Source organism: Quercus robur, chromosome 3 (genome assembly GCF_932294415.1).
Source record: "Quercus robur chromosome 3, dhQueRobu3.1, whole genome shotgun sequence".
Lineage (NCBI taxonomy): Eukaryota > Viridiplantae > Streptophyta > Magnoliopsida > Fagales > Fagaceae > Quercus > Quercus robur.
Window position 1 is genome coordinate 60,737,197 of NC_065536.1, and position 144,179 is coordinate 60,881,375.

Below are 144,179 nucleotides of genomic sequence, written 5' to 3' on the forward strand. Positions count from 1 at the left end.
TGATGCAAGAAAACTTAAGCCCAAAGGCAAAAAAAAAAAAAAAAAAAGGCCTATTAGTCTATTGTCTTTCATTTATCTATATTAAATTTTGTTTATTATTATTGTCTTCAATAATTATAAAGTTATTTTTCTATATACTATGTGACTAGTATTGTGGCTTATAATGAACTTCTATGGTTAGGATACTATGTAAACTCCCTGTTTTTAATATAATCTACAAAATTTCATATTTCTTGAAATATTTGAGCCTAGAGATCAATTTTCTGGTGTTTCAACTTCTATTCTATCTTCTTTTCCAAACTGCAATCTTGTTTTATTGCTGGAAATTTCTTCTCAAACCTTCTTCGATACCAAATCTAAGTTCTCACCAGTCAAAGCATCAAGGTGGGACTTAAAATTTAAAACCAAAAAGAGATATAAATTAGTGCAATTAGGACCATACTAATAAACAATTAGATAGCCTCCCGTTACTGCATGCAATCACTATTTTGGTAAACTCTTTCAATTTAGGCTGCGTTTAGTTGAATGTAAAATATTTTCCAAATGTAAAATATTTTCAGGTGAAAATATTTTCCGGAAAGGAAAATATTTTTTTAGTGTTTGGTTGCATTTTGAAAATTGTATTAGAAAATATTTTCAGGTGTTTGGTAACATTCTGAAAAATACAAATTTTCTACTAGTTTCTCACATTTTCTCAACCATTTTCTTAGCTTCCAAACAAATTTATAATAAAAAATTGCAAGATGTAAACTTTTTAAAGAAAAAAAAAATCAAAATAAAACCATTAAACATTCAAACTCGGTCAAACAGAGAAGGGAAGGAAGAAAGAGTGAGAGATTGAGGGAAAGAGCGTGGTAGATCGAGAGAGGTTGAAATCGGGTCAAGGCTTCGATCTGTGTTCGGCGTTGACGACGAGCTTCAGCAGTAACGAGAATGAGATGACAAGGCTCCGATCTGTGTTTGGCGGTGACTTTGCAATCCGTAAAACTTGATTTGAAGGTATGGGTTGGTTCAAACAAGGGATGGGTCGATGGAGGTGGGTTGGTGAGGACGAGGATGAGGGATGGGTTGGCGGAGGACAAGGACAAGGGATGGGTCGGCAGAGTGGCTTGCATGCGACGGCGGGGCCGTGTGTCGAGGGGTGGTTCTAGGCATCATTGGCAAGGATGGGTTTGAACAAGGATAGCGATCTAAACGATGAGGATATGCTTGGGTTCTTCAGGTGGAATGTGCTTGAGCTCTATCTCTCCTCTCTCTCTCTCTTTGCGTGTTCGAGTTCGGAAATGGTTTGAAGTGAATATAGAAATGTAAAACAATTTCCAGGTCAAAGCCATAATATTTACGGTCAAATGAAATGCTTTTCTGGAAAATTCTATTTTCCATGCGCAACCAAACACACGGTGAGGTGTAAAATCATTTCCTGAAATGGTTTTAAGCCAAAACAAACACAGCCTTAGTCACATCTATTTTAGCCGCTCAAGTACTAAAAAAATTTTCAAACTAAAGAAAGTTTGAGGATCTTAGAACTCATAGGAAACCATCCCCAAACTCTTACCTGATAGGCCAAGAATGTATTGACCCTTTTATGATAAATTAATCAATTAATTAGCTAAGTGAATTAATTAAGTTAATTAACATGCAATACGCGTGGTAGCATAAACAAATCACTAACTAAGTTAAATGCAGTGAAAAATAAAGTTGACACGGTAATTTATTTACGAATGGAGAAAACCTTCCCAGGCAAAAATCCCACCGAATGATTTTGAGGTCACCACTCTCGAAAATCCACTATTATCACAACAAGCGGTTACAAATAAAGGAATCTCAGTACTTTATACCAACCTACAGTTGAACCCTTACCCCTATAAACAATTGGACTTGTTCTATAGTCTCGGCTGCCACTTATGTAGTACCTAGAATATAATCTAGCATTTTTGGAGGGGAATAACAATAGAGAGCCTCAAATGATGTCATTTTAGTGGAGGTATGAAAATTGATATTGAACCAGTGATTAGCCAAAAGCAACAAAGTAACCCAGGTGTGAGGTTTATCATTAACAAAGGCCCTGAGATAGTGTTCTAGGCTTCAATTAACCACTTCAGTTTGTCCATCAAATTGTGGATGATAAGCAGAGGACATGGCCAATTCAGTGCCTTGTAATCTGAACAACTCCTTCAAGAACTGAGCAGTAAAAACTGCATCCCTGTCACTTACAGTAGATGTAGGCATGCCATGCAATCTAATAACTTCTTTCATGAACGCAATAGCTACCTTAGTAGCCGCAATAGCTACCTTAGTAGCCGTGTAAGGATGGGATAGAGGTAAGAAATGCACATACTTTGTGAGCCTATCAACCACTACAAAAACAACCTCATACCCCATGGACTTAGGAAGACCCTCCACAAATTCCATACTAATGTCAACCCAAGGCTTGACAGGAATGGGAAGTGGTTGTAATAACCCAGCAGGTTGATGTGTCCACCTTGATTCCTTGACATGTCTCACAACATTTGATATGGGACTTGACATCTAATTTCATACCTCTCCAAAAAAAAATCTTGTTTCACTCTATGTAGAGTCTTCAGATACCTCGAGTGACCCCCAAGCGGTGAGTTATGCAAGTGCTGTAAAACCAGAGGTTTTAAAGGAGAAAGAGCACTCGTACAAAATAATACCATTAAGCAAAGAGAACCCTGCAGGTGGATTATTGCTAGTAAAAGAAGCAAGTGCTGGTATTCCTGCTCATTAAGATAACTTTCCTGTAAAATGCTCAGCCAAGAAGGACAAGGGAAAGAAATTAAAAACTAAGGCCACATTCTGGTTAGCATACCCCAAGTCACTGTCTTCATCAGTATCAGCAGAAACTGAGACCATGGAATTAAGAACACCTTCCATTCTTCGCGATAAAGCATCAGCAGCCTCATTGTCCCTACCCTTTTTATACTCAACCACAAAAGAATATCCCAAGAGCTTCGTAATCCATTTTTGTTGAGTAGGTGTACCCACCCTTTGTTCAAGAAGAAACTTCAAACTTTGGTGGTTAGTTTTGATGACAAAAGGTTTACCTACCAAGTAAGGTCTCCATTTTTTTACTGCCTTCACCACAGCCAAGAACTCCTTCTCATAGGTAAAGAGGTGCAAACATCTACCCTTAAGGGCTTCACTATGAAAAGCTAATGGCCTTCCTGCATAAGAACAACACCTAACCCCACAACACAAGCATCATTCTACCACAAACAGCTTTGAAAAGTCAGGCAAAGCTAGAACTGAAGGTCTTGAAACAGCTAATTTGAAAGCATTAAAAGCAGAATCAGCTTGTGAAGTCCACTGAAATGCTTCCTTCTTCAATAAAGCATTCAAAGGGGCTGCTATGACACCAAAACCCTGAATAAACTTCCTATAATATCTAGTTAAACCCAAGAAACCCCTCAATGCCTTCACAGACTTTGGAATAGGCCATTGTAACATAACTTCAGTTTTCTTAGGGTCAAATTTGACCCCTTGACCTGAAATGATATGACCTAAGTACTCCACCTCTACACAGCCAAAGGCACACTTGCTTGGCTTTGCATATGATTGATTAGCAAGTAAGATGGTTAAAACAACCCTCAAATGTTCCACATGATCTTCTAAGGTCTTGCTAAAGACTAATATATCATCAAAGAAGACCAAAACAAACTTCCTCAAGTTGGGTTTAAAAATGTGATTCATCAATGATTGGAAAGTAGATGAAGCATTAGTTAATCCAAAGGGCATAATTAGAAATTCAATTCATAGTGCCCTTCATGGGTTCTAAATGTTGTCTTAGGTATATCATAATCTTTCATTCTAATTTGGTGGTAACCAAATCTAAGGTCTAACTTAGAGAAAATTGTAGCACCACCCAATTCATCAATCAACTCATCCACAATTAGAATAGGATATTTATCCTTATTAGTAGCCTGATTTAGAGATATATAGACTCAACACATATTCTCCAACTATCATCTGCTTTTCTCACTAGTAAGACAAGAGAAGAAAATGGACTGTGACTCACTCTAATAGAACAAGCCTCAAGTAAATCATGCATAATTTTTTCTACTTCAGACTTTTGATTAAAAAAAAAAATTTGATAAGTAATAAAGAAGTATATTCAAGAAACTACTTTATGCAAGAAAGGAACAAAGCAAACCAAAAATTACAGAGAAAAAGAAAACAAAACAGAAAATTAATTACAAAGGAGAAGAGAGTTTAGGAATAAGGGGAGAGATTCACTAGATGTGAGCCCCCAAGCCCGAGACTAGTCAAACAAAGAGCCACTAAAAGAACAAGGCAGCTGGTCTCCGGAAGACTTTTGATAAAATGGATACCTGTAAGGCCTTTCGCAAATGGGTTGAGTGCCCTCCTTTGACACAATCTGATGTTCATGGCTCTATAAGGTGGTAGATCAATAGGTAGAGCAAAGACCTTATTGAATTCTTGCAGCAAGTTGTCAATCTCAGCATGTTGTTGAACTGGTTTTGCAGTTGATGATCTGCAACAGTAAGCCTTTCTTGATGGTAGGCTTGAAAAAAACATCAGCATCTTGAAGAGCAGACCAGACAGTCTTAATCCTTGAAGCAAAACTGGTTTCCCCTGCTGAATGAACTCCATTGTCAGCTTCTTGAAATATCATTGAATCAAGCCCAAAGTGTATAACCATTGATTCTCAAAAACTACAACACAGCCTCCCAAAACCAGCACATTCAAATCTAACAAGAAATTAGTGCCTTGTATTTTCAAAGGAACTTCATGACAAGCTCCCTTTGTTCTTAACATAGCTCCATTAGCTACCTTCACCCCAAAACAGTCTGCAGTAGATAAAGGTAATTGCAAGGACATCCACATAGACACATCTAAGAAATTATGAGTGCTACCAGAATCAATCAAGATTATCATTTCTTGGTTGTTAATCCTTCCCTATACTCTCATAGTACCTGGTGATGGACTACCAAGCAAAGCATAAAGAGTAATTTCGACGATCCCTTCTACTATGGCTTGTGAACTCTCCAAATGGTCACTAACTTCCTCCACTGACTCATCCTTAGGATCTACCTCATATGAACAGGTCAATTGTTGTTGTAACCCTTCCAACAAAAAAATTCTAGTGGTTTCACATTGGTGACCAACAACCCACTTATCATCACAATGAAAACATAAGCCCTTCTTCTTCCTTTCCTCTACCTGAGATGGTGACAGCTTCTAAATTGGCAATTTGGCATCCCTAGCTTCATTCTTGATCAATGGTGGTGGACCAAAAATTAATCCCTTCTGATTATCATTCCATGGCCTTATCTTCTTACTAGCTGGAAGGTATTCTTCCTGGATTCTTGCAAGTCCAAATGCTGTGTTCAGGTTCTGAGGATTCAACATTCTCACTGGCAACCTTATTTCATCCTTCAACCCACTCAGAAAACAACTCAGCTTGTGCTTCTCAGAGATTTCATTGATTCGATTAGACAATGCCTAAAATTGGCCATCGTAGATAGCTACTGAACTCACTTGTCTTAGCCTAGTTAGAGGGTCATCATAGGCTGATGCACCAAACCTAACATGTAGGGCTCTCACAAATGCTTCCCAACTCGTGAACTGCCCAGATTCCTCAACATCCTGAAACCATACCAGAGCTTTATCTTCCATATGATATGAGGCCAACAAAATTTTCTAGTTAGGTGGAGTATTGTATAATTGGAAAAAATTGGTGAACCTTATAATCCCACCTCAATGGATTCTCCCCCTTGAATTGAGGGAACTCCAGCCTTACAGCTTTTGGAATAACAGTCAAAACTGATTCTTGTTGATTTGAGCCACCTGGACATGAAAGTCTCTGCTGCCAATGATGCCCAGCTTCTATAAAATTTTGCACAATCTCGGATAAGGTTTGCAGCACACTAGTCACTGCATCCAACTTTTGATGAATCTCATGCATCTCATCTTGATGGAACTTAGTTGTCTTTGAACGTGCATTCACCTCTTCAGTAAGAGTAGACAAGGATCAAGTTTCTTTCATTGTGACAAAACTAGGCTCTGATACCACTTGATAGAGACAATTCATTTCAAGAAAAATAGAGAGAAAGTTGAGTAGTTCTTCAAAGGAACTAGGCCTCCTAAGGAAATTGCAGACGAGAGAGAGAGAGAGAGAGAGAGAGAGAGAGAGAGAGAGAAGTGAATAGAGAGAAGCTCTGCATTAATATTCTGAATGATTCTTTACAATTCATATAGTCCCCTTTATAGGCTTTACAATGCCAATTCCATTACACTGAAGCTACTGACTAACTGCTAATTAGTTATACCAACTACCTGTAACAATGATAACAGAATAACTCCAGCTCAGCATAACTAACTCTAGCTCAGCAGGACTGACTTCAGCAGCTTTAGCTCCTATCAGACACGCTCTAGTAAATGAGCAATAATGATCCTGTCGATCTTCATGTGAATAAGTCTTTGTGGTTCATTTATAAGAGTAGTAGTAGCCTCGAGATCATAAAAGGGCATCCCTTGCACATCCAGAGCAGAGATATCCTTTTGTGGCAGACAAATACAGATCTTTGATGACGACTTGTTTAGTTTGTTTGCTATAAATTCAGCAAATCCTTTATTCTCATCTGGCGTAGTTCGCATCAGTGAAACCTAAAAACGGCAATATAGATTCTGTCATACACACTCTGATGTATAATTTATCAGAGATGAGGATGTATTACAATTGCTATGGCATAACACATGAGATTCCAATCTTCCAGCAGAGAAACAAACAAAGATCAGAGACTTTGTTTTTCCATTAGAATCACAAGGAAAATGAAACCTCTTTTGTCATATGCATAAATTAACATTAAGACGATAAATTTTAGTAGTATCTTGAAAATCAAAGCACTCAAATGCCTAAAATAATGCCAGAATAAAATGACAAGGATCAAAGAGAAGGATAAGGGTTGTAGAGACTCATCACCTGCTTATTATGCTCATGAATCTTTCTTTGCTGAAAATTAGAAGGTATGGTATCTTTAGCTCCAAAGTTGACCATGTCTAAGGCTCCAACAGTTAGGACTAATGGGATCCTCTTCTCTATAATGGCATCAAAGCAGGAATCTTCACAAGCCATGGCACCTCCAACTAAATAGTCTGCGACCTCTGTTGTTGTGATGTCCAAAACACCCTAAGTAAAATGAACAGGAAAGAAAGTAAATATATGAAAGGAAGAAGCCATCACCAAGCAGGGGGGAAAAGGATTAAAAAAATTAAATTAAATCACAGAGAAATTATAAGGATTAAATAATCTGGCTCCACCAACTCAACCCATTACGAACACCTTGACAGACTGAATAAAAGAAAGATATATGAATCAGAAAATATTCTATACATGCAAAGCGAGTCAATTAAAGATTTCTTATTAGATGCATGCCATTATAACATGATATGACACAAATGTAAGTTTGAAAATTTAACATCGGCTCTAAAGTACCAACATTAACTCAAGAAACATTCAAATAACAAACATAAGTACCTATCTCTAGCTTAAGCAGATGTCTTTTCAACTAGTTATTCGAAGACAAGTTGGAAGTCACCTAAAATTGATGATGTTAACATCATCAATTCAATATAGAAATTTATGGTCGAAAAACAACCTAAGAAAAACTTTTGGTTCACATTTCTTAACTACCAAACATACAAGAAAGTTCAAATTTTTTATAGACAACTTCCAAAGACATAAAAGATCCACTTCTTTTGACAAAGCATGTGTCTTGTTCAAGCTTTGGAGTTTTGGATGCAAATGGATTGTATAAAGAGAACTGCCTGTAAATCCCTCTCTAACAAAAGACTCCATAACCCTTCCCCCCACCCCAGTGGCATGAAAAACCAAGGTCTCATAAGTCATAACCTTCTTTATCTTTCTTGGACATCATTTACAAATGGAGTTGTAACCCCAAACATTGTTAAACCAACTGTAGATTTTTCATTGACGCTAGAAAAATCTCTGGATCTCTCAAGCCTTCCAATCACCATTACAGCAAAAGCAGCTCCAGCATTTGAGAACACAACCCCACATACACTATTAACCCCACAGATATCAACTATCGATGGAAACAAATATCAAATCTGATCTGATGTCCCAACATAAGGTTTGACCACTGGCTACTGTTGACACAATGACCTTAGGCACTCCAATCGGAAGAATTCTTAAGGCAGATGATATAAGAGATGTCCCTCCACTGCCTCCAATACCAATGACTCCAGCAACAACGCCATCCTCATGAGCTTTCTTAAGGGAATGTTCAAGTGCTTTACTCATTATAGCAATAGCTTTGCCTCTGTCATCCGGAAGCAATGTTGGGGCTTGCCCAACTGACTCAAAACAACAATAGAAAACATCCTTTCTCGACACAAATATAAAAGCTCCCAAAACTCTCAACCTCCTTCTGCAGGCCAGAAGAAACATCAAGAATCACCGCTTGTAACAAGAACAAATTAGTGTTTTGGCCAAAATACATTGTTGGTCCCTAAAATTGAGCTCATGAGCAATTTTGGTCCATATAGTTTAAAGCAAACACAGTTAGTCCCTATGGAGTATGGAATGGTGATGAAGTCAGTTTTTAAATTGGTCACGTCGTCAAAAGACTAAAAGTGATCACTTCAAACTTCAAGAACAAAAATCACTCACGGGCTAAACTCTAAGAAATCTTTTTTTTTTTTTTTTCCTTCACAACAAAAACAAATAACTAAAGAAAATGTCGTGTAATTCAATATAAGAAATATTCATAAATTATTTTATGCACTTACAAAAATCAAGTAGGAAAAAGGATAAACCTGATGCCCATATTATAACAGAGGATATGACCCTAAAATGAGCTACACCAAGAAAATGAACTTTGACCATTTGATAGGTATAAAAACTGTAAAAAGTGATATGAGTTACACTCAGAGCTTTATTTTTACTATACAATCTAATTTAAATTCAATTTGGATTCTCACTGTGCTTCGACTTTAATATATATACATTATACATGATAAATAAACACCAAAAGCTAAATACATAATAAATGTCAAAGCTATTTATCTATTAATCCAATTCACAAAATGAAGCACTACATTAGAATTCTATTTTTGTACAATCAAAAACATATATATATATATATATATATATAGACAAAGATTAGAGAATGTGTAATGTGTATATACCATTAGAGAAGAGAAGAAGAGTTGTTGGAGAATGTATTGAGGATTGGATCGGACAGGAATCGGAGCTTGTCGAGCTTCGTATTGGCCGTTCCAACAACACAGAAAACTCGGAGAGTTTGATTACGTACGTGCGGTCCGCCATTTTTAAGTCTCAAAGCTCTGTAGATTCGGATACCAAGGCTGGCTTGTTAGTTAGTGTCACCTGCAGGTAGAGGGGCAGGGCAATGACTGAAGTTTTAAGCAGAGTATAGTGTTTTTTTTTTTTTTTTTTGGTCAGCAATGGAACTTTCATTAAACTTAAAAATTAATAAGCCTATTACATCTTAGACTAGCTTTGTCAGAAGCTATTATACTTTCCATCACCAACGGAGGATACAAAAAGATAACAAAAGAGTTTACACTGCTAGCACTAAGCTTGGTCAACGTATCAGCACATTGGTTGGCCTCTCTATATATGTAAACTATCTACTTGTTGGGGATCTCACTCAGCAGGTTCCTGCAATCAGTTAGTAATGGATCCATTAACAAGTTGACAGTATTATTATTCATCAACAAAACAACACTCAAAGCATCCATCTCAATAATTAGATTGCTAAGTCCCATCTCCTTGGCTAATAGAAGCCCATCTCTTAGAGCCCACAATTCTGCCATACAGCTATTGGAGCCCCCAAGAGGCCTTGCAAATCCTTTCAACCATTGCCCATCATGATCTCTGATGATACCACCACCACCAGCACGTCCAGTGCTCCCAATAGCAAACCCATCTGTGTTCAACTTCGCCCACCCCATTGGAGGCTTCTCCCAATCCACTTCAATTACAATTTTAGCTTTAGGCAGCTTGGCATTCCTTCCCACAGAGAAAAATTCCGCACTATCTTTAATGCTCTTCTTGTAAAATGTCCGCTCCAACCTGCCTGTCCTGAAAACGTAATTATTTCTATGCAACCATAGATTCCACACTCCTATACGAAACAATAATTTCCAAGGAATCCCCATCCACCTAGATATGACATCTGATTTGCAATTTGCTTCAAGCCATTCACCAATGGATAAGTTGAAAGTCTCCCTCAAGCAGGTCGGGAAATGAAGTTGCTACCAATAGTCCTTAGCAAACTCGCAACCCCTCAGTAAGTGATCAACAGATTCATTGCTTCGGTGACACAAACTGCAAGAAGTATCAATATTCAGGCCTCTCAACCCCAAAACTTCTCCGGTAGGTACACTGTTATGTAAACATAACCAAAGAAAAAATTGGATCTTAGGAAGAGCTTCAATCTTCCACACCCACTCCATCGATACAGCATCAAGCTTCAAAGGATTAAGCCCCTTTGCCAACAAATATACAGACTTCAAAGAGAAAAATCCATTCTTAGAGTAGGCCCATTGGAGCGAGTCCTTTGCCTCATTATTACAAGACAGTGGAGTAGCTTTAATGGCATTGAGTATATTTTCGGGTAAATCAAAGGATAAGAAATCTTCTTTCCATACATGATTATGATCAACACATTGCTTTACAGTGATGAGCTCTTCCTCGCGATACAATGGCCCTTCGATGAGAGATCTCAGCGTGCCCATTGGGAGCCAAAAGTCAATCCAAACCTTCACTGTTTCACCATTCTTTACTGACCATTTCAGTCCCTTAACGTAAATTGGACCACCCCTCTTACAAGCCGCCCAGCAACTAGAGCCTGGGAGCTTACTTCCTTCAACAGTCATTCTGCTTGCTGAAAGATACTTGGCCATAAGCATTTTTGCCCATGGAGCCTCCTTTTCACAAGCTAATCTCCAACAAAGCTTTGCAAGAATGGCATTATTTCTTTCCTTCATTTTGTGCAACCCCAACCCGCCAAGCTCTTTAGGGAGAGTTACCTTATCCCAGCAAACCAAGTGCATCCTCCTTTTTTCTTCTGTTGATCCCCACAAAAAGTCCCTTATAAGCTTATCTACTTGATCACAAACCTTAACGGGTAATGCTTGGCATTGCATGTAGTACTCTGCCACAGGAGCTGCTGCTGACTTAACAAACACCATTCTACTAGCCCTTGACAATAAATTTGCCCTCCATCCAGCCAGTTTGCTTTGTATTTTATTAATCACAAAATTGTATCCGCTTCCCATTCTACCTTGATGAATAATGGGAAAACCAAGGTATTTTCCTAGGTTGGTGGTTGCGGCAATCCCAAGTCTCCTACAAATACTCCTCCTTCTCCTACAAGCCACATTAGGAGAAAATAAAATCTTTGATTTGGTCAGATTCACCTTCTGCCCAGCAAGATTGCAGAAATTATCCAACACTTCAATGATAGCTTCACAATTTTTCCTATCAGCCTTAGCAAAAAGCATCAAATCGTCAGCGAAGAAAACATGAGAGAAGCTCGTCCCACTTCTTGAAGCTTTAACCATATCCCATCTCTTATCCTCGCACATACTAGTGATTTGGGCCCCAAGGAATTCCATGCATAGAAGAAATAAATAGGGAGATATAGGGTCTCCCTGCCTTATTCCTCTCGAAGGTTGAAAGGAATCCAGCTTACCTCCGTTGAACAAAATGGAAGTGGTAGTAGTAGACACGCAACACATGATCAAATTTATCAACATCTCTGGAAACCCAAAATGCTCTAGCACCATTTTGATAAATGACCACTCTAGGCGATCATAAGCCTTCTACAGATCAATCTTTATAACCATAAATCCCGTCCTTCCTTTTCTCTTCCTAAGAGAATAAATTAATTCTTGGGCAATTATTACGTTATCTGTACCCCTTCTCCCTTTGAGGAAGGCAGTCTGCATTGGGGAAATTAAGGATGGCAGCAGTGGTCGAATCCTCAGAACAATGATCTTTGAAATGACTTTGTATATCGTGTTGCATAAACTTATGGGTCTATAATGACTGACCGTCTCAGGACCAAGTTGCTTAGGGATCAGTGCAACAAGGGTTTGGTTTAGATACTCAGGAACTTTCTACCTTGAGAATACTTCCTTAACCTCTCTTTTTACTGATTCTCCAACCACCAACCAAAACCTTTGAAAGAATCCAGCATGTAGCCCATCAATACCAGGAGCTTTGTAAGGCTTCATAGTTTTTAGGGCATTCCATATTTCCCCATCCGAGGGAATGTTGGTTAAGCTACCAGCTTCTTCTTGACTAAGCTTAGCACACCAATCCGAGCTCCATTGCGTAGTAATAGGACAAAAAACTTGCTCTGACTGATAAAGCTTCTTGAAGCTTGAGTTGAAAATTTCTTTAAGTTCCTCTAGATTACGACACCATTCACCCTCACTGTTTTGGACACAGATGATTCTATTCTTACTTCTCCTATTGAGCGCAGAAATATGAAAGTATGTTGTATTTCTCTCCCCCGAAATTATCCAACTGGTTCTGGATTTCATGGCCCACAGCTCTTCTTCAAGCTCAAGAATTAAATTGTACTCCTCTGACAGCTGCTTTTGAAGATTGATCAAAAAACTATTAGGGCAGTGAGCTAATGCCCTTTGTGTTCCCAACAATCTCACCAGAATTTTCTTTTTTCTTATGAAAACATTACCAAATACCTCTCTATTCCAATTTTGTGCTTTAGTTTTGAAATTAGAAATAGCTTCAGCAAGATCACCCTCACTATCCGCCCGAGCATCCCTCACCACTGTCGGAAAATCACAATGACTCAGTCAAATAGACTGAAATCTAAATGGCTTGTCCACATTGGAACCCAAAAAAGGATTTAAGTTCAATAACAACGGACAATGGTCTGAGTTAATTCTAGCTAAATGAGTTACATTAGCTTCCGGATAAAAATTCTTCCAACCCGGATTAACCCAGCACCTGTCAAGCCTACATTGAATTAAATTATCCAACTCCCTCTTGTTAGTCCAGGTATATATAGGACCTGTATAGCCAAGATCCATCATTCTGCATTCATCCATACACTCCTTTATAGCTCTACCTCTTCTCTGGCAAATCGGGTTCCCCCCATACTTCTCTTCAACAGCCAAAACTTCATTAAAATCACCCATAAGTGCCCAAGGTAGGTCATGCATATTAGCTAAAATCTTAAGGTTATTCCACAGAATGCAACGTTCTTCAAATCTAGGACTAGCATAAATAGCACTAATTAACCAGCTAAAAGATTGAGATCTTACCTGAATTAGCGCATGAATCTCCTGCTCAGTAGCTGCCAGGACTTCAACATGCACCAAGTCAGTTCGCCATAGCAGCCAAATTCCTCCAGCAAACCCAATTGTATCTGCCACCGCATACCCATCAAAAGGCAGAGCCTTTATAATCTCATCAGCCCTTGCACCACTCATTCTAGTTTCCGTGATCACCATGAGTATTGGTGAATGCCAATCCACCAAATCCATAACCGTTTTCTTGAATAGGGGTTTCATAGCCCCTCTGTAGTTCCAAATCAAAATATTCATAATTTTTGAAGAAGAGGAAACACCGAACTCAGACAAAGAAGAAGAGTCTTCAGTGTCTCTGGATCTCCATAGCTCCAACAACTCCTTCCTCAACTCCCAAATCCCCCGGAATAGAGTCACCGAATGCTTTATTATCCCCAGCTCTTCCTAAGTAGCCTTGATTAGAATCGTGCCATTCATCTCCGGTTCGGCAAATTGGATCATTTTCACCTTGTGTAAATTGCCCATCAATGAGCATTCCACCGGAGCAGTTAGCAACTTCTTCCTTATTGCGACTTTTGACTCTGTCCACCCCACTTTCGCTTCTGACAGAAATTTTTCCTTGTTCTGCATGTTTGATCCTGTGACTGATGACCTTGAGCTTGTCATCGGAGGTACCGGCACTAGAGGTCGATCCGTTAAGAACCTCCACCACGGGTCCGAAGTCATGATCCATGCTTCGTCTTTCATTGGCAGATACCCCAGTTGCCTGCTTCTCTCCGTCAACAGGAACATATTCTTTCACGCCACCATCAGGTCATGCTCGAACCAGCCCCATACATCTGTTGGATCTTGCTTTATCCAACGGATTGTCTCTTTCCCCACAGGAATCACCTTTCCTTTGTAAAAGATCACCCATTTCTCTTTGCTCTCCATCACTGTTACCAGAACCCTCAGCTATAGAGTTTTCTTTTAAGTCATTTGGGTTATCTTTATTGCTGAAAGGGCTAGAAAAACAAAATGGGTTTGGCTCTGCCTCAGACCCAAACACAAACACTCCGTTATTCTTACTCTGGCCCACCACTTTGGACTGCATCCCAACTATACTAGTTACTTTCTGGTTTGATTTGGTGCGTACACCCTTTTCCTTGGTACCCTTCCCAATTTTTGGTTGGCTTTGACTAGACATAGCCATCACATTTGTCCCTTTCTGCAATACAGCAAGTTGTGTGTGCAGCGCTTTTCTCTTGCCATTTCTTCCATAATGTCCCGCCACTCTAGATATGGCAGCTGTAGCAGAGGACGCTTGCGTCAGCTGAACGTCAGCCATGTGATTCGTCTCTATCGAGTTCTGCACTGGTTTTGTTCTATTATTCATTTTCTTCCTACTGACCACCATCCATTCCCCATATTCTTCCTGTGGTTTTTCCTTTTCTTTATCCTTCAACCCCTCTTCCTCCTGGGTATTTGACGTCTCATTGTGCACTTCACACTGGTCCTTACTCCGCTCCTTAAATTGCTCCTTAACAATGTACGGGCATGCTTCAAGTTTATGCCCAATCCTACCACACGAAAAGCAGAGGGCATTGATACCCTCATAGAGCACACTTTGTTCAATCTTGCCAATAAATATCTTCCTTACCAAAGGCTTGTCCAAGTTCACTTGAACACATAGTCTAGCAAACCTACCCCGCTCCCAATTGACAGTGTGAGAATCGATTCTGAGGACTGGGCCAATGGCTCTCCCTATTTTTTTAAGAGCACTCGGTTCATAGAACTCTAAGGGCAACTCAGGTAACTTTATCCAAACTGCTACCGATGAGAGAGTTGCTTTAGAGGCCTTGAATCCTGGCTCCCACTGTCTGATAGCAAGAAATTGTTGCCCAATAAACCAGGGACCCCCTTTAAGGATGGTATCAACATCTTCCATTAATTCGAACTTCACAAGGTAATAATCATAACCCAAATCTATGCAGTCCATGCCTCCACACGGACTCCACATTTTCCTCACCCTCTCAACAAGGAAAGAAAAAGCCATCCTCTTCCCAAAAGTTTTGATAATCAGTGCTTTTTGCCAAGGAGCTCTCATGCGCATCTTCTCTTCCTTTGAAAATCCAATTCTAATGTTTCCATCCTGATCGCTATCCTCTTCGTTATCAGACTCCACATCCTCTTGCATAGAGCAATCAAAGCCAAAAGCTTGCTCAAATGCTCCAGGAATTGCACCCACCAACTTATCCTTATAGCTCTCCACATTGTTTCCCTTAACATTCTCCCTCGTTCCATCCACAAGATGGCTATCCTTAAACTTCTTGGTACTGCGAGCAAGAGTATCCTCCTCTTCATTTGATCGTTTCAGTCTTTCTCTCTCCATGACCAATGTCACTCTCTCTTAATAATCTAGTAAAAGATCTGATTGTTGAGTAATAAGTATTAAGTAATGTGCAGAGTATAGTGTTAGATATGTTAAAATCAACCTCTGACTCGTATTATATTAAAAAACTAGATTTTTTTTTTTTTTTTGAGAATGAATTAAAACTAATTATTGATCCGTACGATTTGAATTTAATATTTTGTTAAATAGTAATTATTTACTTTTTAATTTTTTTTTGAGAAACAGAAGTACATTTTTTTTAACATAAGATAATATAAGTAGGCATTCTAAAAAAATAAAAATTTGGATAAATGCTATAGGTGCCGTTTGGATTCAGTGTTTTCCACTAAATCCAAAGCTGCGTTTTTCCACTTTTTTTTTTTTCCTCACTTCACGCGTTCCAAGGGACAACTAGCAATGTAGTAGCACCGTAGCAGCACTGTTTATCACTGTTCACGCACTAAAAAAATTAAAAATGGGTCCTACGATACTATTCACATATTTAAAAATTATTTTGCTACAGTACTTTTAGTTTTCAGTTTTCAATTTTCAATTTTCAGTTTCAGCAACAATAAGTTCAATCCAAACGGACCCAAAAGGTATTTGTTATTTAAAAGAAGTATTATTAAATAATAATTAACCAAATATGTATTAGGCTCTTCTTTGTTAAAGAGAATTTAACAACGCAACTAAAAAAAACACAATTTCAACGAAACCAAAAAAAAAAGATTTTTTATTTGAGTTATACATTATTAATCATTATTATAACTATAAAATAAAGGGAATAAAACACCACACACCCGTATAAAAATAGTTTGTCAACCCTAGAGTATAATAATATACTTATGTACTTTAGTGATTATGTTGATTATAAAATATGATAAAAATGAAAACTTTTTTTTCTCCTTTTATGCTCATTAAAAAAAAAAAAAAAATCCTTAAGAAATTTCTTTCTTAATTAATTTGAATGAAAAAATCCTTTTGATTTACGGTCTAATTATTCCATAGCTCTTGAGATTTCTTTATACACACACCATAAATGGGATTTGAGTTGGATTTGAACCTATAATAAGTCATGCAACATTACATAATGTTGTATGGGGACATTTGGTTTGTCATAATGTTACATTACGCCATAATATTGCGTTATTGTAATTTCAATACAAGAATACAACATTATATTGTTTAGGAAAGTGATAAAATTAGAATGATGTGATATATTTTGTAATTTTAAATTATGGCAATGTTAAAAAATAAATAAACAAAAAATCTTAATGTCACATTATCATAATGTGCATCACATCAAGGGTATAATATGGCGAACTAAACGCCCTCTATTAAGTGATTTCCTTGATATGCTCAAAAACTTTATTTGATTTACCTTGTATCACTATCAAAATAATATGGAAACATTTCAAAATAATATAAAAATGAAATGTTCATTTATTCAAATCAAAATAGTGTCTTCATTCATTTAAATAAGAAAACAAAACTCACTTCTACAATTTGGAAACAAAATAGCAAAAAAACCAAAACATCACCTTTCTCTTGATCAATCTTCTTTTTCTTCATAGCATCCTCTTATTCATTAGCATTTGCCTCAAACTTGATTAACCTGCATTGTAGTATAACATAATACATTCCTTATGCGGTTATGCCAACTTATACTTTCAAGTCTAGAGGACCATAGATTTACTTGAGGGACTTGTGTTGCTTGCAATAAAATATTTTTTTATATGTTACTGTTTTGAAAATTTTAAAGAAATTATTAAGGGGAGAAAGTGGAATTTGCCTTCTAAAAATATTAAGGACCCGTTTGATACCACAACTTAAACAACAGTTTTCAGTTTTTAAACAACATTACACATATTTCCACACTTTTTCTCTCACACGTATTACCGAAAAAATTGAAAACTGTTGTTTAAGTGCATGTACTAAACGCCCTTTAAATATACTTATATGTGTATGTGTATAGTTGAACACAAATGGCAATACATTACAATTCAGTGGGGATCCATGTTTGTTGGGTACTTGGGTTGGGTACCTCCCCGTGGCAATAGGCACCATGCATGATTGGGGAAAGTCAAATTCTCCACATTGGTTGCATACTTGCACCATGCATTTCATTGTTAGGATTTTTCAAATTGGAAATATGAATATTTTAGTTTTATTCAATTTATACGATGCCAATTGTATTAGGAATCAGGACACAATGTAAATAGGGATTCTCTTTGATGAAGCAATAATTTGTCAGTAATAAGGTCGTCCAGACGAAGTCTGGTATGAGCGTAGTCGTGATCTGAAAAATAATAACAAAGATGCTCCTCCCTTTGGGACACCGACATTGTGCCAGTTGACAAGTCTTCGACGATAAAGTCAGATAATTAGGGAGAGAGAAATAGAAAATATAACCAAATAGCTAAGTGTATCTGTGAGTGTGTACCTTTTTCGTGTTCTAGAGTGAATTTATGTAGTTGATCTCTTTCTTGTCAAAGGAGGCCTTTAATGGCCGTATTTACACTTTTGGTAACATCCCTGGTGCTTTAATGAGGTCATTGATAACTTCGGTCATGTCTGTCAATAACAGCTTTTTTGCATGATCCGTTTATTTGGATGAAATTGAAAATTTTTTACTGAAAATATTGGAGATAAAGATAAAAGTTAGTTGAAATAGTACAGTAAGACTCATAAATAGTACTAAAAAATGTAGTGAAACCTATGAATAGTAGCAAAAATATGTTGAATAGTAAAATAAGTTGGCAAAATAATTTTTATCAAACAGAAACTAACTGCTCATTTAAGGTACTATAATTGTTCGATGGTGAGTTTGGACGATTCAAATTTGTGTACTCATCACTCTTCATTTTGTCAAAACTAAGGGAGTGTTTGGTTTGTGTTTTTAAACAATTATTTTCAGTTTTTAAACAACATTATACGTATTTCTACATATTTTTTCACCTACACGTATTCCCACAAATATTTTCAAACAACAATTTTCAATTTTTAAACATATATGTACCAAACAGCCCTAAGAAATCAAAGTAGCCCACCATTCAACTTAAAACTGTAATAATAATAATAATAATAATAAAATCAGCCAAGGGCCTCACCACAAAACAAGACCATCTATCCAGGCAAGCAACAAAACAAAATCATTTTGTACTAACGGTCATAGATACATTGCCTTTTCACAGAAAATATGAGATGTAGACAATTATAGTATTGGATTGTCACTGTATAGACTATAGAGCATGATCGACAATTGGGCTCCTGCCACTGGCCAATATGGACAACACCACCCATTCTCTCACATACAGTAGTTGTGAGGAGTGAGGCATATAGGGTATGAAAAGTTGGGCCTTTTGGTCAGGCTTCTTTTGATCAGGCTTCTTCTTCTCCTCGGGCTTCTTTAGGAGAAGGGACAATACATCTTTGGTAGTCCTGTTAGATGTGACTATAAAATAGGGACAAATTACAACTTACTCAGCTATAATTTAGTCAAAATTTAAATTGCTTATTTATAGTTTAAAAGTTAACATTTTACCCACTTAAGATCAGGGCCGGCCATAGGCATAGGCGACTTAGACGACTGCCTAGAGAAAGGCAAGGCAGTGAAAGCAAGTAGGGTGTGGGGGGAGGGGGGGATACCCCATCTTACGATTAATAAATGAGCTCCCAAATTTTGGGGCAAAAATTGAGATATATATTGTGGGGCCCAATAATTTATGGGTCTGGCCCGCTTACTTATGGGGAGTCCACAGGCCTAAGCCGAAGAAGGCCATGGCCCAAGCTCAAAGATAAGAAGCTCAAAATGGCCCAGGGATACAGCTGAGGACAGCTTGGTCCTCGGTAGACCCAAAGTCTCATTGATGAAAGTGGTATACGGGCAAACTTTAAAGATCAGAAAATATCTCAGGGAAGTTGTCCTTAATACCCTTCATTGATGAGACTCTGCACCTAACAGAACCGGATTTTTAGGCTTTATTAACCATTCCCAACAATTCTGGGATTAGACTGACGGGACAAATATCAGTCCTGGAAAAGTTGACCCTACACGTGGACGAGGGACATCGAACGTAAGCTAGTATAAAAGAAAAGGTAAACTAATCAGAAAAGGGGGATCTCATCTCACTTCCTGGGAAAAACTCCAGGGATGAGAATGCCCGGACAATATATGTACACCACCACGAAAAACCCCCCGCCGGGTAACCGGAGAAAGACATTAGTGCTCCTCGGACAGGATCCGAGGAGTCCAATCCTTCAGGTTGTGAAGTTGTAGGGCTTGGATACCTAGACTGAAGCTCTTTCTTACCTGAGTTTCCCTAAGATTCGGCCTGGACCAACGCCCCGTGACCAGAACGATAGCCTTTTAAGCCCACTCTCTACAAATCATATTGTGAGAGATCCTTCATGTGCGAGCCCAACGTCATTGTTGGGCCGTTTGAGAATCGTGTCCCTACAATTGGCGCCATCTGTGGGGAGGCTTGCGCGTTGGCACGGGTGGCGCATGAGTCAACTCTCTAGCAAGCAGAGATTCGCGAGTTTTTCCCATCTCCGGCGACGTGCAGTTGTTACTCCGACATAAGCTTCTGCTAGGGGCTACGCCTTGCACTACTAACGGCGCGGGCAGCTCTAGGGGCTTCCGGCCTCAAGCCAACTCTCCCCTCCCTGGCCTAGGGGTTAACCTTCGAAAAATAAATAAGTATAGAGAAAAAATTACTTAAAAAGACATCTTATAAGTTTTGGACAGAACCAAGGCCTTGTATGGTCCTCGGACCCAAGCCTATGGGGAAACCAAGTACAAAAAAGATATCTTACAAGTTTTGGACAGAACCAAGGCCTTGCATGGTCCTCGGACCCAAGCCTATGGGGAAACCAAGTACAAAAAAGATATCTTACAAGTTTTGGACAGAACCAAGGCCTTGCATGGTCCTCGGACCCAAGCCTATGGGGAAACCAAGTACACAAAAGAAAAACCATAAGTTTTGGACAGAACCAAGGCCTTGCATGATCCTCGGACCCAAGCCTATAGGGAAACCAAGTACAAAAAAGATATCTTACAAGTTTTGGACAGAACCAAGGCCTTGTATGGTCCTCGGACCCAAGCCTATGGGGAAACCAAGTACAAAAAAGATATCTTACAAGTTTTGGACAGAACCAAGGCCTTGCATGGTCCTCGGACCCAAGCCTATGGGGAAACCAAGTACAAAAAAGATATCTTACAAGTTTTGGACAGAACCAAGGCCTTGCATGGTCCTCGGACTCAAGCCTATGGGGAAACCAAGTACACTGAAGCACAATCGGAGTTCCCTGCTTCCCAGTCGACTGCTCGAATGGATTATTTAGAGATTATCAGTCTTGGACGGTATTCACGCGCTTATCACAGAATATTCAACTGTTACCCCGGTTAGTTTCCTAAGTTTGATTTACTATGAATTATCGATATAATGCCTGGTATTATGGGTAAATTAGAGTTAGTTAGATTATGTTTCAAGCTATCTTGCTCTAAATATTCTTGAAGAAACACACACATAGAGCACACCCATTCACAAAGTAGTGTTGCCAAAAGATCAGTACTCAAAACATGTAAATAAATTTCTATTTTTACTAAAACAAAGAAGTAGTACAGCGTACAATAAAAAGCTGAAATCAGCTTATGTCAGAGCTCACTACATAATTGAATAGAAAGATGCAGAGAATAAAACAAGGCTGAGGAGCAGTACAGACGAGAGGTTGGCTACTAAAGCTAACCACATAACCAAAAAGAAAGATACAAGAGAATAAGAGAAAACCGATGAGGTGGGTCAGAGGAGAGGTTGGCTACTGCTCCAAGACCTTGCTCTTCCTCAATGCTTTTACATGCCCATGACTCAGGCAGCAAAAGAAACCCAACTTGAGCCTGACACCGCTGAAGGAAAGGAGCAGGGAGTTGGAAGTTGAGGGGCTTTCTCTAAATATTTGCCCGCCACAAGGCAGAGGCGCTGACGGCGGAGAATCTTTCTCCTGACACGCCAAAATTCTGGCATGAACAGAACCTGCTTCGGATTTTGACTAAAAGAGGGAGAGACACCCTTTCCCCTCGGTCGAAATGGAGTATTTCCCTGAACTTATGCTTCCTGTGCCCATGCCTTACTATTTTGAGTCTCATGAGGACACGGCGCTTCTGTGGCGGAGAGAGTTCTTTCTTCCCAACCTTCGCCTCAAACATGTTATGTTAAGGGAGGACAGCACTGAATATAAGAGTTGTGATTTGGGAGGAAACTGAAGGAGCTGTGTGTATATAAAGCAACTCTCTCTCCCTCCTATTTATTTGAAAAGATAAGGTGGTGGCAGTCAACTTACGTAGCGTTCCAAGGAACGCTACAGACAAAATGGCTCTGGCCCAACTTCCAACGTCAACTGTAACCATAAGATTAAAGGAGCCTCGTAAAGACGCACCTTGAACACTGGGACGTCAGAAAGTACCGCGTGGCCAAAGACTGCATAAATACCTCTTAATTCGTGGGCGTAGTGACTTCGCGGCCCAGGCCCGCTCTGCATGAGGGCCCAGGGACTGTGGCCCACGCCAAGAAGTAGCCGTTGCCGAGGACAACCCCTGCTCGGCACCTAGTGAAATATCTGAAGAAAGGGAGAATCTGAACTCAAAAAGTTTTGGACAAAACCTAGGACTTGCATGGTCCTCGGACTCAAGCCTATGGGGAAACCAAGTACGCAAAAGAAAAGAAAAACATAAGTTTTGGACAGAACCTAGGACTTGCATGGTCCTCGGACTCAAGCCTATGGGGAAACCAAGTACGCAAAAGAAAAGAAAAACACAAGTTTTAGACAGAACCCAGGCGTTGCGAAGTCCTCGGACTCAAGCCTTTTTGGGGAAACCAACTACTCGGATGGGGAAGGTTCTCAGCTCAAAATACTGTAAAAGGTTAAGGCCAATGTGTTAAGAAGATGGCGAAACGACCCAATGTTCATTAGCCTAAGGAAACTGATCATTTTGCGGGCGACATGTCCTCGGATGGTTACTTCTTACACCGTATCAAACACTCAGTCCTTATCTCGGCTAATTTTAAGGTGAGTCTCGTTCCTCACTGGTCGGCATTGCCATTTCGAATAATTTTATTAAAGTTATGGTGGCATCTTTTTATTAGCAAGTATTTTGGCCTTAGTTGTCATTGATTCAAATGCTATACTATTGTGCCGAGCAATACTCGCAAATTTATTAAAACATATAAACAGAACATGCGAAGTAGAATAACAATAACTTTTATTAATATGAAAAATTACTACAACGTACAAAGAAGGGCTTAAACAAGCCTATACAAAAATGAATTGCCAAAGCAACAATAGCATCCGCAATACAGATAAGTAAACAATCAGATGTCTTTTAAACTCGCCTTCAAAGTCTCTCCAATCTCTGCCTCAGTACTGTTCATATCAAGAGAAGAACCTTCTTTAGAAAAAGATGAAGGAGAAGGAAGAAGAATTGGAACACATGGAAGCACTTCAGCAAGCTCTTGTCATCAAGGAGCGCGAAGGAAGAAGAAGATGGAGGACATGAGTAAGAAGGAGGAGAAGAAGAGGGAAAAGGTGAGAAGGAAGAAAGAGAGGCAAAAGGTGGCGCCAGTGAACGAAGAGAGGAAGAAGCAGGGGCATTTAGTCCCTGCCCCAGTCCTGACTCCTAACACACTGGTGCCATGTTAGATATGCTCATGAGAGAGCGGATGGTGGTGATAATGGATGTTTTTGACTCAGTCACACCAAAAGTGAGATGTGACGAGTCCCTGCTTCGGATTTTGGCTAAAAGGAAGGGGAGACAAATCTTGAGTCTCCGCCATCCTTGCCCTGACCAAGCCATCTTAAACTTTATTAGGACATGGCGTTTCTGGGAAAGGAACGGTTTATTCATGGTTGACTACTATGGTGAACGTATTATTGGATAGGGTATAACCAGAGGGAAGAAGTGAACTTTGGGAAGAGCCTGAGGGATTCAGATATGAGAGAATCACCTTTTGTTCTCTCTCTTTATATAAGGGATGAAAAAGAGGGTACATAACACGTTCAGATCCCTAGGGAAACCTACAAATAAGTATACGTCGTTTCGTTCTCCCACGCCATCAATAACCGTTAGATCTGAGAGGCCTCGTAAAAGAAAAACATTAAAGGCATGCTTCGGATAGCCAAGCGGCATAAACGCATCGCGCGTAAATTGAGGGAAACGTCCTGTAGACTAGCGCGTTCCCTGAGGAGGTGAAGAGTCGCCAACGTCGATCAAAGGCTGAATTAAACGAGCCACAATAAAGGCTCGGTATTATCAAAACCCACCTTTCCAACCAAGATGTTGGACAGCAGGGTTTTGAGGGGCTATTGTGGGGCCCAATAATTTATGGGTCCGGCCCGCTTGCTTATGGGGAGTCCACAGGCCTAAGTCGAAGAAGGCCATGGCCCAAGCTTAAAGATAAGAAGCTCAAAATGGCCCAGGGATACAGCCGAGGACAGCTTGGTCCTCGACAGACCCAAAGTCTCATTGATGAAAGTGGTATACGGGCAAACTTTAAAGATCAGAAAATATCTCAGGGAAGTTGTCCTTAATACCCTTCACTGATGAGACTCTGCACCTAACAGAACCAGATTTTTAGGCTTTATTAACCATTCCCAACAATTCTGGGATTAGACTGACGGGACAAATATCAGTCCTGGAAAAGTTGACCCTACACGTGGACGAGGGACATCGAACGTAAGCTAGTATAAAAGAAAATGTAAACTAATCAGAAAAGGGGGATCTCATCTCACTTCCTGGGAAAAACTCTAGGGATGAGAATGCCCGGACAATATATGTATACCACCACGAAAAACCCCCCGCCGGGTAACCGGAGAAAGACATTAGTGCTCCTCGGACAGGATCTGAGGAGTCCAATCCTTCAGGTTGTGAAGTTGTAGGGCTTGGATACCTAGACTGAAGCTCTTTCTTACCTGAGTTTCCCTAAGATTCGGCCTGGACCAACGCCCCGTGACCAGAACGATAGCCTTTTAAGCCCACTCTCTACAAATCATATTGTGAGGGATCCTTCATGTGCGAGCCCAACGTCATTGTTGGGCCGTTTGAGAATCGTGTCCCTACATATATATATATATATATATATATTTTTTTTTTTTTTACAAATATTTTTTTGGAGATACAGGGGAAAAAAATAGTTTTACATTTTTCCTCTACTTTTAAGAAGTCCCAAATAACTGAATAATGCTAGAGATAATACAACTTAAATTGTATGGATCTTACAAATACATATGTCACCAACTGTAAGAAATAATTCAAATAAGAAAATGATAGAAATATTATTAATTTTACTTGAAAACTTTACAAATTTATGTGACAATTAATATAATATGTTGACGTCAATAACCTATTAAATGCATTTTTAAATTACTTTTTGTGATTTGTGATACATCCTTGTAAGACTCACGTTGTAAAATTTATAATGTCTTTAATATCATTAAAAGATATTAATATCTTTCTTGATTATCCATTGAAAGATATTTATTTGAGTTTTTGTGTGTGTGTGTGTGTGGAGATATTAAGGTGTTTAGTTTATGTTTTCAAACAACCATTTTTCAGTTTTTAAATAGTATTACACGTATTTCTACACACTTTTTTACCCACACATATTTCCACAAATGTTTTCAAACAATAATTTTCAGTTTTTAAACACATATACCAAACAGGCCCTAAGTATCTTAATTTGTGGTGTGTTTGATTTTAGATTGATAGGTTTGAGAATGTTCTTATGAAGAGGAAGAATGTTCTTAAGCTAAAGTTTCATCATTTTAAGAAATATGCTTTTAGATCTTAATTTTTATGTTTTTGTTAATTTTTTTGTGTTTTTAACGGTGAAAGTATAGAGGTGGGTTACGTTTACGAAAACTTAAAGAAGTGAACCTTAGGTAGGTAAAGTGTCAATTTTTAAACCACATGCAGGCAACTTAAATTTCAACCAAATCACAATTGGATAAGTTGTAATTTTCCCTATAAAATATCATAATCATTCTCACCTATTTCACATCCTAGAGAAAAAGATTGCTACCAATTTCCTCCTAACTAGTAACTAGACCATTAGTTATATTTATGGGCATTTTTTAGAAAATGCATTAAATCAATGACAAAGTTTGGCTCCAATCATTAAAAAGAAGATGATACTTGTTATTGTCATGTGCATTGCACATGACCATTTATTATTTAACCCAACTTTTTTATTTATTTTTTTTATACAAGATAGAAATTTTACTCTAGACTAATCTAAGTGTATATGTGTGTGAAGCTCCCTTTTGAGACTTGAACCCTAACCATTGTCTCCTACACCCCACAAGCACTTATACTTGTGGAGTGATCATTGCACCAATGGTGTGTGGTGATATTATTTAACCCAACTAAGTAAGTGAGTCATGTGCATTATCGGGACCTACACCCCACAAGCACTTATACTTGTGAAGTGATCATTACACCAAGGGTGTGTAGTGGTATTATTTAACCCAACTAAGTAAGTGAGTCATGTGCATTATCGGGACATGTCATCTTCCTATCTTATTGATAGTGGAATCATAAAAACATCAATTTCATGTCAATTAATAGTAAGCTATTGCCCTAAGTTCAAATCTAGCTTATTCTAAAAATAAAAATAAAAAAGTTTTCAAATCTAGCAAATATAAGTAAAAGATTGGATTGTTGAATGATTAAATCGTAATCCCTGCATGTTGAAGTGTAACTGCCATTTGGTTCAGCTTCTTCTTTTGTAAAACTAACCATTTATAGTGAATGTTGGTAACTTTTGTCAACAAACTATTATTGATATCCAATTTTGGGCATGATTAGAAAGCAGATGAAAGTAGTGAAATTTCTTCAAAATCTGCCATTGTTCGGGATGTGGTCAAACTTGGTCCGGATAAGTGTTAATTCTCTGGAAACAGGAGAAAGAATTTCAATGATCTATGCTGCTTCTTTTCTTTTCTCTTTTAATTATTTTTTATTGCATAAGAAGCAATTTTCAAGTTTTAAATTTTCAATACAATTTTAAGCAATCTTTTTCCGCTCCACTTGTGATTTTGTTGGTTGAGACTTGAGAATACAAGCCTGCAAATCATATATGCTTGGGCCTAAAAGGCTGTTTTTTTGTTGGGCCTTCTTGAAGGTACTGTTCCCTAAGCCACTTTCTCTCACCCAAAAAGGTTCTGTTCCCTGCGGTTTGGAAATGCTGAGTTCACAAATGTTTTGTAGGTGTGACACAGGATTAATGTTAGGCTAGCCAAACGGATATTTTTGCAAAGGAGAAAACTTATATATAGTATCTTAGGTGTTGTTTCTTAGATTCTCCTCTTAAGATTCTGCTATGTGACTACTTAACTTAAAAAATACACTTCCATACATAAGAAAAAAGTCACATGGCAGAATCTTAAGAGAGAAATCTAAGTAACAACATCTAAGCACTGTATCTAAGTGTTACTCTTTTGCAAAATAACCATTTTGCTAAAAATTTCGTTAGTTAGTATGATTTCTAAATTATTTAGGAAACTAACATCTCGAGTTCATTAGATTCAAGTTCATTGTAGCAACTTAAGTTTTAGAGACTCGAGTTCTATGCGCTAGCAGAATTGAGATGAAAATTTATCTACGTAGAATCTAAACACTCAGCCTTCGCCTCTTCTCTAAACCTGAACCTAAACACTCACATCTAATAGACCTCACTAACTCTCAAAACTTCAAACCCAATTCTGGAGAGGAATCTTAAGAAAGGAATCTAAGTAACAACATCTAAGCACTGTATCTAAGTGTTACTCTTTTGCAAAATAACAATTTTGCTAAAAATTTCGTTAGTTAGTATGGTTTCTAAATTATTTAGGAAACTAACATCTCGAGTTCATTAGACTCAAGTTCATTGTAGCAACTTAAGTTTTAGAGACTCGAGTTCTATGCGCTAGCAGAATTGAAATGAAAATTTATCTATGTAGAAATTGAGTCTTTAAATTGAGACTCAAGTTCCCTCAACACTTCTTTCTTCAAAATCTTGGCCTAAGCTCCATGGCCAACACTTCTTTCTTCTAATCTTAGAACCTTCGGGTCGCCATGGCCAAATCTCCATGGTTTAATCTCAGCCTTCACCTCTTCTCTAAACCTGAACCTAAACACTCACATCTAATCGACCTCACTAACTCTCAAAACTTCAAACCCAATTCTGGAGACAACAAACCCAAAAAATAGAAAACAACAAACCCAAGCCGTTCCGGTGCCAAGATCGTGATTTTTGAGTTTTTAGAAGTAGGTTTGGACGTTTGAGAAAGGAGGAGAACATGGAGAGGAAAGCTGAAGAAGAAGAAGATGGATTATAAACTTGTAATATTACTATTTATAAACTTATTACGTATTTATTTATTTTATAATTATTAATTTAAAAAAAATTATTTATAACATCACAATTCAACTACTGTTAGATCTCAATTGTACTAGAGAATTGAAAATGATACCCTTTCTAGTTTTATGTTCGATCTAAGTTAAACTCTCAATTGATTTTTGGGTGTTTTGTATTGAAGTCTATGTTGCTCGATGGCAAATGTATTTGACATCACTTACATCACGTAGAAATCCATCAAGGCTCAAGCCCCTCTTGCATATTTAAAGCTCTGCTCTCTTTCTTCCAACCAATGCTTGCTAATTGCCATGGCCCGTGCTTCCTAGTTTGGATCATACTTGTACTCCTCAATTGATTTTTGGGTGTAGACGAACTCTAAATATCTTCTTCCTTTTTTCTTTTTTCTTTTTTCTTTTTTCTTTTGTGTGAAAACAAACTAAAATTTAATTCCTAAACCAATATAAACTAAATTAAAGTATAAAGATTCCAAAGCAGGAGGAAAAATTCCAAATACTTTATTTAACTATAATAAATTACTAATTAAGCTAATAAAATCCCATTAAAATCATACTCTTGTTTTGCAATCTTATTTTTTAATTTTTAATCTTTCTTTCATTCTTACTTTACTTTCAAAAAAACTTTCTTTCTTATTTATTCTAAAATTATATATATATATATATATATATATAAAAGATAAAACTTAAGTAAAGTACCTTAGTTGCTGTTCCTTAGGTTTCATTCTTAAGATTTAGTTATGTGGCTACTTAACTGAAAAATACACTTCCTTTTAAGGGTGTGCAAAAAACCGATGAACCATAAAAACCGACCCTAGCCGGTTTAATTTTTAAAACCTAGCATCTTATATATAACTTGTAACCCTAGCCGCCCCTCATCCAATTTTCTCTCCCTCTCACAAACACATACCCTGCATCTCTTCGTTCTTCTTTTGGATGTCTATCACACTTATCAAACATGCTGTCGTGTTGTCAATAGTTTTATCATGATCTAGCATGCAATTTATCTGATTATGTGTCCTTCGATCTTTTAAACTATAATTCTCTTCAGGTAGTAGTATCTACTATGAGTCACCTTGGTTTTTCACTCTTTGGCATCTCTATCAAAAGGACTGCAGCTATCACAGCCAGGTGGACTGGCTTAAGAAACATTTCTTCTGGTGCATTGTCTTTAAGCTGTTGTTTTTCTAATTGTCCTAGCTCATCAGCAGATTTAAACCCTTTTCCATTTCTACCGCTTGGGCCTCCAGAAATCCCTCATTCAACAGTTACTGCGATTCCAAGTCTAGTTGATGCCCAGGACTTTTTCTTTGATGAAAACCGGGTTTCACTGGAAGTTGAAGCCGATCCATGTTTTCAATTTTATAAAGAGTTTAGAGAAATGAAATCATTAGCTGGTCTTATGCACTCTTTGGAGATGTCTTGGTACCACTGTCCGCTTACCACCCTCAAACTCATATGCCTTTTGAGGAACACTAATTATTTGAGAAATCAAAGAAGAGAGGAGTTCTATTTTGCAGCTATTTGGCTCCACCATTACCACCCTAAAACGCTAGCATGCAATTTGAAGACATTTGCCAAATATGCGTGTTTGAAAGACTTGCTGGAAATCCTCTTACGGATTGTCAATGGCAGCACCATGAAACTTGAAACTTATGACACAATCTACAGCAGGGAAGAACTTATAAGGAGAGAGCGAATGCTTAGAAGAAAGGCTGTGAAATATAAGACGAATGCTGAGCAAGAGAAGGCTACAGAGAGAAATGACAAAATAAATAGGATGGCGAAAAACGCCATTGAGAGGTACAAGTATGATCCAAAGTACCGTTTCTTATATGATCGGATTTCTGATCTCTTTGTTGAGCTACTTAAGGCCGACCTTGAGCACTTGGATTCTGGGCGGATAGAAAATATTAGTTTGGCTTCAAAATGGTGCCCTTCTCTTTACTCTTCTTATGATCGTTCAATTTTATTTTGTGAGAGTGTTGCTCGGAGGCTTTTCCCATATGATTCTTGTCCTGAATACAAAGGGATTGATGAGGATCACTACGTTTACAGAGTCCGAAATCGATTACAGAAAGAAGTTCTTGTCCCACTTCGCAAAGCCCTGGAGTTACCAGAAATTTATATGGGTGCCAATCAATGGAACTTGCTTCGATATGATCGAATCTCGTCTATTGCGTTGAGAAATTACAGGCAGGCATTCTTTAAACATGATCGTGAAAGGTATTTGCAGTACCTTCAAAATGTGCAGGGCCCTGAAATGCCAAAAACCACAGCCAAGGATGAAGTAATGAGGGAGAATTTTGAAAGGAATGGGCATGTGATGCCAGAAACTTTGCATTGGGACGTTAGTAACCATGGACCGCCTCCGCCAGTTCCAGCTGTGGTCTCACTTGAGGGTGGTCTAACACCCATAAGTAGTCCCTCAAAGAAAAGTTTCAGAGTTTCATTGGAGGGAGATGGAACCCTGAATTTGAGGGCTATGATGGAATCGGAGATTAGCAGTGTAGATGACTCAGAACTTTTAGTGTACGATTGATTGATTGATTTATTTATTTTTTAATTCTCTGTTTAGCTAGACAGTGTTGTTTATGTTAGCAGTGTAGGTAAATTTATTTTAACTGTGTTCTATGGATTATGTCTAATGCATTATTATCTTGTCTAAACTTGTGTAGTTTTAAGATATCAAGAAATTGCATTGGAGGCATGCAGACAGTTTCAAAATTAACTTTTAGTTTAACTTTAAGAACTTGAAAAGTTTTGAGGGAGTCAATTAGATAGCATATCTCATGATATTTTGATTTTTTTTTTTTAAGATCATAAGATAACATGATAATCAAGTTCCAAAAGAATTACTAAACCAAAAGCTATCCCTTGTCTTTGAAGCTTTGTGTAGCAAGTTGCCTTGTTTCTTTGAAAATTCTTGGGTGGACAGCATTGAAAATAGCTTTAGTCTCTTGAGACTGAAGTATTCTGATATCATAGACCAGAGTCTCAACCTTCCATTTTCTTCATTCTCTGTTGTACTTTAATTCTATTTCTTTGTCTCCAACTAATATGTCAGCAGACCTGAAGCTCAATTGTCTTGCTTTCATTAGGACTTTTCTGATTGCATGCCATCTAACAGCTTGTTTTCCTTGTAAACTTATGTAATGACACCTAGCAAATACTCTTACCCCCAATCTTGACTTTGCCACAAAAGCTATTACCTTAGTTTTCTTCCATTTGCCTTGTTAAAATCATCCAGCTACAACCTTGACTTTCTGTTTCAGACATATAGGGCCAGTTTGGATTAAGGGGGAGTAGAGTAGAGTTGACTGGAGATTAGCCAACTCTATTTTACTCCCTCTCCCTCCCCCTCAATCCAAACTGGCCAATCAAGTTTGGATTTGCACTGCTGCTTTCGTCTCCCATAAGCTCTTTACTAGCATACCTGCAAATTATTTATTTTTTATTTTTTTGGATAAGTAACATAAAAAATTTCATTAAAAGAACACAGCCCAGTACATAGGAAATTTTAGAAGAGATTAGCACTGTTTTAGCACATATAGGTTTTCCTTAAAATGAAACCTGGTTTCCATGCTTCCATATGGACGAAAGAGTTGTTGCAATAATGATAATTGCATTGTTGTCATTTGGTCCTTAAGGTTGCTCTACTGCATGTAACAAGGTTTCCAACCTTTAGTTTATGAAATCTATCTAACCGTAGAGACTTGTCCTTAAAGTCAGATCGGATGCAAGCAAAACTGCCCTTGCCAAATTACAGTGAAACATTAAATGATTGATGTCTTCATCATCCTCATTGCACAATACATGGGTTTTTTGTTTATGTTTTGTTTTGTTGTTTTTTTTATAAACAAATTCTACGAGTAGGAGGGGCATTATGTCCCAATTTCCACAAGAAGATCACCACAGCTTATTCGTGTGTCTGGCTTAGCTTATATTCTGGTACTTTGTTTGCTTAAATCCATTTTCTTCCTCACCTTTAAGCAAATGAGCTACAAAACCATATCGTAGCTAAACGTAATATTCTCCATTTAGAGATCTACACAGTTTAGTGTATCAGGATGGTTCAAATTAAGCTCCATAAATTCACAGGCTCCCTTTTCGTATCCCATTTTTCATAATGCCACCACAAAATTTTTCTATATATTGAAAGCTCCTTTCCTTTTTTTTTCCTAGTTTAGGAATTAGGAATGTTTCTCTTATTCAAGATTATTCAGTGGAATCTATGTGAATTTGCTTAGTTTTTTATCTGGAAATACATACTTTGGTAGTTTGGTTCATATTTGCAAAATTGAGTTCAAGTTGAAACTTTTTTTGCATCTTGACGTTCTTATTTAATATTTAAGGTAAATTTCATTAAGATACCATAAGGTTTGGGTTAATACTAACCGGGTCCTAGATATTTCAAAATTGACCAATTTGGTCTTTAAAAACAACTTAATCCCTAACCTCGTTAGCCCTCTATTACTCATTTTTCTTGTTCTCTCTCTCTCTCTCTCTCTCTCTCTCTCCAATTCGATCCACTCTCCTCTCTCTGACTCGCCCTTTTATTGTCTCTTTCTTCTCTCAACCAATAGAAGTGGTGTGGCTTGTTATGGGTTTTTGAGTGTTTTTATTTTTTATATATTTGGGTTTTGTGGCTAGTGGTGGTGGGTTCTGATTTGGGGTGGATTTGCGGTGAGGGTGGTTATGGGTTCTGATGTGGTGGTGGTGGGTTTGCCATGAGTTTTTTTAGATTTTTTGGGTTTGAGTTTTATTGTTGTGGGGTTGGTTGTGTTTTGTGGTTGGTGGGGTGGTTTTCAGTGGTGGGGATGGGTTCCAATCTAGGGTGGATTTGTAGTGGGGGTGGTTGTGGGTTCCAATGTGGTGGTGGGTTTGCTATGGTTTTTTGGATTTGGGTTTTGTTGTTGTGGTTTTGGCTAAGTTTTGTTGGTGGTGATGGCTTTCGGTGGTAGTGATGGGTTCCAATATGGTTTGCATTTGCAGTGGGGTTAGTGGTTGGTTTGCTATGGGTTTTTGTTGGAGGATTTGGTGGGTAAAATTGGGTTGTTAGTTGGTTGTGGTGGTGGTTGTGATTGAGAGAGAGAGAGAGAGAGAGGAGAAGAGGAAAACAAGAGGAGAGAGAAACAAACGGAGGGTTAAAGATGTTCAGAGACCAAGTTGTATTTAGGGATCAATTTGGTCAATTTTAAAATGTGTTGAATCTAGTTAGCATTAGTTCAAACCTTAAGATATGTAAGTAGAAGTTACCCAATTTTTAAAATTTATCACCATTTATATAGTTAAAGTTGTTAGTGAGACTCTACTTATTCACTAATCACGATTTGGGTTGCAAACAGATGAGAAGTTTCTACAAGAAAATAGGTCATTCGTTTTCAAAAAAAAAAGAAAAGAAAAGAAAATAGGTCATTCCATTTTGAGTTCAGCACTTTGGGCTAGTGATGGGTTGGCTATCTGTTGAGCTAGGCCCCTAGGCCTCATGTATTCGGAATTCAATTTCAGAGTAGATGCAAATGCTATTGTATTTACAAAAGGAGACCGATCAGAGTTATGGCACGTGAGCATGTCTATAATCGCTGTGTAGATGTTTTGGTAAATAATGAATTATATTGAAAATGATTCTTTTTAATGACTGTAGATACACTTGATAAATACCAGAATTATTTTGATTACTGAACCACTTGAAAGTTAAAAGTTTAACAGAGTTTCACTCAGAGTAAATCAAATGGAAATTATTTTAGTACTTTGTAATAAATGGCCATTTTGAGGAGATAAAACATACCATTTTAGCACTATTTCAACATTCTAGATGTATAAAGTAAACAAAGAAGACTTTCAAAAAAAAAAAAAAAGTAAACAAAGAAGATATGGGTGTTAACCTTATGTACTAGGGAAACTTACTTGAAATGATTAAATACGAGATCTTCACATGTCTTATAGTTTATGTCGAGACTCGAACTCTTTGCTAATCTAACAAAATTTCATGTTTAATCAAAAGTTATCTACATAATTTTTCACCTTATATAACATTTCTATCTTTCATACTCTACAATCCTATTAGTGTTTGTAACTCTAAGAATTTATTGTCATGCCGATTGGGTCTCAACAATGTTTTTGACAAATAAGTAAAACCCACCAAAAAATTGTGAGAAAGAAATACCTGGCATTTTATGCTAGCTCCACATGTTTAGTTTCATAAAATCCTTATGGATCTACAAATTAAAATATTTATGAATCTCAATAAATCAAATGATGAAAAAAAATGGATTAAAAAAACAGAGCTTGGAACAAATCTAAGATTCAAAACTTAAATTTGCTTATATTATGAATTTAATTAATTAATTAATTATATTTTTATATATATATATATATATATTGGATAATAAAACTTTTGGTTTTAGTTAAAATAGAATTTTAGTTGAAATAGATTTTTATATCTTTTAAAATTTAGCTAATAGGGTTTATTCTTTCTTTAAGGTACATCTGTATTCTTTATCTAAAAAAATGTTCTCTTCGATTTAGTTTCCAGGCTTAATTCTATCCAAAAATATCTCTTAGTTACCATCGCACACTCTTAATGCAATGGTATGTGATGGTCACTCCACAAGTATAATTGCTTGTGAGGTGTGAGGGGCAAGAGTCGGGGTTCAAGTTTCCAAGAGGGAGACTTACACACATATACATTTAGATTAGGCTAGAGTAGAATTCTTATATTGTGTGTGTGTGTGTGTATATATATATCTTAGTTGCCGAACTTGAATTTTTTTCATTTTTTTTTTTTTTGGATAAAAATCGTGTATTCCAAAAAATGAAAATTGGAAATTATTCATATAAAGTGAAGAAAAAAAAAACTGATATCAACATTAAATTTTCGTGTCTATTCAAAGATAAACAGATGAAAAGTTGATAAGAAAAATTAAAAAATTTGTGTCTATACAAAGATTATTAGAGAAAAAGTTGATAAGAACAATTATAAGATGCTTTTGTGTCTATCCAAAGACAAATATAGGAAAAGATGATAAGAACAATTAAGAATTTGTGTTTATTTAAAAAATTGATTTTAAATTGCTGTAATTTACTACAACCACTTGGCGCAACTAGTATTATGCTAGTATTATGCCTATGCGATGCACGGCTTAATAAAAAACAAATCATTTGTAAATTAAATGCCTTGATAAAAAATCATATATAAATTAAAAAATATATTTTGATGTTAAATATAGATTATAAAAAATGAAAAATTATTTAAATTAGAATTGAATGTAAAAAAGGGGGTTTATTTATGAAATACTCTACTAATTAAGTAGTGAGAAACTTGAAACTCTAAATTAATTATTCTAATACATAATATATGTAGTGTGTTTGAATAAAATATATTGTACATCATTAGATAACCACCACAACATGTGCATATCTCTCTCTCTCTCCCTCTCTCTCTCTCTCTCTCTCTCTCTCTCTCTCTCTCTCTCTCTATATATATATATATATATGAGAATTATTTATCAAAAGAGAATAACTCATGATTCCCTCTCTCTCTCTCTCTCTCTCTCTCTCTCTCTCTCTCTATATATATATATATATGAGAATTATTTATCAAAAGAGAATAACTCATGATTTAGAAAGCAAGCCAACATATGAATTTACCTTTCTTAAAAGAGTTTAAAAATTTGTCCTTCCAAATTCATAAAATGCAAGTTCTAGGCTTCTAGCTCATAATAAGAGTAAGACAACACAAAGTATAGAAATCAAAAGGTCCTATAAACAATATAAGACGCAATATATATGTATACACGTACCAAAGACATACAATCATAGAAAATAACATTTATAGATTTACCTAAAAGCTCTGTGGGAGGGTTTCATAGTCTTAGCTCCCAATTAGCAGGTATTGTCCGCTTTAGGCTCGATTTGTTCGTGGTCTTCACAATTTTGCTCAATCCCACATCGGGAAGAGACGCCTCCCACATGTGCCTTATAAGCTTGAGCCCAAGACACGTGTACCATTTCTAAACTCAATTTTTATTATATAGTATAGTATATGATATATATAAATATATATATATATATATATATATATTACTTTTACATGGATTGAATGTTTATAATTTTGATGTAATATATGATATTTTCTTATGTAAACAAAAATATTCACATCAAGTAAGTGTTTACATATCAACAACAAAAAAAGTTTTGAAATGTATAAAAATATACAAATCAATTTAATAAAAACAAAACATTTAAATATACAAATCAATTTAATAAAAATAAAACATAATTAAATTATGTGTGGTATAAATTAAATAGACTTTAATTTAATGAGCTATGTATTGGGGATGACAATAGGGAGGGATAGGGCTAAAGGATGAGATCTTCACCCTGCTCTATATGGTTTTGTCTTACCCTATCTCCACTCCATCCCCGTATGATGAGGAAAACTTCTTTGCTATATTCTTGCCCCTTGGAGCCCCACAAGGCCCCTCCTTGCTTTGTAAAATTCTATTTCATGTTAATTTTCCCTAGAACTATTACAACTTTTTTTTTTAATAAAACTTGTTTCATTACCTTGTAATTTTTTTTTTAAATAAAATTTATCCTATCAAATATACTTGAAATTACAACAAAATTTATTCCATCAAATCAAAGTAATTTTTTTTAATAACTAAATAATTTTATCCATCTATTAACAAGACAATTCACAATTCACAAAAATCTTAATATCCATGCATTTAAAAAATAAGTTAGTATTGAGCCAATTCCTTCGCCCAAGGATGATGCATCATAACTCTACAGCTTCAAATTCATGAATTGACAGAGAACACTATTCATTCAAACTTCTATATTAGTCTGCATAAGCCTAAATGAACGAGAAAACAGAGAAACTAACTCGTACTGAATATTAATCTTAAATGAATTTGAAACAAGATGTTTCATGGTAAATTTGACACGCTGAAAAAGTGACACTCAAGGATGTAATTGGAATTAATTAATCTGGTAGTGGTAGCCCTTTTTTTTCTTACATTGTGTAGAATTGATCTCTTTATTTTTTTTAGTTTTGTTGTCCGAAATAATTGATATTCGGATGTTCAATATGCTGTAGGAAGAAACTCCTCAAGGAAGTTTAACAATATCAAAGCAGCAGAGATGAAAATTCCAACATTCCAGCATCACAAGGAACAAGAGCCACCTGTTAGGCTAGAAAACTTGGGTATGCATGCAACTGAACATGCACTACACAATTTCTATCTTTGTGCTTAACCTCCCTCACACATTTCAATATGTCCAGTAGGAAAAGCTTAAACAGAGGAGCACTTCAAAGTTCAAACCCTCAAAACAGAGAACTGCTATTTATCAGAATACTGCAAAAATTGAATGTGAAAACAAGAAGGTTTAGTTTCAAAATAATCATAACTCGGTGCTCCAGATGAAGTAATGCTAGATTGCTTTATATTTTTTTGATGAACAGATTGCTTTATATTATACTATATTAATTTAAAGACAAACATATGATTATCTACAAACATATGATTATCTAATGCAATTGCATCAAAACAGAAGCTAAACGAAAATAATAATAAAAACAAACATGATCCTAATACATCAAATTTAACTTATAAAAAAAAAAAAAATCATCAAATTCCCATTAGTTTAACCATTGATTCAACTCATCTTACTAGTGGTTTTTGGTTGAACACCCCCCTAACTTGGAAACTTTCCCTATCTCACTCTCCCTATATCTCTCATTTCATCGTAGAAACCTAAAGTCGATCAATAAAACACGGCCAGGAAAACTGCCAAAACCTATGCTGCCAATGTAAGGTAGTTCCGCCATCCATTGAGGCAATCCCTCGATCTCAAGTCTCTTAAAAATTCCTGTCTTTTTATGATAATAGAGTAACGACACCTTCGGCTCATTAGATTCCAATAAGACCTCACCGGTGTTAGTGTTGATGGCTTGAAAAGCAGATTTACGATTCAATTCAAAAGGAAAATTAAAAGTTTGCTTAACCCACTTGTGATTGTGGTAGTCCTCCAATAACCAAAGATCTATCTTGTCATAATAGTTCTGCTGAATACACAAGCGTCCACAAGACACAGAAAGAGATCCACGGATGGGTTCACCTTTATCATCAGCTGGCAGAGGAATGAGTTTAAAACTCTCCTCCTGGGGATCAAAAGCCATTATATTTCTTTTATACGGTTTAGGATTCCAATACAAATCGAGACACGGTTTAGGACTCTTAGTGTCATACAAACCGACATTCCAATGCATTGCGCCATTAACAGAAACACTAGTTATATCAGGGAAAGCAAGACTGTTTCTATTGATATCATAGAAAGCAAGTGTATCCCAATGATCATCACCTGGTATTTGAGGCTGTATAGGTCTCCAATTATTATTGACATCATTGCCATTGCCATCGCCATCGCCATCGCCGAACGAGTAAATGCTACATGGCACCCTTTCCCTCTGCTTCAGAGCCCAGAAGTGGAGGTTTGAGTCAAATTCAAGATCGATGTTGAGGACCTTGAATTGGTTGGACAAATTATCAGCAAAGCTGAAACCGGTTAACCTGCTGGAAGTGTGATGTTGAGGTGGAAGAGTGAAAAAGTGGCCGGTGCTGGGATTCAAGATCACTATATCGTTACGATCGCGAAAGCATAACAATCCGTTGACGAGTTGAGGGATACTAAATCTGTTACACAGGCTGGTATCTCTTTTTAAAGGGACTGTGGCGACGAGAGTTGCAGGTCCTACGTTGCCTCCTTCATGGATCTCTGCAGAATACAAAAATTGCTCTCTTTCTTTTTCTTCTTCTTTTTTGGCCAGTATCAGGATTCGGCCATTGAGGTTGTTGGGACAATAACATTTTTCAGTACTAGCAGGAGTACTACTTACACCATGATCATGATCATGATGCTGGCTGCTGGGGAAGGAACTGTTGTGCCGGATTAGATATAGGACGGAGGTAGCAGTAGCAGTAGCAGTAGCTGCTGTGGTGGTGGTGGTGGTGTTCAACTTCAACAAAGCCCTACAACATCTCCAACCTAAGAAAAGAGGGATCATTCCTTTCCTCTCTGCGGCGAAGGAAAATAAGTTGTAGATTGTTTAGGGTTTTTTCTTTTTAACTTGCTGAAACACTTTCTTGGGGAAATTCTTGGTGTTGCCGCTTAACCCGTTTATGCAAAAAAAAAAAAAATATATATATATATATATATATATAAAATAAAAAATAAAAGATTGAAAAAGACGAGACTCATGTGCTGTGAAGGGGAAATTTTTTTTTTTCTTTTTCTTTTGAAACAAGACAAAATAGCTTATGTATTGAGTCAGAGTGTTGACAGATTGAGTGTCAGTCATGAAGTTCGCTAAGCAAGTCAAAAAATTTAGTAGATTTGATGACCCGATGACATTATAAGTTTTTCAGCTAGATTTATTTTTCTGAGATTCTGAATACGTCAAAAGATTTGAGTAGAATTACTTCTATCGAAGTAAAATATTTTTACTAAGGTAAAATACATAGCCACGCGGTGAGTATAGAGCAAATTATTCTTTCACCTTTTACTAAAATAAAATATTTTATTGATTTTTATTTTATAGTATTTGGTTGCTGCAAGGAAATTGTTTTCAAGTGTTTGCTAATTGCTACAATGTAAAATATAAACGCTATAAAACCAAAGCCACTAACCCATAAAAAAAAAAAAATTCAAGATTTCCCACAATCACTCGTGAAAAACAAGCCACCATCACCCTGCCATTGAGCACTTGCAGGAATGGTGCTAAAAAACTATTTTTAGCACCACTAAAAATCTATTTGAAACTGCAACAATGAAGCTATACTTAAAAATTTTGGCTTTTCAACTACAGTGCACAACTAAAGATAGCTGTGCACGGTAGGTCAAAGGTTAAAAAAAAATAAAATTGTGTTCACACTGTTGGTTTGAATATTTGTGGTGTTTCTTTTTATAGTAGGATGTATTGTTTTATTTTAGTAGATATATTATTTTATTGTGATGTTTATATTATTTTATTGTGTTAAAAGCTAAAATAGATCTACTATTGCAACATATGAGTAGGTAAAATAGATAAAATAACTTTTTGTAGTGCTAAATAACTAAAAATATAGCTCCACTACTCTGGATGCTAACTTTTTAGCTTTTAGGAACATACCCACCATCCACCGGTTAGATTTTAAGTTATTATTTCCATAATTCCCTCTTGCAAGTAAAACTTTGAATTTTATGTTATTACTTATTAGGGCTTAACTTTAAAGTTATTATTTCCATAATTCCCTTCAGCAAGTAAAACTTTGAATTTCATGTTATTACTTATTACTTATTAGGGCTTACTTCAAAAGGGAAGTCTAGTCATACCACTAGCTTGCACAGTTGCTTAAGAGAGTGTGTTGTGTGTAATATAAGTCGATCCACACTCCTTTAAAAGTTATCATGATTTTTTAGTGGAGTTTGTAGTGTGCCTCTGTGTTAGAACCTCTCTCCCTCTTCTTTGTGTGTATGCTCTAAAAAATACATTTGCATTTTGGAGACGTTGTTGGAGCTAGTTTTTGTGGGCTTGGTCTCCATTTGGAGAGTGAAATGTGTTTAAAGAGCTTGCTAGATATAGAGAAATTATAAGGTCCTCATGGTGGATAGGTAATGTGGTTTATCATTCCAGTAAAAGACTCTCATTTGTTTAAAATTGTAAAGTTTTAAATAAAAACTGAATACTAACTCAACAATTTTGAATATGTGAGAGTCTTTTACTAAAATGGTGGACAAATGACGTAGTTCACCATGAGCACTGTAAGATTTCTCCTAGATATGCTCTCAGGATTTAGGTTGGCAGGTTGAATGCACACTTTTATATAAGAGGAGATATAATACACCTTGTGCACCAAACAACTTAATGTCTCTTGGTCTCATCTTGCAAGTTTACACTTTACACTCCTATAATACGACTTTTACTAGAATGGTGAACAAATAACGTGGTCCACCATGAGCATTATAAAATTTCTCCTAGATATGCTCCCAGGGTTTAGGTTGGCGGGTTGAATACACACTTTTATATAAGAGGAGATATAATACACCTTGTGCACCGAATAGCTTAATGTCTCTTGGTCTCATCTTGCAAGTTCACACTTTACACTCCTATAATACGATGATTCTTGTGCTAGATATTGAATCCCATTGTTAGGTAAATGTGGAGCTTTGGCAAAAACTTTATAAAGGAAATTTTTTTTCTTTGGTAAAATGGGATTTATTGAAGGGAAGCCCCAAGAGTAATCCGCAAAAGAAAAAACAGACTATTTGGCGTTTGAATGTTCCTGGTAAAGTCAAAATTCTGGCTTGTTGTGCGTGTAGAAATTCTTTACCTTCAGAGACGAACTTTGTTCGAGGCCGGGTTATCACCAATGATAAGCGTGATCGATATTTGCCAAACTCACCAGGAGGATGTCATCCATGCTCTCTAGCTATGTCCAAAACTCAAGAACTGTGGCACCTAGTCCCACCCTGGAACCACAAGAACGGCTTGCACAGAATTCTGAAGTTATCAATGTAAACCCGCAGCAGAATCCATGTGCCCAACTATTAATGTTAAACGTTGAAACTTGAAATGCAGTTGACAAATTTCCCTTTCCTAGAGTTAGTGAAAGTATCTAGCATTTTTTTCCAATCCAGTTCAGCAACTTCATGACCATTAACGTATTGAAAAAGGTTTAAAATCTCATGTGGAAGCAAATCCTTGGCAGTGGTTTTTGGCATTTCTCAGGTGGAAGATTATTGACTTTAGATATCTGTTTTGTTGATGAATTCTAGTTGTAGATTTCTTGATTATTTTTTTCCCTTGTTCTCCAAGATAATATGCGACTCCTAGTGCTTGGTTTTACTGCTAAGCTGTGTATACGTGCATATGTGCATATCCTCACGTTTCGAACTATTTGAGTTTGATTCTTGGATAGTATTTCTGGCTAACACTTGCTTATCTTCTCATATCAGCATCCTCAACAAGCACTATTTCTTGGTTGCACGTCATCATTAGTTGACGAAGCAAGAAATAATGTACCTCCTCAACCATGAAGGTGTTGTTGGCTTGTTGTTGCTCAATTGATCAAGTGAACATGAACAAGAATAATGTTACCTATAAAATTATTAGATGACTTTGTTAGATGTACATCTAAATTAACTTTCAAGTCATGTAGGAACTAAAACTTTTATATGGGAATACAAGGGATATATATTAGTTATATTGTTTCTACTGGAGTGGTGATTTTGGGGTTGAAGGCAGCATTAAAATAGAGGCCTGTAACTTGAAGAATTTTGGCTTATTTTCACTCTACACAAACAAATTTTCTTAAAAGAAAAATAAAACAAGGTTTTATGCTTCGCAATAATTATAGTGTAAAGTTTTATGTATAAAATGGTGTAGTTAGATAATAATGCCAAGAGTCACCCAGTGATAAAGAAAGCAGGACATTATCCATCTCAGTGAGAATGGACTCGTCCTCAAAGTGCTCTCTCCCAGTCCAACTTGCTAACCAAAATCAACTACTTCTTACCACTCCAGATTCGACTCCCCCATTGTCATCAACCTCCAGACACTCATCAACATCAAAATGTGCCAAGCCATGTGAATATGGTGGAGTTTGAGGCATGGTTGATTTGTGATGCTGTTGACGGTGACATACAATGGGTTTGAGGCATGTGAATGTAGAGAGTGGAAGGAGTTGGATTGAGTCTTGCAATAAGGAAAAGAATGCCTCTTTTAGGTGGGATTTGACATTTGTAGGCGAAATTTTACCTCTAAAAATCCTGCTCCAAATTCCGCCTCTTAATTATGAGTTTAGTAAGCCAAACGAATAAGTTCCAGCTAAAAGTAATGCATCCAAAGCAAAGTGTCATGATATTTTACTGACAACATTAACGAACTAGAGATAGCTAAACTAGTTTTAAGCTATACTAAATCAAAACAAGAACTCATCTCGAAAAACACAATAACTACGCGCTTTACATTATTCTACTCTTTGCTGCCCTCCTGCAAATCTAGATTTTGACCTTCACTTACCCCCCATAAACAGAAATGGTTCTGATAATTCGAGTACCACTCGAATAAACCCATTCAGGCAAGCCAGTGATATCAATTTTCTTGAAACTTTGTCCCTCCATATCATAGAATAGCACCCACGCAGTAGCACTCACATCCAAGGAGAGCGGCTTTAGCAATATCTCGCCCGTAGGGATGGTCCCAATGGGAATAGGTTGACCTTGCTTCCTCCATCTAAATGGAAAGCATATACTCTCCTTAACCCACACATGATTGTTGTAATCCTTTAGAATCCACAGCTCCAATGTGAAATGATGCTGGGTAGCGTTGTCAGAGATCAAAGCCAAGCATCCGCCAAGCTCAAATAGCCGTTCAAATTGGAAACGGAACGAGTCAAAGTTCAAATCTTTATAGTCATGGGGAAGTGGAATTAGTCTAAATTTCTCATCTTTAAGATCAAAAGCCACAATGGAATCTCCATATCTGGTTAACCAATGTATTGCACCATTGACACAAACACTTTCCCCACCATTAACATACTTTTTTGGATCAAAAGGCAGCACAGGGTTTATCCTTCTCCAAGACCCCGAACCTGAACCGTCGCTGTCCAGTGTCAAAACCGTGAACACCATATTAATAACTTTAGGGATCGACCGTGGAATAGGTTCAGTCCATTTAACACGTAGGACTTTGTGGTGTTTGGTCGAAGGGTCGAAGCCAAAATGGGTCCTAACATTCCAAGTAGTTGTGGTTGCAGCAGGGAGTGGGGGATCATGGGGAAGAGTGAGAGTTTGTTGGGTGGTGGGGTTATAGGTGAGAATAGGAGTGTGATCATAATGGGGATAGTCAGCGTGGTGAAGGAGAAAAAAAGGGTTGAGATATTGAGAAGAGGTGAGACCGAAGGGATGGGAAGGGAGTGTGAAGAGTGGAGTGAGGGAGCCAAGAGAGAGTTTTGGTGGGTGGAATATTGGGATGGAGAAGAAGTGTTGGTTAGATGTCTCTGTGTTAAAAGCCGAAATGAGGAGGTGGGTGTGATCGGATGTGGATGTGGATGTGCATGGTTCACGAAGGTGCAAAGATCGGCAAGAGCTTCTGAAACGCATCAAGGACATGGCTGGCTCATGATGATGATGCTGGCTGCTGGGGAAGGAACTGTTGTGCCGGATTAGATTTAGGAGGGAGGTTGCAGTAGCAGTGGCAGTAGCAGTGGCGGCTGTGGTGGTGGTGGTGTTCAACTTCAACAAAGCCCTACTACATCTCCAACCTAAGAAAAGAGGGATCATTCCTTTCCTCCGTCCGGCGAAGGAAAATAAGTTGTAGATTGTTTAGGGTTTTTTCCTTTTAACTTGCTGAAACACTTTCTTGGGAAATTCTTGGCGGTGCCGCTTAACCCGTTTTTGCAAAAATAATTAAAAATAAAAAATAAAAGATTGAAAAAGACGAGACTCATGTGCTGTGAAGGGGAATTTTTTTTTTTTTTTTTTTTTTTTGAAACAAGACAAAATAGCTTATGTGTTGAGTGAGTCCGAGTGTTGACAGGTTCATTGTAAATCTTCTATCCCACTCATCCTGTTTTTTTTTTTTTTTTGAGAAACAAACACACACACACATACAAGGGAGAGGGAAAGGGGTTCTAACACGAAGACACACCACAACTCCACTCAAAAGCCATGGTAACTTTTAAGGGAGGGTGGGGCAAGTTATACTACACACAACACACTCTCTTAAGCAATGTGGGACAATTACCCTTTTTTTTTTTTTTTGAGAAACAAACACACACACACACACAAGGGAGAGAGAAATGAGTTCTAACACAAAGGCACACCACAACTCCACTCAAAAGCCATGGTAACTCCCACTCATCCTGTTTAACTATATACTTAGCAAATAAAAATATGTCACATGTTTATTTATTTTATTAAATATTAAACTTATGCTTATATTATTTCAATTACCTAAATATGATAGGTTATTTATTTATTTATTTTAGAAAATTGAATTTCTAGAAGACATAAATTTAGCATTTAATAAAATAGATGAATATGTGGCATGTTTTTATTTGTAGAATATATAATGAAGCAGGAAGAATGAAACAAAAGATTTGGACTCGATTAACATTTAGGGACTTAAAAATTGCAAGATCGCTAATAACTATGAAACTAGATTACATCCAAAACTAAAGAAACTATCAAGGAATTTGAAGATTTCTGTATACATATTAGGAAGGAAAATGTTGAAAATTATTATCTACAATCTCAATTTCAACCCAACCCTTATTTATTTATATATATAAATATATATATATATATATATATATCTTTGGGAGGATTATGACTAATTTGTTTGGGAATTATCCAGAAATATGCTTATACTAACAAGAATTTAAACATTTAAAAATTTTTGAGGGGGGCCAAATATCATTTTTTCTAGGGGCTAGTTGTAAGTCTAATAAATAATATAAGGGGAAATAAAAAGAATTTTTAAAAAGTTTGGCTGCTGAAGAAAGATAGGCATTGCCTAATTGACTCCAGCTATCCTAATTTTAGATTAAATTTCTTTAGGAGTAGCTTCTACACTAATGTGTTTTTGAGGTTTCTCCTCAGATCAAACACATGAGGGGAGTAGATTTAGAGATGAAACTAGAGGAAATATGGGTATTCCCTAATAGACTCCAATTATCCTATAACAAATTAAGAGACATCCATGACAACTAATAAGGTAGTATCTTATCATTCCCACATCATTCTTATACCTGTAGCTTAATGAATTCAAACATTGCCACATTGGCAGCTAGACTTAATTTTTTTTACAGTTCATTCCTATAGATGTAGCTTAATGAAATCAAGCATTGCTGCCACATTGGCAACTAGATTTGATGTCTTTGACTGTTTGTCTTTGCCATATGGCATATACAGAATGCACATATAGTAGTGCTAGTCTGCTAGACGGTAGACAAAATGGAAACATCAAGATCAACTCTCCATGGTAATTTATTACATTAAATTTTTAGATCACATATTCCGAAATTTCTCATAGTAATATAAGGGTGTTAAGCAATTTGGTAGGCCCTGAAGCAATTCACTTGTAAACTACCTTATTGAATGCTCCAATAGCTTCTTTGCCCATTCCAGTGAATCTTTTCTTGCCGATTCTTTCTCCGAAGTGTTATAAACTCATTAATGTGCATCTTTCTAACAGGTTCCAGAGCATGTACTCACTTACCATTATTCACCTTAACTGTTTTGCAACCACCAGTCGCATGATGCATCAGATTTGTTGTGGCCAAGTTCAACAAACATTTTTGACACACTGCACTGAACCAAATATTTGCTTTGTAGCCTCTGCAATCAGTTGAGAATCATAAGAAATAGGGCACCAATATCTAATAAACATTTAAGACTGTATAAGTCATGAAGTAGAGATCAAGCCCAGATTTTACCAAAATTAAAGGCATATGATGTATATTAAAAATAATAACTAATAAGAACCAATGGAAGATTATAGTGTTTATGAATCCTCAAAAAAGAAAAGAAAAAAATATAGTGTTTATGAATTTGACATCAGAAAGAAGAAAGTAGAGAAAGGAAAAATGTTAAAACAAACCAAATAAATATTTAACTTCTTTGGTCATCAAGCACACCTGGTCATGCAAGTTCAACCTAATCAAAGCTTATCATTCATTTTCTAGTTCACAATTCCAACTTAACAATAATAGCCAATACTTTCAAAGTTGGATTTGACCCAACTACACTATAGTTTTATAAAGCAGTTTGCTTTATCTACAGTAGCTGACCCCAAAATTTTGGGACTAAGGCTTTATTGTTGTAGACTTGTAGTATTGCTTATCTACAATCTTAATCAAATGTCACAGAATGAGGTATTCCAGTGATGAGATTGCTGAAAAACATTAGAGGAAATAAGTACTTAAAGTTACAGAACAATAGTTAAAAACATTTTTGCAAATTAGTTACAGAATAAAAAGCAACTCTTATTAGTGCATCTGTTTCTCTCCAGCCACTCCCACATTAAAGCCATAGAATAATCCACCATCACCTCAAAGACATAGCAACAATTTGCAACTCTCAAGGCCAATGATCTATGCAGAGTCAAGGATACCATGCATGAATGAAAAACTTAAAATGTTACTTATCAAAATAGAAAAGAAAAACTTCAACTGTAATTTCAAGGAGACATGGCAACAATTTGCAATTCTCCAACTTAACTCCTTCCATATAATTTCATCAATATGGGAGCATGTCAAGCACAATTTTCTTGATGTTCTTCTTGCCGATTATGGCTAATTCTTTAATGGAATTTCGTGGTACTTCTTCTCAAGCCATAATCTTTAATGAAATTTCGTGATACTTCTTCTCAAAGAAAAAGAGTTGTCATCGCCTTTTTACCTTCCCCGTCTGGATATAGATCCTAGATTCTTGATGCCACCTTGGACTGCATTTCACAGTGTACTTTTAGCAATGAAACCATGTCAAAGTTCTCCTAGTAATAAAGGAATAGCTATTTATGAGTTTCCCTTCAACTTTCTTAAATGATAAAATTTCTTCCAGGCCCACTAATTCAAAGAAACAGCATGTTAATTGTTAATTTCCAAGATGAACCAGCAGAACAGAAAGGGTTAATTATATGACATGATCATTCTTCATTTTTTTTCAAGTTTCATACTCAAGAAGGCACATAACAAAAACACCAAAATTCAATTCTATCAAGCGCAACAAACTACGGCATACATAAAAACTTAAAGAGGATCTACAATTACCATCACTATAAAGTGAGAACTCCAAATTTTGTTCAAGCCAGTAATAGTAACAAAGAAGGTAAGCGAAAAACCAGGTCAAGATTTTTATTTTTCTCAATTAGCAGCAAGAAAAATGAAACCCACTCTCATGTTACAAGCGCTTTTATCCTTAGGAGTAAAACCAATCCCCTTTTCTCAGATATTTGCTAATGTAGTGCTAAAGAAGTATTTATTCAACAGTTTGTAAACAACCCCCCTTTTTCAAATTAATTTAATCAAGAAAAGAAATAGATTTCCTTGCAAACAGAATCCAATATGCAGTAATTAATTAGCAATTCTTAGAAACTAGAATCAAACAAAAACTCTAATCTTCCTCGGTATTCAGGTTTCTCGCACTCCAAAGGGCCTACATATCTGTCAAACAAGGTATATTTCAGATTTACTTACTCGCACTCACATGGCTGATGCAAAACCTTCCAAGTCACCTTGTTCTTCTACCTCTAAGCTCTCTAAATATGATGGTGACTTACTAAATGATCCTACTGTCTATCGGCATATTGTTGGCTCCTTACAATATTGTACTCTCACTCGTCCAAAGATTGCTTTCTCAGTTAATCAATTTTGTCAACATCTACATGCTCCAACTTCAACTCACTTATCAGCTGCAAAGCGTGTATTACGCTATCTTAAGGGTACACCTGATCATGGGTTGTTGTACTCTAAAGGTTCTCTCCAACTTAATGCCTTCTGTGATTCAGATTGGGCTGGTAGCCTTGATAATCGACGCTCTACTTCCGGATTTTCAGTTTTCCTTGGTGATTGTCTTATTTCTTGGAGTACTAAGAAAGAAGCTGTTGTTTCCTGGTCTAGTACTGAAGCTGAGTATCGTTCCTTAGCCATCACCACAGCTGAACTTTACTGGTTGCAAATGTTGTTTCAAGAAATTCAGATTCCTCTTAAGGTAGCTCCTGTGCTGTGGTGTGACAATGTCAGTGCACTTGCCTTAGCCTCTAATCCGGTGTTTCATGCCCGTACTAAACATATTGAAGTTCACTACCATTTTGTTAGCGAGAAGGTAGTCAATCGTGACATCATAGTCAAGTTCATCTTTACCCTTGATCAGGTTGCTGATATTTTTACAAAAGGATTGTCCTCATCACGTTTTGTTTATCTCAAATCCAAGCTGATGGTTGTTCAACCCCCATCATCTTGCGGGGGGCTGTTAAGATAACAGATCAATAGGATCAAGCTAATCCTATTGATGCTAGTTTTGAGAAAGATAAAGATAAGCACCAAGTTCAAATCTCATCATCTCAAGATTAAGATAAGACCAAATTTCCAATAAAACAGAGCTGCTGCAGAATATTGAGATAGATATGCATACAACTGATATTTAATCTTCTTGTATTTGAATTGTTGCTATATCTTTTCAGGTGTAATAGATTTAGATGTATAGCTATATAAATATTAATGCAAATACACTGGTTTTGGTCATTGAAGCCAAAACCAATTCCCCAACTTTATTTTCAGACAGGATGTTGTGGTGAAACAAAAATTAGGCTCCAAAGATAATATGCAACTTCCATGCTCCAAATTAATGAATTAGAAATAACAGTAACCCTTGCAAATGCAATGTCATATAATTACCTTATATCCCAAAATGTATAAACTAAATTTCATTTCTGGAAAGTCCAATCTCTTAAGTATCTTAAAAATGTCCAAAAATCATTATCAATTTTTATTTAGAACAATTGATAGCTATCCAAATTTCTAGATCCACTCCAACATGCCAGAGATTAAATTTAAATGGCTGAATTGATAAATTGGTCTAAAATGTTAAGGTATTTATGTAGCTTAGTATAAGGCATGTTAAGAAATACGAAACAAATAATTACGTGAGCATCATCATGAAATCATAAGCTCAAAGAAACTGTGAAATATCCTAGAAATAGAGACACCACAAATCAATACCACACATTAAAGACTGTCTTTAGGTGTGAAAAAGAAAAAGAAGAAGAAGAAGAAGAAGAAGAAGGTGTTGATTCAATTTTTCTTTTTAAAAAAAACAAATCCCTTCCTAAAATTCATGTCAGGAAGTTGCCTCAATAACATTAGGTCACAATGCAGAAATTGACCACTCATATGAAGATATGATTAAGAAGCTCAACACCAAGAAAAAGACACGATACATACCCACAACTTAAGGAATTGAAAAGTGCAAAGAATGTCAATGTTACCTTTGGCTTCCAAACTTTTCTCAGACCAATTTTTTTTACTTTTTCACAATTTTCTGGGTGATTCAGCCAAATCCAAATGGGTTCTTCACAAAATCAAATAACAAAATGTGAAACAATGAGATCTAAACCAATGCACAAGACATTAAACTTTTTATAAGAAAAAGGGGAAAATCAGAGAAAAACCAGGAAACTAACTAAAGATATAATGCTACTGACCTATTTATTGATCATGAGGAATTGTGTGAAATTGGCTCCAAAAGAATAGCTGTTCTAGACCCCCCAAACAAAACCTCGTGCTGTCAAAGATGAACTAGAGCTCACTCAAATTCTCTTCAGCCACAGTCCCTTGGAGAGCGAAAAAAAAATCAAGTGATTGAGCAAGTAGAATGAAGAATTTTTCCATGCATTAAAATTTTAGCCCTAAATTGAGCCCACAGCTCTTACCGTAATTGATATTGCAGCCTTCTTCAAGCTCACTACTGTAATTAGTATCATTTTCACTGACCAACTCACCATGATCTGAATTAAATTCATCAATTTTACCATTCACAAAAGAAACATAGAGATTATAATAGATCACATATGATTATTCGAACTTAATCTAACCCAGGAGAAATAAATCAAAGGCTTAAGTGATAAATCCGTGAAAATGAGTTCAATATCTCATATGTACAAAAGAAGTTGTGGTCACTGAACTTGGCATTTGGTTGGTTTAAACTTCAAATCTCACAAAACATATATAGCCACAATTTCGGACATTAAAACTGCACAGGATAACAACATCATCTAACACATTTATGCTTCAATTCTTAAATGCAGCAAACATGGATCTAATATGGAAGAAGACAATTTTTAATAATCAAGATAGCAAAATGGCTTAAAGATCCTTAAGCATTTCATTCTTTGATCAAGTTTCCAATCCTAAAAAGAAACCAATTGGGCATAAGTCCTAGTGGAAGGAAACAAAAAAATCGTTTAGCTGTGGCATAAATGCATAAGGAAATAATATTGGTTATAGTGACCAGTAAGATGTGTATGAAGTATGAATTATAAATACCATAAGATGGAAAGTGCAACAAGTACATAATTTCATCAATATCAACAACTTCAAAAATATATCCAATCATAGTATTCTTTAATCCACTGAAAAAGATTTTCAATATAGATGCTTCTAGTTTTTTTTTTTTTTGAGAAGTATATAGATGCTTCTAGTATTGCAAATGGTGATACTTCTATTTGAGCTATGCATGCGCATGGAGCTGCAATGCATCATATAATTGAAAACTTGTTGATTTGAAATTGTTTAAATCCAATGGACAACATGCTCCTACCAACTTGGTTTAATATTTGAGAATGATTTCCTAATACACTCGGCATAAATGATGATATTTAGGAGGAATAAGGATGGCTTATAGATTTGTGGAAATTTTATGTATCATATGAAAGTTACACACAAGAATTACCATGAAGTGCTGCTACGACCAGCCTCCATTTCTTGTTTTTTATGAAACTCCAATAGCTTCATCTATTTCTTTTTTTCTTTTTCTTTTTTATGGAAAAAATTACAATAGCTAAATAACAACATATACCCTCACCCAATAACTGATTCATTTACAATAGATACATAGTATATCTGCTAAGAGGAGAAAGGTTTCAATGATGAGGAGACACGTTTGCAAGTACGTAATCTGCTAAGAAGTTGGAGGGTTGATGTTATATATGTCTCCAAGAAGCAAAAATGGGATAAAAGAGTGATTGAAAAAGATGATGAGGCAGCAGGAGAGTGTGTTGTGTCTTGCAAATTTCGGAATGTGGCAGATGGTTTCGAATGGGTATTTTCAGGGGTGTATGGAACTTCTAATGATCTAGCCAGGAAGTTCTTGTGGGAGGAACTAGCAGGGGTACACAGCTGGCTGTCTTTACCATGGAGAATCGCCGAGAGGAAGGGAGCTACAAGAATCAGTTCAGGGATGGGGGATTTTTCTGAATTTATTTCAGATCATGATTTGATAGATTTTCCACTGGAAGGGGGTAGTTTTACCTGGTCGAATAATCATACCCCACCTTCTATATCTCGCCTAGATAGATTTTTGGTATCTCCAGAATGGGACGGCCATTTCCCTGCTTTGAGTCAGGGGCTACTTCCAAGGGCTGTGTCAGATCACATTCCTGTATTGCTGGACAGTAATTTAGCAGAGGAAATAGTTCTTTTAAGTTTGAGAATATGTGGACAAAATCAGAAGGTTCAAATCTCTAAAGTTTGATTTGAGGACATGTAGCAAAGAAAATTTTGGAGATGTGACAAGACAAAAAAAATAAAATTTCGGGGGAAATCAGAGAGATGGACTGGCTGGAGGACACAGATAACTTTCATGAGGAAGAAAGTTTGGAGAGGGAAGCAAAGAAGGCAGAGCTACAAAATTATCTGTTATGGAGGAAATCAGCTACCAACAAAAATCCAGGGCACTGTGGTTGAAGGAAGGGGATAGGACTACATCCTTTTTTCATCGTCTGGCCAATTCGCATCACAGGTACAATCATATTGGTAGTCTTAAAGTGGGTGAAGATATCACCAATGATCAAGATGTGATTAAGGAAATTGTGGGGCAGTTCTATAAGGATCTGTATCAGGAAACGGAAGCATGGCGACCAAAATTAGATAGGATGCCTTTCAATTCCATTGACAGAGCTAGTGCAGCTCACTTGGAGTGACAGTTTGAGAAGGAAGAGATCCTTCAAGCTCTCCGAAACATGGATGGGGATAAAGTGCCTGGGCCAGATGGTTTCTCTTTTGCCTTTTTCCATGGTCTGTGGTTAAAGGTGATATCATGCACTTTTTCTCTGAATTCCATACCAATTGTGTTTTTGAGAAAAGTTCAAATGCCATCTTTGTGACTTTGATTCCAAAAAAGGCAGGAGCTGTCGAAGTTACAGATTTTAGGCCGATTAGCTTAGTGAACAGTGTCTATAAGATACTGGCTAAAGTCTTGCTTAATCATCTTAAGGGCAAAGAATAAAAATCAGTTCAATTTCAATACAGATAAAGTAAAACAGAAGATAAAAAGAATAAATAATGACTCTTAATATACAAAATATGAAATGTCAATTTTAAAGCATCACTCTGTATATAGAATTAGGCTCAACATATGTACCCACCCTATATTGCAGTGATTTGATACAAATTAATTAAAAGGAAACACCAAAAAAAAATTTAAAAAAAAAAATGAAAAAACAAAAAAGGGGAGGACCAAGAGGATTTAAGACCTAAAAGCAAATGGCTTTAAGTAAAAAAGGCAAGAAAATATTCATGCAGCCAACCCAAGTAATTAAGATAACACTCTGCTAAGCATGATTATTCAAACTCATCTTGTCCACCAAAAAGCTTTTCTTACACTAGTCAACAATGCTAACACACACATTAATTCCATTTCCTTACCAACCATATTTTCAGTTTCAAAAATGCCTCACCCATTTTAATTAATTTACCTAGAAAATATTGTAAAACCAGATTAGGCACACATTACACATCTGATAATCATAAACGTATATGTTAGATTCTGGTATAAGAAAGTCTACGGTTCTAAGTAATGCATAAGTCTACGGTTCTAAGTAATGCATTCATGTTTGCATGATGTTTTTCCAAACTTTGGAACTTACAATAAAGAAGATAAATCAATTACAAAGGGTAGAAATAATGAAAAAAACATAAAGCTGGTACTAATTCCAAAAATGTTTCTCCAAAAGCAATTAATTCTCATTCCAGTTTGCAATCATTAAAGAACATGCAGGCAACAAGCAGGTTTAAAACTGTTATTATAAAGCAAACCTTTGATAAGGTTTTCCTGCTTTAAGAATATCTCTCTGAGTCTACTATGTCCGCAAGGATTGTACTTAAGGTTAAAATTGTCAAATCAATGGAATGTGCTTTTATTGGCATGGACATCCAACAAATCAACATTCAGATCATACCTGGATTGCAATTTCCTTCAGTTAGACAAACAAGGACACATGCAAAAACACATATAGACATGGAGAGAAAGAGAGAAGCTTTCTTCTAGCAAATAGAAATCAAGAGAACTATAATAATGCATACCCTGCCAAGTCCAGGCTCTCAAAAACCTCCTTAAGAGTCATATTTCCATCTCTAAATATGACAACCTATCCAATGTAGTTATAGATTGTAATTAAGAAGCATCAGCAAAGTGAAATTGAAAAGGGAGAGAGTTTATAAGACATATCAAAACAGTACTGCATATGGTTGGTGCAACTAATGTTGGTTGAAACTAGAGATATGCCCGACTTCCAAAAACGAACGTTTTGGAGGGGAAGACAGAACAGTTTCTACCTCATCAGGTTCTTTTCTTAGCTTTGACTTGATGAAGCGTAGGAGACGCTTCTGGTTCATGCATGCAGAATGATGCACATGTGTATCAACTTTTCTGATACACACAGTACCTGTGTTATTATTGAGAGAGCTTTGAATTTTTCCATGCACATTCACAGTATCTGAAATCAAATACTATAGCCCTAATTACAAGAAATCCTGAAGTCACCAATACAGTGTTGTTTTAACTTTTAAGTTATAACTTTCAATTCCACTATGTAGACAAAAACAAAATATAAAAAATTAAAAACCATACAAATGCAAAAAAGAGATTTCAACTTTTAGTTCCACTATTTAGACTCCCCAGCAACATGAATTCTATTTTTTTTTACCGGAAACACGAATTGTGGCCAGCAATGCATAAAGATTCTCCCTATTTTCACCTATTGTGCTTATATGAGTGACGTATCTACTGTCTTGATCACCCACTATAGGTAGGTCATGTAACTTCTCTTTGTATGCTTCAAACCGATGAAGATCATCTTCTGATTCTGGCAACTGAGTGGTTATCTACAGAATGAGAAAAATATTAATCTAATTTCATGTAAAAAAATTTAAATTTTCCAACAAATTAAAAACATTACCGTGATTTGATAGGCGACAGAACCAAAATACTTCCACCTCCTATGAAACTCAACTATTGGGCTCAATACTGAGTGTTTGATGTCAGAATTTATCTGCATGAAAAACATTTAATTACTATGCTGTTTTATTATTATTTTCTTAAAAAATCACTTAATAAAAACTTACCTTGTCTGTGCTCTTCGTATACTGAGCATATAACTTAAGCACACCCTATAATTTGAAAAAATAAATAAATAAATAATGTACATATATAAAATCGTTAAGATTTAAAAAATAAAAAATAAAAAACCTCAGTAAAAGGCATAGCAGTAGTTTTCTCCTTTTGGATCTGGAAGCTTTCCAACAGTTTGTACCTGTATAAAAATAAAAAAATAATTTATATATATATATATATATTTGTATATATAAGATGATACTTACAAATCGTTCACTGGATTCTTCTCTTTCTCTTTGTGTAGATGATTAACATCCACTGTAATAAAACAAAACAAATGTTCAGCCAAGCGATATATGATTTTGGGTGAGTACAAGATATCATTATAACTTAAAATAAATATAAACCTAAAACTTCTTCTCTTGGATTATCTTCCTCCTTGCACCAAAATTGAATTATCAACCTCGAAATCTCCTTATTTGTAATGAGGCTTGCCAAGACTATAACAGGAAGTTCAACCCCAAAAAAAAAAAAAGTTTAAACATTATGCAACCATTTTATATAAATAAAAATTATAAAAAAGAATCTTAAAAAAAGTTCACAAAATTTACCATCAATGTTTTCCAAAATTTGTTTTCCAATTGGGTCGGCAATATTGAATTCCGGAAATGTGATGGTAGTAGCATCTCCCGATGTATCAGTTGGAATAATAATTTTGTTCCTAAAACTATTGAACAAAACTTCTTTAAAACCAGCTGGATATCCGGTTTCTCCATCCCAAGTTACATACGTTGACTCATCAAAAAACTCCGAAAATCCATATTCATCATCCCCACTCCATTTAGGGTAGTCTGTCAAATCATAAAACTCATGTGAAGGTAGAACTCGCATTAAGTCACCTCCATTTTCCTTTGCAAAGTGGATGTCACATCCTAATTTTGCAAAAGAATCAGCCACTGTGTTGATATGACTACTAATCCACTCAAACTCAATGTTGCAATCCTTTTCCTCAAGCATCTTGGATCTAATCATCTTCAAAGTTTGGTCAACTTTAGTCTCTTTGTATTTCTTATTCCGACTGAGTTTAGCAGGAATGTAATTTGAATCCATTTGAATATTAAAGTCATTTAATTTATACCTATCAATAATCAACTTTCCCCATCTATATGCAGCCTTCACATCTAAGTCAAGAACTTCTTCATTGTCATTGATAGTCCATGACGACCCACAACAAATCGGGAAGTAATCCTGATCACGGACTACAAATCCCGTGCCGCCCAATTTTTTTCCCAAGTTTGCTCGGTACCTCTGCACTGCAGCATTTATATTTACTGTATATAGGTGCTTTTGACTTGGTTTCCATGATGAATTATGGACACCACTTGAGGTACCTGAAATTTAAAAAAGTAAACAAGATAAATAATATAAATTCTCAAATAAAACTGAAAAAAAATATACATATGATAGCACCTTCGTGAACTATGCACATCTACCATAAATTAAAAACTTTTTTTTTCCATGATAAGAAGAATCTCTCAAGATTCCTCTTGATTTGCAGTAGAACGCAAACATCATATGCAAAACTTTTTGAACCTGCAAAAAGACAATATAAAAAAAAATTAAAAGAATCCTAGTGATATCCACAAAAGACAAAGCAAACAACACTCCAGGTTTTGCTGCTATTGTGATGAATTGAGAAATCCTGGAAACTCACTTAGATTTCTAATTGAAAAGTAATCCAAAATATCATTATTTAGGATAATCAGAACAACCATTGTAAGCATCCAAATCTTGATAGCAGCAAATCAACAATACAAGGCATTGAGATTCCCCAGGTAATTTGAAGGGTTTGCAGCACAGTTTCTCCATGTAAAAAACCCATTCATTTAAGAACTCTTTAGAAAGAGTAGAACCACAGCGTCTTACTGTTAAATTATTTTGAGATTTAGTTATTTGAGGCCTCACTTGATTACATGATCTCTACATTTTTCCCACCTACACTAGAATAATCCAAAGGAGAAAAGTGCTCTACAAAGATTTTACTTTTTTAGTGAAGTGTGATTTCTTTCAGGCAAGAAATTGCTAATTAGTATCTCTTTAAGCATAAAAAAGCATATTTAAGCATCGCCCATCATTCTAGCACAACAGTCCTTAAGTGTTTTTAAAAACATGAAAAATCAATCTCAACTGCTTGAAAGAAAATTCAAGTTTAGTTTTAACACCAAAGTATTACAGACCCACAAAATTGCAACTTCAAACAGGCAAAGAAAATACAAGTTCAGCTTCTTCATTGAAGAAGCAGTAGGAATACAAGTTCACCATCTTTGTTTGCAGGACAAGAGCTGAGTAATAGGCATTTAGGTTCTTATACTGGATAAACTATATGTAAGCTCCTCAGAAGCAGGTTTTGAGGCAAAAAGTAGCTTATTTACAAATAGGGTCTGGTTAACGGATGCCTTTAAGGCATTTGTTAATGGGTCATTTTAGAAAAGTTTTGATACCATTTTGATGGAAAATATAAAAAGATGTCAAAAAAATCAGTTGTTCTTTTCTTTTCCCATAAAAAACTTCTAAAAATATTTCTTAAATTAATGCCCTTAGGGCATTCGTTAACTTTTCCCTTACAAATATAAGCATATGCTAGTAGTATCTATTGAATATATATGTTTGTTTTCCGATTATGCAGGAAGGGTTTATGTGGGTTTGACACCTGAAGTAGATAGGAATGATGATCACCAACAAGAACTTCAAGAAGAATATACTGCTGGTCCAGAAGTCAATTGAGTTAGCACCACCAATTGTGGTAGTGATCACATAGAGAAAGTGAACAAGGACTACAAAGATCCTCTAGAAATTCTTGAACACGTGAAGGTTAACAATACACTCAAATCTCCAATTTCAACCATAAAAGGTGTTTCCAAGGATTCCAAAGAAGAGGATTTGAGTTTTATTAGAGAGGAGCAGATTTAAAAAACAACTTAGACATGTGTTCATTGAGTTTTACCACAAGCTTGGTCTGCTAAAGCACTACAGGTGATAAATTGCAAGTTGGTGTCTACAATAAGACAAGGTCTTGCTTTTTATGCCATTTCATTATTTTGTGCTTATTCATTTTGCAAATGGATGGACCAGTTTTATGAATCTTATAGCATTTTTTAAGATCATGGAAAAGTATGAAAATGTCAGATTCACACTTAACAAGTATATTGTTCTTTAGATTCCTAAGTTGCATACACTTATATAAGTTAGTCAAATTAAATTATAGAAATTTCATTTCGATAATAGTATTCTAATGAAAAATGCTTAACTTATGTAGATCACATCAAGGAGAGCAGCCATATTATACATGTGAATAGTGGATAACAGTTACATTTTTTTTTTTTTTTTTTGTTGATAAACTACAATATAAATATATATATATATATATATATATTGTGGGGGCCTAAGGACCGAGGAAGGGTACAACGAACTATGGTTGTCACTGTAAAGGCATTGTGAGTCCGAAGAGGGGATCTACCCGAGGATAGAAGGAGAAGAAACAAAAGACTTCTGGAAAGTCCAAATAGGGAGGATGGGATTTAGAGAGAGAATCATGGTAGGTGAAGGAAGTTTCCAGTGAAAACTCACCTACTGCCTCTGCATTAAATTATTGGCAACAACTTTATCAGCTGCATTGATGAGGAAGTGACCTAAACAGTGGAATTCACAACTAAACAGCTCCTTCTACTACCTTCAACAGAAGTTTAAGGGGACAAGTGTCATAGGGAGAGTCTGGGTAAGTGGAGATAAAGGGCCAGGATGCAATGGGCTGGGGAGTATATAAAGAAAGGGAACTTCCAGATAAAGGGATCCAAAGAAAAATATTCTATAAGGGCGGAAATTAGATCAAGAACATTGAGAGAAGGAAAGTGAACAGTGTATCATCTAGTGTAATACCTTCGTCCTCGGGCAAACTTGTAAAGAGCCTCTCATATACACAAACTTTGACCTCTGGTTATTCTTTCTCTGTTTTTATCCTCGGGCTAAGCCCCCCTTGTTTTACCCCACTCTCTTTACAAATATCTATTGATTTAGGCCTAGCTAGGTTGCACAAACTTCACTATTCTAAGTGGATTTGGGCTGCTTGATTTTTGTGTCCTTACATATATATATATATATATATATAACTCAAACTAGAACAGATGGACAATCCCTCTTACAAGCACAGTCTAAAACTCCAGGGAGATTGTCCTCATTACAGCATAAAGCATCTAAAGTACAATATACTTGTTACCTTGGCAATTTAACCTAATCTGACAAGGTTTCATTTTATCTTTTGATGTTTGATCATAATATTGGTGAATCTTACATGTCAGATTTTACACGTTAAAATTTCAAAATTTGGATTTTAACTCCTTAAGTTATATTCAATTTAAATCAACAATCCTTCCGTCCATATTTTACGTTAAGTGTCACGTGTGTTTAGTTTGTCCAATAAAATGATGTCAAGTCATTATTATAAAATATGAATGAAGGGGCTCCTATACAAATCGAATATAACTTTAGAGCTACAAGAATATGTAAAATCAAAGCAAATAGGATAACGAGGAAGCAAGGATACCTCAACTGGCGTTGATGCCATGCCTGATGCCTCCCTTCCCTTCCAATATCCCCTTTGGCAGCCAAATACCCACAGCAAACCGAAACCCTTCCCTTCTATGGCTTTTTTTGCCTTTTCTTTTTTAACAATAAAATTCACAATTTTGTTACCCTAAACCCTAACACAACACCTCACATGGGCTCGCCACAACGTTTTTTTTTTTTTTTTTTGGTGGGGGTTGGAACGCAACTAGGAAGGTCTAAGAGAAAGTAGACTCAAAAAAATTTTACACTTTTGGTAAATTGTTAAATGATGAGTACAAAATATATATATAGGTTGTTGCTTGAATCTGCTAAAAATGTTGGGCCGGGCTGCTCAAATCCACCTTACTTTAATTGTTTGGTGTTTCAGATGTAGTCTTCCAAGGGGACTCAGCCACGATTATTTCTTTTCTGCAGAAAAAAATAATCCTTGCTTAGCTCCTTCAGGACATGTGAAGTGTGATTTTTTCACATGTTAAAGGGTAATAGGGTTGCTCATGCTTTACCTCACAAGGCTAGGGAATTTGAAGTTTATCAAGCCTGGCTTGAGGAAGTTCCTAATGATGTTGAGCCTTTGGTGCTCCATGGCTTGATATAATACCTTCTATTTTGAATTAATGAAATTTCAGTCTTGATGCTCAAAAAAAAAAAAACAAAAAAATGATAATTTAATAATTGGGGATGGGAGGAGTATTTGAAACTGGAGGTGCCAAGTGAGCTACAAGACTCTTGCTTGTTGCCCAGCTATTACTAGTATTGATTTTACATGTTATGGTAATTCATGTTCCAGTAGAGCCTTGAGATTGAAGGTTGAAGTTCTGGGGATGAACAGTTAGTGTATTTGTGTGATTTCTATCTACATAGGCAGCCTTTGCTTCCACTTTTTAAAAAGAGGAATAAATTCTCAATGTTTTAGTAGTAGTAAAACATTACTTTTTTTTCACAGCTGAAGCCTGAAAAGCTACATGAATGCATTTGGTAATTCTTTTCCAGTAAAGCTTCATTTAAACTAAGCTTTACATCACGCTTATATATAATTGTTCACAAGATGATTAAATAAAGGAGCAATTGTGCAAGAAATAAAATCCATAATCTGGTTTTGCAAATTTATTTGCAATGAAGCATACAATTTGAAACAGAAACATGAGCCCATTAGTCCCAGAACTCATATTTAAACAAAACCAGAAAAGATTAGGAGGCCTCGGCAGCAGGTTGGGTCATTCCCAACTTCACTAAGAGCTTGCTCAGGGACTCTGGTGAGCGAACCTGGTACTTGACATTTCCTGAAGGCAAGAGGAATACCTCAGCCAATTCCAGCTTATCTGAGGTGAGACTTGTGCTGTCCATTGTCTTGCTGAGCACTTTCAGTGCTAGCTCAACTGCTTCTTCTCTTGTGATTTCATCCTTGTAATCCTGCTTAAGCATTGATTGAGCTGCCTGGTTGTTTGCTCCAATTGCTGCAGCTTTCCAACCACCATAGTTTCCACTTGGGTCACTCATGTAAAGCTGGAAGCCAAAATTTTTGTCCCAGCCGGCAAACAGAAATGAAACACCAAATGGACGGAGCCCACCAAATTGTGTGTAGCCTTGTTTGGTATCACAGAGAGATTGGACAAGCTGTTCAACAGGCATTGGTTCTTGGTAAGCATAAGTGTAACGTTGGGCTTGGACTCTAGCTGTGTTGATTAGGATATTGGCATCCGACATTATTCCAGCGACAGCACATGATACATGGTCATCAATCTTATACATCTTCTCAGTTGATGTTGAGGTTTGAAGGAGTTTGGAAGTGACCTTCTTTTCACCAATCAAGACAACTCCATCCTTTGATAAAATCCCAATTGCAGTTCCGGCATTTCCAATGGCCTCCATTGCATACTCAACTTGGTAGAGACGACCTTCAGGGGAGAAGATCGTCGTGCGGCTATCATACCTCCGAGACATTTGATATCACACTGAAACAAAAAGGTCCAAAACAGAAGTTCAATTAAAAGAACAATAAAGCTTTAGAACGGTGTAAGAAAAAATTACGACATGAGTGTCAGTATATATGTTTTAATTGGTAAAGCCAAAGTAAAAGATAAAACAGGGAAAGTTTAAATTCAAAACCTACTGTTTAGGGGGTTTATCAAATTAAATCTTAAGTTTCAAAAGTAACAAATCAAACATTCAGCTCATGTTAAACCCCAAACACAATGATGGTCCACTTAAATGGGAGTGAAGTTTAATTTGTTACTTTTTGAAACCTCAGGTTTCAAAAGCAACAAATTAAACCCTGAGGTTTGTAAAGGTAACAAATTGAAACCTCGGTATATTAAACCCAAACACAAAGGCAGTCCACTTAAATGGGCTGAGATTAAACTTGCTACTATTTAAAACCTCGGGGTCTAATTTGTTATTCTTAAATCTATAGGGCTTAATTTGTTACATTTCTTAAAAGATAGGTTCAAAATGTAAATCCCCCCCCACCCCCCCACCAAAATAAAAACTCAGTTACACGAATGGTTTCTTCAGGTTTGTGTCCACGAACCATTCGATATGTGGATACTAAAAACCGTGTGACACAATCTCAAAAGCTGTATGCTCTTTTCATTTGGGTAAATAAACCGATGATTGAATAAATCAATTATGTTACATGAAAAAGGAAGAACAAATAGATTACTACACAAAGCATTCATGACTTTTAAATCTATAATATTACTCTCCACATGCGAAAGTAACAGTAGAAGCATCAGACCATTAAGATCTCAGAGCAAAATTATGGTGTTGCATATTAAATTTCCAAGTGACTAATGTGCACCAAGGGATCAGGGCAGAATAGTGATGATGCTCGTCAAGTAAAGTGGTTTGGAAATAAATCTTTCAGCCTTTGTACAATAGAAATTATCAAACTCTTATCATAAACCCAAAGAAAGATGTAAAATTATTCAAAACTATCCTTACATGATTTTAACAACTAACTAAAAGAAGCGTGGCAATAAGTGTAAACCAACATTATGCTAATAAATAAATAGTGTAAACCAACATTATAAAGTTCTTTGATAATCAAATCAACCCCTCAAGGTCATTCAGTAAGGCATCTATGTCCCATATAACTAATACCTTGTCAATTTGAATGACCTTCAAACCAGGTAAAATAGTCATAGACATAGTCGAGCTAGTACCCTTAATATTTGTACAAATAAAATTAGAGCAAACTACGTAAACAGATGTCATCCAGATCCAACAGCCATACCAAAAAAAAAAAGTGTTAGTTTTTCAATTCTTATTTTCGTAAGCTGAATTTGTAAACTTAGAATAGATGGAAAATTGTCTGAATACATATACTTTTAGTTGATGGCATAACATGATTTTCATTTTGCTTCCCTGACAGAGTTAGGGATTCTAATGATATAGTTTAGAAACAAAATCTGGACTGCTCCAAATCATGGTTACCCTCACATTTCACATATAAAGACTAGAGTTAAGAGTGTTGTAAAAACTAAAAAGTCCATAAAAGATTAGAGCCTACACTTTTCCCTTTAAATTAATTAATCCTTATGAGCAAGAGCAACAAAAAGTATAGCTTTCTAAATAAACACTAAGTAAAGATAAGGACATGGAAAGTAACCTAAATATGATCCGGTGATCCACAAACTAAATTTTGGAAGTATTTGTAAATACACTATAGCAATGAGCTCTAGCTCAAATGGCAATTCCTTCTCTCATGAGAATGGATGGAGACTATTAGGAGTAATTATTCAGTGCCCTGGGAACACAATAATTGCATGCTCCGACATTTTTTAGATTGTTTTGTAACCTAAATATGATCTTCTTGGACTCTCTCTCTTGACAGCCTCTCTCAATTTCACAATCAACCCCTCATCGGAGCAACACTCCACCAGCATCCCTTTTGCTTTTGGGCTTGTATTTTTGCTTTAAAATAGGGGATAATGTTATGTAATTGATTAAATTTTGTGGATTCTATGCTAACTAACATTTGGGGTATTTTTTTACCCCACTAGTTTAGTATTTTGATATGGGATACACAAGACTATTCATTCATGGATATTTGGATTGTGTATTTGATCAGAGTTGCTCTTATTGAGAAAAACCCAGACTAACTGAAACCAGCCCTACCGACCCCATCAAAACCAGCCCTACCAGTTTGGCTCAACAAGGGTCACTCCCATCAAACCACACTGAACCCAAAACTCTAATAAGGAAACTGTTCCATGTCTATTGTTTTCCCAAGTCTCTAAAGCAACCAAACCAAACAAAAGCATTACAAACCCAAACTAGCAAAAGCCATACAAAACCATAAATAGGAAAAAAACTAGTAGAGAATTTGAAGTAACAGAGTTTCAGCAATCAAGGTCAAAGGGCCTTAGAGTGAACCAAGAACAAAACGAAACCAGCAATAATCAGGAATCAAATTCAAGCAACGCAATCCAGTTGACGCAAAAAATAAATGCATTTTAATAATCAGCTAATTTTGAGCTCGATTTTCACATTGAATTTTTTTTACCTTGAAATTGCGACAAAGATCACTGACAAACTTGGGATGCTTTTGAATGAAAGAGCGACTTCGGAGTGGCCCAAAAAAAGAGTAAGGAGGAGAGGTGTTTGGGATTTTGGCGAATGACAACTTGGGCCAGAAGTAGAACCCCCACTAGGCCTATTTAAATATTTATCACTTATCAAAGCAGTGAAATAGTTTTTTTTTTTAAAATAAAAAGTGTGGGTTTGGCTCCGTATAAAGCATATTTTATTATTTAATTTATTTTTTATATTTTTTTTATACTATTTATAGGTGTTACTGTATTATTTCAACTAATTTTTATTTTCATTTACAATATTTTTAATAAAAAATTTTTAATTTTAACAAAATAAACGGATGAGAAAAATGCTCATACGCCCCTAACTTTAAACTAGTGGCTAAAACACCCTTAAACTTTTTTATTGATTAATTTACCCCTGAACAGCTAAACTATACACATCTGTCAAATTTCTGACTCAGTTATTTCACGTTAAAACACTAACGGAACAAGAGCTTTAAAAATTAATTAAATTACTGTTTACACGCGAGATATTTTTATCGTGTAAAGGGGAGACTAAAAACCCAGATGGGCCACCCAATTCACTCTCCTCTGTGTGGGCCCACTCCATTATAGATATTTCCTCGAAAAGACCCTACCGAAGACCATATAGAAACTGAAAATGATGACAAACTCTTCCTCATCTTTCTCCATTCAATCCCACTCAACGAAGAAAATGATATTTTCTTATGCTTCTACTGCCTCTCTCTCTCTCTCTCTCTCTCTCCTCTGCGGTTGGTCCCTTCTTTCTATGGTTTAGTTAGTTTTTAAAAGTCCCATGCTTCTCCCGTGCTCTTATTCCGTTAGTGTTTTAACATAAAACTAACTGGAGTATTAATTTGACAATTGTGTATAGTTTAGGGATTAAATTGGCCAATAAAAAGGTTCAAATGGTGTTTTGGCCACTAGCTCAAAGTTCAAGGGGTATAGGGCATTTTTTTTCTAAGTGGATCCCAAATAGACCCAAGTTTGCGTTTGGCTCCAGTTTAAAAAGCTAGCTTATTTTTGCTATTATTCATGAGGCCTCACTACACTTTTTGGTATTATTCATGGGTCTCATTGTACTAATTCAACTAACTTTTACCTTATCTCCAGTACTTTCAGCAAAAAGTTTTCAGTTTTAGCAAAATAAACAGATCCTAAACAGACCTAATAAAATAATTAAAAGAAAGAAGAAAACCAAAGACTTTATTTATTTATTTTTATACAGTATCTAGTAATGCATGCATGTTTGAACCTCTCTTCAAGAAACTTGAACCTGATCCTTATTCCTTATCCCACAAAAACTTTATACATTTAACTCTTATATTATTTTAAAAAAATATACCATGTGTGATTTTTTTTAAGAAACATGTGTGATTTAGTGTGCGTTTGGATACCGCTTATTTTGCTGAAAACAATAAAAAATCATTTTTTTTGTTACTGTTCACTTTTAAAATTACTGTTCATATGCCTGATTGCATTGTTCATGTTCCATGAACAGAGCATGCTAAGCCAACAAAAAAAAAAAAACTGAAACACAAAACGCGTAAAACGTGGATGTGAGATGCGCAAAACAAATGGGCCTTTAATTGGACTATCTTTTTCTAACTTTTATAAAAGTAAAGATGAATAATTAAAATTGGACCATCCTTAAGATTTGAAATGACTTTGATTTGACCCCCATAGAAGAAATATATTTGGACCCTTAATTTAGTGTAACATTTTTATTTGAGTCCATAATGAAGAAATTAGAGAGAGAAACATGTTTGTAATTTGGGCAAGTAAGAAATTAGAGATGGAGAGATTTTGTGTCCAGTTGAGCTTGAATCTCCAAACACACTAAAAATGAGAGAAATGACAGAATAAGAGATCAAAGGGAGGACCAAGATGCCTTCCAGACCAAGAGAGGGATCAATGTTCCCCTTTAGGTGCAAGACCTAGAGACAAGTTTAAAGGTGAAAGTGAAGAAGAATTTTGAGATGCGAAAGGCAAAGAAGAAATAAGAAGAGTTATGGGTGTCACTAGGTGAAGAAAATATAATAAGATCTGTGAGTTAAGGTAAACTAATTTTTCAGCAAAAAGCCATTGGCTCTTAAGTGTAGTTTGACATTGATGGAGACATGACACTAAGCTAGGTCCCACTCATTTGCTTAATTTTACAAAAATATCTTTGAAACTCATAATTCATAACTTAAAAATAATAAAAATTTGTTCTTAGTTTTCATAACTCAATTTTAGTTTTTTTAGTATTGTGTTACATGAACTAACCCAAACAAGCTAAGCTAGGATGGGGCTCACGAAATTTGAGATTTAAGTTATTAAAATTGAGAATTGAGTGATGGAAACTAGCAAACCAAACATAGGCTAAGTATCTAGTGATAGTTTTGTTTTCCATATACACAATCTCCTTCCTTTATTTATATATATATATATATATATATATATTATTGGATGTGAATTTCGAAAATCTAACCATTGGATTGCATGTTCCTTATGTTCTTAACATACATGTAAAATTTCATTCAAATCGAATATTATCTACCATTGATTAGTATACTCATTTTATGCATAATTTTAGACCCTAAAAACGGACGAGTCATGAGTTGCTCATTTTTTATTTGGGTTCAAGCCAGGTAAAAAAATTCAAGTTTGGGTTGAGTTAGCAAAATTGGCCTGCTTTGCCATATTTATTAATGCTTGCAATTACCCTAGACCTTTTACTTCTTAATTCTGTTTACTTTTTATTTAATTTCTCTCTCACAAAAAAAGAAAAAGAAAAAGAAAAACGAGGAAGCAAAAGTGGAATAAAAGAAAGAAATTTAATAATAAATCGCTTTCCCTCACCTTACTCTTCTTTTCATTCTCAAAAAAACCTTACTCTTTTTTTTTGTTTTGGTAAGTACACTTTATCTCACTTTCCCTGCCCAAATGCATGACACAGTAAATTAAAATTAAATAATTAGAAGATAGAAGAATACATAGACTTAAAAAAAAAAATTATATGTATGAATCTCTCTCTAAAACTTGAACACCAGCACTTACTCTCTACCCAGAAGAACTTTGTACTTATGAAGAAACATTTAAACCTTATATATATATATATGTGTGTGTGTATGTATGTATACACACACCCTGTGTGATTTTTTTTTTTTCTTTTAGAAACATGCGTGATTTAATTGGACTATCATTTTTCTAATTTTTATGAAAGTAAAGATGAATAAATAAAATTGGACCATCCTTAACATTTGAAGTGACTTTGATTTGACCCCAAAGTTTACAAAAATATATTTGGACCCTTAATTTAATGTATCATTCTTATCTTAGTCTATAATGAAGAAATTAGAGAGAGAAACATGTCTGTAATTTGGGTGAGTAAGAAATTAGAGATAGAGAGAGATTTTGTGTCCATCTAAGCTTAAATCTCCAAACACACTACGAATGAGAGAAATGATAGACTAAGAGATCAAAGGGAGGACCAAGATGCCTTCTAGACCAAGTGAGGGCTCAGTGTTCTCCTTCGAGTGCAAGACCTAGAGACAAGTTTAAAGGTGAAAGTGAAGAAGAATTTTGAGATGCGAAAGGCAAAGAAGAAATTAGAAGACTTATGGGTGTCATTAGGTGAAGAAAAAATAACAAGTTTTGTGAGTTAAGGTAAACTAATTTTTCAGCAGAGAGTTGTTGGCTTTTAAGTGTAGTATGAAATTGATGGAGATATGACACAAAGCTAGGTCCCACTCATTTGCTTAATTTTACAAAAATATCACTGAAACTCATAATTCATAACAATGAAAACTTGTTCTTAGTTTCCACAACTCAAACTTAGTTTTTTTAGTATTGAGTTACAGAAACTCATCCAAACAAGTTAAGCTGGGATGGAGCTCACGAAATTTGATATTTGAATTATGAAAACTGAGAATTGAGTGATGGAAACTAGCAAACCAAACATAGTCTAAGTATTTAGTGATAGTTTTGTTTTCTATATACACAATCTCTATCCTTTATTTTGTACTAGTTATTAGCTAATGCTTGGGGTTATTCAGACAAGGTTTCTCTCAAAACTATAGCAAACTCTTTTATATATATATATATTATTTAATGTGAATTTTGAAAATCTAACCATTAGATTACATATTTTTTATATTCTTAACGTGTATGTAAAATTTCATTCAAATTGAATGTTATTTACCATTTGATCTATAAACTTATTTTATACATAATTTTAAACCCTAAAAACGGGCAAGTAGCAGGTTAGCCAATTTTTATTTGGGTAAAAAAGTTCAAGTTTGGGATGAGTCAGCAAAATTGGCATGTTTTACGAAATCTACTAATGCTTGGGATTACCCTAGACTTTTTACTTCTTAATTCTGTTTAATTTAAGTTATCTCTCACAAAAAAGAAAAAGAAAAAAAATAGAGGAAGCAAAAGAAGGATAAAAGAAAGCACTTTAAAATTAAATCGCTTTCCCTCACTTTACTCTTCTTTTATTTTTATGTTTTTCTGTATTGGTAAGTACGCTGTCCCACTTTCCCCGCCCAAATGTGTGACACAGTAAATTAAAACTGAAAACACGCGCACATCAAAGCTAATTCGATTTAATGCTCCTTACGCTTTCCCACTGCTTTTGTTCGTTGCTTCCTCATATTTCTCTACCTTAACCTTTTACTTGCTTCCCTTTTAAACTCTATTGTTTGCTTTTAAAGTTAGAGCCCCCTCAAGGTGTTCGACGAAATGCCTGAACCATGCTCTCTCTCACAACAACCTTCTGCTCTTGCTTTCGCCTCCTAGTCTCGCCAAACTCTCGGCCCCACTCTCGTTCCCTACCTTCCGTTGTCTTTGTTACCGATTCAAGAAGAAGAAGAAAGAGGAGGAAAACGGTACAGGTACATACACAGCTCGTGTCTTCGAGTTTCGTGCCGGCGAAGGAGAGCTGTGGTGGTGGTTTTTTGGGGTTTCACAAGCCGCCTGGGTTCGTGAGGAGGTGTGTGAAGTGGGATAGTGAAGAGGGGGATTTGGCTTTGGAGGGAGAGATTTTGGAGTTTATGAAAGAATCGAAGAATCCGGAGGCTTTTCCGAGCAAGAAAGAGCTGGTTGAAGCTGGGAGGATGGATTTGGTGGACGCTATTGCCAAGAAAGGTGGTTGGCTCTTGCTGGGTTGGGATTTGAGCGAAGAAGAAGATGAGGTGGAACAAAGGAAAGTTCAAGAAAATGTTACTGCTTGGGTTTCTGACTCGGACAGCAATGAAATTCGGAGTTCTGAGCCGGTTTCTGGGTTTTCTGTGAATCATTCTCAGTCAGCCTCGTCGTCTGGTAGATCACTGTAAGGTTCCTTTTTAGTTTTATATATGATAATGCTCTTGTTTGTATTCTTTATTTATTAATGAATGAATGATACTGTTAAAGGACAAAAAATTTAGGTACAGTTTCTTGAACTCAACCTTTAGGAGCTCTAATTTCTTGTATAAACATGGGAGCACCTTGAACTTCTTGACTTCCAAACCTCTCTTACTAGTTGCAGAAATTAGGGAATGGTCTGTCTAGAAAACGAAGAACTTACAAGGCTCGGGTTCACTGTTAACTTTGGCTTGCAAAAACACATAAATTGTTGCATGGTCGGACACCATTTAAAATGAAATCTACAACAGCTTGAGGAAACCCGTCAAGCCAATAGGAGGAACCGATCACTCTTTCTCTCTCTCTTATTAAAATCAGCTCAAGAATCCAATATTTTTGGCCAAGCTGATACTTGAAGCTAAAAAGATCATCTGTCCATGGCGGCCTCCTAGCAATACCACTATTAGAAAACCATAGATGAAAGAAGCAAAATATGATTTTCTACCTTAACTCCGTTAGGTTCTTCATTCACAGCAATCTTCTACCTAGCTTTTTTGTTCTTTTTACACTGCAGCTTAAATTAATTGTGGATAGTGCAATCCCCATCCATAGCTTCTTCATTCTTCTATTTGATCTAAGATGAAGGTTCACCAACCTTCCAGCTAGCTAGGTCATGCTCATTTGTAGCAAGATCCGAGAAAGAATTGACAACAGGAGTTGATATTACTTGATTACTCATTTTAGATTGCCTTAAACTGGAGAAGTATTGTTAGAATAACTGACATTGGCCTTTACAGGGCTTGTAGGTCCTATAGCGTTGCACACCTTTTGACTTTTTTGCTTCTCCATTTTGAAACTTCCTTTTGGCACCCACTCCTTCTCATTCTTCCTTGGGTAGACATGAACAGAATGTCCAAAAGTTTTACAATTTGCACAACTTCTGAGGTTTTAGAGGGTCTTCAATGCTAACCTCCACATAAACACCCTTGTTTACTTCTACAGCTTAACAGTATTAGGAAGTGCACTACTAGCCTAAATCTCCAGATTCTCCCCATATACCTTTACAAAGCCCAAACAACTTCATTTTCTAGTAAGGGGGTTTGTGTACAAACTACAAAGGTCTGCCTACTCTACTGGCAATATAGCTCAAACACTCGGGATTCTAATATTCAATAGCAGGTGATAAATCCTAATCCAAACTAGCATTGTTAAAAGCTCACTTTTAAAGCTCAAAGCTCGAAACCCCAAGGTCTTAGCGCTTCACTTGGTGAAAAAAAAAAAGGCTCATTTAATGAAGTGCACTTTAGACACGCTCTTTGGCACTTTAAAAAAAAAAATTATTTTATTATTATTTTATTTTATTGCTAAAAAAATATGAATCATCAAAATTAATTGCTTAATCTTGAAAGAAATGACATGGACCAATGATTTACTATACAACCACTTTTCTTAAAGTGTTGTATTACACACAATTTTTTTATTTACATGTCAAAAGATATGAACAAGATTGATTGAACCATATACATGATTTGATCATAACTATCATGGTTCTATATTTTTATAAAGCACAAGAGAATTATATAAAATGTTGTGTTTCAACTTTCTACAACTAGATTATCATGATATTTTCCATTGATAATTGTTTTCAAAATTTTTTTTTTTTTGACAAGTATAATTGTTTTCAATTTACTATATAAAAACTTAAAGAATTAAAATAACTAAAATAAAATTTGAACTTACAAACATTATACAATTGCCCTTACCTAATAGGTAAAATATACAAATTTTTAGTTTTCATATATATATATATATATATATTATATTATATATTATATGTTATGGATATTTCTATTAAAGGATATTAGATATGATATTTTAAAAATGTGCGCTTTACTTCAACTAGGCGCGCATGCAGTTTGCGCCTAGGCTCCAAGAAGCCGTTGCACTTGTGTGTGCTTGACGCTATTACCAACACTGATCTAAACAGGGAGCTTCTTGAGATTGAAATTAATGGCTTGCAACCTTGGCTTCCTTTATGAAGGACAAGCAGTTTATTGGTGTCAAACCGTATCTTGGCTTCTAGAATGACTTTCATCGTTAGAACATCTTTGAATTTGAACAAAAATAGCCCTTTCTCTGTGGACATCACTTCCACCTTGCCGACTTGTATTCATAGCCATTCCAAAAAAAAACTTTCACTAGGTAAAATGGCAAGGTTTATCCATATTCCATAAATTGACCTATCAGACTTGTTGACCATTCAAAGATTCCTTTACTACTTTTCTAGGAGGCCTTTATCATAACTTACTCCTTTTTTTTTAACATGAGCAAGCTTGTTGAGCACTTTTGCATCCATGTTAAGGTCAGTTGGGCATTCTTTGGAATGAACACAATTTCCTAAGTCTCTACCCCTCCATGCATTCCCCCATGTGAAGCAACCATTGAAATTGTCACCCACAAATGCTTACAGATGGTGAATAGCCACTAACCAACCTAAAATCCAGTCTACAAAGCCTTTTAGCCCATTCTTCAAGTTGGTAAGAAATTGAACTACAAAATAAGATCCAATACTCCAATATGACACACAAAGATGAAATCAGTGATGAAATTGTTGGGAAATCCAAAAGGAATTACACCAAAATGATCTCAAGAAAGAAAATTGTGATGAAAACCCAAGAAAACCAAGAAAGATCATCGGTGCATTTTAGCAAAGATAACATGCTCTATACTTATAAAAAAAATAACATGCTCTGTGAGCTGCGCCTGCCAACAAAAAGCTTTTGCTCTTGCTTGGCCCCCCAATTTTGAATACTCTCTGAACAATTTTTATTTTTATTTTATTTTTATTTATTTTAAAAACTTCAATTTTTACTTGCAAATGTTGTGTTTCATGAACTAAGAATTTGAGGTTAAGAGTTTGGGCCCACTGGTATAAAGAAACTATTTCACTAGTGATTGCAAATGTTAATTCTCTATGCTTTGATAATTTTTCTTCTTTTGCAATATGATGAGTATACTGATGCTTTGCCATGTTTCTGAGAAATTATGGTGAAAGGAAAGAGTCTTGGAATCTTAGACAGTCTTTTTAACCGCTACCTGGTATATAAGATTCCAAATTTTTTGGGTTTTTATATACCGTGCAAATTTGTTAGTGATGGAAATGACCACACATTTATGGGAAGGCAATATGACTTGTGTAATTTGCATAGGGAAATGGCAGCAGGGGACGAGTCTGGGATTGAGGGTATATTGAACCGGTTGGAGAGACAGAGAAATTTGAGTTTTGGTTTTGATTTGAGATCAAAAGGAAATGGTACTAGCTTCCCAAGTATTCATGCTAAAGATGACAGGCATCTTGGAACCTCAATAGATGCGGTAAGTTAGTTTTGTTCAATTTAAATAGGATTGGTGGTTTCTTGGGGTGTCATATTCAATCAAAGATAGTGCTTTGCTCATATTGCTCCTTGTTTCCAATTTTTCACGCACACATTAAATTATGCCAAGAATAATTGCATGCTGTTGGGAGAAGTTCAAGATATTCAAATTGTATTTATGGCATTGCATTTAAACATTTCTACTTTTTAAAATTTTCAATATAGTAAATTGCAAACTATAAGCAAAATTTCATATAAAAAAAATTCTATCTTGGTTTTTTCAAAGATGATTTTGTTGAGCTGTTGTACTTATACCTTAGAAAGAAATGAATAACCTTTTCCCATGGCATCTTTCATTGGACATATTTCCTGATTCTAAGTTTGATACTTGACACCATTTCCTTTGCTTGTAGAAATTTCTAAAACAAAATTTGTGGTGTTTGTTACATTGTAAAAGACAGTTGCTGGACTGGAAAGCAGTAAACGAGCTTCTTTAAGTTCTAATAAACGCATTTACAATGATTCGGGGGGCAAGCTTGATCAGAATAGATCTCACCTAGATGATGATGGTTTAAGAAACTCAGTGAAGCCAGACACGTGGAGAACTTGGAGCAATCAGAGGGCAGGCTTTTCTGCTGCCGATTTTGAAGGTAGTTTTTTTCAAATGCAAAAATCCAGGTGGCTTTGTTGTCTGAATATTGGATTAAGTGATTTTTCTTCATTAATACAATGTACAGCTGCTGAAATTGGTTTCAATGCAATGCCAATGGATGGTTCAAGAGATGAGATACTTGAGTTAGGAGGCCTTGCTAGTGATCCTTTAAACACAAGGAAGGAACCAATCTCTTGTCATGAGATTAATGTTAATGAAATACAAACTCGCCTTCAACACCTGGAGTTAGAGCTTACCTCTGTACTTCACTCAGTGAGGTCAAATGCTGGCCAAATAATGTCACAGAAGGTGGGTGATAACAATGTTTCTTTGTTTAACCAATCTCTCTCTCTCTCTCTCTCTCAGCATGTGCTCCTTAGTGTGAATGCTGAATATCAGAGGTATAATTGGAGGTTGTTAAATCTAAATGATTGAAGATTATTACATTGATTCTAGTTAATGAGTCATCAGATTGGATAGAGTGGAACTTTAAGGAGTTTTTTCTGTTTATGATTTTTTATTTCTTGCAAAAAAGAGATAAAGCTATACTTTTCTGTACTGTTATGGTTTTCTCAATTTGACAAGATTTAGCTAGATATTCACTTTCTCTAGAAAGTTCTCTTACTTTGACCATGATTTGTACACTTATTTTGCGAGATTTTAGATCACCTTTTAAATTCTGTTCTGTATTCTTTACTAGGACCATGAAAGCTCCTCTGAGAAATTGCAGAAGCTATCGGATGCTTTGGAGTTTCAGGAAAATGAGATCATGGATGCTCAGGACAGATTGCGATCAATACGTGCAAAGTTAACAATATTAGAGGGAAAGATGGCACTGGCAATAATGTATGCACGTTTTTTCATCATTTACCAACACATGTACGTCTAACTTGCTCTGCTATTGACAATGTCACATTCTTATGTTCATTTATAGTGATGCCCAAAAGGTAGTGGAGGAGAAACAGGAGAGAATTGATGATGCTCGTAGAGCTTTACAACTTCTTCATACTACCTGCATAGTTTGGCCCAATTCAGCTTCTGAGGTGCTCTTAGCGGGATCATTTGATGGTTGGGCTACCCAGGTTTGATCTCAAATTGCATTGATCTCTTCGTTGGAATTTGTGTTAATGGATTTTTTTATTAGTTCCTAGCCTCCTTAGGAATTGGAACGCAAGCCATTTGGTAGCATAACTGTGGGTTTTTTTTTTTTTTTTTTTTTTGGGGGGGGGTGGGGTAAGTAGCATAACTGTTGGTGTATTCATGTATGCCTTAGATATTGATAAGGCACACACGCACTAAATGGATTTTGGACCACAACCTCACTCTCTAGTAGTTGTGTAATTATTTGGGAGCTCCGGGAGCACAGTAAATGTGTGCTCTCTCTTTTCACATGAATAGTGGGTCCCATCATAAATTTAATTAGTGGGATCCAATATTATGTAAGAGGGGAAGCATGCATTTATTGTGTTCTCGGGGCATTGCATAATTACTCATAGTAGTCTCTATCCGTTCTTATGAGAGAAGGAATTGCCATTTGAGTTAGAGCTCATTGCCATAGTGTATTTACAAATACTACCAAAATTTAGTTTGTGGATCACCAGATGTATTGTAATTTAATAATTTTATTTTATTTTATGGTTTTTATGTATTTTTTTATTTTTTGTGTTATGTTGATTTAATTGCAGGTTCTTATATTTCTATAATTTTTAGGTAAAGACTACTGTTATAATTGTAAGTTGGTTAAGATTCTTACCTGGAAATAAAAAAATAGTTGCCTGACATTGGTTCAGTCATCTGCAATGCAAATCACTGGGCTAGAGTGAGAAAGAGATTTGGTTGAAGTTGAAGGAATTGCAAGGGCAGCAAATTCATGGTTGGAGTGAGGACATGGTGTGTGATTTGATAGAAATTGGAAGGATGGACAAAACGGGTGGATCCAAGTAGTTGGGATAAGGGCTTGTTTAATTGAGCTTAATTCATTAATCATCTACAAATGATGTAAGCTATTAAAATGCTTTGTCCCAAACTTCTTGTGCTCAATACCCTTTCAAATTTTTATAAAGCTGAAAATAAAGTTCAGATTCACTGGAATCTGGTAAACAATGGATTGGTATTGTGAATGCCAATACTAATATATCTCGCAGTTACAAAAATGTAATTATATGGGATTTTTTAGCTCTCTGCCATTACAAACCTTTTTATGTGCAGTGATAAAAAGACATGTTCATAGTTTGAGATGGTTAACATTGATACAAGATGTAAATTTTATCTGCTATTTTGCAGAGAAAGATGGAGAAGTCAGGTACAGGTATCTTTTCCTTAAACCTGAAGTTGTACCCAGGCAGATATGAGGTACGTGATACTCATCAACTTGGTTATGCTTTCACATTCACACTGCCCTTCTTAGATGATGAGCCTCCCAATATTTTCACTTAATCTTAACAGATCAAATTTATTGTTGATGGTCAATGGAAGGTTGATCCCCTACGCCCTATTGTCAAAAACAATGGATATGAGAATAATCTACTCATAATCACATGAAGGCACAAATGAGGCATGCGATCGTCATTGTAAACATGAAGTATTACCACATGCTTCTGGGATTTTTTTTCCGCCTTACATAACCCCCCTCCTTGGAAACAGATTCAGTGGGTAGCTCATGATTCTTTTAACTCAGAGAGGATTTAGTAAATGTAACACTGTTAGATGCTTTTCTTCTCCTGTTGCTTGTTGTAAAACACATCCATGTAATACTGAGTGATCTCATTAATCATTTTTTGAATATACATATAACCTGTGATAACATGTGAATACAATGTGAATCTCATTATGAACAAATGAAGAATTTGGCAAAAAGCAGTTATGGATAGATGATTCTACAATTATTATTTATTTATTTTGGGATAGGAAAGATTTCTGCCTAAGCTTATTCCAACCCTAACCCACCTCATCCTTTAGTAGTTGAGCCAGAGGCTCTGCATGATGCAGTTAAAAACCAAACTACATTGGCAATCAATGATTCAGGTTTGGGACAAATTGCTGCAACTATATATCCTTGCAAGATATTTCGATACCATGACAAATGGTCAAATTTCTCGGCAAGGATATATCAAGTTTGAGAAGGGTTGCAGGGAGTCATGATGACAAATGTAAACCCACTTCCACAATAAACTTTAAATGCGGTAGCTTCATTGGGAGTGTGACTCAGACTCACTGCCTGAGGGCTAGTTTGATCACATGTATTTCCCAAGCCAAGTTGACCATGTTCACCCCAACCCCATGCTTTTATCTCTCCACTTTCTACAATCACAATTATACACATATATATCAGCAACTAACAGAGTGTAAAAAATAAATAAGGATTTAAAAAAGAAAAAGTATTCTTGCCTGTTACCACAGCAGAATGCTCAGCTCCAGCTGCAATTTGCACAGTTTTTATGTCATTAAGACCAGGGACCTTCTGCAGAATAGCTTCTCTTGAATCTGCTGAAGAACACAGAAATACACACAAAATTAGCGACTGTATTGTACTTTGAAATCTGCAATGATGCCACAACCACGTAGTGGATGATTTTAATCAGTAAAAAGCTTAAAGAATTGAAGTAGCAGAAGTTTGTGTGACGCTATCATTCAAATTCAATGATTGGAACTATCAAATACAGGTGCTTGCCCATAAACCAGTCTGTTTATGGGGCATGTAGGGTGATAAACCAGTAATCACAACAATTTGAGGCCCCCAGTTAATTAAATGCCTTACCAGGAAATTGCTTTGCTGGGCTCATTTTCTCAAGATCACCAAGGACTCCATGGTAGTTGCCACCAAGCATAAAAACTTCCCCTTCACCTGTTTAAGATACCAAAGGATAAATACATAAATATATATAGAGAGACCGAGCGAGAGCTAAAAATGGAAGTGGATGTACTTACCAGTCAATGCTAGAGCATGATTCCAACCAACAGCAACTATGGTAAACCGCAAGGATGAAGGTAAAACCTGAGGAAATTGAACACCTGGAGTGCCACTGAACCCTCTTCCCCAAGTGTAAAGACACCCATCAACTGACGCAAGCAGAAGATACAGCAAAAAAGAAATTATTGAATTTAGAGTAAATGCATATCCTAAAACTGATGCTAAATTGGGACAAAACAATATTATCAGCTTCATCAGATTATCCAGTTGATTTTTTTTTACCATGCCCCATTTAAAGTTTTCAGTTGATTTAATGGTCTAGATGAATGTAAAAACTAAGGTTACAAATATCTATGCAGATCATATAGCTGCCTTGTTTGCCATATCAAGCAAGAGAAAAGTTGGACTGACCAGATAAAGTTGCACTATGATCTCCATTTGCAGCTATGCTAACAATTTTGACACCTTCCAATCCATAAGTTACTTCAGGAAGACTAATTGATTTGACCTTATCCTTGGAGATCCCCAGTTGACCACGTTTCCCAGATCCAAATGCATAGATTTGATCTCCTGAGCCACCTGCATCATATCGATCTTAGTTATTACTTGAACTGGATGGGATTTGAGAGTTATTTGGGGGAGTTCTACTTCTACTACTTCATAGATGGAGCATTTGTCCATCAGAGCATAATTATTTCCTCCTGCCATTTCTTCAAAGTTCTTTAGCAACTCCAATTCGACATAAAAAAAAAAAGGCACAAAATTATCTTTTTCATAGCTCTGCCTCTAGAGCATCATTATCATCCTCATTTTATTTTTTAGTAATTAATTATTTCACTTTCCATATATCTATCATACTCTAGATCAAGAAAATCACCAAAACATAGAAATTCTTAATGAAAATGCATCTTTCCCAGTCATTCAACTCTGGTTGCTTTGTTGCTTAAATGACATGTGCTTCATTTTATAACAGCAAAAACATTTCTTTAAGCATATCACAGTGACATACACAACACAACCCAACACCCAAAGTATAACACCATCAGCTAGAGACCACGCCTCATGTAGCAGAAATCATTAGTTCGAATCTCACCTTGCCCCTCCCCTTGGGTGAAAACTTAAAAAAAGGAAGACATAGACAGCACAACCCATTGAAACAGCAGTACACAGGTTAAGCATGCAATTACCTTTCAACAAAACAAGTGAATGGCGCATACCACATGCTATCTGTTCAACATGCTTATTAACAAAGTATGAGACTCTTACAGGAGAGCAATGTGTCCTGTAGTCCCCATGCCCAAGCTGACCAAACGAACCATCCCCACAGGTAAAAACACACCCACCATCTGAAATTCGAAATGAACAACAAAAATACATAAACCAATCTTCAATGAGAATAAAAACTGGGGATTTCAAAACTAAATCACACCCCCAAGAAAAATACACCAAAGGAACAAACCTGAAACAAATCCAGAGTGGCTCCACCCAGCAGAAACATGGGTAATAAAGTTATTTTCCAACGAACTCACAACCTTTGGACATAAGCTGTTTACCATGTCACCATGGCCTAGTTGACCAGATGTACCCCTTCCCCAAGTGAGTACCTTCCCACCTACCAAAGATTCAGAAACAAAAAAACAATGAATCACTTGTTCAAAAACAAAATAAAGGAAATTATAAACGAGTCAAGTGGAGCTGAGTATTAAAAGTTCAAGACTATTCAATTAATCTTATTTCAAACATAAGCTGAGCTCGAGTTTATTAGCAAATTGTTTTATATATTCAAGCTTAGTTTATCTTGATTAACTTATTCTTTTATGCTCCGCGCACATTATTATGTTTTAGTTAGTCGAGCCCAAATAAAGAAACATAACCAAACTTTACAATGAATTTTGAATAGTAGAAAGAAAATAAGAGGTGGGTGGTAATTGGTACCTACCGGAGGTCAAGGCAATAACATGAGCGCCGCCGCAGGCGAGTTGAGAGATGGGGTCAGAACATGGAAGAAGGGAGGAGGAGTGATGAAGAAGCAGTTGAGGGAGGTGCTCATCCTCTAGCCTACCCGTGCCTAGTTGCCCTTCCGTTCCTGCACCCCAACTCCATATTTTTTGTACATGTTCTTGTTCTTCTTGTTTTTCTTCATTATTGTCATTCTGTTGTTCCATCATCAATGATCTCTGGCTCCTGATTCTCTCTCTCTCTCTCTCTCTCTCCCTTCTCTGCTTTTCTGGTTGTTTAAACTATGAACTCTTATTGAGAGAGATAAAGAGAGAACACCTTGCGAAGTAGTATACCGATCGCTCCCCGTTGCTCAATCTCGTCTTCGAACGACGCCCTACCGCCATCGCATTCCACTTTTTGTCTTGTGCTTTTCCTTTTCCTTTTTCCAAACGACGACGTTCCTGTCACACTTAAGTTAAAACCCATCCAAACTGTTAAACCAATTTAGTTTCATCACGTGCGAAGAGATTTTTTTTTTTTTTTTGGGGGGGGGGGGTGTGTTTAGTGTAATAATTTTTTATTCATCCAAATTAAAAGTTTACATATTTGCTCACTCAAGAGTATTATGAAGCTACCTTACAAAAAATATATAAATAAAGAAAAGAGAAATTTTTGATATGAGAGATTTAAAAGATGTAATGCCCACTTTTATGGAAGCAATAGAGCAATTAGAGAAAGAGAGGCAAAGAGAAAGAGAAAGCAATATAATGAAATTTATTTAAAACAAATGGTATTTTCATACCTTTTTAATTGACTTTTGAGTGATTGTCTTCCTTTGAAATTAGAGGGAACGTGGGAATAAATGTGCCGGATTGGAATTTTATTTATTTATAATAATTTGAAGAAGAAAGAGAAAAGATGGAGAGATATGTAGAATGGAAGTAACTAATTTAAGGATATTTTGGGCATCAAAAAGTAAGAATTCTAAATAGGGAAAGACTCTTGAATAGCAATATAGATATAGATGAATAACAAATAATGGTGAGGTGCCTTAAAGGGCAAAAATTAAAAGGATTCATAACTGATTTTTTTTTTTTTTTTTTTTTTTTTTTTTTTTTTGAGGGAAGGATTCATAATGAATTCAATCACATAGTTTTTGAATTAGTTATAGTCAATGAAGCCCAAAAATCGCATCTATTAGATTATAAATTGGTTATGTAAAATACAGTTTTTATCAACAAACAACACAAAAAGGAACATCATTCCCTTATTCTCATTAATTTGATCAAATCATATGTTTTGTTTTCATAACAAACACCATGGTTCGAGTTTCATCCTTAACAAACATTTAATTTCAACAAGAACTTAAAGATCTACACTTAAGAAATTAGACATAAGTTTTACCTTAACTTAATTTAAATCGTGCTCAAAATGACCTTATTAAAAACTACATCTTTTATAATGTAATTTTTTTAGAAATTAGAAAAACTATATGATGACAAGCCAAGATTTCAAACATAAAGAGGCAAAATCAAAATGTTCCCAAACTTAAAATTTGTAATTTGCAATTTAATTCATCCTTCAAGAGCAAAACAAATACTTAAAATTATATTCTAAACCCTATAATTTATAGTGTAACAAGTCAAAACTCTAAAATTAAAAAAAATAACAAATTAAACCTTTAATTGGGTTATGGTTTATTTATTTATTTTATAGAGGTTATGGTTTTTAATATTAGTTGAGAGTTTAGTTTGTTACTTTTCATAACCTTAATATTAAATTTGTTATACTTTTTTTAAAAAAAGTTCTTGAATCTATAAAATTTTAATTATTAGGTCTACATTAAAAAAACATTATTGGGTCTAAATTAAAATTAAAAAAAAAAAAAAAAAAAGAGCACGTGTGGTCAACCATTCTCTCCCAACCTCCCAAAACAAAGTCCAGCTCCTAAAACCTATCTACAACAAAATTAGCTCTCTCAGTCAGTACACAACAAGATTCGCGCTACTTTTTACGAACCCAAAAAAAAAAAAAAAAAAAAAAAAACCAATCAATCAATCATGAGCCGCAATCGCAAGCGAGACAAACCCTACTTCTCCCGCCAGGTCCCGGCCTCTCTGTCGAAACGCCGCCGTCCTCATCCGCCGCGTCACGATGGCGGAGAAGACGACGGCGGCGACGTAATCGAAGACAAGCCGATCCAGAAGCCGGCTCCGCCGCCGGCTCTGGTGGTCACGGGTCTGCCGACGGAGTGTTCGGTTTTGGACTTGAAGTCTCGGTTCGAGATCTACGGCTCGATCTCTCGCATTCGCATCGTAGATCGCGATGGACTCGCGTATGTAATGTACCGAGCTAAGGACTCGGCCCAGGCCGCTATTGCTGCCTCTCTTGACCCGTCGTTTGGGATAACTATTGATTCCAAAAAGGTGCTCTCTCTTTTATGCTTTTTTTTTTTTTGAGTTTGGTTGCTGAGAAAGAATGGGAAATTGAGGAAAAAGTTTGAAATTTGGCTCAATTTGGTTAAGTTCTTTGAAATTTAAAAGAATTCAATGCATAAAAGCGAGGGTTCTCTCTGTTAGTATTAGTTTTTGGTCTTTGATTTGTGAGAATGTAAGAAAAATTGGAGGAAAAGTTTGAAGTGTGGCTCAATTTAGTTTATTTCTTTGCTTTAAAACAATGCAAAAAAAAATCCAATTTTTGTGTGTTTGGTTGCTGAGAAAGTGAGGGAAATTGGAGGGAGAAGTTTGAAGTTGGGCTCAATTTGGTTGATTTCTTTGCATTTAATAGAGTGCAACAAAAAATTGAGCTCTATTTTTGTGTGTTAGGTTGATGAGGAAGTAAGGGAAATTGGAGCAAAAGTTTAAATCTGGCTCAATTTAGTTAATTTTTTGGCCTTTAATTGAGTTCAAGTTCAACACCTAAAAGTGTTGTGTGTGAGAGAGAGAGTATTGCTTTTGTTTGTTTTCCTTCTGAGAAAGAAATGGAAATTGGAGGAAAAGTTTGAAATTTGGCTCAGTTTAGTTGATATCTTTGCTTTTAATAGAGTTCCAACTCATAAAAGTGCTCTCTCTCTCTCTGTGAGTTTTGCTTTCGTATGTTTGCTTGGTGAGATAGTAAGGGAAATTGGAGGAGAAGTTTGAAATTGGGCTCAATTTGGTTTATTTCTTTGCTTTTAATAGAATGCAGCACAAAATTCAATTTTCCGTGTTTGGTTGCTGAGAAAGTGAGGGAAACTGAAGGAAAAGTTTGAGGCTGGGCTCAAGTTATTTGATTTCTTTGCTTTTAATAGAATGCAACACCTGCAGTAAATTTTGTGTCTTTAGTTGCTAAGAAAGTGAGGGAAATTCAAGGAAAAGTTTGAAGTTGGGCTCAATTTAGTTTATTTCTTTGAGTTTAATAGAGATCAATGCATAAAAGTGAGGGCTCTCTGTCTCTGTGAGTATTACTTTTTGGTTTTTGGTTGGTGAGAAAGTAGGGGAAATTGGAGGAAAAGTTTAAATTTTGGCTCAATTTAGTTGATTTCATCGCTTTTAATAGAACTCAATACAAAATTGGGCTCTAGTTTGTGTCTGGTTGCTGAGAAAGTATGGGAAATTGAAGGAAAAGTTTTAAATTGGTCTTGATTTAGTTTTTTTTTTTTTTTGGGGGGGGGGGTGGGGGGTGGGGGGCTTGCTTTTAATAGAATGCAACACATAAAACTGAGGACTCTCTCTCTCTCTCTCTCTGTTTGGTGGCCAAGAAAGTACAGGAAAATTAAAATGGGAGGAAAATCTTAAAACTTGGCTAAATTAATTGTTGATTTCTTTGCTTCTAATATAATGCAACACATAAAAGCTAGGGTTCTCTATCTCTGCAAGGACTGATTTTGTGTGTTTTTGGTTGATGAGAAACTATGAGAAATTTGAGGACAAGTTTAAAATTGGGTTCAAAATTGATAGTTGATTTTGTTGCAATTAATAAAATGCAACACATTAAAAAGGAAGTTACCCAAACAGAGCACTGCGTTTTTTTATTTATTTATTATTTTTTAGTTTTAGAAACTTCTTCATGAAATTATTTTTAGAGCAGAGAAAGAGCTGATATTGTTTATTTTATTTTTTAATGTTGCGTTTGAACAAAGTTTTTATCTTGAAGGAGTCAAATAAGCCTCCAAATTGAAAATTCTATGTTTTGGGTTTTTTTACTTGGCCTTTTGAGTATTGAACATAGTGTTTTGTGTATGTGGGTGTGTTGCAGTTACAGGTTGTGTGGGCAACTGATCCTCTTGTCCAATGGAGAGAAGGAGTTGGGGTTGGTGCAAACAAGGACAACACATCATCATCTTCGTCTAAGCTTTTGCGGGCAGAGGTACCTCTGAGTAGACATGGAAGAGGTAACAAACTTGCTTCGGCTATAGTGAACCCTAAAAGTAATAATAATGAAGGGTCTTCGAGTGTTTTAGATGTGCCGTTTAGGGGCAGAGAAATTGTTGCTTATGATGATATCCTGTAATTGTAGAACTAGTCCTTGGGTTATTCTATTTAGTAAGAAATTGAATTTGTGTTAGGTTTATTTATTATAGATAGGATTTTAAGTTTATGTAGGACTGAAGTTGCTTGAAGGAAAGGTTGGTTAAAAGAATGAGTAAAAGCTGTTGGATGGCATGTAGCTTGTGGTTTTAAGATGAGTTGGTGTTGCCAAGATTTGGCCTTCTTCTTCTTCTTCTTTTTTTAATTAATTGGTTATGTAATTGGTTCGTTTTTAAAAAATTGTTGGGAATTTACTCCTTTGTAATGTTAATTCAATAGTGGCTTGTATTTATTATTTCATTTGGTTCAATTAAGGCTGGATTTTGGTTGAGTTTGAGTTTGATGTTGAGAGTGTTAAGCATGGGAGTTATGGGGGAGCTAATTCTAAATGTCTCTGATTGAAATATTGGAAGTGTCAGTTGAGCTACAAGACTCTTGACAAAAAGATTTAGAATTCACTCCCCCATCCCCCATTTATCGAATTATCAAAAAAAAAAAAAAAAAAATTCAGTTAATGCAGTTTATGTTGTCTGAGATTTGTCCAAGTAGCATGGTTTTGACAGTGTAGGGTGATTAGTCCAGAATTGGCATTGACAGTCCAATATGAATGCGTGCACATATTGTGGTAAGGGACTCCTCGGGTCAGGTCATTGCTGCATTAGCCGAGAAAATCAAAAAGCCACTTAATGTGGATTGTTTGGAGATGATGGCAGCGAGGAGGGCGGTGCATTTTGCACATGAGATTGGCTTACAACAATGTCATTTTGAGGGCGATTCTGAAGTGATTATTAAGGCCCTTACAACTGGGGATATGTTTTCTTCTTCCTATGGTCATTTAGTTAGAGACTCTATGTTGTGTCAACTCATTTAGAAGTTTTTTCTTTTCTCACATTGCTAGGCAAGGCAATACCGTAGCCCATGCCTTAGTTTAGAGAGCTCATTTGTCTTTTTTGCTGCTAGTTTGGATGGAGGATGTTCCATTTGATAAAACTTACCTTGTTTTTGGAAAAACAAGTTGGGCATTGATATTTTTCATGCTGCAACTATGTCTATGTTTCACATTGTCATTTATGCGGTTGCATCTACAGGCTTGCTTACCATTGGCACAGATTATTCTCATAATCCTGCCATTTTGAGTTGTAACTTATCGTTGATTTCCTGCAATTCCACTCAATTACTCACCCTTAATTACTCGCATTGGCAAAAAAAGAATCACTGATAAATTCTCAACTTTTAGATGATTTCGCCCTATTGAAGGATCAATGATTGCAGCATCACGGGTTTCTTCCTATCTTTTACCCGAGTTTTTGAGTAAGCATTCGTAAAACAGCAGGGAAATGTCATAGCTTTGTTGTTCAGTATCTGTAAAAATCAATTTGAAGACAGTTGTGAGTGTCAAGTTGGCGTTTTAGACTTTCGATTTGTTCAAGTACTTACCAAAAAAGGGGAAAAAAGAAAAGGAAAGAAGAGTAACACTTTAGACTGGGGATCACCTTTATGGCTTGTTCATCTCTATTCAAAGGCTTAAGCTTAACTACAAGTAATGTGGACATTGTGTGGTGTAGTGTTCAATATGCTTCTAATATGGACCTTTTAAGCTCAGTCGTTTTTAGTCTAAATGGAGTGTAAGAATGTACAACTTCTTACTTAAAATTTAAATTTAAAAGAGGCTAAAATGTAAAGTGCACTCTTTAAATTTGACTGAAATTTATTTTAGTCCTTTAACTTTACTTTCGTTTAATTAAGTTATCTAAGTTTTAAAGTTATTCAATTAAGGCATTGTGTCCAATTTTGTTAAAATAATTGCCGTTAAGTATGCAATTAAGTAATGAAATAAGATTTTTGGAAAAGAAATTCTGACATAAAAAATTTATTAATTTTTTTATTAATTTTATATTTTTTTCATGTGAAAATAATATTTTTTTAAGGGCAATTTTTTAACAAAATTAGGTAGATGGCCTAAATCGAATAAATTTAAAACTTAGAAGACTCAATTGAATGAAAGTAAATTTAAAGAACTAAAATGAATTTAAACCAAATATAGAGGATGCAATTTGCATTTTTACCCCCAAAAAAAAAAAAATCTTGAACTCAAGCCCAAAATGTGGGCGTTTTAAAAGGTTGCATAATGATCTTTTTTTTTTTTTTTTATTATTTATTTTAATAATAAATGTTGTAGTCATTCTAATTTAGATTCACCTAATTCCATAAGTCAGAATAGTAGTTTTTACAAAAAAATAAGTCAGAATAGTAGTACAATCGAATCATAGGCATGGCTTTTGAAGTGGAGATGATTGACTTTGTTAAATTTGTTGCCACTCGTCACTATCCTATATCTGTGTTTTGTATCATTGGCAACTACTAACATCCTATTCCGAAATAAACTAAGCCAACTTGTTTCAAATCAAATTAAAAAGCAAGCATCACTTAGATAAAGACCAAGATAGATCATATATCTAATCTTAAAAAAATATTACATTGATTAATCCGCAAATTTAATCTAGGAATGCCTTAATATAACTATCCATCTTAGTTGTTTTTTGTCAACTTCTATTTTGATCAATGCGGCAATTCCCATTTGTTACCCTCTCTTGCAAAACCTTTTGTCCTATCAATGAACCGTAAAAAAGTTTTGTTTCCCATATCTCAAAAGGTCAAAATTGAGCCTCGTTAAAACCTCCCTGTTTGTTTGTAAGCTTATACCCTCTCTCTCACTTCCCATTTCCCAAATACCGATCCAAATTGAAACTCAATCAAACACCGAAGCAGCACATTTCTGAGCTAAAGTACGATTTTTTTTTTTTTTTTCCAGATACTTTAGAATGTGTAGCATAAGTTACTCTGTTACTCTCAGTCCCATAATTTTATGGAGCTGAAAAGAAAGTTGTGCTAAATTGTAAAACTCACCCCAAAGGGCTCAACTCTTCTTTATCTTTCTGTTAATCAATGGCAGCCTCTCTATTATCATCACCATTAACCTCAACATTCTCTACTCGGAGGACCCACCTGAGATTTTCACTCAAGCATGGCCTTTTCCCCATTAAAACTAACAAAGAACCAATTTTCAAGTCAAACCCACGGTTAACATGTCAAGCTTCACGCCATTTTGGTCCTCTTCTTGCAACCAGAGATTCCTCTGATGGGTTTCTTGAGACACTTGAGGAGAGTGAGACTCTGCCATTCTTTGAGGAACGGCCTGTCAAATTTTTAGTCTTGGTGATATTGTGGGCTTCTGTGTCTCTGGCTTGGTTTGCCGCTTCTGGGGATGCTAAGGCTGCTACTGATTCCATTAAAGCCTCGAGCTTTGGCCTAAATATTGCGAGTAAGCTTCGGAGTTTGAGCTGGCCTGATGAGGCTGTTGTATTTGCCTTGGCTACGCTTCCTGTGCTTGAGCTTCGCGGGGCTATTCCTGTTGGGTATTGGATGCACCTCAAGCCTGTTCCCTTAACTGTCCTGTCAGTTCTTGGGTTAGTCTTTTACCTTGTTTTCAAAATCCTATTTCTGATATTCTATTTGGGTGTTCTTGGAATTTTGATTTGACCAATTTTCTTTGGTATGGTTGTTTTAGTTAATTTTTTTTCAAGGGAAAAATACACAAAAACCCGCGTGGTTTTCTAGTGAAACATGGAACTCCTTTGGGATTTTTAGTGTAACAATTAACTCCAATGTTACTGTTTTATGTATAAACTATAAACAGTTAATTGTATAACACTTAATCTCATGTTGAGTGTAGTGTAAGTGTGTAACACAAAACCCCATATGTTACTATTTTATGCGAAAATACAGTTCTAAATATGAACACATGTCATCACATGAGCAACTCATTGTTTATTTTTATGGATTTTTAGCTGTTTACACATAAAGCAATAGCGCATGGGGTTAAGTGATACACTTAAAAAGGGGTTATGTCTTTTTCCAATTATAGTGACATAACAGGAATACACTGTTCATATTATAGACCATTTATCCTTAGCTCATGTTTTTCTCAGTGCCCTTAAGCTCATTAGATAGGATTTGTGTTTATAGTTGAGGTTCAATATTTTGAGATTATTAATACTATTGTTGAGTATAAGGTTGTCCTTGTGATTATTGGTGCAAGGTGGATTAATTTTACCAAATTGGTAGTTTGATTGATGAGATTGAAATTGACAAACTTGGGGCTATAACTGTAGGAACATGGTCCCTGTGCCCTTCATCATACTATACTTGAAGAAATTTGCATCGTTTCTCGCTGGGAGGAGCTCGTCTGCATCTCGATTCCTGGACATGCTATTCAAGAGGGCCAAAGAGAAGGCTGGCCCTGTGGAAGAGTTTCAATGGCTTGGCCTGATGCTGTTTGTGGCTGTGCCTTTTCCTGGAACAGGAGCATGGACAGGAGCCTTCATAGCTTCTATTCTTGAGATGCCATTCTGGTCAGCTGTAACTGCAAATTTCTTTGGTGTTGTGTTGGCTGGGCTTCTGGTAAATTTGCTGGTAAATGTTGGTCTCAAGTATGCTATTGTTACCGGTGTTATCCTCTTTTTTATTTCCACATTCATGTGGAGCCTCCTTCGAAATCTTAGGAAGTATTTCAGTTCATCAAAATTGATAAATTGAAAAATTGAACACATTTCTTAACCCTCATACATTTGAACTGGAAATCTTTGAATTTTTTATTATGTAGTCTCTCCAATGAGGTCTATCTACCTACCAGGAAACTTTGATTCTATCAAGTATAAACAACATTGTATATTTCCTTTTAATGCTGCTTAAAATCTATGCATCTTTCAGAGAGATTCTATATTCTGTTTTTTTAGATGAGGAATTAAAAGAGAAATCCTCCCTCTCAAATAGGATATCATAGCTTGCACTTTTGCATGTGGCAAGGCGATCAACAATGTCTAAAAAGCATTTCTCTTAATTCTTGTAATCTATTGTTGTACCAAAAGGCACTTCTCAACATTTTCTAAGAAGCATCTCTGTTAATTCTCCAAATGTTGTAATCTAATATTAAGAGAAGTTTAGCCTATTCTACAATGTCTCAATTGGTTTAACCTTTTATTGTGTTGCCATTTTGTTTTCAATATGATCCTTCTGATCATGATTAGAGGCGATTTAAACAAAAGCTACTAGTGTGCTATTGCAGTAACATGTGAAAAAGCTAAAACTGACTGGCATGTTGGACTAACGGCATTTTTTCCTAGAAAGCACGGACACTTCATTTAGGGTGCCGTACCTATGTCGTATCCGTGTCGTACCGGCCATTTCACGTTATAATTTTTCAGAAATTGCTCGTGTCACCGTGTCATACTTGTGTCCATACCCATACCTGTGTCTGTGTCTGTGCTTCCTAGATATTTTCCATCTTGGTTCTGCCTCATTATTTGGAAAGGAGATGTCTATTTTTATTTTTAATTAGAGATAGAAGGTTGGAGTTAAGTTTCTTCAGTGTGCTGCACTTCCTGATTAGATATTATACAGGTAGTGTTCCATACATCTCATGTCTGACTGTAAGGAGTTAAGGTTCTGTGGTCATTAGCAATTAATTATCTTATGCAAAAGCTTAGCTTTTGTTGGATCCAGAGGAGCAAGAGAAGTTACGTTAGGCAGGCTGGAGCTGGCTCTGCATGTAAGACAGGATGGGGGTTAAGATTTAAGAATGTGCCTTCTATATATTAGGCACTTACTGATCTCCGAGATAAGGGAGAGCTAGTAGATGTGTGTGGCATTGAGCAGTAGGCTGTTTTTGTTAATTAACAAAGGAGCGCCTACATATGTTGCTCATAAAAAATTTAATCCCTAGGAGACTGATATGAAGCCATTTCTTACCACCTCTTTCTTTGTGATCTTCTTCCTCAGTCAGGACTAAAATTTAGTTTCTTCTGCCCCAGTTATTTGTCTAGGCATATTCATTCATAAGGAAAACCATTTCTTTTCTGATAGAAGCAAAGTCCTGGCTGCGCCTTTTAAAAATGCTGCTCACTCCACAATAGTCTTATGATTCTGATCTCTGAAGTTGGGCTTGCTAATGCTAATTCATATCCCACTACTTCTTTGAAATTGTGATTTACTAATTTCAGACCATACCTAAGTTAATCTTAGTTAGCTCTTTCAACATCTTTGTTTCTCAAAGGAGATCTGGTTTGTTCACTATCTTGTTCCAGAAATCAAGTCTTAAGCTGCTAGCTTCATTAATGCTTTTATAGAAGTTCTTGTGTGGACACCATGTGATAATATATGAAACAATTATGCTGCTTCTATATAATATCTAAAAGTGGAAGCATAGCATTTATTTTTGCAATACTCATTTTGAGTCACATCAGCAGAGCATTTCGTTCCAGTTTGGTCCACTTAGGTCAAGTTCGGTCCACTTTGTCCATTTCGGTCTACTTAGGTTCAGTTCGGTTCATTTGGTTTATTTGGTCTCTTTCTTAATTTTTTGGTTGAAAAGTAAGAAATTTTATTCTATTTGGGTCAAATTCTTTAGTTTTGAGCTAAAAAATTCAAAAAAATAGGCATTAGAAACTAGAAATATAGGCCCTAAATAAGCAATAAAAATGGTAAATATTCTAAAGATTACCTTGTGTATGGGCGCAATTTGAGTCCTAAGCCCAAAAGTTAAAAGGATTTAGGTCTAAAGAGTCCAATACAATGAATTTGTAGAGAGTGGATGTTAAGGCTCTATTAGTGTATGAAAGGGAAATTGATTGTTCACTTCAAGGGGACCAGGCCTCCATGGGAGGGAGGGAGGGAGAGAGAGAGAGAAGGAACGAACAAAGTATTATTCACAAGTCAATGCCCTGTTCTGTTACACAGTGCTTCCCTTATACCCGTGGTCCTAACAGTACAACTAACCCACCCTCATAGTACCACTAACTCACCTACTTAACCACTCTTCACCTTATTAACTAGTGTGTAACCCATTACCCCAAAGTAACTAACTAATAACTACTATCTGTTACAATCAGTATGGTCCACATGTACAATTACACTGCAATGGAATTATAGATTCCTAACAGTGGGTTGGAAAATTAGGCTCTAATGAGTTGGGTTGCAATTATAATAGATTCAGATGACAATAAAGTAAAAATAGACTGATTTTATCTAAAGAAAATCGTTCTCAGCATGGTCCAAGGAGATCAGTTTTGGTATATAGATTAGATTGTTGGTGTTGATTCCTGTCACATTAGCACCTTTCTAAAGTCTCTAGGGAGTAGTTTTAAGGCTGAAAACCACTATTTAGGTACACTTTTTTATTAATTCGGCTAGAGTGTTAGCTGCAGAGCATTCAATGCGATGGTAGTAGCTTTCCTTTAGATATTTCTCAGTTCCCATTTGTCCTGTACGTTCATAATGCGTATCCTTACCAATAAAATTTCCTGGAACGTTACTTTGGATGACAGAACACACTTTCTGACCTCTGCTTCGTTTAGCTGAGGAGATATTCCTTCTCGGCCTACCTTTCCCGCCTTCCCATGCGTAGCTTGCTCATGGAATTCTAGGTCTCACATGTTCATTACTGTTTATCTAACCTTGGACCACTAATCATCCTTGGATAAGGCCTAAGGCCCAACATATATTCTTGGGCCCCTTAACCTTACACCTTGAATCTCAGGTTTCAATAAAATAGATATTATACTTATATTTGAAAATAAAATAAAATAAAAATGCTAGAATTCTAACATTATATAATAATTTAAACTTAATGTAATATGCTACATGTGTTTCATGGATAGGGGTGTATATTTAAAAATAAAAAAATAAAAAAATCTTGAATATGTTTAAATTAGTCAACTGATTATGGTATATTTTAAAAATATCATTTTAATAACATCTTCTCCATTTATATAAAACAATATTATAATTATGTAATTTAATTTTTTTACTAAATTACATTTTTCATATATATATATATATGTATATATATATACATATATGAAAAACGTAATTTATATATTCTATATATATGTATGATATTGTTGTTGAATGCAAAATACATTATATATTTTATCCCATAAAACTTATAAAAATAAAAAATAGTTTTAAATAACATATGATTTTACATTATATTCTTATAAAATAATTATATTACATTTTTCCCTCTAACTCTTCCCTTATAAAATAATTATGGGACGTGGAGCCATTCTTCTGGACAGTGGGGGTTTTGGTCTTCTTCTAAACAACTTAGAGATCTGCACTGCAAGGTGCAAAGCCTCATCAATGGGAACTTTAGCTGTAGAGAGGTCTTTTATGGGCTACTAGAATTTTTCCTCGTCTAGAGTTTAAAAGGGAGTGCCATAGATTGTGCTGACTTAATTTTGGTCTATTTGCTAGTAGTTCTCTAACAGTTTTTTATTTTTATTTATTTTTTATTTTTTATTTTTTTAATGATGAGATGTACTTTAACGGTTGAGTCCACAAAATATTGGGCAATATTTCTCTCAAAATTAGTTTTGAAAAAAAACCCTTTAAACTCCTCCTAACAATGAAATTTGAAAATTTAACTATTGGATTGCATTTTCTTCATGTTCTTAACAAGCATATTAAATTCTGTTCAAATCAAATGTTATTTACTATTGATTAATAAACCCATTTTTACGTATAATTTTATAATAAAAAAATTGAAATTTAAATATTTAATTGATGACATAACTATTGATTTTTGATATTCGTGAAATTTTGTAAGTATGGAGAATATAATAAAAACATGTCGTCCAATGATTAGATTTTCAAAATTCACTTCTAACCTTTTCCTACCGTGTTTCTCACTGGCCTTATTTTTATTTATTAAATCAGTCGGTAACATTATATGATTGTATCATAATTCATAAACATGCAATGAATTAATCTTATTTGCACAAGAATTTTACAAAGTTTGTACAATCATAATTGTCTAATAATGTATTCCTCTCAATAATAATAATAATAATTATTGTCTAATGTATACGAGCTGCTTACCTTATTAACTTGCTTGCACAGATCCCATTATTCTAAAATTATATTATCGTTCCAAGGCATAGTGTAAACACTAAGGGGCTGTTTGGCTTCACTTTTTTGATCACTCAATTTCCATCACTCATCACTCATCACTCAATTTTTCACACTCGTTTGGCATCATCACTCAATATTTTTCACACTATTTGTGGGCCCATACCTGTCAGCCGGTGCAGCTTTTTCTCTCTTTTTTTTTTTTTAAATTTTTTTTAGTACCCAAACTCACCGAAGCTATATATAAAAAAAAAAAAAAAAAAAAAAAAAAAAAAAAAAAAAAAAACACCGAATTGAAGACCGAACCAGTGAAAAAAAAAAAAAAAAAAAAAAAAAACCCAGAATTGAAGACCGAACAAGTGAAAAAAAAAAAAAAAAAAAAAACCAGAACTGAAGATCGAACAAGTGAAAAAAAAAAAGTCAAAAGGTGGTCAAAAATTGCGGCTGTGGGTCCCTCCATGTGTGTTTATTTACGGAAATGCTATTGAGTTATGAGTTATGGAAACTGAAAACAGCCAAAATGTGTTTTCAGTTTCCATAACTCATAACTCAAAAATCAGAGAATTGAGTGGTGGAAACAGAGTTATCGTTTGCCAAACAACATTTTTGCTATGGGTCCCATCATTTTTGAGTTATGAGTTATGGAAACTGAGAATTGAGTTATCAAAATTTGCAATCCAAAAAGCCTCTAAATTTCAAGTTTGAAAATCAAACAATCGAAATAGTTTCACAAATGCATTGAGCCTTGAACTCTTGCATTAAACTCCATGGAATCAAAGATCATAAAACAGAACGATCACGTTATAGCTCAGAATGATCACTATGAGGATAGGTAAAAATAATAGTCTAATTGTCAGGAGACCCAGGACTAAACATGTGCTCCTGTGTTGCTGTAGCTAAAGCCTGATATGTTACTTTTCCCTTCGATCATCATTATTTTCTAGGTCCATTACCTTAAGCCCGAAGAGTCATAGAGGTCTTAGATGTTGCTCTTTAAAGGCCCATAAATGGTATTGATTCTGAATAGCCCCATAAACGTGTCTAGTAGAGGTTTTTGGATTGGAATGGCAAAAATCAGAAGTATTGAGACCTAGAATATAGGTTTGCCCCAGCCCATTTGTTTTCAACCTAAGAGATATTTTGCATTTCTCTTGAATCTTTTGATAAATATGATAAAATTTGAACCTACAATATTTCTTCTATGAAAATTGCTTTAAATTATCAAACCAAGACATCAGTGATTTTTTTTTTTTTGATAAAGCTTGATTCATGATCTTTTATTTGACAATAAAAAAGTTTATTGGTTGAGTTAACTAGAATCTACCGGTCTTTTAATCTTAAATCTTAAGAATAATTTCCTTATTGCTAGTGGTGCTACTAAGAATTAGGTTGCAAGTCCCTCTATATTAAATATACTATGGAAGAGATAGTTAGATCCCCAAAAGAACATTCTTATACAATAGTGGCTTTCTTTTTTTATAATTAATTGGGATAAGGGAATTTGAATCTTGGACTTTTCTGTTGAAAACAGTAGTATGTATCAATTGAGTTATACAACTTTTGATCAAGATAAGGTGAACATTTATTGACACTATAAATGAACTTGGACTCATTCTTCCAAGGATACTGTGAGAGGATGGGGGAAAGAGAAAGAAAAGAAGGTTGAAATATGGTTTTTCTCTGCCAATTCAGTAGTCCAATTAGTTACATGACCGACATTTATAGATCACTCATCCCTGGATATAGATATTCTTGAGCATTTGCTGACCAACGTTATGAACATCATTAATGATTTCCTTGAAAAAAGAAAAATTCAAAAACAAAAACAAAAACTCTTCCTGACTTTTTGCAAGAAATAGACATTTTGACTCATTGCAGCTTCAATAACCTGTAAAATGTGAAGCATAAAATGCATGAGTGCCTCAAAGAATGAATAGTGTTCGGACTATTCAGGCTAGGTCACCCACACTTGAGCTAAGTTCTTAAGCCCAACTTTGACAAATTATGAGATTCGTTTCATATGTGTGTGGACATGATTCGATTTTAAGTTTCTTGTTTGAAGACAAAAGACTTTATATATTTAGTTAATTAAACCCACACATCAATGATTATATATATTTATATATGTAGGGAGGTGTTCAAGTTACACTTGGTGTAACTCTAAGCAATGTTAATGAATTTATATTTTAAAAATTCCACTGTTGGATTACATATTCTATATGTTCTCAACATGCATACCAATTTTTATACCAATCAAATATTTTTACAATTTCATCCATTAATTCATATTTATGCATTTTTTTAAATTACAAAAACTCGAATTTATACAATTGATAGATGATATGACTATTGAATTTTCATAAATTTATATAATATGAATTTTCATAAATTCATATTATATGCTTATATATATATATATATATGTGGGGTATTTTACCCTGCAAGCTTATTGTCCTCTTTGGGGAGCCAAGCCCGCAAGGTTTTGTCACAAAGGGGTGGGAGCTAAGGATTAGCCTTGCTATGTCCTCAGTCCCACATCGCCTAAGTGTGCATCCTACTCATGGTTTATAAGCCCTTAGCAAATTATGGTTTTTTATTTTTATTTTTTTTAACAACAAATCATAGGTGATAAGTTGTTATTGATTCCAATTTGAATCTATAACCTAAATTTTGTCTACTTATAACAACCAATAATAATCCACCACTTAGGATTTAATTTGAAAATGTTGTGAATATAACATTTCTCTTAAAATAATACCAAAATCCAAAAAACCAAACAGTCGGGTTGAGCGGGTTTCATTATATATAATTATATATATATATATATATATATATATATATATATATATATATATATATAATCAACACTAAGCATCGCCTCGAAATCAACAACTATACCCACACCCACTGATCAAACCTTTCACGTTCAGCTCAGATCCCACCGTAACTGTAACTATGTTTTGAATGTTGTGGACATAGATATGTGTTGAATGTTGTTTATTTGAACTCTTTTTATGAGTGTTTATTTTATTTGAACTCTTTTGTTCGTACTTTAAATAATATTTTATTGTCTTTAAATTAATTTTAGATATATTTCCCATAAGATTGAACGTTGTGCTAATATTTATTCTTCTTTTGCAATTTTATTTGAGGTTCTTTTGTTCTATTATGCTTTGTGTAGATTTAATTTTGAAGTATTTTTTCCTGTACTATGTATAATGTCTAATCTGTTATGCGTGTTTAATTTTTGGGTTCTGTTATGTTCGGTGAGATTTAATTGTATGGAACCTGTTTGAAGTTTGAATTTCTTACATGTAATTGTGATCTTCCAGATGGCGGCATGCAACATATGTGGGCCTAAATCGTGCCCATATGTGCGCTGATGATATATATTTTTTTTTTTGATTTTGGTGCTGAATTTTTTAATACATTCTAGGTTATGGTAGTCTTCCATGTTTCGATGAAGTGAGAACGAAGCTAGGGAACATTGTTGCTGAGCAACGTTTTCGGGTAATCCTTAAGTTGCACAGAATTGCAACCCGGCAAGCACATACCTGCAGGTACCATTACCTTAAGAAGAGAAGGTGGCCCAGCTAATTGTATATTATTCCCACTAATTCAGCACTCACTCGTTGATTTGGGAAGAGTGAGGAAAATAGACCACGGTTTGTTCTGAAGCTGCTTGTAAATCAAGGCAACGAAGAAAGGAGAGCAACTTACATAACAGATTGGATGGCCTGCCTCCTCCTGTGGTGCTGACATCGGCACATGCTCATGATGATGATGATAATGATAATGAGAATCATAAAAACATTTTTGCTTCTTACTAGTGCTAGTGGTGCTTAATACATTTCATTTTTTTTTTTAATAAAAAAAAAAATTTAATAGTACAAATCAAAATAACTCAGATGCACTCTTTCAAGGATAAAGTGAGAAGAGGGAAAAAAAGAAAAGAAGGTGAAAAAATAGTTTTTCTCTGCCAATTCAGTTGTCCAAATTTCTTACATGACTGGAGACTTGTATAGACAATGTTGCGTAACTACTGACCAACAATTTGAACATCAATAAAGATTTTCTGAAAAAAAAACTATTACTGACTTTATGGAAGAAATAGACACTTTGGCTCATACACATTTACACCTTCAATAACATGTAAAATGTTAAACATGACAGGCATGAGGGACTTAGTTGGGGTGGCAAACAAATAGTGTTGGACCATTCAGGCTGGGTCACCCACACTTGAGCTATGCTTTTCAGTCCAACTTTGACAAATTACAGTTGTTTGAATCAATTTGAGATTCTTGCTTACAACAAAAATTTAAACGAAGGGGTTCAAAACTTTAGTCTTGTCCATTTTCAACAACTTGCTGGAGCCAATTTTGGTCAAGTTTGTATCACACAACTTCACCCATTAATAAAACCAATTACCCTTTGTCGGACCCAATTTTGGTCAAGTTTATATCGTACAGCTTGACCTATTAATAAACCCAATTACTACATGTCGGAGCCAGTTCTGGTAAAGTTATATCACATTGCTTGACCTTTTAATAACCCCCAATTCTGATCAGCCATAGGACCAACATAATTTGCTTGCAATAGAATAAAAGCCAAAAAAAAAAGGCCATATCTCGTGATTCTCATCTCAATTTAGCTACACACACTCATAAACACCCAATTTTTTTTTTACATTTCTGTAGCTCTCATATGGGCCATGCATGGGGTCCAACTTCAAAGGACTCTTTTCTAACCTATACGAACTAGCTAGAAATTACCATTTTTGTCACAATTCTAATATAATAAAAAAATATGCTAGATCTATGTGGTGAAAAAGTTTATGAACACAATTTTTATCACAATTCTGATATGATCGACTATAAATAACAAGAAAAAAAAAATTATAAATTTATGTAAAAATAATAAACATTCGCTCATAATGGAGCTTTGTTAGAGTATTGTATCAAAATTTGTGTAATGTAAGCGTATAACCTATCTCCTCTCTCTCTTTCATTCACATGCCATTATGCAATTTGTGTTTGAATGTGGTGACATGAAGGCGTGGAAGGCACGTGGAGTATGGGGCCCAAAATGGGACCCATGAGAGAGAGACCCAATGTACGTATAAAAATCAGAAATAGACACTCGTGTGCCATCACTTCCAAACAAAGCCCATCTCTGAGGCTTTGGGCCATGGGCCCCAATTCAAAAACATCACACATCCCTATCGTGTACCCACCTGAAAAAGAATGAATGAAAAGTGACACTTTGTGTATTGGGCCCCACCTTTTCTCTTAGCTCCACCATGGATTAGCTGCCACGTCTCCACTGATATATGTACCAATGGGCTTTCAGTATGGGGGCCCAGCCCGTCAAGTTTCTGCCATGATTGCTCTCTAGGTTTGCGTGGCTCCTTTGATGGGGACACCGAGGCCGTAGATCTGGACTTGTTGTAATCAAAGTGGACACGTGGCGGAAAACTATTGTCGGTTTCATGTACCGTGATGCAGATCGTCGGCTGTAAGAAAAGAAAATATCTTACTTCAAGGACTTGTGTTACACTTGGCGAGTTGTCTATGGTTGTCTTTTTTGTTTATCTTTAGCTTTGGTGAAAGTGAAATGAGTCATATCTTGCTCCCAAAAACACTTTCTTTCTTATTTTTTTTGAAAAGTTTGATAAAAATTAACTTTAGAAATTTGTTAATCAACGATTTATAAAAAAATAAAAAAGTAATTAACTTTAAGTACATATTTTTATATTTTCTATTAAAATAGCATTAAAATTTTTAGGACACCATTAACCAGACCTATATTTTAAATCCAATTTTAAGATTGTGCTATTTTCAAATTGTTAGCCCTATCTTTTTCGTTTAAATTTCATTTTTAGTTTTAACTTAAGTATTACTTTTTTTTTTACCTAAAGAAAATTACCATTTTTATAAAGATTTTTTAAAAAACAAAGAAAACAAACAAACAAGGCATCAACAACCCTTTTTGGAAGGGCTTGAGCCTCAAAAACCCCTTTGGAAAGGGAATTTGCATCTTTATTCTTATCTTTATTGATCCACCTAAACAAAAAGAAAAAGTTATAATTAGGATTAACAATGCACTAGGCCTCTAATCTCATCCACCGATTGCAACAAATCCCATCTAGGCGGATTTGAGGAGTCCATCAGTGCATCGATGAAGTATTTAGATGGCTTGCTTGAACCCTTAACTAATTACTTGATCTGCAACCCATTTCAATGCTAATGGTTTTGTTGTCTTGTGCTAAGCAACTATTAGTAGTCGTCACTCCGAAGCATTAACAAATTCATCATCATTCATCAATGCTTCTTGCTATAACTTCTACGCTTGCTCTCACCTTATTTCATGCAACATCCACATTGAATTTAATCCAAATAATAGCAATAAAGATAGGTAAACTATTCAACCAAAAGTTGGACCATCTGAATACTTGAGTGAACCTAGAGCTAGCTAATTGAAATTTAAGCCACAGTTTGTATCAAAGCAGCCATAAATAGATGGACTTATGTTTCCCTTTATGCGTTATAGGATACCCCCTTAGACCTTAGTCTTGCATTTCAAAGGAAATGCACCTACGGCTACTCTCCACAATAGTACCTTAAGCCTCTCATTAAGCTCGCTACTCCATAGTTTCCTCCATGAGCTCTTGTTGTGTTGATTACATCTTGATGTTGGTTCATATCGAAGGCAGACTTCGAGGAAAAACCGACTCAATTTCTCAACCTAACCTAAAAATTTGTTCAAGGCTGCACACTTTGAGATTTTGAATTTTCTTCAGTGTCCTCACTACAAAAAAGGCTCGTAGGTCCCAGCATGGAGTTGAGAGTTGTCGGAGAAAAATTTGAGAAATATAGATGCTATGCAGTAGGACATTAGTAGGGAATTGATCTACTTCTTTTTCCCTCAATCCACTCAACTTTGCCATACTTAACTTGAAGAATTTTCACCTAAAACCTATCAATCTAACCCATTTTTGCAAGCAAATTAAACTTCGTTCATACGTTTGAATTTTCAGAAGCCCAAACCATTTTTCACACAAGGTTGACATAAATTCATCCCATTGATTTTCTTTATTGGATTAGCAAATTTATAAGCCTAAAATGACAAATTTTAAACTTAATGAACTAAAATGACAATTGAGTAATATTAGCAGGGTAAATTAAATTTTTACTCGTATCATTCCACCAAAACTTTCAAACAATGCCTCCAATAAGGATAGCCTAATCAGTCTAATTTTGTCACTTTATAGGTTGTCATTGTATATAATACTGTAGCTTAGCAGAGCTATTGACGTAATTAGGACAGCCTAATCAGCCTAAGATAAACAATTACTGCTCCAACTTCAACATAGTACAAAAAGTTTTGGAGCCTACAAACTGGAATCTTTCTTTTCCCCATTTTTTTTTGCTAAAACTTCAAATCAGATTTCATCAAAATACGTACTCTATTCTATTACCAATGGTTAAAATTCATGTGGTCCAAACTGAACTTTTCGGTTGTTTATGCAAATATCTGTTCAATTGAACATTGATTAACCCACATTTCACCAAAAAATGTCGTTGTATACAACAATGTCATGATGAATTTTTGGCAGTTCTCATTGGTCTAAGTTTGTATTTCAACTTGAGTCATTGTCTTGAATTTATATGTCTCTGCAAATATTAATAAGGGTCAATACTGATATTTCTCAACTAATTGTCGTATACTCAAGTATTTCTACAAGTAGACAAGAATGCTTGAAATGATATGATCATTAACTTATTGATAAAAATATAGAAGTATAGCTCTTTGCTTATTGAGTTATTTTCATGTGATTTTTTTTTTTTTTTTTGGGAAAAGAATGTAGAGATAATATAAGTGTTAGTTTGAATTGCAAAACGTTTTTTTAACGCGTTTGCGTTTTAAACAATGGGTCTTGTGCACTGTTCACGAGATCTATAAGTACAAAATTAGGAAAATTTTCATTAAAACTGGGTCTCACGGCACTATTCATATATCTAAAAATTATTTTACTACAGTATTTTCAGTTTTTAGTAATAAACGATATCCAAACAAATCTTAAAAGAAATGAAAAACAAGAACTTTCATTCTTTTTTTCTTTTTTTTGTGGGGGAGGGATTTAGGATTGGAAAGAATCAAAGAATCTCCAAACTTCCATTATTAATAATGAACATATACTATTGCTTAAAAAAATAAAAAATAAAAAAACTTTGTCCACAGTATCCTCAATATGTTCTTGAATTAAAAAAAAAAATGCAACATATATTTCTTTTTAAAAGCATTTATCAAGATCATACCTAACTTTGTATTGCAAACAAATTAACAAATATTAAATGCAAAGATGCGTTCATATCCACTCAAACTTTTTTTTTTGGGCTTGAATATGACCAATGAACATTTGTAATTTGTTCATTTTTATAAAGACTTATCTTTTTTAAAAAAATTTAATTAAAAAATTGAATTGATAGACTATGAAGAAGAAGAACAATTTGATTTTGTTGACTTTCTAAATTCCAAATCTCAACGTGTTCTGGCGGCTTGTGTCCAGATCCTGTATTTTTTTAATGCCTCTATTTCTTACCTTTTGGCACTTTTTTCCTCCTAAATTTCATGAACTTGATTGAAAGCTTGAGGAAAGGTTCCTAGACATCATGAAGACAAAATTATCTTAGCTTTGTTGTAATTTATGACTCCCAAATGGAGGAAGTTGTATGGTTGGGTGTGAAAGAAAAATGTGGCAGCTTGAGTCTACACTCTACACCCTACAATTAGTTTATTTAGTTTAATAAACAATATTCGATTACGATTATTTAGAGATTTTTGAGCAATTATTATTATTTTATCGAGTTTTTAAAATTCTACCCATTTGTTTATATTTAAAGTAAAATGTCTTCTTAAAAAAATAATAAAAAAAAAGGTTAGTTTAATACTCAACATGACCTATGTTATGTACATGACATGCGGAACAATTTTAGATGAGGAAATGAAGAAATACAAGGCAATACTATCATCACAATATTTTCATATCATATTAAACTGGTAAGTTGTGATTGATGGGAATATGGATTTATCACTATCATCAATTTTTTTTTTTTTCATCCAGTTATTAGAATTTGACAGTTTAATACGTTGTTGTGAAAATTTATATGTTATGAATATAGATTTATCGAGACATAAAACTTGGTCACACTCACACATGCTTCTTTACCGTTGGTTAAAAAGGAAAAGACTAATAACTGTTTGGTTTTCGGTGAAATTCAATGGCAAGATTTCATGGATATGAAAAGAAGAATGGCATAAGGGAAGAGGGCCTCGGAAAAGATTGAAAAGAATCTGCACTTGTTATCCTTAGCATAGTTTAGTGATAAAATAATAACATTAGGATTAGTTTAGTGTAGATGTTAGATCGATTACTGTATTGAGCGAGATGCCTCACCGAGTTTGCATTGCTCGAATTGAATTAGTTTAGATAAGTTTTTATGCTTTTGAGTGTTACTTTTTTGTATTTTTTCCCCCTCAATTCCAAACCCACAAAACAAAGTCATAAAAACTTGGTGAACTTCATCCATCGTAAAAATAAGTAAATTAGATTTTATTATATAATCAAGATTTAAATAATGTTGATTATCACTATTTTTATATCTATTTATGTTGTTGATGATTTGACCAAATCATATTAATTTATTTTGAAAGGTTTGGCTTCTCTCTAGTGCTTTTGTGAACTAGAGTTAATACAGACACAACATGTGTCCTAAAATGATCATATGTTAACCTCGAGTTTATCCATATACTCTAGTATACTGGAGATAAATCTCACCCATATTAAAATATATGCTGGGGCGAAACTCGGGGGTTGAGGGGGACAATTCCCCCAGCCCAACCTAAATCTCTCCTCCCTTTCCTCTCATTTTTTAAAATATTTTTTTAGGTTTTCTCTTTTTCTTTTTCTTTAAAAAAAAAATGTTTTCTTTAATTTTTTTTTATGTCAAGCTTTATAAAAAAAAAAAAAACTAGAAATTTTTTCCTATTTTATCACGTTTATTAATGTTAATAAGTTGCTAAAAAAGAGGATTAAAAAAGTAATGAAACAAAAGTCTTTTAAATGAAGATTAAAAAAAGAAAAAACACCCACCCACCCACCCACACATACACACACAAAAGGACACCCTGAAAGGGTTCAAGAGCTCAAATGCTTTATAAGATAATTTATTATTTTTCATAAAATTAAATAAATAAGGAATATAATTTAAAAATAGCTATATAGTAAACACCATATGTAATTTGATGTTGTTTTTAAGTTGAACTCTATAGTTTTAGATACACAAATAGTTACAATTTGTTTTAAAGTTATAATTTAATTATTCTATAAGCTTAACAAAAATGAGCATGGTTGTACTTGGGATTTATCTAGTTACTTAAAATCATTACATGAAAATTATAAATGAAATCTTAATAACCAAAAGAATTATAACACAGCTTATTCATATATAAACTCCCTAATAAATAAACAAAATATAATAAATATGTTTTTTATTTTTATTTTTTATATATACCACATAATATTTACATCACTGTCATTTTATCATCTAGATTGGTCTTAAGAATTATATATAAATGTGTATACATTAACCACATTGTGCATAACATATGTGTATCTATATATGTCTACAATCATACGAAAACAAATATATTAATCGTAATTTTATCCCTTTAAATTCTAAAATTAAATCTAGGCTTGAAGCCAAGTTGTAGTCATACCCATGAAAACGTTATTCCATGATCATGATGAGCAGCACGCGCCTCACGGCGTGCCTTGGCATCTGTGTCACCGGCACGATGACCATGCAATCCCCGGAAAAATGAATAAAATTTTAAATATTTCATGATATTCCTAATCCACCATAACAAATTCAAGAGTTATGAAAAAGTAGGAACATTTTCACGTGAATCACTGAATTGTGACAAACCAATTACACTCGTCCATTTTGAAATCCCTCCTTTTGTAGATGTATTCCTGACATGGTGCAATGCATATTCTATCATATAAAATAAAATATTACAAAGATCGTATCTTGAGGGAGACATTTTCAACCAAATTTTTCCATTGGCAAACTGAGTTGTATCAGCTAAGATATTCTGTAACAGACGCAATCTCATTGAATAAACAATATTTGGATTTGAAAAAAAAACCAAAGATTGAATTGTTTAGAACTCAAAAACCAAAGCTGTCAACATCCTCAACAAGCTATAGGGGCCTCAAAAGTCCTCCCTAATATATGAACTTATTGCAGATGAACCATACCGAATTCTTGACTTTTCTTTTTTGAGTATTCACTATCCTTTTCATACATATATTTTTCAATTACTTTGCTATGATTCAAATGGGTTTGTCACGCTGTTATAAAAAATTGCACATTTTCTGGACTTTACTTCCTAAACATGAATGTTCATGTCATATCTTGCTGTAATTAAATTCCATTTTATTATATGCTTTATGACAATATTTTCAATGTGATACATATTAAAACCCTGCATGCTCCAATAGTTGAACATGCATTAAAGTTCATTAGTGGAGCATATATAATAATAAGCAAGCCCACCACCATTTATACATGAATTACTTTAATAAGAATCTATTGTTTATCCCACGTTGGTTATGTGTGTCTAATGTCTGTTATTTATAACCTTAGTTTACAACACTCTGGTTATGTAATGTATTTTAAACTCAGTTTAAAACACTATTTTCTAAACGCATGCTAAATATGATACATTAGTGTTATTTTAACACTATTAAGAAATTTATAATAACTCTAACATCCCTTTAAATATATTTCTTAATTATTTTGTTGTGTTGGGTCATATCGGTTTGTAAATCATATACAGTGAAATTTGAAATTTGTAATCATTAACATCTCTTAATTACATTTTTGTGATTGATTCCGTGTGATACTTAAGTTCCTAAGGCTTTTTATAGTGATTGATGACATCATTAGGATAGGCCATGTGTTTGATTGTTGAGGAATTTACAATTCAAAGCAAAAAACAAGCCAACATCAAGTCTTGTGTATGGCTTGTATTCTAAAAAAAGTAAATTTGTGCTACAGTATTATCACAAATTTTTGTGATGGCAGCACAATTGTAAAAAGAAGTAATTTTTTTTTATTCAATCCTCTCTCCTCCCACTCTCTCTCACGTCTCAATCTCTGTCTCTCTCTCCGTGTGGCTTTTATTTATGTTTTGAAATATATTATTTTAATATATTGTATTGTAAAATAAAAATTGAAATGTTAAGAATATTGTAAAATTATATAGTATAATTGATAAAGTAATTTTTTGAGATGGTAATATAAAATAGGATAAAATTCACTATTGTGGTTGTGGATGCTCTTCCCATTGTTTAAAAGGTAACAAATGTGGTAAACTGTGGTTGGTGTAGCATATAATAATTGAGAAGAGAGAACTTTTATTCAAAGAAACAACGGCAAACACAAGGACATGGTAATTGGATTTTATTGCTCGTTAACCATAATTACAACTGAAAACTTAAAACATTGCAATTACTACCTAGAAGCTAATGTGACATATGATATAGCTCAGTAGTTCCAGAAACAAAAGGGCTGATCTTCCATTGGGATTACAAAATTACAATAACTCACAGGCTGGTCATCGTTATAGCCATCTTCAATTTTTGGAAAGTATGTTTGGGGCAAGAGGATCTTGCTGTGATTATCTTCTTCATCTTGTGAGAAATCAGACTGGTCTGGTTCACAGACATGAGATGAATCCGCGGGCTCTAACAATGAAGAATGGTTCCCATCGGTGTAATGTGGGCTATCAGAGTCAAAGACATCACTTTTGGCTGAACTAGCATCTTCTTGTTTACACACCAATATTGGCACATTGGACACATTTTCAGAAACTGCATTTGAAATTGGTTCTTGGGTTGGTTCTGTATTTGATGACTTTATGGCATCAAGTGGTTCCACATTTTCTTTTCCTTTCTCTCTAATGAGCAATTTGTCCTTCAAGGAGTTTATCTGTTGCACATTAAACAGTGAATCATAATTCCATCTTTAGGATGTAGCTCAGATCAAACTAAAGAATAACACAACGGATTTTTAACTTTTTAAATGAGAGATAGTGGAAACAGGGCTCGAAATCAGGATTATCTAATCTGATATCATGATAAATTACCAATAATATTAAAAGCTTAAACGGTCAAGAAATGATGAATTTAATCATTGTTAATTCTGATTAAGAGTTACCTCACTTCTCAAGCCTTCCTTCTCCTTGAGTAGATTGTCATAGTCAATCTTGAGCTTATCATAGCTAGTTTTCAAGGAGTCATAGTCCTTTTCAAGTTGTTTAGTCTTATACCGAGCCCGGCGATTTTGAAACCATATGGCAACTTGCCGAGGCTGCAAACCAAGTTCCTTTGCAAGTTGGATCTTCCTGTCTGGTTCAAGCTTGTTTTCCACCTCGAAATTCTTCTCAAGAAACTGAACTTGATCCACTGCAAGCCGCCTTTTCTTTCCTGGTTGATGAAAGCACCCATCATAATCTTCATCAACATTTTCATCTTTATCTAGCTGTTGGAAAAATGGCCTAGCTGTGGTGTCTCCTCCATTGACATTCTCAAAATTAGCGATTGATTTTGAAGCTGAATAAAAAGGCACCCAAAGTTAGATGGTCATAAAAATTTTCGAATTACTTTGTTTTTCTTCTGATATTTGTTACATTATATGTCAAATTCACAGATGGGTATCCCAAAGTATACTAGGTACTTCTCATTTAATGTTTTGCCACATAAAAAAAAAGGAAAGAATTTGATGCACTATCCCACTTTGTTTCATTTTCGAATGATAAATAAAGCAAATGAAATTAATAACCTCAGCATCTACTACTAACACTAAATATGATCTACCAGGACTAGTACCAGAAATATTGTATACAGATCAACCACACCCAGAGCAAATTCTCACGAAATTAATGCAAGATACTAAGAAAGCCTCAACCTTTACTTCTGAATATGTAAGATAAAAATGGCTACTCTTTCAGCAACCAAAATAATCAAACACATATTCGAATTTTACCAAAGAATCCAAATATACACACACAGATTAATGTGAGACACTATGAAAGCTTCAACCTTTACTTCTGAATATGTAAGATAAAAATGGCTACTCTTTCAGCAACCAAAATAATCAAACACATATTCGAATTTTACCAAAGAATCCAAATATACACACACAGATTAATGTGAGACACTATGAAAGCTTCAACCTTTACTTCTCAATATGTAAGATAAAAAAAAGGTTACTCTTTCAGCAACCAAAATGATCAAACACATATTAGAATTTCACCAAAGAAACCAAACATACACACACAGATTAATGTGAGACACTATGAAAGCTTTAACCTCTACTTCTCAATATGTAAGATCAAAAAAGGTTACTCTTTCATCAACCAAAACAATCAAACACATATTTGAATTTCACCAAAGAAACCAAATAACAGAGATGAAAGGCAGAATCAAATACAATGAAAAATAGTAAACAATCAAAGACCAACAAATATGAACTCCCAGAATCAAAAGTAACCAATCAACCAAGACAAACCCATTAGTAAATATTCCCAGAGATTGTTAAAACTCAAACAAAAAATAAGCAACAAACACAAAGCAAAGGAGCTGATAATAGCTCAGATGGCCTAAAAGCCAAAGACAAAAACTACACCAAAAGTTGAGAAAATTACCATGAAAAGAAGGCTCAGAGCTGGGAATCCAGAGAGGCTCAAGAACCTCAGAAGAACAAGGAAGCCTTTCGTTTTGAAGTAAAACGCTCATGTTTGAAGCACCTCCATAGACCTTACTACCAGCCATAGCTTTGCGTTTTTGTGTGTTAATCTTTTACTTTTTTCCCGTTCTGTAATAAAAATCCCACAGGTACTTTAAACGGTCATATTCTAGAAAGAAAAAGCAACAACCTTTGACATTTTTTCTGAGGAGGATCAATGTAATGTGGGAAGTTTAAGAGCTATGAGAGCTTACACCCATCACTATGTAGAAATTTTAGTGTGTCAGAGAAGTAGATAATTTCTTAGCAGAGATTGAAGAAACTCTGGTTTGTGTGTATGTGTGTGAAAGAGGCAGAGTATATTGTTTGTGATGGGAGAGCTCAAAAGTGAGAAACTTTATGGAGAGCGAGAGAGAGAGAGAGAGAGAGAGCGAGCGAGAGACAGCGAGAGATTCTTCTCTCTGGGGTGGAGAGCTTTGATGGGGTTATAACTATAAGGAGCTGGGTGAAAAGACAGGAGGTTTTCTTTTCTGCTTGGAAGAGTGGATAGGCGAAACTTGAAGTTACTTTAATGTCCTTGGTAATATATATTTTTTTTAGCAAAAAAATAAAAAAGAGTTTTTTTTTTTTTTTGGATAAGTAAAAATAAAACTTAATACTAAAGGTTAGACTTTTGTTTTTTTTTTGAGGGGGAAAAGGTTAGACTTTTGTTAATGGGAGGTTTTAGGCTTCAAAGGATTTCACATACATTAAGAAATAACAAAGTTTAATACTAAAAGGTTAGACTAGGTTGGGAAAGTGATTCGATTGTATTTTAAAATTATATCTTAACTAGTGTCTTTTGACGCTATTAATAAGACTCTAAATAAAAATACTCATGTTTTTTTCTTGTTTTATTAGGCCAGTATAAAATAATTTGATACTAACAAGTTATACTTTTTAGGTTGAAAGTGGTTCGACTGCATTATAAAATTATATCTTAATAAGTGTTTTGGCGTTATTAATAAGACTCTAAATGTAAACACGTATGTCTTTTTCTTATTTGATTAGGCCAATATAAAATAATTTGATACTAAATTATTAGACTTTTTAGGTTGAAAGTAGTTCGATTACATTATAAAATTATATCTTAACGAGTATACTTTGTCGTTATTAATAAGAATCTAAATAAAAACACTCATGTCTTTTTCTTATTTTATTAGGCCAATATAAAATGAATAAGTAATCATCAACAATGTCTTTTTATATATATAAATATATATATATAAATGTTATTTTTTTGGTTAAGTGATGGTTGAGAGGATAAGCTGATTACTATGTGACCATATAAAAATAAAAATAAAAAATAAAAAATAAAAACCCAAATTACTTGAATCATGCTTTCTCAAGGAGAGAGTGATGACTGATGAGTAATACAACCCTTTCTCTTTATTATCTTCTCTTTTTCTTTTTCTTTTTAATGGTTGGGTTTGAATTACACTCATTATAATTTTAATCAATAAATGATTATACTATTTAATAACTTTTTATATAATGTTTTTTTATAAATCCATTGTTGAATTATTTTGTCTCTTCATACTTTACAATTACACGCATGAAATATATCAAAACAATTATAGATAAATAACTATCTCATCTATAAAATGATAAAAATTTCAAGTTTTTTGAACTTTAAACTTGTATACAAAGCATGAGTTTATGGATTAAAAAGTAAACAGCATTCTATTGAAAGGAACTATAACATTTGTGTTAAGAACATAGAAAACTTGTAATTTATTATAATGATTTTCAAAATATTAATCTAATAAAAAGATAATAGGTGGTATAACATTAAATAAGAGTTATTCAAGGTGTTTCATATATTGTTTGGTGTTGTATTTAGCAATCACTTCAATTTCTCATAGAAAAAAAAAAGTATTTTGGATAAATTTTTGCAATTTGTGCTTTTTTTTTTTTAATTTTTTATCGCATTAAACTTAGTGCACTTGAGTAGTCCTTGGATGCGCATAGTCTTCTCAATTCTCATCCCACACATGCCAGGTAATTATTAAGAATCATTTTTAAAGGTGGCTCCAAAGTGTTGGTTATAAGACCTGGCTCCGAGATTTTTTGGATTCCTTGAAATCTAAGAATCACTAGACCAATCCATTAAGGCTTGAGTTGTATACTATTTTCTTAGTTGAAGTTGTACACACTATCTTTAACTTATTTACCATATTCTTGATTATGATTTATGGGATGCTCGATTTTATTCAAGCTTAAGCACTTACTACATGAAAATGAAATTTGCCAACAAAAATGAAAGGACAACAGAGAGGCATCTAGATTTTCCATCACAAATGTGACAAGAGGGTTGCAACTTTTCTAATTACTTTCTGTGTTTTGCTTTCTTTCAATGCACGAAATTAGGAAACTGCCTTTTAAGTGTGGTCCATTGAAATAGAGAATGTTACAGGGAAAAAAATATCTCAATGTTCATGAAAAAGATGGTGTACTATTATTATTATTCACTTTGATTTTTCTTTTAAGGGTTGGCCGGTTAAGGTAGAGGAGATGAAAAGGCATGTAATAGCCTAATAGGTCGAATAAGGTAAAGTGATCATGCAGGACATCTAGAAGCATCAAGCAATGCTTTGTCAAATTATCATAAAGTTAAAATAGTAGAAAGAAAATGGTTCCAAGCAAAATTATCTTGTAGTTGCCAATATGAGATACAAGATTGGAGTTTGATGCCTTACATGAAAACTATGAGGGAAAAAGCAGAGGAAAAAACAATAAAAACCTCAAGAGATTAGAAGCATTGCCCAAAATAATTTTGAAAAATATTCTATGGGTTAAGACTTAGGATGGAGGCAAGTCTTCCTTCTGCTATATAGTTGTTCTGCTGTTTAGTTGTGCTGTCTTCTTTCAATAAAATCTTGCATTTCATAAAAAAAAAAAAAAGGAAAAAAAAAGAAAAGAAAAGACTTTGGAGGTATCTCATTGAATGGTTTATATTTAACACAAGTGAAATTCATAGGTATCTCATAAAACTGTTCATAGAATAATTACCCCTTTTTAGATTTAGGAGTTCTCATATCAAGGTCATTTAATTATTCATGTCATGTCAAAAAGATGCTACTTGGCCAAATAAACAAATAAAATATTACAATACTATATTTATATGTATCAAAATTTGAAAGCGGAGAATTTGAACCCGAATGTTATTGTTGCCGTTAGAATTGTCATTGTCCAAAAACAAAGTACCAATTAAGTTAAAAGATTCTTGTAAGTCTTGATAATTGAATAAAAAATATGAAATTTAATTTCTATTTATTAGGTCGTAATTGTCTTCGGAACAGTTTTAAAATTTTATTTCAACTTTATTTTTATTATTTTTTAGTGTAAGAAAGAAAGGGTAAGGTCAAGTTGGGAAAAGAAGAGAATGAGAGGAGATGGAGATGACAACGAGGGAAGTATGAAAGGGAGAGAAAGAAAGAAGACAAAAGCAACAAGTCCAATCAGTCCTTATCAAATGGCAGCTCGCAATTTAGGGAGAGAGATAGTGATGACTCACCACTCTACTATTGGGCTATCTATGGCCCATCAAAAGCCCTAGTCCCCCCTCCCCCTTTTTTTTTTTACTTTTCTTTCTCAAATCTATAAAGCACTTTTTGGAGGGAGTGGTCTGGTGGTCTAGTATTTGAGCTTGGCCCTGGCTCCTGTGGAATTCGGCTCCATTATTTTGACTTTTTTGGGTCCGCTCTCAAACCGGCTCCACTCATCAAGCCACTGCGTTTTTATAAAAAAAAACCGCTCAAATTAGAAATATGAATTTCCTTTTTTGAATTTACTGAATTTTTGAACGGTTTGATAAGAAATTTCTATTAACATGGTTTAAATATTATAAAAATATGTCAATGAAAAAATATTGTGAAAATATGTATATTATTGTTTAAACAACAGTACTAAATAGACCATTTATATTTCTGAATTTAAATTATGTGTGTATTTTTGAAAAACATATTATTGGATTGTACTACTACTACTTTGAATGGGAAAAGTTGACACATCGTTTTTAAAATTCTCACCTACTATTAAGAATGACAAAAACTTAGAAATTGTATTTGGTTCAGGAATGTGTGCGAGTTGAATTCAACGGATCGAGAGAAAAAATTTTCAACTGATCTATCAATGACGGGTTGGAAAAAATGCTGATACACAAACTTTCAAAAGCGGTGAGTCAATTGAAAGTTTGGAAGGTTTCAACTTGGTAAATTGGGCGGATTAGAAGTGTTAGTTCTAGTTGTGTGTTGTAGATTTAACTTTAAAAATAACTGATATTTTATTGATAAATTTAACAAATTGTATTTCCCTAAATCCTTTAATTATAATAAGTGATCCACTTTCCCATAAATTAAAGTATAATTGTCTCAAGTTACAAATACTTTTTAATATTTTCTCCAAAAAAATTTATGAGTAATATATCCATGTTACGATGTATGATTACAAATATGTTGAGAAAATACCATTCAGTTTTCATATTATGTATATATCATAGAGTTTTTTTTTTTTTGAGAAACTATATATCATAGAGTTAACCCAAAAAAAAAAAAAAAAAAAAAAAACTTAAATTTGATATGAGTAGTGCTACGCATCCATGCAGTACGGAACTGAGTAGACTTTGAATGGATTTGTGCAATGCCTAATATTTCTTTTTAAGTAATGCTATATAAAAAAAAAAAAAAAATTGACAACATTTTCATTCCAGTTGAGATTGGCAAGCTTTTACTGGTTTTCATTTGAATTCATCACTGATATCGCTTTTTTATTTACTAGTAACAATTTGCTACAGCAACAAATGTCAAATTTTTTGTGTATTTAGACTTTCTCTCTTTTCTTACTTGCTGAACCTTTATTTTCAATTTTTTAAAAAGTACATGTAATAGAAGGCCATTAAAAAGGCGTGGTACTATTGTAAAAATGGTCATTTCTATAAAAAAAAAAAAAAAAAAGAGTAAAGAGATTGTGTGCCACTTTAATTAAACAAATACTCGTCTATAAATAGGAGTGGAGTACGTGTAATAATTCAAAACTTTTGAAAGAGAGTTAAAAATGTAAAATATTTTAATTGTAATTGTGGGTTGGATACAAAAGAATATAAAAATGCAACAACACGTCAAAACTATTTGTTGGCTTGGTTGGGATAGAGGAAATTTTTTTAGAACCCATTACATATATAAGAGATCAATTTAGAAAAGCATATAAAAAAATTATTAGAAAATCCAAAATGAGAGAATCTGCTACAACTCTAATTTATCTATTGAGGATCCATAGTTGATCTAAAATTTTGGGATTAAGGCTTGTTGTTGTTGTAGTAGTAGTTGAGAGATTAAATTGGTTAGAGTTGGGCGAGGAGGAATTTTGAATAGTGAGGTTTTAAAATTTTTATTTATTTATTTATTTGGTTTGGGGGGTTCCGTCCTTAAAGGTTTGTTTTTGTTCTTTGGGGAGGAGTATAGGGAACAATTGCTTCTTGACTTGGCTCTTCCATTGATAGAAAATAATTTTAAAAAAATAAACCACACCCTTTTTTTTTAATACGATATATTACATTTTGGATTATTAAATTCCTTTCAACCATGTAAGATGAGTTTAAAATCAAATCTAGAGACAAGCATGAGTTTTCTGACTTTGTTGTTGAAAAATACAACAAGTCTCCTTATATAAGTCACTATTTTTCACTATAGTTTGCCTATTTAGGCTGTACTTTTGGAAGTCAATAGTATTTGTTATAGAAATTTTCATAGTGGGTCCTATATATAAATGATGATGACTTTCAATTTTTTTTTTTTTTTTTTTTGAGAAGATGATGACTTTCAATTGGTTCAATGTAAAAGGGTGGAATGGAATTGGCCATGGATTGCAGCGAAATTGTATATTATATTGGTATGCTTAGTACATGACTACACTCTTTCCCACATAGCCGCAAAAGTATGTTGAATCAAACATTTTTGTACAAGACTTAGGCATTGAGATCACCAACTTGCCTTCTTACTTACGACTCAATCAACTATTAAAAACGTGAACTTTTTTTATTTACTTACTATTTATTTCCTTTCCTTTTTCTTATTATAATTTTTATACTGTTCAATTTATAGGATAGATTGTTAATCGTTATTATATTATAGTTTATCACGCATAACTTATCATTAAAAGAATATCATATAACGAATTAGAATCACGTGCATTTGCTAGAGATTGCACCAATGCAATTACCCTCATTCCCCTTACAAATTTTTTTTACTATTCTCACTTTTTAACTTCTTTTTATTTTTCATTTTTTTATTCAAATAATTGAGATTTAAAGTTGTTTTTTTCAACTTTAATTTTCTTTTACTATTCTCACTTTTTAACTTCTTTGTTTGTCCATTGGTTTTGGGAAAGACTTTTGTTAATGGATAACCTTTAGAAGGGACACCTGCGATTACATTAATCAACTAGTACTCCTACCATCCTACTATTATAGGGAGTAGAAAAGACTGTGATAAGTCCAAATTTTGGACTTTTAGAGGAGAAAAATATTCCTCTTTAATTCATGTTTCCAACCAAATCGACAATGCCAACATTGTAGTCTCAATGGCAAGGAGCCCATCTTTCACATCAAACTCATTCGATAGTTGGTGTTTTTTGTTTTTATTTATTTATTTTTTAACATAAAAACGATGGTAGAGAATTTTACTCAATTGATAATAATATTAGAATTTGTTTTGAAGTTTATGTGAGTGCGTACAGTTTAATGAAACTCATGTCTTTCAGTCTTAGATGTTGGATCTGAATTGGAATTAAGAACATGTTTAAAATATTGTAATATACACGGTAATTTAATAATTATTCTTAAAAAATAATTATTTAATTGTTTGTTTGTATTTTTATTACAAGGATAATTATTTTAATGTAATACCTATTCTTTAACAATAAAAAATAATTATTCCTCCTTGAAATAGTCCTAATAATTATTCTTTAAGCTAAGCAATAGCTATAAAAAAATAAAATTCTTTAAAAGGCCCTAGCAAATCAGCCGTTCCACCTCTCTCTCTCTCTCTCTCTCTAGCAATTTTTTGGCTTCGATACACTCTCAATTATTTTTTCTTGGTATCGTTTTTCTTATTTTTTTACCTACAAATGCTGGATGCCATCTTCTTATTTGTTATCATATGATTTTGATAAATTTTAAATTAAAAATTCGTTTAACGCTATGAGAATCTAATGTTCTTCACTCTCTGTTAGTATGTAATCTAATGTTCTTCAGTCTCTGTTAGAAAAATAAGAATGTTATTTCCACCACCTTATCGTACTGTATATATTCATGATATTATTCATTTGTTGTCGAGATAGGATTATAGGAATAGTTATTCTATTATAGCTTCTTGCATTTCTTGTAATGCTGATTTCTATAACACTATAATTATTACAGTCTACTAAGCATATCTCAATATTTATCATTGTAACGCTGATTTCTATTACACTGTAAGAACTATTATAGTCTACTCAACGTACCTTGATATTTATGAGTATCAAGGTAGCAGGGTACTTTCTCCTCCATTGCTGGTTGGCCTCGTAGAAATCGCGGTGTTCTAGTAATTAATTATGAGTATAGAAATTTTTAAGAACTTTAACAGAGTGCGTGTTTAGAAGAAATGTCAAAAAGTAGACTCATAAAGTCCATACGTACGTTGCTTTCACTCCCTAGTTATAATTCAAGGTTGACCAACTATAAACGAAGTTCATCTTAGTTTTAATTTGATGCTGCATGCACATAATATTCAACTAATCATTTATTACTGACCGCTATCAATTAATGAAAACTGGAAACCATGTATGTGATATGTAGTCCATGTCAAAGTGGGTGCTTAAAAAAGCAAAAGATTCAAAGAAAGAGACTTCAAGAGGTAGACTCAGCAGGCTGGCAGTGATACCAGTGTAGATGGTTTTTATTCTTAGACAGATTCACTTTAGGCTACAAATTAATGTGTTTATTGCTTAATTTTTTCATGTTTGTTAAGACCGGACCATTGGTTTTGGCAAGCAGCTAATGGATTCGTACAATTAAGTCAATATAGTGGGTGTTACTGCTAAGGTTTGTACTTCTTACGGGCTATTTTTCTTAGTAACTTCTATTCAAAAGCGTGTAATTTTTTTCTTAAATTTGACATATTAGGCTTTGATTCGAGGCACCTATTACTGTCATATGGAAATTGCCTGCGTGAAGGTACGTACACATCTATTTTTGAGAGCTATTTAGAAAAAAGATCCACAATTTGATGGTAAGTTTAGAATTTCGTGAATTTGTTGTTATTACCATTTTAGCTATTATTTTTGTCGAAGAATCCCATTTTTTAAGGTGCTTTATTTTGGTAGGAATTTAGAATGAGAGTTGATAATTTAAACTTTTTTATTTAATAAAATTCTTGAGAATTATAACGTTCATTAACACTTCCAACGGATTTTGAAAATGCCAACACTTAAAAGGTAAAAAATGTCCATTGCTTTTGTGAGAATTATTAATATAATACCACCGCACACTTTTAACGTAATGGTCACTTTACAAATATAAGTTTTTGTGTATGTAAGGCATAGATTAATATTCAAGTCTCCCAAATAAAGTTTCACACACATATATATTTATATTAGTCTAAAATATGATTTCTATCTAAAAAAAAATCATTAATATATATAGAAACCATCAATATAAAACTTAAATTCCATTTTTACTCTTTATTCTATCAAAACTGAACATATATAATATAGAGTTAATTTTTTTTAATATTTATATATATATATATATGATGTTTATCCAAAGATGTTTATCTATACTATTATTTAAGAGGCTTCTTCTGTTTGGATTCCTTATTTTTTTAGTTCAAAAATGCCCCACCCCCCTATATTTAAGTAGAGATAAAATTAAAGGACAATCCGGTAAAAATGCAACTTTAACTCCCACTAAAATATTGCCTAAAAAATAGAACCACTCTCTTATTAGTTTTCAAATTAATTTATTCACTTATAAATTATATTTTTAAAATAAAAATTATATATATAAAAATGCAACCCTACACAGTGTTTTTTTCTACAAAATAAGACCACTAAAAAAAAGCCTCATCGCACGCGCGATTTCGCGCTTGTGATGAGGCTAGTTAATGTTTAAGGGTATTGATGGCACACTTATCTATTTCAAATCACAGACTGACACCTCTTTTTAGCATAGTAATTCCATCACCCTCATATATGCATTATCTTTTGTTGCCTTTCTGCAGTTAAGAAATGGTGATATATGGTTTTACAAAGAATTTAGGGCCCGTTGGGCTTATACACTAAAAATAATACTGCATGGGACTAATTTCATTAACAAGTTAATGATTCTATCTGGTTTGATTTTTGGGCATCTCATAGCTAGTTGCTTCAGTGTTCAAAATGAACTTTTCTTTTAAAACTAGAGGTATATATGAACAAGGATCTGTATAAGTCTACCATGGTGAAAAATCATATGGTTTTTTCCCAATCATCATCATGGTGGCTGAAGACTGAAATGGCTTTTGAGAATGTACCTTTTACCTTGTATAGTCTTTCTTTTTCTGGTCTTGCAATAATGATTAGAAGAAAGAAGAAATGTATCTATTCATTAGTTTTGACGAATTTATCGTTTAATTGAACAAAAACATTTCGTTATGAAGGAAATATGAATCAGAAGAACAATATGATTTAAATGTTTTAATTCATTCCAGATTGTTTTACTTTTCTGCTAACTGCTTCCAATGTCTAATTAAAAATTATGATCTAATTTGACCATTTTTGTGCATTGAAACATGGAAGTAAAAACTGCTAATCCACAACCCAATTCTTTTCATTGCTATATCTCTCAACATTACATATCTGTTTTTACATTTATTGCTATAAATAATGGGTAAATACTAGTACACACTTGTTATTACTTATTACGCACAAACCTACACACACATATGAGCACTCAAATCGATTTCAGTGCAAAAAGTATAATGTTTGTGTGCAATAACAAGAATGAACTAAACATCACCCTAAAATATTAGGCACATGCCACATAACATCATATATTGGTATGTGACTTACTGTTCCACTGAGACTTACTGTTCCACTGAGAAACAATTGGTATGATATAGATATATTTTTTTTCTGAAAGAATTGGTAATGACATTTAATGCTTTTTATACATGAGATTCCTTGTCACTACATGGACACATACATCCATACATGTAGAAACAACCAATTATATGTGCTTGTCACTGTTGATTAGCTAATTTACTTATTTTACTTTTTATTTATTATAATTTTTTGTGGAACAGCAGGTGTGGTCTTGATCTGTACCAATATGCTTTGGCAGCTTTTAGCTACTTTAGCAACTGTATATATATAAGAACAAAAAGGATGCCAAATGCACATATGACTTTACAATGTGGTCTATGAGGTTTCCTTGATAGCCTGATGAAACACAAAACTTTATAAATATCATCTGTCATCTACATTGTCTTTCCACTTACATACAATATATTGATGGCCCATTAAATTGTCATATATATATTTTTTAAAAAACTGTTTCTATATGTACATTGAATTGGCAAATTAGATCACAGATCATCACACTATTGTCCCCTTTGTGGGTGCAATAGTTAAGCTGTTTTTGCCAAAAATCTTACTTTGTGCTGCTTGGTGTGCAGATAGATCAGAAGGAATAGTATTCTTGATTATGTGCATGAGGAATCTAGGATAAGTGTGGTACTCACAGAAAACAATTGTAGCATGGCCTACTCTTTACTTTTTTTCATACTGAGAACTAGTAGCTTGAGTATACCTTTTCTTTTTGCTTGCCACATGGATTGCTGCTCATTCTTTTGAAACTGGCCTTTCATTTTTCTTGATTCCCTGCATGTTATACTTTTGGTAATACCCCATGTGTCATGTTGATAAAAGTGGGTCCTGCATATATGTCTTCCAGAACACTTATGGTATACCATAGAGTATAGAACATTGATACAGAACCTTCTTCTCTGGCTTCTACTTGTTAATGCTGTTAATCAATGGACCAAGTGAAATTTCAGATTTGGTTGCATTGCCTCAGAATCTGGGATTAACTCTAGATCAGCAGGGGAAGCCAATTGTGAATTATAAAACTTTATAATTTCATAAATGACTATAACACCAACAGAGGATTAAATTTCAGTCAAATTATTAAACTTTAAATTACTCTTTTTGGGTTGAATTTCATATGGTAAAACAAGAGATTTTACAATATATAGGACCATTATGCACTTTGAGATATATATATATATATATATATATATTAAATAATTCAATTCTTATCACAAATGGGGGAGAGGTATTTGAATTCAAATCTTGATTTTCCTCATAAAAAAAAAAAATCAAGTAATAACACTAAATTACAAGACTCTTAACTATTACTAAACAGTCTAAACGTATCTAAGAGATGGAATATAGCACTTCATTGAAAAATTAGGCCAAATATATATTATACAATATCAATCTGGGCTATGATGCCACAAACAAACCCTAGATTATATTGTCATGATCAAGAACTTAGATCTTGAACGTCTCCAATAGAACCAGTAATAGGTGTCAGTTAAGTTACAAAACTTTTGGTTAGCACTAGTTACAAAGGAGACAGGCCCCTAAAGCCCATGATTTTTTTTTTTTTTTTATAAAAAAAATATTGCTATATTCTGTAAAAATAAATATTAGTGATTTTATGAAGTCTTGATAACCACTAAACATTTTTTACACTAAAATATATAACACAACATATAGTATGTATATGATTTAATCATCACATTTTAATTAGGCTACACCACTAGTTAACGCACTCCTTCAAGTGAGCTGTTTCTTGTTATTGGGCCTTCAATTCTGAGCCCAAACCCATAAAAAAAAAAAAAAAAAAATTTAATGCTAAAAAAACCAACCAAATCGAACACAGTTCGACCATTTCAATGCCTTAAGCCCAAATCCAATCGAGAGAGAGAGAGAGACGACGTCGTGCTGCTGCAGGTGAGGGTTTTTTTCATTATTATTCATTTCACCTCTTTCCCAGTTCACTCGATTTTTGTTTCTGTAAGATATATATATTGATTAGCATCATGATTTAAATTTTTTGAGGATTGATTTTGAGGTAGAATCAGTTGTAACAGTTTGCCTTTGGTTTGTTAATCTGTATAATAGCATAGTAGACAATAGAGCATATTGGATATGATTTTGCAGAGAGAGAAATTAGAGAATTACAGTTAGAATTAGTTGTAACAGTTTGGATATATATGTTCATTTCTACTGATGTTATGCAAAATAAAACTATAGCTTCAATTTTATTAAGCTAGTGGAGGAAAAAATGAGGAAAATAGTACACGTGGCGGAATCTCCATAACTAATCTGTTGAGAATCCATACCCGATCCCAAAAATTTGGGGTTGAAGTTGAAAAACTAAGTTCATGACTGTGAGCAACTATAGGGAGGATATCTTAAACACGCGTTTAAGCTACACGGTTAGCTGAACCTATAGAGGTCGAGCGTTGGTGTGATGACAAGTGCCTTCCATCAAAATCAACAACGTTGTGGTTTCGAGTTTGGGAATCAACCTCTTCAAACAATCCATGAACTCTCCTAGACCCCGCGAAAGTGGGAGTTTTGTTAATTGGGTACCACCTTTAGTAGCTGAACCTATGGATGAGGTAGCAGCAGGTGTTTTCCTTAAGAGAATATGAGGATCATTGTTAACCTGCTCGGTAGGTAACATGCTTCAGGTGTGTTAGCTAACAACATGATAAGCCGAATGGTAACTATTCAATTAGAAATAATTGCTACTGGTAGGCAAATACTTTAGCTAATACAAGTCCAAATGTATGCCATTTGTAAGCCGCATACCATAAATTTAAGCTTATATTCTTTATGGTCTCATTAGTTATAGTATCTGTAGAAATTGGTTTGAAGTAGATACAAGTTGGATATAACACAAAACATCCTTGCTAACCTACTATTTGAATAACACTACCTCCTCATCCCCCACTAACTTTGAAGCATTAGTCAACAAATCACAAATTCCAAATTCAAGAAATTTCTGGGGAATTAACACAGAAAAACTGAAACATGTGTGGACTCCTTGATTCATTACAAGCCTTGAAAAAATTTGCCAACTTTTTATGAGTCTTTAATCATATGCATGTGGTTTTGGTTAAATTTTTCGAAAGAGAACATTGATATGCAACCCATCCATCAGTCTACTAATTTATTTACTGTTCACCTTTGGGAAATACAATTTGAACACTGAAAATTGAATTTAATCATCGTGAACATGAAGCAATATTTTTTCGAAAAAATAATTCTACTTATTAAAAAAAGTATTGAATTAAATTATCAAATAACAGAAAATTCTGAGTCTCATGCCCAGAGACACCATCATCAACAGCAATAACTCCCCCATTGTAGTTGCTCACAAAAAAAGCATCCTCACCACCTCTCTCAATCTTTGGAAAGATCAAGACTTGATAATATGTTAAAGACACGTAGAAAGAAGAAAACACTTTTTTTAATAGGAAGCATGGACCATAGAGGGGATACAAAAGGTGGTTTGTTTGCTGTGTAAAATTACTGTGTTGGGGTGTGGAATAAGGTGAGTTCCAACAGAGAAAGACACCTCTTACCTACAAAATTAGCAATATACATTAACCAACTTGTTAGGCCATTAACAATAACTGTTAGATAGCTTACAACATTAGACTCATTTCCAAATGAATCGATGACCATATTTGGCTGAAATATTGATCTTCTTGAGTGCATTCAAGATTTGTGTCCGTTTGTATATCTTATTTTTCAGCTTTTTAAAATATAGCTGGTGTGAAAAAGTTGTAGCTAAGAAATTAGTATTTCAGCCAAATCAAGAGTGACAACGTCATGCGACTGCCACCTGCCTAGACAACTCCCAATCGAGAGAGACAATGTTTTGCTGCTGTCACGAGTTGACAATCTCCTATTGGGGTGAGCATTTTTCATTATTATTCATTTTTCCTCTTCCCAGTTCACTCGATTTTTATTTCTGTAGCATGTAAGATATGTTGATTTGCATCTGGTTTTATTTTTTTTGGGGATTGATTTTTGAGATAGAACCAGTTGTAACAGTTTGCATTTATTTTTTAAAATCTATAGCATATCATAGTAGATGATAGAGCATAGTGGATATGATTTTGCACAGAGATTATAGAATTAGATTAGCTGTTGGTAATGACGTGAATTATGCAAAATAAACTATAGCTTCAATTATAATAATAGAGTAAAAGTAATTAAATTGGCTGCTGCATTAGAGGTAACTGCTAAATATGATTGATTTCAACACTGTAATAGAATGTGATTGATTTTTCATGATTTGAATGTGATAGTTGTGGCCTATGAGCAAAGCATAAGTTTGGATTAATGGGAAATAATCCATATTGCTTATACCAGTTAACTGTATCTATTAGCTTATTGAAAAAGAATTATTTGTCTTGATTATGTTAGGATATTTAATTAGGATTTAATTAATCTAAATATGCTATAGTAAACCAGTTAGAATCTCAGAAAAGTTGCTTTATATTTCTCATTTGTTCACAAGGGACTAATGTATCGTGCCAAATTTACTTTTTTCCAAGGATTCTATAACATATATTATCATTACTGGTGATTTTTGTTTTGTTTTTTTTTTTTTTTTGTGGACGGATGATAGAATCTTATGACCCTCGATCTGATCCACAGGACCCTCTCACCAATCCTATGTAGGATCCCATTCTTGACAACCATGCCTCTGATTCGCTGGTCATGAACTCCTTCAGAAGCGTTGCAAAGCACCCAATAATTGCTCTGATAGACTCAGTTACCACCCTAAAAGAGCTGAAGCAAATCCACTCCCAACTGGTACTTAACAGTCTTCTTAAAGACCCTCACCTGTCGGGCCAATTTATAGCCACCATTGCCCTCAACAACCCTGACAATCTTGATTATTCCAATCAAGTTCTGGACCAATGTGACAACCCAACCCTCTTCGCCTTAAACTCTATGATCAGAGTCCACTCCAAAAGCTCAACCCCTCAAAATAGTTTTCGCTTCTACAAAAAAATACTTCAATCTAATCACAATCTCTCACCTGATAACTACACCTTTAATTTCTTGGTTCGCACATGTGCTCAGCTTTCAGCACATGGGACGGGTCTGGCAGTACATGGTGCACTAATAAAACATGGGTTTGAATATGACCCACATGTTCAAAGTGGGTTGATTTTCATGTACGCTGAATTGGGTTGTCTGAGTTCGTGTCATAAGGTGTTTGGTAAAATTCCAGAGCCAGATTTGGTGTGTCAGACAGCTATGGTGAGTGCTTGTTCGAAATGTGGTGACATTGGTTTTGCAAGGGAGCTGTTTGATGTAATGCCTAAGAGGGACCATATGGCATGGAACGCAATGATTGCTGGGTATGCACAATGTGGGCAGCCGAGGGAGGCATTGAGTTTATTCCATTTGATGCAAATGGAGGGTGTGTGGGTGAATGAGGTGTCTATGGTTTCAGTTTTATCTGCATGCACCCACTTAGGTGCATTGGATCAAGGGAGGTGGGCGCATGCTTATATAGAGAGAAACAAGCTAAGGATGACGGTGACACTGGGGACTGCACTGATTGACATGTATGCGAAATGTGGTAATGTGAATAAGGCCATGGAAGTTTTCTGGGGAATGAAAGAAAAGAATGTGTATACTTGGACTAGTGCCATGGGTGGGCTAGCCATGAATGGATTTGGAAAGAAGTGTCTTGAACTTTTTTCTCTTATGAAACATGATGGCATTCATCCCAATGAGATCACATTTGTTTCGGTTCTTAGAGGTTGTACTGTGGCTGGACTAGTCGAGGAAGGCCGTGAGCATTTTGACTCAATGGGGAAAGTGTATGGTATTGAGCCTCAGCTGGAGCACTATGGGTGCATGGTTGATTTATATGGTCGAGCTGGTTGCTTAGATGAAGCATTAAACTTCATCAATAACATGCCCATGAAACCTCATTCTGGTGCTTGGGGAGCTTTGCTTAATGCTTGTAGAATGTATAAAAATATGAAACTGGGTGAACTTGCCTCTAGAAAGCTAGTGGAGCTGGAGGCCAAGAATCATTGTGCTTATGTTCTTCTGTCAAATATGTATGCTGATAACAAGAACTGGGAAGAGGTTAGTTCTGTGCGTGAGATTATGAAGGCTAGAGGTTTGACAAAGCTCCCTGGATGTAGCGTTATAGAGGTTGGTGGTGAAGTTCATGAGTTCTTTGTTGGGGATAATTCTCATCCAAGGTATGATGAAATTGAGATGATGATGGCAGAGATATCAAAGCGATTGAGACTAGCTGGTTATGTAGCTGACACTAACCCTGTTCTGTTTGATATAGAAGAGGAAGAAAAAGAGGATGCTTTGTTTAAACATAGTGAGAAGGTAGCCATTGCTTTTGGTTTGATCACTTTAAAAGAAGGTGTACCCATTAGGATTGTGAAGAACCTCAGGATTTGTTGGGATTGTCATGAAGTAGCAAAAAAAATATCTGAAACTTTTAACAGAGAGATTATTGTGAGAGACAGGAATAGGTTCACCATTTTAAAGACGGTGACTGTTCTTGTAAAGGTTATTGGTGAAATAACTGAAATGTACTCTCCCTTCACTTCATTTAGATAGGGATGATTTTAGTTTACATATTCTGTGACTGACATATCAGTTGCAATTCTTTGTTGTACTTCCTAAACAAATAAGAAATTTGCAATACACTTCTTTGTGTGTCTGTCTTTTGGTCTGTCTTAGGAGTCCAATATCTTTTTATGACAGTACCATAAAAAAAATTGTATTCACTATGGATTTGGAAAAGGTGATTGGTAAACAGTCTTACCCAAATATTTTTTTTTTTTTTTATTTTTATTTGGGTGACGCTGATTTTTAGATTCAATCCTGTGATATGCCGCTTTGACATAATTGAGATTTTTTAAAGAGGCAACTTGGAGACAAATAGTTAGGCTTCAGTTTCTGAGAATTGATTTGATGTAATCGCAATTGGGTAATTATTGAGTATTTTCGAAGTATCATAAATATGTACTCCACCTTCTCAAATAACTGTAGATCTCACTAATTAAATTTATAGTGGGACTCACAATTCATATGAAATGAGGGAATATGCATTTATGGTACTCCCAGAGTATTCAATAATTTTCCATTGCAATCAAAGATTTGACCATTTCCTTATAAATGCATATTTTGCAACCTACTCCTGCATTTTAATTGAAATCAGATCATACAATATTAATACAAAATTCATTTTGGTGTTCTTAGTTAAATATGCCTTAACCAAGCGAATTGAACCATCTTACTCAAGTACTTTCCTTTGCAAATCAGTGGCTCTGCTCAGTTCTTTCATTTGATGATCACAACCAACAAAAAATTGGTTGATTCTTTCCATTTGCTGTCCTTAAGCTTTTTGGAACATTGAAAAAAAAAAAAAACTTGTATAGATGTACAGATAAAAAGAATTTGAAATGCAGAGTTTGTAAAGAAGGAAAGTTTTGAAAAAATAGAGAAAAAAAATAAGACTAATTAGTATCTCCATGACAATTAACAAGCAATAATCAAATTGAAAGCCTTCCCAATTGTTGGGCCGTACCTCCTATGAGGAGGTGGTTTCATCAGCCCAATCAATTAAAATACTGAGAAAGAACGAGGAGTAGTAATAGACAAGGCTGCACAGTGCCATGCTTAAAAGCACTCGCATCAAGCTCTATAAACTAGCATTTCAGTAAAATTTTAACGAAACTCATGTAAAAGCTAAGCCCACTAGCCTCGTTCCAAAAATTTAAGATCTGCTCTAGCTACAGAGAAGGGCCAATTTACAACAGGATTTTGATATTTTATGTATTAATGCTTTTAAATCTAGATGGAATGAACATGTGTTATAATTGTAACTAAATCTTAATCGTCAAAAGCCTTATGGATCAATTGTATTATCTACTCTCATTTATCAGAGAATATAAGGGTTTGAATTTTTCATTGATCAATTTTTTTTTTTTTTTGGGTGAAAATGCAACTTAATCTAATGAATTTCTATTATATATATATAAAAAAAATTGTTTCTTTACGTAACAATGAAGTTGAGAGAGAGATTGAATTAGTGAAAAAAAGTTAGCCTTTTCTTTAATAATTGATCACTTTAAGCTAAGATAAGATGATTCTTTCAAGATGGGTTTTTAGTATTTTGTTCATGGCGATAAGAAATTTGTTCTAAATGGTTCGATCTATTAGACCCCTTCTCAGATTCATGGTTTTTAACACACACGATCTATTAGTAGAAATAATAGTTATTTTTGAGCCAATGATCATGTTATTGATGTTTTTTATGCCTCTTGTTTTAACTAGTAAAGAACCATTGTAACTCCATTAATTTTTTGAATAAAAGTTGGGTCCAATGCTCTTATGTATTAAACCCGTTAAAATATTGGTATATGACATTTATTTGACATTCGTCTAAATTCTAATCGGTTCGGTGTACAAGAGTGAGTCAGTTAACGTATAGGCCTGTTTGGATGATTTCCCTTTTCATATTAAAGGGTTTTTGTTTTATATGTAATGATTTTAATATAGAACAGAATTTAAATTTCATTAAAAAAACATATTATAATATTGATATAGAATTAAAAGGATCCTTTTATGAAATTCAACAATTAAAAGGATTTAAATATATAATAGAATTTAATTTTTATCAAAATACATATTATAATATAGGTATGTAAAATTGTAAGACACAATATTATTAGGCCAACCAAAAATCAAATGTTTTTAGTTTTATAAAGATTTTGATGTGATTATCAAAAATATAGATTTTGATGTCATATTATTATGAACTTTTACTGAATTTTAATATTTATGTTATTTATTTTTTTAATTGACTTTATTTGAAATTAGTCAAATGACACATTAAATTCTTACAAAAAGAATAAAAAGGAAAATAATTTTGTTGCTTAATAATTCACGTTTTTCCTCAACGTCAACGAGCTCGTTGAAAATTCTTTGGAAAAAAAAATGAGGAAAGAAGAATGAGGCGGGTTCTTTTGAAAGCAATTGAAACTGATAATATTTAATTCGACGGTAGGGAACTAAAAAATAAAAATACTTTTGAGAGAATAATTTGACCTCACATTTAGCTAAGATAAGTTAGGATCCCTAGCTCTAATATTATGATAAATTATCATTTATCTCAAAAGTTTAATTTATTTAGAAAAATACGAACAATGTTCTAACAAGTTAAATTAAAAGGAAATTAATCAGTCACCAACGAGTGTGGTACATAGGTAGGAAGCCCTCGAAGAGACACATCACTCTGAACTAAGTGCAAAGATGTTGTGGGTTTGAGTATTAGTACTGACTTATACTTTCTAATATGTAGAAATCATGGTAGTAGGGTTGAGTAGTGAGTAGTGACACGCCCTACTATGCGTTGGTAGTTGGTGGTACCTAAGAAGTCTTGGGAAAAACGTGAAAGAAAGGAGAGGGAGACTATTGCAATAGCAATTGAGAGTTGAGACCACGACTGACAATATTTAATGCATGTTGGCAATGATGTTCTAGAAAGAATAGTTGGAGCTGAAACCAAGAAAGGCTCCAGTGATACATATGATATTATTTATTGTTGTCACGTGACGTGTGTCGATGAGTTCACAATGAAAACCTCATTTTATTATTTAATCCAAAAAAAATTAAAGAGTTGGAGTTTGGACCTCATATGTTATATTACTGATATTGTTCTAAACCAAGTCTATCCAAAAATTGTGATCTCAGCAAATCTTGCTTATAGCTAGGAATCTTTGAAGATAAAAGTCATAAAACTTGATGAAGTTTATTCCTTACAAATTGGGATGCGAATCGTTTTCCATTGCAAAAAACAACACATATATCAAGTTATTAGCTGAGGCGGCTGGTTCCAAAGGTCACATGGACTCAAAAGAGATGGACTTTAATTAATGTCATCTTCTAGTGGATTGACACATATTAATAAAAACAAATGGAAAAGAAAACCGTGTTTCAACAGAAAATATTTAAAAAAGAAAAAAGAAAAAAGAAATATATGGATAGAAAATTATATTGATTCTTGTATAGTGAATTCCAAAGAGCTTAGATAAGATCATAAGAATTTTTAAGCTGATAAGGAATATAGTTAAGCCTACATTTGGATTGTATTAAAAATGAAAGTTTTTTTGCATCTGGAGTGTTTTTCAGCAAATTTTTCTTTAAAATTGGGTCTCACGGCACTATTCACACATTTAAAAATTATTTTGTTACAGTATTTTTAGTTTTTAGTTTTCAGTAATAAGCAGTATCCAAACAGACCCTAAATTTGTCATACTACTTAAACCTTTGTCCCAACTATATAATCAAGCTTAGAAATCTTTATACAATGCCAAAGATGGTTGATTAATTAGTATTAATTAAGGGAAATGCTAAAGAGAGTTTTTATGGAAAAAGAAAAAAAACAATTAATGTTTCGACAATTTTTTTTTTCATTTTCCATAAAAGTGATGTTAATGTCTTTACATTACCGTATCTTCTCTACCATGTAATAAAGCAACTAAGTTCTTTTGATCTAGTCAAGTATGGACTTTGGAAGTTGCTTGTGAAATTAAAAAATCAAAGTGACGGTAATGTAAAGACAAAACTTAAGTAGATAAGATATCATACATTAAATTCTTCAATTAAATTTAATTAAAAACTATGTTATTTTTTCTTAGAAACATTTAAATTCAACTACAGAATTTATTGGTCAATAGAACTACTACATGATTAAATTCAATTGAAGAATTTAAGTTACAAGAACTAAGAAACTATATGAAGCGAGTTTCAGCTAACTCAATTGGTTAAATTTTTTGTTGTCAATTAAGAGATTTAGAAATCTAGAATTAAACTCTATTTAAACTAAAACCCAACTAGTATGTAAGAGCTATTATCATAAAGTAGATGTTTGAGGTTTGAATTTAACTGTATCAAAAACACAGTTATACATAAATTTTGTTGGTAATATAATAGAATTGTGAAGAAAAATACCAAATCCTCAAAAGATCTACGCATGTGGGGGTGACAAGTTAGGCTTTGGCGGCAGATGCCTTTACCTTTCATATATATTTACATGTTCCATCTTCCAACTTTCAAGTCTAAATCCGCGTTTGGTTGGCTTAACTTTTTTCTTTTTCTGGGTCGGTGCACTTTTGACCAATTTTTATTTATTTTTTATTTTTTTAAGCTTTGGAAAACGTTTTGTTGTGAATTATGATCTTCTTGATCGTTCTTACACGATGACCCAATAGAATCCAATTCCTCTGGCATGAACTTCCACGACTACTTTTTAAACTTTTGTATATATAATAGATTCTACAACATGATTACGCATATATTGCTTCCTTAAAACTTTGGTGAAGTTTGGAATTTGAAGCCTTTAGCTTTAAATCAAATATCTTTTGCAATGATAACGGTCCCATGATAATAACCCCTCTCTACCTAATTTCCTATTAAAAAAAAAAAAGCATTTTGGAAAATGCTACCACCTTGACTTAGCGTATGTTTGGATTGGCCGTTTTGTCCAATCTGTGCCTTCTGCGATTTTAAGTGGGTCTTATGGGTATTGTTCACTTTTCCTAGCAAAACACAGATTCCAATGCATTTTTGGATCCCTCAGCACTATTCATACATTTAAAAATTATTTTGCTACAATGTTTTCAGTAATAAGTTTTCAATTTTTAGCAAATAAGCAGTGTCCAAACACACTTTTAATCTCTTAGACTCTGAAAAATTTGACCATCCATTCCACTCATTTGTGTATTGGACATGCGCGATTTGTGTTCAGTGCATTAATGCACTAGATTTATTTATTTATTTTGAGAAGCTAATGCACTAGATACATTAAGATATGAAAAATTTAACTATCTATTCCACCCATTTCTTCAATCGCATTAACATTAGAATAAAAAGTCTCCGTTACTCTCATCATTGCTTGAATCTCTTAGAATATGAAAATTTGATTGTTCAATAAAAACCATTTTGTTCATTCACAGGAACATTTAAATAATTTAGTGTCTGTCTAGCAAGTGATTTTTCTTTTAATTTTTTAGTTTATTTACTTATGTACAATTTTTTGAAGTCTTTATTTTTATTTTTTATAGATAGAATCATATTTTAACCAATTTTTTGCAACTAAAAAAATAAGATTTGAAAAAAAAAAAATCACTTGTGTGACTTTTTTCTAGTTTCTAACTTCAGTTGAAATAAAAAGATTATTTCCCATGCATGGACCATAGTTCTAAACATTCTAAAAAATATTTAATTTTTTTTATTATTAAACAAGCTTGTGTGACACCGTAACATGCAGCTGAAGTTTATGAAAAAAAATTACAGTATTGAAAACTAAGATTGTTTTTATATGATTGATGCCACGCTGAAGTTTTTAATGAGGCAATGTTTTTAATAAATTGTGATTATTAGTATCATTGGTGGAAAATCAAGAATAATGCATGGATTAACTAAACTAAGCATGTTTCACTCTTCAAAAAAATGCGAATTAATTTATTAAAAGTCTATGCTTGGAGAGCTAAGCAATGAGATTCAATAATGTTTAATTTCACTCTTCAAACTAATCATGTTTAATTAAAAAAAGGGAAATGCTAACGAGTGCGCATAACCCTTAAAAAAAATACACTCTTGCACGCCTGTCCCTTTCTATATTTGATTGGTAGTCGAGTAGAATTAGAGAATTTTCTTTGTAAGTCCAACATTCCAAGAACTCATTGACAACTGTGTTAGATAATTTATATTCCTCCAAAAAAACTACAAAAAATGACACAAACATAATAAATTTAGCATTTTATTTTACAATTTATTGAGGTGACATATTGTGATCAGAACAACATTATTTTCCCACCAGACCAACTTTACATCACTTCTGTTACGCATCAATCACAATATATTGCATCAACAATTGTGAAATATGTTGGGTGATTATTGATTATACTTATTGAAAAACAACTACACTAGATATTATGAAGAGTGAGATAATGTGGTTCCTTTCCTAGCACATGACTGACATGGTAGGAAGTATCACTATAATAATAAAAAAAATTTATAAAAAAGTAGAAATGAAGATACAAAAAATATGAAAAAATGAAGAAGAAAGAAGATATTAATATTTTTCATTATATAAGTATTTAGGAAAAAATTGGCTTCTACCCTTTTCGGGCAAAATAAATAGCATTCTACTCAATTTCCTAAACTAATTAGGGAAATGCCCCTCTTTTGAAAACCGACTTTTTCAAAATTGAGTTAAGTCCTATAGTGACGTTTTTAAGGATTTATAGTGGCGTTTTTTAACTCAAGCTCCATGAAATCGAGTTATAGGTAAAAAAATTGCATGTAACTCGACTTTATGGAAATTGAGTTACAAAACGCTACTATAGATCATTAAAACATCACTATAGGCTCCTTAAAACGTCACTATAGGACTCCAGAAATTTTTTTTTTTAAACTCGATTTTGAGAAAGTAGAGTTTCAAAAGAGGGGCATTTCTCTAATTAGTTTGGGAAATGGGATAGAATGCTATTTATTTTGCCTGAAAAGGGCAGAGTTCAATTTTGTCCTAAGTATTTGGTTAGAATATGATAGAAAAGTGGAGACCTATTTTAAATTTCTATAATATCTTTGTATTGAATTAATTTTCTCTTATTTAATAAATTAGAAATATTAAGTTTTTAAAAATCATTAATGTAAGATATTTTCATCATTTGTTATTTCAATTTTTTGGAATATTAAAAATGCTACATCTGAATAGAAAATATTTATCTTTTTTTTTTTTTTAATACCTATTTCTTATATACTTTTCTACTCTCTAAAAAAAGGAGAAAATATATATTTGAGAAAAAAAATTTATTTATGAAAAAAAAAATGAAGAAAGTAAACCTATGGATAAGAGGTCATACAAGGATTTTCCTTCTTAGAGAAGGTAACATGATAATCCACCCTTTTATAAGGCTTATTTTTATTTCACTATGTACTCTCCTTCTATCCCCCTCCATCCAAACTGGTAATTCGATAAAACCTCATTGTTAAGGTTTTGAGAGAAGAGGGTTAGATATGAGATAAGAGATCATACAAGATGATTTTCCTTCTCAAAAAAGGCAACATGATAATCCACCCTTTTATAAGGTTTTTTTTTTTTTTAATATAATTTTTTTTTCCACTTTGTACTCTCCTTCCATGTTCCATCCCCCCCTCCATCCAAACTGGCTATTCGATAAAACCTCATTGTTAAAGTTTTGAAAGAAGAGGGTTAGATATGAGATAAGATATCACACAAGGATTTTCCTTCTTAAAGAAGGCAACATGATAATCCACCATTTTATAAGGCTTATCATTATTATTTTTTTCACTTTGTACTTTCCTTCCATCCCCCTCCATCCAAATTGGCAATTTGATAAAACCTCATTGTTAAGGTTTCAAAAGAAGAGGGTTAGATATGAGATGTGACTGAAAAAACTTTTTCCCGACACCAATAAAGATTTAGTTCTAGCATTTTCTCTTGGCCGCTACCTTTCCTTGACTCCTAAGAATATTTCTAATTTTGACAATGAATCAATGATGTATAGTAATTCTTACAACTTTTTTTTTTTTTTTTTGGGTTACAGATTCCTGCAAGCATGAAATGAACCTTTTAAACTTTTTTGAGAGGTGAATGAAAAGCAAGTAGCAGCATTTTTTGCTGATTGTGTCCAAGCAAGTTGAATGGTATCTACTTTCTTAATAAAAAAGAAAAGTACACTATCAAAAGCCTTTTTTGTTAATCGAAAGTTTATTATTATGGTTAAGCTTACGTGATTTGAAAAAAATATCCTCATTGCGCCTTTTTCGAAATAATCAGTTAATCACTGTTAAGTGTAGCACATACTTTTTGGAAGGAGTTAAGGCTTTTCTAGTTTCTAGAAGGAAATTCAATGCCGGCAATGTTAATACCACATAAACTTATATAATTTTTGTCATTGCTAAATAATGAGTAATGAGTGGTAAAGAAAAAGTAGTGGATCCATCTCTACCACTCACAACTCACCAATTACCACGTGACGAGTTGTGGTAAAAGTTGTATAAGTTTATGCGTTCCTATAATTTTTCAATTCATCACTTCAATCTGCAATTGTTTTTCCTTATAATAATATAAAAAATTTGAAGGAAGAAAAAAGTTTAGATTCAAATATGTTTGGAGTTATTTTCTTTCCAGTAGTGCTACGTTAGCACAACATTTTTACAACAATTTTATAACAAAGTCTCATTGCTAAGTTTCTACTAGTTTCCTTTACATCCATCACGAATATCACTTTTTTAACTTATCATTAGTAACTTATTATCAAATATAAGTTTTGTTGTAAACTTGTAAAATTTTTGTGTCCATAATTTTATTCTTCTCCTCCAAGCTACTATGTAGCGATTGAAGAAATTGTCCGCGTATAGTTTTAGTTGCATTATTTTTAATAAATTATATGATTTGTTTAAATAATACATATAAATAATCTTAAAAATCCTTATGTAGCGAATTTGAGGAGATTTCTTTAAACTTTGGAGCTAATTTTTGTCCATAGAAAGAAATCTATATATGTTATGATATACAAACATATAAGCAGAACAAACAATCTGATTTTGTGCCAATATAAGAAAATTTCACATGATGTAATCTTTTGTCAAGTATCCCATCAATTTTTTTTTTTTAAAAAAATATGTAACTAATTTAAAAATATTTCAAGTCCTAAAACTACTATAGCCTATTATATTTAACAACTCTTAAAACAACGCCAAATGAAATTTATTGAAAACTAAGATTTTTATACGATTGATTCATCGTAGAAGTTTTTTTTTTTTTTGATGTGACATCGTAGAAGTTTCTGATGTCATGATGTCATCCTATATCATATTTTCGATAAATTGTTGATCTTCATTATCATTGGTACAAAGCTAATCATGCTTCACTCTTCAAAGAAATGCAAATTAATTTCTCCAAGGTCAATGGTTCAATGCCTTTTTTTTTTTTGGTTGAGAAAACCAATGGTTCAATGCTTGAAGAGCTAAGCAATGAGATTTAATTAAGAAAAACCTACAGTTTGTCCTTCATTGTGGATTTGTGATAATCTCTTAAGACCAGAATCTCATCGGCTCGATCTTATAAAAATTGTTGTGTATTTTAGCATAAAAAATTTATTTTATATATATATATATATATATATATATATAATTTTACATATTCACATTTTTAAAACACCTCATATTACATCATATTATCTATTTTTATATTACATTTTATTAAAATGTCATTTTATTTTTTTAAATTTTTTCTCTTTATCAGACACCACAATCACCATCTATCATATTCATTCACCCTCGAGATATGTAAAGAAAGAATAAAAAAATAAAAGCAAAATGAATAGTGTCAATGCAAATTTACACTGTTACTGTTAATGATCATGTATTTTTACACAACTTTACATAACTTGATATGGGCGAATTTTGAGTTGGGTTAGCCAAAATGTGGTACTTTTTTATTTTATTTTATTATACAAGCACGGAGCACTAATGCAAGTGTTCTTAGAGAATCTGTTCTTTAAGTACAACAATTCATTGACAATTGTGCTAGATAGTTTATATTCCACCAAAAAAAAAATAACAATGCTATAGACACAATAAATTTATATATATATATAACATTTTTTTTTTGAAGTAGTATTGTGGTTAATGCAATATCGCTTTCTTGTGAAACAACCACTTACGTCATTTTATTATACACTAGCTACAATCTATTACCTCAACAATTGTGATTTTAAAAAAAAAATTGTTATATGATTAGACTTATTGAAAAACAACTGTACTAGATGTTATGAAGAATGATATAGCATCTTTTTAATATACACTAACTACAATCCATTAGCTTAACAATTGTGATATATATTTTTTTGAAATTTGTTATGCGATTAGGCTTATTGAAAAAAAACTGTACTAGATGTTATGAAGAATTAGATAGCATGCTTCTTCCTTTCCCAACACATGACTGATATGGTAGGAAGGATGAGAGAGAGAATATGAAAAAGATGAAGAAGAAGATATTAATGCCTTTCATTATATAAGTATTTGGTAAGAATGATAAAACAAAATAAATCGAAAGAAAACATATCTTATTTTAAATTTCTAGTATCCCTTTGTATTGAATTGTTTTTTAATAAGTTAGTAAGATCTAACATTGTTAAAGCAATTTATGTAAGACATTTTTCCTCAATTTTTCTTTCAATATTTGAAAGATTAAAAATGGTATACTTTTTTTTTTCTTCTTCTACTTTTCTACTCTATCGAATAAGAGAAAATATCTATCTATTCTCAATTTTCTCATCAGCCTTTGCAAACGCACACTTAGTTATAGAATATAGTACCTGTGGAATGCTGTAATTGGGGATATATATATTCCACTGCAAATTAGTAACCTATTCATTGGAATAATATATTTATATATAATTTTTTTTTAAAAAGCAAACCTTTGGGTAAAGGATCTTATTAGGGTTTTGCTTCTTAGAGAATTCAACATGATAAACTATCCTTGCATAAAGTTGATTATTGTTGCACAACCTCAGTTGTAAAACAATCAAAACCTCCATATTGAATAAAGCCTCAATGTTAATTAAGGTTTTGAAAGAGTTAGATACAGGAACCGGGATATGATCTAAACTTTTATACAAGATGTCCATATTTTACATATGAAACCTCATTCTGGTGCTTGGGGAGCTTTGCTTAATGCTTGTAGAATGTATAAAAATATGAAACTGGGTGAACTTGCCTCTAGAAAGCTAGTGAAGCTGGAGGCCAAGAATCATTGTGCTTATGTTCTTCTGTCAAATATGTATGCTGATAACAAGAACTGGGAAGAGGTTAGTTTTGTGCGTGAGATTATGAAGGCTAGAGGTTTGACAAAGCTCCCTGGATGTAGCGTTATAGAGGTTGGTGGTGAAGTTCATGAGTTCTTTGTTGGGGATAATTCTCATCCAAGGTATGATGAAATTGAGATGATGATGGCAGAGATATCAAAGCGATTGAGACTAGCTGGTTATGTAGCTGACACTAACCCTGTACTGTTTGATATAGAAGAGGAAGAAAAAGAGGATGCTTTGTTTAAACATAGTGAGAAGGTAGCCATTGCTTTTGATTTGATCACTTTAAAAGAAGGTGTACCCATTAGGATTGTGAAGAACCTCAGGATTTGTTGGGATTGTCATGAAGTAGCAAAAAAAATATCTGAAACTTTTAACAGAGAGATTATTGTGAGAGACAGGGATAGGCCAGGTTTCACCATTTTAAAAACGGTGACTGTTCTTGTAAAGGTTATTGGTGAAATAACTGAAATGTACTCTCCCTTCACTTCATTTAGTTAAGGATGATTTTAGTTTACATATTCTGTGACTGACATATCAGTTGTAATTCTTTGTTGTACTTCCTAAAACAAATAAGAAATTTGCAATACACTTCTTTGAGTGTGTCTGTCTTTTGGTCTGTCTTAGGAGTACTATATCTTTTTATGACAGTACCATAAAAAAGATTGTATTCACTATTCAGTGCACAAAATTCCCACTTCTATGGATTTGGAAAAGGTGATTGGTAACCAGGCTTACCTCCAATGTTTTTTTTGTGGGTGACGCCGATTCTCAGATTCAATCCCGTGATATGCCGCTTTGACATAATTGAGATTTTTACAGAGGCAACTTGGAGATAAGTAGCTAGGCTTCAGTTTCTGAGAAGTGATTTGATGTAATTGCAATCAAAGATTTGACCATTTCCTTATAAATGCATATTTTGTAACCTACTCCTGCATTTTAATTTAAGTCAGATCATACAATATTTCTTACCAATACAAAATTCATTTTGATCTTGTTAGTTAAATTTGCCTTAACCAAGCGAATTGAACCATCTTACGCAAGTACTTTCCTTTGCAAATCAGTGGCTCTGCTCAGTTCTTTCATTTGATGATCACAACCAACAAAAAATTGGTTGATTCTTTCCATTTGCTGTCAAGCTTTTTGGAACATTGAAAAAAAAAAACTTGTATAGGATGTACAGATAAAAAGAATTTGAAATGCAGAGTTTGAAAAGAAGGAAATTTTTGAAAAAATAGAGAAAAAAAAGAAGACTAATTAGTATCTACATGACTATTAACAAGCAAGAATCAAATTGAAAGCCTTCCCAATTGTTAGGCCGTGCCTCCTATGTGGAGGAGGAGGTGGTTTCATCAGCCCAATCAATTAAAATACTGAGAAAGAAGGAGGAGTCAAGGACAGAGCCAGAATTTAGAGTTAAGGGGGCAGTTCTGCTTCTAACCATGGCGGCTTTGGCCTTCGGCTTTGCTATTTTAATTCGTCGTTGAAGTTTTTTGTTTTGTTTTTTTATAATAATTTTGGTGTCTTTAATACATTCAGAGTAAGGATAAAGTTATTTTGTTTAAATTTTTTTAAAGGGTTAGGTTGTTTGTTTTATGTAAAATTGGTTGATTGGGCTTAATGTTTTTTAAATTTGCTACTTGTAATTTTTGTTAGGTTGTTTGTTTTATAAACTACTAATGTAGTGAGTAGTTATTAGTAAGTAAAAAAAATTATGTAAGTGATGGGCCTAGATGCAAACTAGTAAGAATTTGCTAACCCAATAGTTTGTAAAACTGTTGTAAAAAAAGTTTGTCAATGTAACATTACTCTTAAAAGAATCAATGATATTGTTAAGGGGGCAAAGTGTAATTTTATTGAACAAAATTGCTAAAATTAGTGTCTATATATATATATATATGTTAGGTTTTAAAGACTTAGGATCTTATATATTTAGAACTCTAATATGTATTGTTAGCAAACCATGATCAAAACAAGATGTTTAGTCGTGTTTAGACTTGCTCAAAGTTGGTTCATTTATGTAAAGTTGGATTCAAGTTGATGCAGATTTAATAAAGCATTTCGGCCTGGTTCGATTGATCGAAGCTTAGGCTTGATCAATCGAAATTCGGGCAGAATGCGTTTTCTGCAGAATTCCAACTCAGTCCTAGTTCATTTAAAACATTTAGGGTTTTGTATTTTTGCCCTAGGTATATAAGGCAAACCCTAACCACGTTTTAGTGTTGCTCATATTGCTGTTTGTGTAAATCTCTTATGAGATCAGTGAGGAGTTTTCCTTTACACAAGCTTAGGATTATCAAGAAGGAAATTCATTCAAGAACTTGATGATCATTCGGTTGCTGCCATAGAAGCTTAAAGAAACACAAGCGGGTGTGCTTGTACTTGCTGGAGAATCCAAGAAAGAAGGAGTTCGTGGTCTCGGAGTTTGCACGTGGTCGTGTCAGTAAGTTTCTACTGGTGGGTAGTAATAGGATGTTAGCGGTCTAAGTTCTATTGTACAACTTCGATTCTTCATAGTGGATTCAGGTTTACCTTGAAGATAGCTAGGTTAAATCCTCCCCTGGTTTTTACCGGTTTGGTTTCCTGGGTGATCATATCATTGTATTATTTATCTTTCCGCTGCTTTGCATGATATGATTGTTTGATTGTGATAACCTAGATTTGGAATTTGGACTAAGTAACAACTTGACTAATTACCTAGGTTAATCCAATTGTGTTTTTAAGGGGTCTAAAAACCATCAATATATATTATTATGTTTTATTTAAAAAATTAGGGGGGGCCACTGCCCCCTAAAGTCCAATAATACCTCCGTCCATGGGAGGAGTAGTAATAGACAAGGCTGCACAAAGCCATGCTTAAGAGCCCTCGCATCAGGCTCTATAAACTAGCATTTTAGTAAAATTTTAACGAAACTCATGTAAAAGCTAAGCCCATTAGCCTTGTTCCAAAAATTTAAGATCTGCTCTAGCTACAGAGAAGGACCAATTTACAACAGGATTTTGATATTTTATGTATTAATGCTTTTAAATCTAGATGGAATGAACATGTATTATAATTGTAACTAGATCTTTATTGTCAAAAGCCTTATGGATCAATTGTATTTTCTACTCTAATTTATCGGAGAATATAATGGTTTGAATTTTTCATTGATCAAATTATTATTATTTTTTAAAATGCAACTTAATCTAATGAATTTATATTATAAAAAAAAAAAAAAAATTGTTTCTTTACGTAACAATGAAGTTGAGAGAGAGATTGAATTAGTGAAAAAAAGTTAGCATTTTCTTTAATAATCGATCACTTTAAGCTAAGATAAGATGATTGTTTCAAGATGGATTTTTAGTATTTTGTTCATGGTGACAAGAAATTTGTTTTAAATGGTTCGATCTATTAGACCCCTTCTCAGATTCGTGGTTTTTAACACACACGATCTATTGGTTGAAATAATAGTTATTTTTGAGCCAATGATCATGTTATTGATGTTTTTTTGCCTCTTGTTTTAATTAGTAAAGAACAATTGTAACTCCATTAATTTTTTGGATAAAAGTTGGGTCCAGTGCTCTTGTGTATTAAATTCGTTGAAATATGGATATATGACATTTATTTGACATTCGTCTAAATTCTAATCGGTTTGGTGTACAAGAGTGAGTCAGTTAACGTATAGGCTTGTTTGGATGATTTTCCTTTTCATATTAAAGGGTTTTGTTTTATATGTAAACTAGTTAGTAACATGTGCAATACATGGGAAGATTTAACATAATATGACTTTCTTTCTTTTTTTTCTAAATATGATATTCAACTTCCACTCAAAAAAGAAGAAGATATTCAACGATTTTAATATAGAACATAATTTAAATTTCATTAAAAAAACATATTATAATATTGATATAGAATTAAAAGGATCCTTTTATGAAATTCAACAATTAAAAGGATTTAAATATATAATAGAATTTAAATTTTATCAAAAAAACATATTATAATATAGGTATGTAAAATTGTAAGACACAATATTATTAGGCCAACCAAAAATCAAATGTTTTTAGTTTTATATAGATTTTGATGTGATTATCAAAAATATAGATTTTGATGTCATATTATTATGAACTTTTACTGAATTTTAATATTTATGTTAATTATTTTTTTAATTGACTTTATTTGAAATTAGTCAAATGACACATTAAATTCTTACAAAAAGAATAAAAAGGAAAATAATTTTGTTGCTTAATAATTCATGTTTTTCCTTGACATCAACGTGCTCGTTGAAAATTCTTTGGAAAAAAAAATGATGAAAGAAGAATGAGGCGGGTTCTTTCGAAAGCAATTGAAACTAATAACATTTAATGCGACAGTAAGGAACTAAAAAATAAAAATACTTTTGAGAGAATAATTTGACATCACATTTAGCTAAGATAAGTTAGGATCCCTAGCTCTAATATTATGATAATTTATCATTTATCTCAAAAGTTTAATTCATTTAGAAAAATGCGAACATTGTTCTAACAAGTTAAATTAAAAGGAAATTAATTAATCACCAGCGAGTGTGGTACATAGGTAGGAAGCCCTTGAAGAGACACATCACTTTGAACTAAGTGCAAAGATGTTGTGGGTTTGAGTATTAGGATTGACTCATACTTCCTAATATGCAGAAATCATAGAAGTAGGGTTGAGTAGTGAGTAGTGACACGCCTTACTATGCGTTGGTAGTTGGTAGTACCTATGGGCTTACCAAAAAGCCCAAATGGCAATGTACCATGGGGCGTGATCCGTGGGACAATAATTATACATAAGTAAAAAAAAAAAAAATTTCTTAAAAAAAAAAAAAAGAAATTAATATGTACATTAATCTCCATTAAAAGAAAAACCAGTGTAAAAGCATTTCCAAATATGCTTTGTGTGAGAACTAAGAAGTCTCTGGGAAAAACGTGAAAGAAAGGAGGGGGAGACTATTGCAATTGCAATTGAGAGTTGAGATCACGACAGACAATATTTAATGTATGATGGCAATGATGTTCTTGAAAGAATAGTTGGAGCTGAAACCAAGAAAGACTCCAGGGATACATATAGTATTATTTATTGCTGTCACGTGACGTGTGTCGATGAGTTCACACTGGAGACGCCCTTTTATTATTTAATCCAAAAAAAAATTAAAGAGTTGGAGTTTGTACCTCATGTGTTATATTACTGATATTGTTCTAAATAAAGTCTAGCAAAAAATTGTGATCTCAGCAAATCTTGCTTATAGCTAGGAATCTTTGAAGATAAAACTTGATGAAGTTTATTCCTTACAAATTGGGATGCGAATCGTTTTCCATTGCAAAAAAACAACACATATATCAAGTTATTAACTGAGGCGGCTGGTTCCAAAGGTCACATGGACTCAAAAATGATGGACTTTAATTAATGTCATCTTCTAGTGGATTGACTTATATTAATAAAAACAAATAGAAAAGAAAACCGTGTTTCAACAGAAAATATTTAAAAAAGAAAAAAGAACAAAAAATGTATGGACAGAAAATTATATTGATTCTTGTATAGTGAATTCCAAAGAGCTTAGATAAGATCATAAGAACTTTTAATCTGATAAGGAATATAGTTGAGCCTGCGTTTGGATTGTACTGAAAATGAAAGTTTTTTGTGTTTGGCTTTTTTTGTGTGGGTCCCGTGCACTGTTCAAGGGACCTGCAAGTACGGATTTCAACAAATTTTTCTTTAAAACTGGGTCCCACGGCACTATTCATACATTTAAAAATTATTTTGTTATAGTGTTTTCAGTTTTTAGTTTTCAATTTTCAGCAATAAGCGGTATCCAAACATACCTTGAATTTGTCATACTACTTAAACCTTTGTCCCAACTATATAATCAAGCTTAGAAATCTCTATATAATGCCAAAGCTATAGGATGGTTGATTAATTAGTAATAATTAATTACCGTATCTTCTCTACCATGTAATAAAGCAACTAAGTTCTTTTGATCTAGTCAAGTATGGACTTTGGAAGTTGCTTGTGAAATTAAAAAATCAAAGTGACGGTAATGTAAAGACAAAACTTAAGTAGTTAAGATATCATACATTAAATTCTTTAATTAAATTTAATTAAAAAATATTTATTTTTTCTTAGAAACATTTAAATTCAACTACAGAATTTATTGGTCAATAGAACTACTACATGATTAAATTCAATTGAAGAATTTAAGTTACAAGAACTAAGAAACTATATGAAGCGAGTTTCAGCTAAATCAACTGGTTAAATTTTTTGTTGTCAATTAAGAGATTTAGAAATCTAGAATTAAATTCCATTTACACTAAAACCCAACTAGTATGTGAGAGCTAATATCATAAAATGGACGTTTGATGTTTGAATTTTACGGTATCAAAAACACAATTATACATAAATTTTGTTGGTAATATAATGGAATTGTGAAGAAAAAGACCAAATCCTCAAAAGATCTACGCATGTGGGGGTGACAAGTTAGGCCCTGGCGGCAGATGCCTTTACCTTTCATATATATATTTACATGTTCCAACTTCCAACTTTCAAGCCTAAATCCGCGTTTGGTTGGCTTAACTTTTTTCTTTTTCTGGGTCTGTGCACTTTTGACTAATTTTATTTTATTTTATTTTATTATTATTTTTTTAAGCTTTGGAAAACGTTTTGTTGTGAATTATGATCTTCTTGATCGTTCTAACACGATGACCCAATAGAATCCAATTCCTCTGGCATGAACTTCCACGACTACTTTTTAAACTTTTGTATAATAGATTCTACAACATGATTACACATGTATTGCAGCTATTGCTTCCTTAAAACTTTGGTGAAGTTTGGAATTTGAAGTCTTTAGCTTTAAATCAAATATCTTTTGCAATGATAATGGTCCATGATAATAACTCCTCTTTATTGCTGAAAACTGAAAACACCGTAACAAAATAATTTTTAAATGTATAAATAGTACCGTGAGACCCAATTTTTTTTTTTTAAATTATTGAAATTTGTACTTGCGGGCAGTGGCAAAACCAAGAATTTATTTTTGGGGGGGCCATTTGTAACAAAATAGAAATGAAGGAAGAAAAGATCTGTGAACACACAGGAAGAAAAGAGAGAGAAATTGAAAGAAAAGATAAGAAACTTTCTCTAATTCTTGTATTGAATGAATCTGTACACTTATCAAGCTTATATACATCTCTGAATCTAAATACCCAAAACAGAGTGCAACGGAATAACAGAAGAATAACAGAAAAGTAAGGGAGCTAAGAGAGTTAGTTACAAACACGTGCAGGAGTTTGTTACAGCACACGTGTGATATAATCTGAGTTAAATAAACAACTAAGACTACATGCCGTTTAACTGCTCTTCTAAGTAGACTTGCAGCTTAGCTTATTTGTGGTGTCGTTTTACTCTTCTTCTCATTCTTCTTATTCTCTGATCCTTTCTTCTTAATTGTCTGATACTCCCCCTCAAGATGAGACTTAGAACTATGTATGTTTAATACATTCATCTTGGAAATTAAGAACTTCAGCTGCTGACTGCATAATGCCTTGGTAAACAGATCTGCTAGCTGTGTATGTGTAGGAGTGAAAAATAAACGAATCACCTTTTCTTGTACCTTGTCTCTAACCAAATGGCAGTCTACTTCTATGTGTTTTGTACGTTCATGGAAGACAGGGTTCTCACCAATATAGATTGCTGCCTGGTTATCACAGAAAAGCATGCCCGGTTGTGGATGATCAACTTCAAAATCCTTTAATAGAGCCAACAGCCAAGTCATTTCACAAACACTTAAGGCCATTGCCCTATACTCAGCCTCAGCTGAGGATCTAGAAACTATGGATTGTTTCTTAGACTTCCATGAAATCAATGAGTCTCCTAAAAACACACAAAATCCAGTAGTAGATCTTCTGGTATCTACACAAGAGGCCCAATCTGCATCCGTGTAAGCCTTCAAATGCAAATCTGATTTTGATGATAGGAGAATGCCTTGGCCAGGGCATCCTTTAATGTATTGCAACACCTTGTAAGCTGCATCAAGATGTGGCTTTCTAGGCTTAGCCATGAATTGGCTTAGTTTATGAACTGAATAGGTAATATCTGGTCTTGTTATGGTTAGGTAAAGCAGCCTTCCAACTAATCTCCTATAAACACCCGGATCAGTCAACAATTCTCCTTGAAATTTGCTTAGTTTTAAGTTTTGTTCCATTGGCACTTTGCTG

General features: G+C 34.2%; 11 protein-coding genes, 1 long non-coding RNA gene and 1 pseudogene across 18 annotated transcripts; 5 read left to right on the forward strand and 8 right to left on the reverse strand.

Annotated features, from left to right (window-relative positions):
* Positions 1-4,131: 4,131 nt before the first annotated feature.
* Positions 4,132-8,709, reverse strand: LOC126718700 (toMV susceptible protein tm-1(GCR26)-like; annotated as a pseudogene).
* Positions 8,710-12,153: 3,444 nt separating this feature from the next.
* Positions 12,154-13,551, reverse strand: LOC126719886 (uncharacterized). Its single transcript, XM_050422391.1, has 3 exons — positions 13,077-13,551; positions 12,745-12,833; positions 12,154-12,633 (listed from the first exon to the last, which is right to left on the reverse strand). Exons 1-3 carry the CDS (start codon positions 13,549-13,551, stop codon positions 12,154-12,156), a joined length of 1,044 nt encoding a protein of 347 aa, XP_050278348.1.
* A 15,606-nt stretch (positions 13,552-29,157) lies between these two features.
* Positions 29,158-30,633, forward strand: LOC126719888 (uncharacterized). The gene has a single exon (XM_050422392.1). It carries the CDS (start codon positions 29,158-29,160, stop codon positions 30,631-30,633), a length of 1,476 nt encoding a protein of 491 aa, XP_050278349.1.
* A 12,406-nt stretch (positions 30,634-43,039) lies between these two features.
* LOC126716435 (putative F-box protein At1g53360) lies at positions 43,040-44,425 on the reverse strand. The gene has a single exon (XM_050417271.1). The coding sequence runs from the start codon at positions 44,421-44,423 to the stop codon at positions 43,158-43,160; it is 1,266 nt and encodes a 421-aa protein (XP_050273228.1). The 5' UTR covers positions 44,424-44,425; the 3' UTR covers positions 43,040-43,157.
* A 1,434-nt stretch (positions 44,426-45,859) lies between these two features.
* On the reverse strand, positions 45,860-53,195 carry LOC126718701 (uncharacterized). Of its 2 annotated transcripts, XR_007653028.1 has the most exons (5): positions 52,172-53,195; positions 50,575-50,649; positions 50,347-50,475; positions 47,544-50,213; positions 45,860-46,481 (listed from the first exon to the last, which is right to left on the reverse strand). It is a non-coding gene; the product is annotated as an uncharacterized LOC126718701 (long non-coding RNA). The 2 variants fall into 2 exon arrangements; XR_007653027.1 differs by having other exon boundaries at positions 50,575-53,195.
* Positions 53,196-53,350: 155 nt separating this feature from the next.
* On the reverse strand, positions 53,351-60,522 carry LOC126718702 (uncharacterized). Its single transcript, XM_050421016.1, has 9 exons — positions 59,854-60,522; positions 56,747-56,846; positions 55,865-56,644; positions 55,661-55,753; positions 55,520-55,571; positions 55,389-55,452; positions 55,265-55,309; positions 55,099-55,191; positions 53,351-55,024 (listed from the first exon to the last, which is right to left on the reverse strand). The coding sequence occupies exons 1-9, from the start codon at positions 59,872-59,874 to the stop codon at positions 54,833-54,835; spliced, it is 1,440 nt and encodes a 479-aa protein (XP_050276973.1). The 5' UTR covers positions 59,875-60,522; the 3' UTR covers positions 53,351-54,832.
* A 419-nt stretch (positions 60,523-60,941) lies between these two features.
* LOC126718703 (proteasome subunit alpha type-4) lies at positions 60,942-64,545 on the reverse strand. The gene is made up of 2 exons (XM_050421017.1): positions 64,381-64,545; positions 60,942-61,828 (listed from the first exon to the last, which is right to left on the reverse strand). Exon 2 carries the CDS (start codon positions 61,815-61,817, stop codon positions 61,065-61,067), a length of 753 nt encoding a protein of 250 aa, XP_050276974.1. The 5' UTR covers positions 61,818-61,828; positions 64,381-64,545; the 3' UTR covers positions 60,942-61,064.
* A 4,392-nt stretch (positions 64,546-68,937) lies between these two features.
* Positions 68,938-76,605, forward strand: LOC126718704 (protein PTST homolog 2, chloroplastic). Of its 5 annotated transcripts, XR_007653031.1 has the most exons (10): positions 68,939-69,749; positions 72,973-73,138; positions 73,595-73,787; positions 73,875-74,098; positions 74,490-74,635; positions 74,724-74,871; positions 75,475-75,499; positions 75,580-75,787; positions 76,073-76,141; positions 76,235-76,313. XR_007653031.1 is itself a non-coding variant. In XM_050421018.1 (8 exons), the coding sequence occupies exons 1-8, from the start codon at positions 69,172-69,174 to the stop codon at positions 76,328-76,330; spliced, it is 1,620 nt and encodes a 539-aa protein (XP_050276975.1). In that variant the 5' UTR covers positions 68,940-69,171; the 3' UTR covers positions 76,331-76,605. The 5 variants fall into 5 exon arrangements, 2 of the variants coding, with proteins under 2 accessions (XP_050276977.1, XP_050276975.1); XR_007653029.1 differs by lacking the exon at positions 75,475-75,499 and having other exon boundaries at positions 68,938-69,749; positions 75,500-75,787; XR_007653030.1 differs by lacking the exon at positions 75,475-75,499 and having other exon boundaries at positions 68,938-69,749.
* On the reverse strand, positions 76,532-80,090 carry LOC126718705 (ultraviolet-B receptor UVR8). Of its 2 annotated transcripts, none has more exons than XM_050421022.1 (7): positions 79,639-80,090; positions 79,159-79,311; positions 78,887-79,045; positions 78,111-78,278; positions 77,717-77,848; positions 77,547-77,633; positions 76,532-77,272 (listed from the first exon to the last, which is right to left on the reverse strand). In XM_050421022.1, exons 1-7 carry the CDS (start codon positions 79,865-79,867, stop codon positions 77,124-77,126), a joined length of 1,077 nt encoding a protein of 358 aa, XP_050276979.1. In that variant the 5' UTR covers positions 79,868-80,090; the 3' UTR covers positions 76,532-77,123. The 2 variants fall into 2 exon arrangements, with proteins under 2 accessions (XP_050276979.1, XP_050276978.1); XM_050421021.1 differs by having other exon boundaries at positions 76,532-77,275; positions 79,639-80,089.
* A 1,507-nt stretch (positions 80,091-81,597) lies between these two features.
* LOC126718706 (uncharacterized protein At1g27050) lies at positions 81,598-84,443 on the forward strand. Its single transcript, XM_050421023.1, has 2 exons — positions 81,598-82,066; positions 83,877-84,443. Exons 1-2 carry the CDS (start codon positions 81,701-81,703, stop codon positions 84,129-84,131), a joined length of 621 nt encoding a protein of 206 aa, XP_050276980.1. The 5' UTR covers positions 81,598-81,700; the 3' UTR covers positions 84,132-84,443.
* A 2,249-nt stretch (positions 84,444-86,692) lies between these two features.
* Positions 86,693-88,890, forward strand: LOC126718707 (uncharacterized). Its single transcript, XM_050421024.1, has 2 exons — positions 86,693-87,615; positions 88,321-88,890. Exons 1-2 carry the CDS (start codon positions 87,095-87,097, stop codon positions 88,742-88,744), a joined length of 945 nt encoding a protein of 314 aa, XP_050276981.1. The 5' UTR covers positions 86,693-87,094; the 3' UTR covers positions 88,745-88,890.
* Positions 88,891-105,632: 16,742 nt separating this feature from the next.
* Positions 105,633-108,405, reverse strand: LOC126718708 (homeobox-leucine zipper protein ATHB-54-like). The gene is made up of 3 exons (XM_050421025.1): positions 107,891-108,405; positions 106,402-106,796; positions 105,633-106,173 (listed from the first exon to the last, which is right to left on the reverse strand). Exons 1-3 carry the CDS (start codon positions 108,015-108,017, stop codon positions 105,730-105,732), a joined length of 966 nt encoding a protein of 321 aa, XP_050276982.1. The 5' UTR covers positions 108,018-108,405; the 3' UTR covers positions 105,633-105,729.
* An 11,530-nt stretch (positions 108,406-119,935) lies between these two features.
* LOC126718709 (putative pentatricopeptide repeat-containing protein At5g40405) lies at positions 119,936-136,528 on the forward strand. The gene is made up of 4 exons (XM_050421027.1): positions 119,936-120,003; positions 121,875-121,980; positions 122,731-124,592; positions 136,387-136,528. The coding sequence occupies exons 3-4, from the start codon at positions 122,794-122,796 to the stop codon at positions 136,433-136,435; spliced, it is 1,848 nt and encodes a 615-aa protein (XP_050276984.1). The 5' UTR covers positions 119,936-120,003; positions 121,875-121,980; positions 122,731-122,793; the 3' UTR covers positions 136,436-136,528.
* Positions 136,529-144,179: the final 7,651 nt, after the last annotated feature.

Excerpts from the sequence above, each read along its gene's own strand:
- LOC126719886 (XM_050422391.1), bottom strand. The coding sequence starts at position 13,551 with ATGGATTTGGTGGATTGGCATTCACCAATACTCATGGTGATCACGGAA. Across the intron at positions 12,834-13,076 it reads GATGGATCTTGGCTATACAG|TGGTGAGGGATGCTCGGGCG; the intron begins GTCCTATATATA and ends ATTTTCCGACAG. Across the intron at positions 12,634-12,744 it reads CACAAAATTGGAATAGAGAG|CTGTCAGAGGAGTACAATTT; the intron begins GTATTTGGTAAT and ends CTTCAAAAGCAG.
- LOC126719888 (XM_050422392.1), top strand. The coding sequence starts at position 29,158 with ATGAGTCACCTTGGTTTTTCACTCTTTGGCATCTCTATCAAAAGGACT.
- LOC126716435 (XM_050417271.1), bottom strand. The coding sequence starts at position 44,423 with ATGATCCCTCTTTTCTTAGGTTGGAGATGTAGTAGGGCTTTGTTGAAG.
- LOC126718702 (XM_050421016.1), bottom strand. The coding sequence starts at position 59,874 with ATGGCATCAACGCCAGTTGAG. Across the intron at positions 55,754-55,864 it reads AATTTTGGAAAACATTGATG|TCTTGGCAAGCCTCATTACA; the intron begins GTAAATTTTGTG and ends TTCCTGTTATAG. Across the intron at positions 55,310-55,388 it reads CTGCTATGCCTTTTACTGAG|GGTGTGCTTAAGTTATATGC; the intron begins GTTTTTTATTTT and ends TTCAAATTATAG.
- LOC126718703 (XM_050421017.1), bottom strand. The coding sequence starts at position 61,817 with ATGTCTCGGAGGTATGATAGCCGCACGACGATCTTCTCCCCTGAAGGT.
- LOC126718704 (XM_050421018.1), top strand. The coding sequence starts at position 69,172 with ATGCTCTCTCTCACAACAACCTTCTGCTCTTGCTTTCGCCTCCTAGTC. Across the intron at positions 73,788-73,874 it reads TTCTGCTGCCGATTTTGAAG|CTGCTGAAATTGGTTTCAAT; the intron begins GTAGTTTTTTTC and ends TACAATGTACAG. Across the intron at positions 74,872-76,072 it reads TTGATGGTTGGGCTACCCAG|AGAAAGATGGAGAAGTCAGG; the intron begins GTTTGATCTCAA and ends GCTATTTTGCAG.
- LOC126718705 (XM_050421021.1), bottom strand. The coding sequence starts at position 79,867 with ATGATGGAACAACAGAATGACAATAATGAAGAAAAACAAGAAGAACAA. Across the intron at positions 79,046-79,158 it reads CCACTCTGGATTTGTTTCAG|ATGGTGGGTGTGTTTTTACC; the intron begins GTTTGTTCCTTT and ends TTCGAATTTCAG. Across the intron at positions 77,634-77,716 it reads TCATGCTCTAGCATTGACTG|GTGAAGGGGAAGTTTTTATG; the intron begins GTAAGTACATCC and ends TATCTTAAACAG.
- LOC126718706 (XM_050421023.1), top strand. The coding sequence starts at position 81,701 with ATGAGCCGCAATCGCAAGCGAGACAAACCCTACTTCTCCCGCCAGGTC. Across the intron at positions 82,067-83,876 it reads TAACTATTGATTCCAAAAAG|TTACAGGTTGTGTGGGCAAC; the intron begins GTGCTCTCTCTT and ends GGTGTGTTGCAG.
- LOC126718707 (XM_050421024.1), top strand. The coding sequence starts at position 87,095 with ATGGCAGCCTCTCTATTATCATCACCATTAACCTCAACATTCTCTACT. Across the intron at positions 87,616-88,320 it reads ACTGTCCTGTCAGTTCTTGG|GAACATGGTCCCTGTGCCCT; the intron begins GTTAGTCTTTTA and ends CTATAACTGTAG.
- LOC126718708 (XM_050421025.1), bottom strand. The coding sequence starts at position 108,017 with ATGGCTGGTAGTAAGGTCTATGGAGGTGCTTCAAACATGAGCGTTTTA. Across the intron at positions 106,797-107,890 it reads CTCTGAGCCTTCTTTTCATG|CTTCAAAATCAATCGCTAAT; the intron begins GTAATTTTCTCA and ends CTTTTTATTCAG. Across the intron at positions 106,174-106,401 it reads AGGAAGGCTTGAGAAGTGAG|ATAAACTCCTTGAAGGACAA; the intron begins GTAACTCTTAAT and ends AATGTGCAACAG.
- LOC126718709 (XM_050421027.1), top strand. The coding sequence starts at position 122,794 with ATGAACTCCTTCAGAAGCGTTGCAAAGCACCCAATAATTGCTCTGATA. Across the intron at positions 124,593-136,386 it reads ATTGTGAGAGACAGGAATAG|GTTTCACCATTTTAAAAACG; the intron begins GTTCACCATTTT and ends GGGATAGGCCAG.